The sequence below is a fragment of the Hyla sarda genome, chromosome 8 (assembly GCF_029499605.1).
Source record: "Hyla sarda isolate aHylSar1 chromosome 8, aHylSar1.hap1, whole genome shotgun sequence".
Lineage (NCBI taxonomy): Eukaryota > Metazoa > Chordata > Amphibia > Anura > Hylidae > Hyla > Hyla sarda.
In genome coordinates, this window is record NC_079196.1 from 172096685 (window position 1) to 172237319 (window position 140635).

The 140635-nt window shown below is 43.3% G+C and overlaps 4 protein-coding genes across 9 annotated transcripts; 1 reads left to right on the plus strand and 3 right to left on the minus strand.

Moving 5' to 3' along the window:
- Positions 1 to 7648: 7648 nt before the first annotated feature.
- MRPL28 (mitochondrial ribosomal protein L28) lies at positions 7649 to 23733 on the minus strand. Of its 2 annotated transcripts, none has more exons than XM_056533759.1 (6): positions 23617 to 23700; positions 17691 to 17989; positions 15422 to 15574; positions 9577 to 9711; positions 8968 to 9054; positions 7649 to 8651 (listed from the first exon to the last, which is right to left on the minus strand). In XM_056533759.1, the coding sequence occupies exons 2-6, from the start codon at positions 17976 to 17978 to the stop codon at positions 8553 to 8555; spliced, it is 762 nt and encodes a 253-aa protein (XP_056389734.1). In that variant the 5' UTR covers positions 17979 to 17989; positions 23617 to 23700; the 3' UTR covers positions 7649 to 8552. The 2 variants fall into 2 exon arrangements, with proteins under 2 accessions (XP_056389734.1, XP_056389733.1); XM_056533758.1 differs by having other exon boundaries at positions 7650 to 8651; positions 23621 to 23733.
- Positions 23734 to 29185: 5452 nt separating this feature from the next.
- On the minus strand, positions 29186 to 64243 carry FAM234A (family with sequence similarity 234 member A). Of its 2 annotated transcripts, none has more exons than XM_056536962.1 (12): positions 64128 to 64243; positions 55295 to 55587; positions 53290 to 53403; positions 51003 to 51194; positions 49820 to 49950; positions 43361 to 43493; positions 42959 to 43100; positions 40008 to 40148; positions 36079 to 36157; positions 34735 to 34887; positions 33814 to 33910; positions 29186 to 33315 (listed from the first exon to the last, which is right to left on the minus strand). In XM_056536962.1, exons 2-12 carry the CDS (start codon positions 55560 to 55562, stop codon positions 33110 to 33112), a joined length of 1656 nt encoding a protein of 551 aa, XP_056392937.1. In that variant the 5' UTR covers positions 55563 to 55587; positions 64128 to 64243; the 3' UTR covers positions 29186 to 33109. The 2 variants fall into 2 exon arrangements, with proteins under 2 accessions (XP_056392937.1, XP_056392938.1); XM_056536963.1 differs by having other exon boundaries at positions 55295 to 55582; positions 64128 to 64205.
- On the plus strand, positions 64216 to 95037 carry LUC7L (LUC7 like). 2 transcript variants are annotated; one of them, XM_056536964.1, is made up of 9 exons: positions 64216 to 64414; positions 69957 to 70051; positions 71492 to 71590; positions 74850 to 74960; positions 91022 to 91165; positions 91913 to 92089; positions 93320 to 93408; positions 93654 to 93838; positions 94267 to 95037. In XM_056536964.1, the coding sequence occupies exons 1-8, from the start codon at positions 64354 to 64356 to the stop codon at positions 93814 to 93816; spliced, it is 939 nt and encodes a 312-aa protein (XP_056392939.1). In that variant the 5' UTR covers positions 64216 to 64353; the 3' UTR covers positions 93817 to 93838; positions 94267 to 95037. The 2 variants fall into 2 exon arrangements, with proteins under 2 accessions (XP_056392939.1, XP_056392940.1); XM_056536965.1 differs by having other exon boundaries at positions 94571 to 95037.
- A 7395-nt stretch (positions 95038 to 102432) lies between these two features.
- On the minus strand, positions 102433 to 114396 carry LOC130284350 (hemoglobin subunit beta-2-like). Of its 3 annotated transcripts, none has more exons than XM_056534621.1 (5): positions 114161 to 114396; positions 113366 to 113533; positions 112906 to 113128; positions 110643 to 110852; positions 102433 to 102576 (listed from the first exon to the last, which is right to left on the minus strand). In XM_056534621.1, exons 2-4 carry the CDS (start codon positions 113455 to 113457, stop codon positions 110724 to 110726), a joined length of 444 nt encoding a protein of 147 aa, XP_056390596.1. In that variant the 5' UTR covers positions 113458 to 113533; positions 114161 to 114396; the 3' UTR covers positions 102433 to 102576; positions 110643 to 110723. The 3 variants fall into 3 exon arrangements, with proteins under 3 accessions (XP_056390596.1, XP_056390595.1, XP_056390597.1); XM_056534620.1 differs by having other exon boundaries at positions 113366 to 113621; XM_056534622.1 differs by lacking the exon at positions 113366 to 113533.
- Between the last annotated feature and the right edge of the window lie 26239 nt (positions 114397 to 140635).

Here is a 140635-nt window from a genome sequence, read left to right on the forward strand (position 1 = left end):
AACGTCTGGGGCTTGTCCTGGTCCGGTGGCTGGAGGTGGGCGGCGGCTGCATCCACTTGCGGCCGGGAAGCGGGTGGTGGCGCCGAGTGACTCCAGTGCTCTTGCTGTTAGTGAAGAGCCTCTCTCCTGGTCCCAAACGTCCTCTGCAGGCAGTGGGTGAACTCCTCCAGTGCCGGGCTCCTTCCTGTCTCGGGCCTCTTGGCCGGGGAGAGCCATAACAGGCCTTCGTGGGCATGGCTTCCCTCCTGGGTCTGGTTGCCGTGGAGACTCCCCCTGTGTGTGCGGCAGGCAGGCGCTGTGTGATCCTCTGCAGCTCCCTGATCCTTCTGGCTGGTGCCCTGAGGGGCCTGCGGGTGCCCCGAACATCTACATTTGGGCCTCTTGCTCTGCTGCCTGCTGTTGCTCCGGACTGCGAGTACACTGGTGGAGAATATATTGCCTTGCTGGGACTTGTGGTGTTGTGCAGGCTCTGTGGATCTCCCTGCTGTGCAGCTGTCCTCTCTGCTCCATAACTGGGTTGCTAGTGACTTTCTACCTGCTATTGCTGTGTCCCTGGCTGCTATGGGGGGCCCTAGAAGTCATAAGAAGAACAAGAAGTCAAAGTTACCTGTTGAGGCCTCTAGGCCGACCTCTGATGAGGATACCTCCTTTGATGATGGGTCCTCCTGCTCTGTTGGCCCTTCTCAGGGGAATCCTTGTGCTCAGACCCCGCTTGCTTCCAGAGTTTCGGAGCAGGAGGTGAAAGTGCTAAGCCGGTTCTCCAGGGACCCGGCCTGTACTGGGGGGGAAGCCTTGTGACCCGCGGTTGTCGACCCTTGAAGAGTCCACTACTCCTCAGTAGTAGCTGTCCCCTGTACGGCCTGTCTATGATGTGGCACTAATGGATGTGCGATTTAATGAACTTATGGCTGCCTTTACCTCCTGTCAATCTATTATGGTGACCAAAGTCGACGAACTGCGCCAAGAATTTGTTATCCTGCGCCATGAGACCCAGAAAATCCGAGAGCGCACTGAGGAGGTGGAGCGTTGGGTCTCTGCGGTGGAGGACACCCTGACTCCCTTGCCGGACTGTGTGGACTCTCTGCAGAGGCAGGTCATCGGGGTCCTGAATCGCATGGATGACATGGAGAACCGCCTGAGGCGCAATAACATCCGGCAGGTGGGCCTTCCTGAAAAGGTTGAAGGGACTGACCCTGTTTTATTCCTAGAAAAGGGGTTGAAGGAGATCCTCCCCCTGGACACCTTCTCTACATGTTTCTCGGTTGAGCGTGCTCATTGTGTTCCGCACGGCCTTCTCCTCCGCCTGGCGGCCCTCCTTGTCCCTTCCTTGCCAAGTTGTTGCAGCTCAGAGACAGGGATGCTATTCTTAGGGCTGTGCGTCTCAAGGGAGAGGTCCTCTGTGACGGCAGTAGAGTGTCCTTATATCCGGACTTTTCAGTAGAGCTTCGCAAGCAGCGGGTGCAGTTTAAGGAGGTTTGGGCGAAGCTACATGCCAAGGGATACCGCTACTCCATGTTGTACCCGGCCCGCTTGAGAGTTGTTGATGGAGCAACGGCCAAGTTCTTTACTTCCCCGACAGAAGCACTGCACTGGGTGGATGCGGCCCCTCCAGCACAGCCTCCGGATTGACTTTTCCTGATCACCCCTGCTGGAGACTGTTCCCCAGGCTTATCTTTAGTAAGGTGGTAGGGAGGTAGTCTCCTTTAGGGGCCCTTAGGTTCCTGTTCCCTTAGATACTGGCCATCTCTAGTTTATGGTGGGGTGGCACTGCAATGTCATGGACTGTCCTGCTCATCACTCCTTCAGCCATGTTCTTGGGTTTAGTTAGGGGAAGGGAGTTAGGTCACTAGGGACCCCATAGGTTCCAGCTCTCCCTGAGGTATCCATGGGTTATACTTACAATAGTAAATATGATGCAGAACTCCACACGTTGCAAAAAGGGTGGTTTTATTCCATCATGTGCATAGACAACGTTTCACCAGCCTCACGCTGGCTTTTTAAAAGCCAGCGTGAGGCTGGTGAAACGTTGTCTATGCACACGATGGAATAAAACCACCCTTTTTGCAACGTGTGGAGTGCTGCATCATATTTACTATTGTCTGGATTGAGGAACCGACGGACCCAGGTTCCAGCTATGCGGGCACCCCTTATTTCATTTCTCTTCTGGACATTGGTTGTGCCGTTTTTATTTGCATTGCATGGGTTATACTTAGCTACCGGCCTATTTACTGTGGGTGGGGTAGCGGGGGAGCTCTGTTAGAGTAGTCTTCCAGTTGCTTGGTGTTTAGCGGACGCTCCACTATAGTTGTAGTTTTGGGTATAGGTCTGCACTGTGTTAGTGGATAGTAGTTGCTATGTCCCATTTAGTGTTAAACAGGGAATCCATGGCATTGTTTTGTTTATGCGTTGTTGCATCTGTTTCTCTGTTATATGTTTGTGCCGTTTGTCTTTTTGTGGTATGTGTGTGGTGTGTGTGGTCCTGGTGCTCCGTCCTTCCTCCTCTTGGCCTTTCATTGCTTCCTACTGCTCCTATCTTTGATTGTTACTAGTGATGGATACCTTGAAAGTTATTAGCTGGAACGTCCGTGGCCTTAATTCCAAGTTCAAGAGGGCCTTATGCTTGGCCTTTGTGAAAAGACAGTCACCTCATATTATTTGCTTACAGGAGATTCACATCACTGGACAAAAGGTACTTGCTCTGAAGAGAGCATTGATAGCTCAGGGATATCATGCTTCCTATTCCAGTTATGCCAGGGGTGTTTCGGTCTTAGTTACTAAGTCCCTGCCATTGGTGGTTTCCCAGGTAGCCTGTGATCACTTTGGGAGGTTTGCCATTTTGCACTGTTCTCTGGGCTCTTTCTTGTTTGTCCTTGTCTCTGTCCCTCCTCCATTTCAGGTCTCTGCAGGGCTGCCATCAGAAATTTTGGGGCCCCTTACACAGCTCAAGGCCTGGGCCCCCACCCCCGTGGTCCGCCTGCTATCTTCCCCATTGTCTATGAAAAAAATATTTTAAAACACAGGACAAGAAAAATAAGAGCCTTTTAGTTTAAAGGATAACTCCGGGATGCAGTTCTATGGAAGAGCCAGAGATTGCAGAAAGCAGCGCTCTGGCTCTCCCATAGAGCTACATGGAGGGGGCGTGTCAGCCGGAACTTTGTGTGGTGGTCAAAAATGCTTGTTTCATGCAGAGAGCTGGGGCGCCACTTAGGATAGGGGATAAGTTGTTACATCCTGGAGTTATTCTTTAATAAGGAAGAAAGAAAGAATATCACCACCATACATATTACTATCATACTGTTACTGAACAAATCCTGTTTACTAAGACCAATATTACCAATAATATCAGTATACATGGAGGAATATTATCACCATACATTTTACCATCATACTGTTACTGAACAAATCCTGTTTACTGAGACCAATATTACCAATAATACCAGTATACATGGAGGAATATTATCACCATACATTTTACCATCATACTGTTACTGACCAAATCCTGTATACTGAGACGAAAATTACCAATAATACCAGTATACAAGTGAGAATAATACTGCCACACCATGACCACTACCATTGCCACCACATAGGTAATGCCCTCAGTATGTAGGTAGTAGGTTATGCCCCCAGTGGGTAGGTTGTAGGTCATGCCCCCAGGTAGGTTGTCAGTAATGACCCAAAAGGGTAGACAGTAGGTAATGCCCCATTAGGTAGTGCCCCAAGGTAGGTAGTGCTCCCAGGTAGGTAATGTGCCCAGTAGATAGTGCCCCCTCAGGTAGATAATGCTCTTAGTAGGAAGATCCCTCAATAGGTAGTGCCCTAGGTATGTAATGTCCCCAGTAGAAAGTGTCTCTAAGTAGATCATGCCTCCAGATAGATCAGTGTGGTGCCTCCAGCTGTTGCAAAACTAGAACTCCCAGCATGCCTGGACAGCCAAAGTCATGCTGGGAGTTGTAGTTTTACAACAGCTGGAGGCCCCTTGGTCGAGAAACACTGAGATATAACATATATATATAGAATGACATTAGATAGATAGATATAATAGATAGATAGGAGATAGATATAACATAGACAGACATTAGAGAGATAGATAGATAGATAGATATGAGATAGATAGATATAAGATGGATAGATATAAGATAGATATATAAATAGGAGATAGAGAGATAGATCAGTGTTTCTCAACCAGGGTGTCTCCAGCTGTTGCAAAATTACAGCTCCCAGCATGCCTGGATAGCCAAAGGCATGCTGGGTGTTGCAGTTTTGCAACAGCTGGGGGCACCCTGTTCAGGAAACATTGAGAAATCATCCACTGACCCCTAAAAAGCAATTTGTCCTCTTCCCTCTTTCCTCCAGAAAGTTACCTTATTGATGGGTGGCCTCAGCGCGGGCGGGTGTCAGAATCCTCAGTAGAGCAGGAAGCAAAGCATGGCCCTTCTCCAATAGGGCTGCCGCCTGCATGCAGAGGAGTGAGGGGAGGAGGAGCATCTCTCTGCTTTCCTCCCAGAGAGTCAGTGCGGCCCGGCCCCTGAACTGACATTAAAGGGCTGCAGGCTGAATATTTTAAAAGAAAATGGTGCTGCAGCAGCGGGCCCCCTCTCAGGCTAGAGGTCCCACCATCAGTCCAGCCCTTCTATGCTCCGTCCGCTGCAGGGGGGGGTACAGCAAGGGCCCGGGCCCCTTACTGGAGTACTGGCTGTACCCCCCCTGATGGCGGGTCTCTGTCCTGGAGTCCATTGCTAACAAATTCTTGTCTTTTCCCTCTGATCCTGTTATACTTGTAGGAGACTTCAATGTAGTTCCTGATCCTCAGCTCGATCGCACCACTGCTGCTGACCCTGGCTCCCTTCATTTTAATACCTGGCGCTCAGCGTTGGGCCTGACTGACCTTTGGAGATGGAAATATCCCACAGCATCTGCTTTTTCCTTCTACTCAGCTGCTCACAGATCCTTCTTTCATATAGATCGCGCACTGGCGTCTGAGGATCTCCTTCAAGCGGTAAGAGACGTTTCCTACAGCACTAGGGGGATCTCAGACCATTCTGCAATGGACAATAGGGGTCCTGTGGTCCCCCCCAAGAAATATTTTAATAGATTGTGTGGTGCTCTGGGATCCTTCTATTGGCAGGGAAAGTCTCCGAGACTCAGTTGGGCTCTCCTTCAGGCCCCAAAAAAGCACGGTGGTTTAGCTGCTCCCGATGTATAACTATTTTCTTGCCTCTCAGTTCTATGCAGCATGGTGGATTGACCTGGATTTGTCGAACTCGGCGACTACTTTGGCTGGAGCACTGATGGGTTCGTATGAAGCTCTCACTAACTCACTGTACAGGTATCATTCTTGTTCCTCTTATCCTCTCCCTCTGCAAACTATAGCTAAGGTGTGGTCCATGGTGCCGAGCAGGTTTCCGCAACCTCTAGTCTCTGCTAGGGCACCCTTGTGGGGGAATGTACATCTACCTCACCTACATGGGTTACAGAAGGCTGGTTTCTGGGGTTCTCATGGAGTTAAATTTGTGATTAATTTGTTCCGGGAGGATCAGGGTTTCCTATCCTTTGCGGAGATGAAGGACAGATATGATATTCCTGGCAGTGCCTTTTATAGGTACCTTCTGCTGCGGCATGTGGTTCAAGCGAAGTTTGGCTCCCTGACATTTACCCCTGTGTTTTCTGATGTAGAGATTCTCCTGAACACCACAGATCTCACTAAACCTCTCACCCAGTCCTATGCTCTCCTTCAGACGCTGGGGCCTAACAGGTTCTCGCAAGCCTATCATAAGTGCGTGGCTGATATTCCTGATTTGTCTGAGTGCCAGTGGAAGGCTCCTATTATTCTACGGTGGTTAGTAGTAGGGACATGTTCATTCAGTCAAGGTATGTTTTGAGTTCATTCAGTCAAGGTATGTCAACGAGGGTGTCCTCGTTGGATATATGTTTCCGCTGTTCTGCGGAGATAGGTACTTTTATGCATGCTGTATGGGATTGTCCTGTTATAGCTTTTTTTTTTGGAGCGAGGTGATGGGGTTTTTAGCGGATAATCTAGATTTCCCCTTCCTGCTTACACCAGTGGTGTGCTTGTTGGGAGTTCTCAATGAGGTGGTACCTGGGTCGCATAGACGTACAATGATCCGTTTCTTGCTATTCTGTGCCCGTAAGGTTGTTGTGATGACGTGGAAGGATTCGTCCCCTCCCCCTTTATCTCGCTGGCTGAATATGGTTAGTAAATATGTCCCATTGTACCAAGCTTTGTAAGAGTCGTAGGTGCCTGAAAAAATTTGATAAGGTGTGGCTTTTATTGGATGTGTCGGCTGACCTTCCATCCGGAACTACTCAGTAACTTTTTTAACTAAGGTATTGGCACTGCAGGGGGGGGGGGGGGGGGGGGGCTTGGGGGAGTTCGGAGTCACTGGGACATGTGGTAGTGTGAATGTTAACTTGTCTGTCGGTGTGGGGCTTCTCTGGACGCGCATGGGAAGGCTCTCTCACTATGTGTATGATTACCTTTAGTTGTCTTCTCCCCGTCATTATGATGGCGTTGCCTTGTGGCGCAACAGAAGCAATGGTTGGGTGCTACACGTTATTGTTTGGTTGTATATTTTTTGCACTAAAATTCAATAAATAAATACTTAACAAAACAAAAACAAAGGACAGCTGCCAAGAACTCTGTGAGTAGTAAGAGATAGGAGGGAAAAATTGATTTACCTTTCTGTCACCATTTGGACCCTCTGATGAAGACAGAGAGGATCAGAGTGCATGCAGCCCCTCTCTCTCCTTGCATAGCACTAACTAAGCTCCATCCCTATGTTCTGTCTTGGTCTCTTTGCTGCTATAGGCAAAATTCCCCTAGCAATAGCTCGAGGACAGCAGTTTGCATGGATGTGAGACAGCTATTGACTTTTAAAGGGTTATTCCAGGCAAAAACATTTTATCCCCTATCCAAAGGATAGGGGATAAGATGTCTGATTGTGGGTGGCCCGCTGCTGGGACCCCTCCGCAATCTCCCTGCAGCACCTGCATTCTATGCGGGAGCTGCGTCTCCAGTTTTGGAAACCTCCGGGGCCACCACGCCCCCTCCCATAGACATGAATGGAGGGGGCGTGGCGTGACGTCACGTCCCGGAAGTCTCCGAAACTGGAGATGCAGCTTCCGCGTAGAATATGGATGCTGCAGGGAGGTCGCGGGGGGTCCCAGCAGTGGGCCCCCAGCGATCAGACATCTTATCCCCTATCCTTTGGATAGTGGATAAAATGTTTTTGCCCGGAATACCCCTTTAAAGCTTTCTTTCTAGGGTGAGGAGTCATTTTTGGTAAATGAAGCGATTTCCAAATATTTTAGGAATCACCCAGACTAGAGGGAATATACATAGTGGGGGGATGCACAAAATCAGTATGTTACCTTTTCAATGTATTTCTTTATTATGGCTGGCATAATAAGGTGGACTCATAAATGAAGATTTATGGTTAATAAATATTGCTGCATGTTCACAGAAATAATTCAAAATCTTGTATAAATTAATCTATGCTGGAAAATACGAGTTCAACTTGTGAAAAGATATTTTATTTAATTTATTTAAATTAAACATATGTTAAAGGAAATCTGTCATCAGTATCACCTGCACTAACCCATCATACAGGCTTGTAGTGCAGGTGATACTGATCAAAATGATACAATGTCCTGAATGGTCCAGCCGTTGCGCAGTTATCGCTGTTTTTCTTTTTATGTAAATGAGGTCCCTCAGGCACGGGCGGAGCTAGGACCGGAGCTCTGGGCACCCCATGCCATGTTCTGCTGAGTCAGCGCTCCACTCGGCTCATCAATATGCATGGCCTCCCTCCCTGCTCTGGCGGCAGGTTTTCGCCACGGCACATGCACCACTCCCAGAGTACACCCAGAAGCGGTGTCAGTTTCAGCCTCATTAACCCTCATACTTCACTGCTGGCTGTGAGAATGAGGCTGGAACTGACGCTGCTTCCGGGTGTACTCTGGAAACGGCGCATCCGGAGCTACGGTCCTAGCTCCGCCCATGCCCCAAGGACCTCATTTACAAAAGAAAAACATATAAGGGCGCAACGGCTGGACCATTCAGGACATTGTAAGTATCATTTTGATCAGTATCGCCAGCACTACACGCCTGTGTTACAGGATATTGCGGGTGATAATGATGACAGATTTCCTTTAACAGAATGAGCAAATAATTCAACATGTAGAAAATGATAAAAAGGAAAAATGGCCTTAGGATTTATGGTATGTTGACTATATCAATGTTTACAACTGGGGTTGATTTAAAGTATTAGCCAATGAGAGTTTTTCGAGAACTACTAATGTAGAATGTTTGTAAGGTACAGCTTATAGTAAGGTCTGACACATCTCACGCACATGTAATGAAGAGGTTTATGAAAACTGTCAGGACTGGAGATATGCCCTAAGGTAGTGATCATGTGGGTAGAGATTATTTTGGACCTCTTGGCGAGTATTTCATCAGCTGCTTTTCAGTTTTAGCATAGGAAAGGCAACTTTTTGGCAAAGTTTGTGTTTCATGTCCCATAACTAGATTCTCAGGATTTGGATTGCACGGCTGCTGGATCTTCTAGTTTCTGAGCTGCTAGTTTCTGAACAAGCTCCTCTACAGCAATTTTAAACACAGGAGTGGGATCCTAAAGCACAGAAGAAATGGATGACAAGTTAATTTGATGATCTTGATTTAAATGAGAACATAGGAAAAATCTTTGTATGGATACCTATTAACAGCTATATAATTTATAATGCCTACCATTACATTATAGGCACGTTTGTACTGTATATTAATTGTATTCAGAACTTAAGGTTCTACAAATTATGAAATGGAAAGTATACCACAACAGTAATACACATTAGTGGTAAGTAGCGAAAGACGATGCACTTTGTTCAAACACTATATCCAAAAAATATAAAATATATATCACATAAATCCCAATTCCAGTAAATACGTACCTTCTTTTCTAAAAGTCTTTGTTTTTCTACAGCTTCTTCTAAGGTTAAACCAACCCATTCAGCCTCCTCCAATGGAATTTCATATTCCTGGGAAGGAAATAAATAGTTCAGACCTATCTCCTATCCACAGGATAAGTGACTAATTGCTGGGGGAAACCGGTGCTGGGACCCTGGATACTTATCCATCCTTGGCACACACTCTCTGGTGCCCACCTTCCCGGGCAAGCCCAAGTGCAGGCCCATTTAGCCAATCGCCGGCTTAGGTGAGACATCACTGCAGTTTTAGGCTCCATTGTATTTAACATGTACCATAGACTACAGAACTATGTAAATAGTGTACAATAAGGGAGATTTACAAGAGGTAAAGAAAAGTGGAGAAGTCTCCCAATGAAATCAGATTGTCTCTTACTTTTTTGGGCAGCAAAAAATTACAGCTGGAATATGTTTGTCACAGGCATATGCTACATTAGGACCTAAAGTGAAAGATTAGCTGTACTGATATAGCATTAGATGGAACTGCTCCAAAATCTGGTAAATGTAAAACCTTTGATGGCAGACACCAATGCCGTGTGTGATCAGTCTTATTGGTTCAACTAGTAGCATGCATACCTTGTATTTGTTGTAAATCTGTTCCCTCTTTATTGAGTCATCAGGGTGAAGACTTGGATCTTTTTTTGCGAGGCGCATCAGCATTGCCCTTTTTAATTCCATTCCCAGCTTTGAATGCAAATCCCTCTGTGGGGTCTAGAATACATAGACATGAACAGTGGTACAATAAGCATTGAAGAAAGCGTATACTTGTAGCCAATCATCTTAAAGTGTACCTGTCATCAACAAAAACTTTTTATATAATGTATATAATACCATTACCATATATATATATTTGTAATATACCGTATATACTCGAGTATAAGCCGACCCGAGTATAAGCCGAGACCCCTAATTTCAACCCAAAATCCCAGGAAAAGTTATTGACTCGAGTATAAGCCTAGGGTGGGAAATACCTCATCCCCCCGTCATCATCCAGACCCGTCATTAACATCCTCATCATCATCCCCTTGTCATCATCCCACACATCCCCCCTTCATCATCCCCTTGTCATCATCCCACACATCCCCCCTTCATCATCCCCTTATCATCCCGCACATCCCCCCTTCATCATCCCCTTATCATCCCACACATCCCCCCTTCATCATCCCCTTGTAATCATCCCCACCCCCCTTCATCATCCCCACACCCCCCCTTCATCATCCTCTTCTCATCATTCGCCCTCAGTGGTCTTCAACCTGCGGACCTCCAGAGGTTTCAAAACTACAACTCCCAGCAAGCCCGGGCAGCCATCGGCTGTCCGGGCTTGCTGGGAGTTGTAGTTTTGAAACCTCCGGAGGTCCGCAGGTTGAAGACCACTGCGGCCTTCAACATCATCCAGCCCCCTCTCACCCCCTTTAGTTCTGAGTACTCACCTCCGCTCGGCGCTGGTCCGGTCCTGCAGGGCTGTCCGGAGAGGAGGTGGTCCGGTGAGGAGGTGGTCCGGGCTGCTATCTTCACCGGGGGCGCCTCTTCTCCGCGCTTCCGGCCCGGAATAGATGCGTTGCCTTGACAATGACGCAAATGACGCACCTCTGCGTCGTTGTCACGGCAACGTGACTATTCTGAGGCCGGGCCCGAAGCGCTTAGAAGAGGCCTCCCCGGTGAAGATAGCAGCCCGGAACCACTATCCCACCGGACCACCTCCTCACCGGACAGTCCTGCAGGACCGGACCAGCGCCGAGCGGAGGTGAGTACTCAGAACTAAAGGGGGTGAGAGGGGGCTGGATGATGTTGAAGGCCGCAGTGGTCTTCAACCTGCGGACCTCTAGAGGTTTCAAAACTACAACTCCCAGCAAGCCCGGACAGCCGATGGCTGCCCGGGCTTGCTGGGAGTTGTAGTTTTGAAACCTCTGGAGGTCCGCAGGTTGAAGACCACTGCGGGTGGGGGAGTTCACTCGAGTATAAGCCGAGGGGGGTGTTTTCAGCACGAAAAATCGTGCTGAAAAACTCTGCTTATACTCGAGTATATACGGTACATAGGTAAAAAAATATGTATATTTTTGTCCCTGCAGCTATTGCCTGTGTGTCTCTATTAGGAGTCCAAATACAGGAAGTGAGGGTGGACAAGCAGGGCTCTGTGCACCGAGGGCAAGCAGGGCTCTGTGCACCGAGGGCAAGCAGGGCTCTGTGCACCGAGGGCAAGCAGGGCTCTGTGCACCGAGGGCAAGCAGGGCTCTGTGCACCGAGGGCAAGCAGGGCTCTGTGCACCGAGGGCAAGCAGGGCTCTGTGCACCGAGGACAAGCAGGGCTCTGTGCACCGAGGACAAGCAGGGTTCTGTGTAGTGAGGGCAAGCAGGGCTCTCTGCACTGAGGACAAGCAGGGTTCTGTGTAGTGAGGCTCTGTGACATGCTACGGGCTCACACATCAGGATGATTGACAAGCCAAGAGCCTGCACAGAGCCCTGCTTGTCCTGCCCTCACTTCCTGTATTTGGACTCCTCATAGAGACACACAGGCAATAGCTGCAGGGATAGAACTTTTTTTAGATACATTTTTTAACCAATGTATATTACAAATATACATATAATGGTATTATCTACATTATATAAAAAGTTTTTGTTGACAACAGGTACACTTTAAATGTTTCCAGGTTTAAGATCTGTTCATTTTATCATGCAGCAATTTGTCCATTAGGACACTGATAACATCCGCACAGATATGTGCAATACACTCAATGACAAAAATAATATAAACCCAAGGAGTTGTTGGAATTTAATGAAACTTCATATGTGATTACAATATTAGAGTGAAAAAAAAGGTTTATTGGGGAAAACTGTACAACTGAAAGGAGGTCCTGAAATCCTGCACACTTGTAGGTTGCTGAGGCTGGGCCCATAAATGTTCAACCAATGATAAATCTGGTGACCAGTCAGGCCAAGGAAGTGTTGCCGTCTGATAAAGACATTCCTGGGAAACCCTTTCTGTGTGTGAGCATTATCCTACTGAAAAAATCCCTGCATGAGCGGAAACACATGTGACCACAGAATGTCCTGTACATATGGCTGAGCTGTCATATCACTATTAGAGGTGACAGAATGTCATATGTGATGGCTTCCCAGGTCATCACACCAGCGGTGGGGGCAGTGTGTCACTCTATAGCAAAGGTAGAACTGAAGCTCTTACCATGAAGCCTCCATACCCTAACCTGACCAGAACCTGGATTTGTTGCTAAAGAAAATACGGATCCAGTGCAGGTTTCTAATTCACAAAACCATTGCAAACAAAGGCGGCAACAAATTGCCTTTAGCTATGGGCCTAGAAATGGTACCGGTCTGGATGGAGGACACGGGGACTGTCAGAGCTGCTCGTGGTTACTGGCAGATCTAATGATCATCTTTATTGGTGGGCTGATTGAAGCCTGTTTGCTGTCGGTGCTCTTACCTAACCACTGCTACCAACACCTCTTAACATCGCCTAGATGGTGGGCAATTCAGCAAAATGACCATTCTGCTTCTATCAGTCCAATGATGCGCACCATCTCAAATCGCATTCAACGATCTCTCACAAAGGGGTACACTAGCCAAAAGTAGCCTTCTTGTGGCCAGACCCAGTGTATAATCATTTACATATCTGTATAGGAAAATCAGCCATGAATATTGCTTGTAATTTATTAGAATAAAACATACAAAATGGATATACATACCAACAGGTAAAAGCCCTGAAGGAGATTTTTTTCATAAGGATTATTATTATGGCATATGGATGTAATAGAGTGGGGGCTCTCTGGAACCTAGTTTGTTTGAGTCAGCATAGTCAGCCATTCATTAGTATGCCCAGCATGTACGGACTGCTCCAATGTATGCATATGTATGATAACTTACTGCAGCTTCCTCTCTCCATTATACAAGACAAAGAAACTGCAAAGAGAACCCAGTCCTGGCCATATAGCTAATTACTAATAAATTATCATTTATAGCTTTCTATAAAGGAATAATTTCCAGCCAGTGGCTCACACTCTCAACATGCATCTAAAATCACAAGGAGATGCGGTGGACGGCCGCCCGTTCATGCAGCACCTGGTTATGTAAAGCTCTGCAGAGCGAGATGGCACTTTTTAATAGTGGGACCCATCTAGGCTTTTGAGGCCTGTCAATCCCTTCATCAGTGGTCTTGAACCTGCGGACCTCCAGATGTTGCAAAACTACAACTCCCAGCATGCCCGGACAGCCATCGGCTGTCCGGGCATGCTGGATGTTGTAGTTTTGAAACCTCTGGAGGTCCGCAGGTTGAAGACCACTGCGGCCTTCATCATCATCATCATCATCATCCAGCCCCCCCCCCCCCCTTTTGTTTTTTACTCCCCGCCACTCGGCGGGAAGTTAGGGTGAGCTGGTCCGGGCCATCTATGCTGCAGGGACTCTGTCTTGGTGGGGAGGATTAGTCGTTGCGGGCTGTCCATTTTCACCGGGGGGGGGGGGGGGGGATCTTCTCCGCGCTTCGGGCCCGGCCCCGAACTAGTGACGTTGCCTTCACGACGACGCACAGGGACGTTCATGCGCAACGTCCCTGTGCGTTGTCGTCAAGGCAACGTCGCAGCATAGATGGCCCAGACCAGCTCACCCTAACTTCCCGTCGAGGGGAGGGGAGTAGTACAAAACAAAAGGGGGGGGGGGGCTAGATGATGACGAAGGCCGCAGTGGTCTTCAACTTGCTGGGAGTAATGACGGGGCCTGGATGATTACATGGGGGGGGATGATGTATTTCCCAACCTAGGCTTATAGTTGAGTAAATAACTTTTCCTGGGTTTTTGGGGTCTCGGCTTATATTCGGGTTGGCTTATACTCGAGTATATACGGTATGTATAAATATATCTGCATATGTATAAAGAAGGCCTAAGACAGATGCATATGAAATGGGCTCTGGCCGTGCATATCTCTTGTAGACACACAAGATTTGCTAATGGGCAGATACAAAGCTGTTTTTAAAAATAAGGTTTTATTTACAGGTAAGAGTAAATGTTTTATGTTAGAACTGCATGTCAAGGGCTCTTCTCACACCATGTCAAGAGTGCCCATTATATACCCTAGCACATGTGCTAAATATATCCATAAACGACCCCCCATAAACCCCCTCCCCCCCCCCCCCAATACCGGACAAAAAGAGTGTAATTTTTTCCATTGTTCAGGTGTTTATGTGCAATTGCTGTATGGAATATTGTAAACTGCTTTTCCATTTGACACATAATGAGAGTTTACACATTACAGATGCCATTCAGAGGCACATGTCACAGAACTCCATTACAGGACACTGCAAGATACAGTGTAAAAAGAATCTAAGCCAAACAAACATAAAACAGATCTTCCCAGGGAAAATTTTGTACATTACTATATACAAATGAAATGTACAATGCATTCGGAAAAATCTTTTGACTATTTCACTTTTTTCCCTTTGTTATGTTACGGCTTTGTGCTAAAAATAAATGAATATGTTTATGTCAGGGCTCTGGCTCAACAACAACAACAACATAGAGCTGTCCCTACGCCAATCCTGTGTTGTCTTGGTTGTGTGCTCAGGTTCATTGTCTTGTTGGAAAGTCCCCCTTCAGTCCAGTCAGGTTTTCATTAACAATAACTATGTTATTTTAGCACAAGGCCGCAACATAACAAAATGTGAAAAAGTAAAAGGGTCTGAAGACTTTTTGAATGCTATATTATCTACATCATGTTTAAAGGGGTACTCCATCGCTTAGACATCTTATCCCCTATCCAAAGGATAGGGGATAAGATGCCTGATCGCGGGGGTCCCGCCGCTGGGGACCCCCGTGATCTTGCACGCAGCACCCCAGTTAAAATCAGTCCCCGGAGCATGTTCGCTCCGGGTCTGATTACCGGCAACCACGGGGCCGGCGGCATGTGACGTCACGCTCCACCCCTCAATGCAAGCCTATGGGAGGGGGCGTGACAGCTGGTCGCCGGTAATCAGACCCAGAGCGAACATGCTCCGGGGACTGATTTTAACTGGGGTGCTGCGTGCAAGACCACAGGGGTCCCCAGCGGCGGGACCCCTGCGATCAGGCATCTTATCCCCTATCCTTTGGATAGGGGATAAGATGTCTAAGCGCCGGAGTACCCCTTTAAAGGAAGAAGGGTTTAGAATTACTAGTTTACCAGTTCATCCCTCTTATATGCAGCAAAATCTGACAATGAACGAACAACTGATACACACTATCCAGTCGTGGGGCGCAATGCATGAAACAGCCTGCACTGTTATATTGTCTGTCAACCCCATCCAGCCGCCATAAACAGGCCAGGGTGGCCCCTGATCTGGGCAAAGGTGTGGGACCTACATCTATTAATTGGTTCACATATCCTGTGAATATGCAATAATGTCAAGAAGGGAATACCCCTTTAAGACCGTTGCTTACCTTTAGGATATAAAAATCGAAACCATATGCAGCATCGATAAGATCCAGAGTCCTCATTGTAACAGGTATAGGAAAGGTTTTATCCAGAATTTCACTGTACAGCTGCCGAGTGAACAGCTGAGGCCTCCAAAGTGCCTTTACTCTTGCAGAAAGCTATAAAATATGGTAAAAAATGGAGAAAAGGAAAAACATTAGAATTGTGTTACTCACTGTATATTTTATACTTTGTTGTGTCTTTCTGACTATCTCCTAAGGTTATTTAGCCTGTTTATAGGTTTGGTATCACTAGGACACCAGTCAGGCAAGAAGATGATCTTGCCAGAAAGTTAAACAGATTTGTAAATTATTTCTATTTTAAAATCTTAATCCTTCCAGTATCTATCAGCTTCTGTATGCTCCAGAGGAAGTTCTTTTCTTTTTGAATTTCATTTCTGTCTGACACCTCTGTCCATGTCAGGAACTGTCCAGAGCAGGAGAAAATCCCCATAGCAAACCTCTCCTGCTCTGGACAGTTCCTGTAATGTACAGAGGTGTCAGCAGAGAGCACTGTGGTCAGACAGAAAGGAAATTGAAAAAGAAAAGAACTTGCTGTGTATTATACAGCAGCTGATAAGTACTGGAAGGATTAAGATTTTTAAATAGAAGTAATTTACAAATCGGTTTAACTTTCCACCACCAATTTAATAAAAAAAAATTATGTTTTCCAGCAGAGAACCCCTTTAACCCCTTAAGGACGGACTGATTTTTTACCTCAATGACCAGGCTCTTTTTTTATTTTTTTTTTATTTGACATGTATCTCTTTATAAATGGTAATAACTTTAGAATGCTTTTTCTGAGCAGAGCAATTCTGAGATAGTTTTCTTTGTGACATATTGTACTTTATATAAGTGGTGCATTTTTGTTGACACATGCAGCATTTTTTGTGAAAAACTCCTAAATATTGTGAAAAACTGGTAAATTTCTTGCTTTTTTTTATAGTGTACACTGTGTGGTAAAAGTGATGTTATATTTATTCTGTGGGTCAGTACGATTATGGCGATACCCATTTTCTATAGCTTCCTATGTTCTTTTTTCTTTTCTGAGCAAAATTCTTTTTCTATCATTCATTTTCCAACAGCCGTAACTTTTTTATTTTTCGGCCGACACCATTGAGTAAGGGCTTATTTTTTGCGGTATGAGCTGTACTTTTTATTGGTATAATTTTTGTGCTACCTTTTGATTTTTTTTATTCGCCTATTTGAACCAAAATTGGCGAATTTTGCGTTTTTTTTTATGTTTTTTTTTTTTTTACGGCGTTCACCGTGCGGGATGATTTACAATATAGTTTTATAGTATACGTCATTACGCACGTGTCAGTATTATGTATATGATTTGTGTTTTTGATCTTTTTTGGTGATAATACAGGGCTTTTATTGGGAAAGGGGCGTTTTTTTTTTTTGTTTTTTTTTACACCAAACCTTTATTGAAGAACTTTTTATTTTATTTTTTACACATTATACTATGCTGCAATACATTTGTACTGCATCACAGTATGACCTGATGAGCTGCAGACCCTACAGCCTGTGCGATCCAGCCTCTGACTGGATCTCACAGGCTTCTGTAGCAGGCATACAGGAGGTAATGATCTGACCTCCTGCAGCCATAGCAACCAACGGTGACCCGCAATCATATCGCGGCGCCGCCGTTGGAGAACAGAGGGAGGGCATTCCCCCTGTCAACTCCATAGATGCCGTGATCAGGATTGATCACGGCATCTAGGGGGTTAATGCTGCCAGGACCGATGCGATTGCGGCTCCGAGAGCTGCGGCGGGACTCCGGCTGTGATTAACAGCCGGGTCACGTTGCAGATCTCCTGTGCTGCACGCGGCAGTGCAGGAGATCGCTATGATGTATGCATACGTCCAATTGCGCGAACGTGTCAGATGATTGGACGTATGCATACATCCTATAGCGGGAAGGGGTTAAAGGGGTACTCCAGGCCCTAATATTTCTTATCCCCTATAACATCACACCCCGCCCCCTCAATGCAAGTCTATGGGAGGGGGAGCATCAATTAAAAAGCCAGAAAAACTGTGTAATACTAGACTGCGACCACCCCAGTGGGATCTGCTCTTATTTAGCAGCTCTGGCCAAACAATGGGGGGTTACAGTTATGGAATGTGTTCACCTAGTAACAAGACAAGCATCTACATCTTCATTAGATGGAGGCAAAGAAACTATGAACTTCAGTAGACATCCTGGATAAAAATGTGTTATAAATGTCTATACCTTATCATTATTTGCATATCGATAGCCAGAAATCCAGCCTTCTCCACCCCAAAGTCCTTCATCAGCCTCAGGAGGAAAGTAGGGAAGCACTGGGACATCCTGAACACGTTCTCGCTGTCCTGTCTCTGGGTTTAGCTTGTACTTGTACCCATGTGGCTTCCAATGTACCGGGGTGGGTTTCTCTGTATCGTTCAGGGATTTCAAGTAGTGTGCGGGCAGGCGGGCATAGATACCTTCCTTCAGCTTCAGGGATTTCCAGATGGCAGGAGGGAACTTATGAAGAGGCATCACTGGTTACACTAAACACAGAAGAAAGTGGGGTACAATCATTAAGTGCTCACTGTGGAATCCAAGGAGCCTTAGGGTGTGTTCACACGGAGTAAATCAAGAGGAATTCACGCCGAAAATTTTACGGGCGGAAAAGATAATTTTATTTGCGCGCAAAATTTGCGCAGAATTGCGCGCGGAAATGGGGGAGAAAGAAGTGAAGGAATTTTTTTTACCATTGGCTTCTATTGATTTCTGCTAGCGGATTCCGCTTGAAGAATGAACATGTTCTTTCTTCAAGCGGAAAGGAATTCAGCATCGGAATTCCACTAGCAGAATTTCCGCAGTGTGAACAGGACAGTGGAAAAAACATTAAAGTCAACGGGAAGAGGAGATTTGAATTAATTTGGAACGGAGAATTCAACGGAGAACGCACCCTTATTGGGTTTAACTGGAAATACTACCGATCCATTGTGGTATTACATCTGATTCTGACTAATTAGGCTTCTTTCACACTGCCGTTGCACCCAGTCAAGAATGGCGTCAAACTCTCTCTTTTTTTCCCCCGAGTTTGACAGCAGTAATTTTGACAGGGCACAACGGGCAACAGTGGGTGCCGATGGACCCCATTATAGTCAATGGGGTCCGTTGGGTGCCGCTGTCTTTCAGCAGGAGTAAAAGTCGGTGCAAGCTGTATTTTTTTTCTCCTGCAATTTTCCCCGGCAGCCGTCACACTACTGTGTGATATCGGTAGTGTCAAAGGGGCCTTAGTGAGCACTCAAACTTCACATGGCACAGAAGTCTCCCCTACTTCTAAAGGAGAATAATTCTTGAATGCTACAAGCATTGCAGTAAGGCTGGGCGGTATACCGGTTCATACCGAATACTGAAATTTTTTCCTGCACGATATGAATTTTAACTCATACCGGTTTGGCCCCTCCCCCTCGGGAATGAATGAATCAACCCAGCGCTGCGCTGTCCCCACATCGGGGAACTAATCATATGTGACCCGCGAGCGCTGTTCTGCACCCCCCAATTAATTATTAGCCCAGCGCTGCACTGTCCCCATCGGGGTACTACTCACATATCACCCGCAAGCGCTGCCCTCCTCATCCTCCTGTTTGTTGCGGCTGCTGGAGCTGACACTCTATACCAGTGGTCTTCAACCTCCAGATGTTGCAAAACTATAACTCCCAGTATGCCCGGACAGCCGTTGCAGACAGTAATTTACAAATCTGTTTAACTTTCTGGCACCAGTTGATTTAAAAAAAAAAGTTTTTCACCGGAGTACCCTTTTAATGCCAACCAGTAGGTCAGACTACAGGTTTTAGCGACTACCTTATCATAAGAGAGTGACTGCATCAGCCCATTCCTTAAAGGGGAACTCCACTGGAAAACATTTTTTTTTAAATCAACTGATGTCAGCAAGTTAAACAGATTTGTAGATTACTTCTATTTAAAAATCTTAACCCTTGCAGTACTTATCAGCTGCTGTATGTTCCACAGGAAATTCTTTTCTTTTAGAATTTCCTTTCTGTCTGACCACAGTGCTCTCTGCTCACACCTGCTGAAAATAACTTCCTCTGCAGCATACAGCAGCTGATAAGTACTGGAAGGATTAAGATTTTTTAAATAGAAGTATTCAATACAATTATTCAATTAGTATAATTATTCAATAGAAGTAACTCCAGTGGAGTACCCCTTTAAATGTGTGGCACTGGACCCAAGCCATCAGACTAAGGGTATGTTCACATCAAAACCATTCTAGAAAATCCACCTTAAAATCAAAGTGGAATTTGTTGTGTGCTATTTGATGCTAATTTTGACTTTTGTAAACACTCCTTTTTGCAGTCACTGGGAGATGGTAACCATGTGTATTTCTTACTGTTAGGGTACATTCCTTAAGAATCAGTGTCGAATTAATCTTCCACGGAATTTGCCACACACATAAGTGCCAAAATACAAAAGTCCCACTTTGCACCGAACGGACTCAGAACGGGTCAGGCACCTCCAGATTCCAATGAATCCCATTGATTTGAATAAAGTCTGTCGGGGATCCAGTATTTTACAGGAGTTGAGCGGAGAAATGCACTATTCTTCTACACTCCTGTCCTTCTGATCTAGCTCCCTTTACCTGAGCAGTCCTAATGCAGCTTATAGCGATTGCACTGGCAGCAGTTTAAGGGGTCCTTACAAGATTATAACTGATCATATATCCACAAGATGGGTGATAGGTATCTGCTTGGTGGGGGTCTGACTCCAGCTTTCCACAGCAAAGGTCAATATGGGCCTCCTATTATGGCGTCTGATTTTGCCCCCAGGACAGAAAGGTCTGAGTTTTTTCTCCTTGCTTTCTATGACCCATATGCAGGGATGTGGGATTCCTATCGCCCAATGCCCAGGACATGCAGTTCCAGGCAGGTACGTTTTTCAGGCCCTTAGCCCTGAAAGGCCACGACACACACGGCGCTGCTCAGAGGGGTGTATGGAGAAGGCTCCTGACTCCTGCCCGCTCCATACTCTGCAGCCCCCGGCTGTTCTCAGCAGCCGGGAACCGCCGCTAATAGCCAGCATGCGGCGATCATCGCGGGCAGCTATTAACCCTTTAGATCGCCGCTGTCAAAGTTGACAACGGCGCCTAAAGTGACATGTGAATGCTTCCTGTGGGCAAGTAGGGTGGAATGCCCATCAGCAGCAAGATCGCGAGGGGGCCATCCACTATAGAGGCTTTGTCATCAATAGATCCTGGCTGGACTAGGTTCTATCAATAGATCACAGAGCACACAAATCAATAGAGTTCAATAGAACTCTATTGATCTGTATGAGGAATCTCATCATTCCTCCTAAAAGTCCCCTAAGGGACTAATAAAGTGTATAATTGTACAAACTATTAAAATATAACATTACGTAACCTGTACGGTAAATAACGTAAATGTAAAAAAAATGCCAAATCACAGAATTCCAATTTTTATAATATCCTAGAAAAAAAAAGTTAAGTGATTAAAGGGGTACTCCCGTGGAAAACTTTATTTATTTATTTATTTATTTTTTTAAATCAAATGGTGCCAGAAAGTCAAACAGATTTGTAAATCACTTCTTTTAAAAAATCTTAATCCTTCCAGTACTTTTTAGTGGCTGTATACTAAAGAGAAATCCAAAAAAGAAATGCACTTCCTCTGATGTCATGACCACAGTGCTCTCTGCTTACCTCTGCTGTCCATTTTAGGAACTGTCCAGAGGAGAATATGTTTGCTTTGGAGATTTTCCTCTGCTCTGGACAGTTCCTAAAATGGACAGCAGAGGTCAGCAGAGAGCACTGTGGTCATGACATCAGAGGAAATGCATTTCTTTTTTGGATTTCTCTTTAGTATACAGCCCCTAAAAAGTACTGGAAGGATTGGAAGGATTAAGATTTTTTTTAATAGAAGTGATTTACAAATCTGTTTAAGTTTCTGGCACCAGTTAATTTAAAAAAATAAATAAATAAATAAATAAAGTTTTCCACGGGAGTACCCCTTTAAAAAGTCAGGTCAATACCAAAATGGTACCAATACAAAAAACTGATTATGGTACAAAAAATTAGCCCTCATACAGCCTCGTATGCAAAAAATAAAAAATAAATAAAATAAACTACAGGGGTCAGAAAATTTGAAGAAGTTCTGAATTTTTTTTTTTAATTAGTAAAACATGACGAAAACTATAGAAATCTGGTATTGCTGTAATCAGGCCGGTCTAAAGTATCAAAATAACATGTTACCTCAACCACAAGGTAAATGGTGTAGAAACAAAACCCACCAAATTTGCTAAATTATCTTTTATCATTTCAATTTCCCTTCACCAATATTTTTTGTTTTTGTTTCGGAGCATTTGTTATGGAGAAATTAAAAGGTATCATTATAGTAAGTTAGGAAAAAAACAAGAGTGCAAAAGCGAAAATTGGCCCAGACAAGTGGATCGTCATGAGGGACAAGTAGATTTTGCTCCGTTTTATTCCCGTGGACAAGTCATTTTTTATTAAATTTCCACACCCCTGATATGTGACCACATGCTCCAATAATGTGTAGACAAAGCTGATAACCGGAAAGAAGAATTCTTACCATATTTTATTACTAATTGAAAAAGGAATGGGGGCCTGGGGGGGGGGCTTTGCTGGACCCCCTCTCCCAAAGGGCCCAACACCTGCTGCATGGTCTGCCACAGTTGACCTCAACCAATCATGAGAACTGAATGGGGGGTCTAGCGTGCACGCTGCTGCTCCATTCACTAGCTATGGGACTGCCAAAGAGCAGGTACAGTGCTCAGATCTCTTCAGTGAGACTAGGAACGCTAGACTGAACATGCAATACGGGATCACCCCTGTACTACTCCACACAACAGTATTTAGTTACCGAGGAACTCCAGCACATTACATCTTATCGCCTATCCACAAGGGGCTGAGGTGAATGGGGTCCGACCAATGGGCTCCTCACGATCTTCTGCCTGGTGCCCCGCGTCTGCTCAGTGCCGGATTACTGCACAAAGCAGCGGTCAACACACCCCCTCCATGTATCTCTATGGGAGATCCGGAGATACAGGAGCGCTGTATTTCCTACTCTCCCATAGCGGTACACGGAGGGGCTGTATGGGTGAGCCCACCACGATCAGACACTTATCCCCTATCCTGTGGATAGGGAATAAGATGTAATATACAGGAGTCTCCCTTTAAGGATTTCATTTCTTTACAATTAGACTGTATGGGTGACAGCGGGCATGGCCGTGCTGCGCCTAAAGGGGCACTCCAGTGGAAAACTTTATTCTACATCAACTGGTGCCAGAAAGTTAAACAGATTTGTAAATTACTTTTATTTAAAAAAAAAATCTTAATCCTTCCAGTACTTATCAGCTGCTATGATCCACAGGAAGTTCTTTTATTTTTGAATTTCTTTTTCTGTCTGAACACAGTGCTCTCTGCTGAAACCTCAGTCCATGTCAGGAACTGTCCAGAGGAGGAGAGGTTTGCTGTGGGGATTTGCTCCAGCTCTGGACAGTTCCTGACATGGACAGAGGTGGCAGCGGAAAGCACTGTGGTCAGACAGAAAAGAAATTCAAAAAACGAACTTCCTGTGGAGCAAATAGCAGCTGATAAGTACTGGAAGGATTAAGATTTCTTAATAGAAGTCATTTACAAATCTGTATAACTTTCTGGCACCAGTTGATTTAAAATAAACTGTTTTGCACTGTAGTTCCCCTTTGACGTGTATCTCAGGAGCTGATCATAGCGTATACTTTATATGGAGGCCATGAATGATGTGACCATGGTTCCTCCAGCCTCAGAAGCACTGTCACTAGTTCTGGATGAGGAGCTGCTGCCAATCACATAACATACAGATCAGTCATGGTAACACATGTCATATACTGGTTACCAGCTCCTAAGGCATTGTTTCCCAACCAGTTTACCACCGGCCGTTCCAAAACTACAACTCCCAGCATGCCCGGACAGCCGAAGGCTGTCCGGGCATGCTGGGAGTTGTAGTTTTGCAACGGCCGGAGGCACACTGGTTGGGAAACACTGTCCTAAGGGGGTAATGCGGCTTCACTAATATATACACACTGGACTACTGACAAATACCACAGACAGGGCAGCGGGAATATCGCGATATCTGCTCTTCGCAGCTCTCACCTACCTGTCTGTCGCTCTGTCAACGCCAGGACAAGGACATCCGGAAGTAACCACGCGGGTCACCCCAGCCGTCGCTAAGGTCGCAGAGTTATGACGAAAAGTGTTATTGAGATCACGTGGTTTACCACTATACTTGGACAACCAGCACCATCTCCTGGTCGAGATTGGTATTACAATCTACGGCGAGATAGATGGCGGAAGATGTTCCCAGCCTAGAGTATTTCTTCTCAGAAGGAAGAAATGCATCAGAGTGACATGTACTGGGAGGTGACTGGTCCATGCAGGAGCGCTATGCTAGTGTTTCTCAACCAGGGTGCTCAGACAGCCAAAGGCGGGCATCCTGGGAGTTGTAGTTTTGCAACAGCTGGAGGCACCCTGGTCGGGAAACACTGCTCTTTGGACTGGACACCTGCTATGTGCAAAATGCCAGGACAATGACAATACAAGTGATTTATGTGTCTCATGGCTCCCCAAAATATTTTGCATTGTATTGTCGTGATACATAGGACAGATTTTTTAGATAATTTTTTCCCCCCAGATTTCTTTAGGGTTAATAAGCCCTGGTCATATCTCACACTCCATCGAACCTGGGTCCACAGCAGGTTACGGCTCCACGTATTTACTAAAGGTTGGCATACCCTTCTACAGGGCTCAAGTGCAGGAACTCACGGGAACAGAGTTCCTGCACTTTTTCCACAGCAGGAATTAAGTTCCCATTAGGAGGAGTCCTGCAGAACCAGGGGGGGTACTCCGCCCCTAGACATCTTATCTCCTATCCAAAGCATATGGGATAAGATGTGTGATCGCGGGGGTCCTGCTGCTGCTGCCCCCCCCCCCCCCCCCCTCCCCTTTTAATATCCACAACACTTAGATTTCTCCATCTGGAAACCATTATGAGGGTTTATTTTTTGTTGGACCAACTGTACTTTGCAATGACATCCTTTATTTGTCAATAAAATATAATGCAAAACCCAATAAAAAAAAATGTAAATAAAAATAAAATGTCAAATCTATAATTTTTTCACTTTTCAACCCATGGAACTGTTTAGGGGCTAATGTTTTTACTCCATGATCTGTACCTTTTATCTGTACCATCTTGCTATTAATCAAACTCTTTGATTGCTTTTTACTGGGGTGTGAAGTGGAAAAAAAAACTCAATTGTAAAAATGTTTGTTTTTATTATGTTTATGTATTTGGGGGGGTAGGAAGGGGATGATTTTAACTCTTAGTATGGAAGGGGTTAATGTATATGTGGTAAACCTTTATTAGATTTTTTTTTTTTTTTTTTTGCCCTTTCTTAGTCCCCTTAGGGGACCTGTAGGAGGAATCTCTAAAGGAGTTCTGTAGTCAAACATAACTCATCCCCTATTCAAAGGATAGGGGAGTTATACACTGCTCAAAAAAATACTAAGATAACACCTCCTAGATCTGAATGAATGAACTAATAGTATGAAATCCTTTCTTCTTTACATAGTTGAATGTGCTGACAACAAAATCACACAAAAATGATCAATGGAAATCAAATTTATCAACCCATGGAGGTCTGGATATGGAGTCACACTCAAAATCAAAGTGGAAAACCACACTATAGGCTGATCCAACTTTATGTAATGTCCTTAAAACAAGTCACAATGAGGCTCAGTAGTGTGTGTGGCCTCCATGTGCCCGTATGACCTCCCTACAACGCATGGGCATGCTCCTGATGAGGTGGCGGATGGTCTCCTGAGTAGTGATGAGCGGCATAGGCCATATTCGAATTTGCGATATTTTGCGAATATATGGATGAATATTCGTCATATATTCTCGAAATATGCATATTAGTTTTTTTTTCGCATATGCGAAAATATATGCGCATATTCGCGAATATTTAGCCCTCCCTTCTTTAATGGTATAGGGATCTGTGACTGGTGCATTAACTGTGTGATTTTTTGCCTATTGAAACCAATAGGCCCATTGTGGGCTATGGAGATCTCACTGCATTTAAAATGTAAGCTAAGCAGGACTGTCTTGGCAGCACAGTGGATGGGAGACCACCATGGGTTCGAGTGTTACCTGTTGTGGTTAAGTTATGTTACTTTCCTGGAAAAGCAGCTGAGTTGCCCATAACAACCAATCAGATTGCAAAATGAAGGAAGTGATCTCATTGGTTACTATGGGCAACTCAGAAACTTTTCCTCTGGACAGGTTTTGATTAATCTCCCTCTATGGGGGAGATTCATCAAAACCAGTGTAGAGGAAGAGTTGTGCAGTTGCCCATAGCAACCAATCAGATTGCTTCCTTCATTTTTGAAAAGGCCTATGAAAAATGAAGGAAGCAATCTGGTTGCTATGGGTAACTCAGAAACTTTTCCAGGAAAAGTTTCTGAGTTGCCCATAGCATCCAATCAGATCGCTTCTTTCATTTTGCAGAGGTCTTGTGAAAAATGAAAGAAGCAATCTGATTGGTTGCTATGGGCAACTCAGCTGCTTTTCCAGGAAAGTAAAGTTAAAACATCACTGTAAAACTCTGTCCCACCCCAGGACTCAAACCCATGGTGGTCTCCCATCCACTGTGCTGCCAAGATGGCCCTGCTTAGCTTACTGTTTTACATGCCGTGAGATGCCCATAGACCACAATGGGCCTATTATTGGTTTCAATGGGCCTATTGGTTTCAATGGACAAAAAATCACAAAGTTAATGCACAAGTCACAGTTCCCTATACCATTAAATAAGGCAGGGCTAAATATTCGCGAATATGCGCATATAATTTTGCATATGCGCATACAATTTCGCAGATGCAAAAAAAATCTGAATATTTGTAATTACGAATATATAGTGCTATATTCGCGAATATGCGATATTCGCGATTAAAATTCGAATTGCGAATATTCGCGAGCCACACTACTCCTGAGGGATGTCCTCCCAGACCTGGACTAAAGCATCCGTCAACTCCTGGACAGTGTGTGGTACAACGTGGTGTTGGTGGATGGAGCGAGACATGATGTCCCAGATGTGCTCAATCGGATTCAGGTCTGGGGAACGGGCAGGCCAGTCCATAGCACCAATGCCTTCTTCTTCCAGGAACTGCTGACACACTCCAGCCACATGAGGTCTAGCATTGTCTTGCATTAGGAGGAACCCAGGGCCAACCGCACCAGCATATGGTCTCACAAGGGGTCTGAGGATCTCATCTCGGTACCTAATGGCAGTCAGGCTACCTCTGGCAAGCACATGGAGGAGTGTGTGCATCCAAAGAAATGCCACCCCACACCATTACTGACCCACCACCGAACAAGTCATGCTGAAAGATGTTGCAGGCAGTAGGACGTTCTCCATGGTGTCTCCAGACTCTGTCACGTCTGTCACATGTGCTCAGTGTGAACCTGCTTTCATCTGTGAAGAGCACAGGGCGCCAGTGGCGAATTTGCCAATCTTGGTGTTCTCTGTCAAATGCCAAACGTCCTGTACAGTCTGTAAGCACAACCCCCACCTGTGGATGTCGGGCCCTCATACCACCCTCATGGACTCTGTTTCTGACCGTTTGAGTGGACACATGCACATTTGTGGCCTGCTGGAGGTCATTTTTCAGGGCTCTGGCAGTGCTCCTTGCACAAAGGCGGAGGTATCTGAGGTGCATTTAGTAACATAGTAACATAGTTCATAAGGTTGAAAAAAGACCAGAGTCCAGCATGTTCAACCTATATCCCTAATGACTCCCTATGGCATCAGAATAAAACCCAAATATGGCATCAGAATAAAACCCAAATATGGCATCAGAATAAAACCCAAATATGGCATCAGAATAAAACCCAAATATGGCATCAGAATAAAACCCTGGATCAACGTTCTGTCCCTATAAATCTAGTATCCATAACCAGCGATGTTATTATTCTCCAAAAATGCATCCAGACCCCATTTGAACTCTTTTACAGAGTTCACCATGACCCCCTCCTCAGGCAGAGAGTTCCATAGTCTCACTGCTCTTACAGTAAAGAACCCCCGTCTGTGCTGGTGTAGAAAACGACTTTCCTCTAAATGTAGAGGATGCCCCCTTGTTATAGATACAGTCCTGGGTATAAATAGATCATGGGAGAGATCTCTGTACTGCCCCCTGATATATTTATACATAGTTATTAGGTCACCCCAAGCCTTCTTTTTTCTAAACGAAATAACCCTAATTCTGATAATCTTTCTGGGTACCGTAGTCCTCCCATTCCCCGTATTACTCTGGTTCCCCGTCTTTGAACCCTCTCCAGCTCCACTATATCTTTCTTGTACACTGGTTCCCAGTACTGTACACAATATTCCATGTGTGTTAAAGCCAAAAAAAAAAAAAAAAAAGTGGTGCTAAATTCCTATTGCCCCCAGTGTTTTCCCTCTGTTACATACTTGTTTAGCTCAAATCTGCCATCTGGCTTCTTCAAGATAAAAGGAAAAGAGAGTTGCAAAAGAGCTTTCTATAGAGTAATATAGCTTGGACTAGAAGTGTTTAAGAAAACCGGTGAAAGTCTCTTGAGGGAATCTGCTCACCTTCTTTCATTGTGTGATAGACACAACAACTTGTCATAGCCTTGAATATTGAGGACAGTGCTGCAACCTCCCTGGGGAGATTTGATCCCAATGTATGTACACTACTGAGATCTGTCTAGTGATCTTTTAGTGCCTAGGCCGGTAACCATGACAAGGGGACATCCTCTACATCACAGACAGAGATTCTTTACTGTAAGAGCAGTGAGACTATTGAACTCTATGCCATATGATGCTGTGATGTTTGACTCAATAAACAAGTTCAAGGGGGGCCTTGATGTATTTCTGGAAAAATATAATATTACAAGTTTTGGATACTAGATTTATGTGGATAGAACGTTAATCCAGGGATTTATTCTGATTGTCATATTGGAGTCTGGGAGAATTTTATTATCTTTTATAGGGCAATTGGTATTAACCTCATAATCCTCTGGATCAACACAGTAGGGTATTAAGGAAGTGTGAGATGTACTCAATCTGGTGTGGTGACCGAGAACTTCAGTCTGGGTATAATCTCCTGTATACCCTGATTAAGCAGAAAATTCGTAAAGATAAATGGGGGTGACTGGTTCTCAAGGTCTTGAGTGTGATGGAAATGTGTTATATGGTTTTGTCTGTGAATATGTAATGATGATAGTGGTGTTTATGAATAATTCAAGAGGGTGATGATGGGTGTTTGTATAAACTTGAGGGTATGTATATATATATAATGAAGGAGGGTGATAGGTGTTCCTGTATAAACTGGAGAATCTGTATATAATGATCGGTGTATATGGGAGAGAGGGAAAAGTATGGGGGAGAAAAGTATCTTGATGGGTGTTTGTGAATGATTGGAGAGGGGGATGGTAAGTGTTACTGTATAAATTGGAGAATGTGCATGTATATAATGAATATTTGTGATGATAGGTGTTTCTATATAAACTGCAGGATGTGTGTGTATATATTGATCGGTGTATATGGGAGAGAGAAGTATAGGGGAGAAGGAAATGATTTAAGGAGAAGGGGGATGATGAAAGAGAGATAGAGGATGGTGAAAATAAAAGAAAAGGCTCTTACTTGGATAGATAAAAGCGTAATTTATTTGTAATTTAATAATATAGAACACCACTATCATCATTACATATCCACAGACAAAACCATATAACACATTTCCATCACACTCAAGACCTTGAGAACCAGTCACCCCCATTTATCTTTACAGTAGGGTATTAGGTTGAACTTGGTAGACTCTTGTCTTTTTTTTCAACCTTATAAAACATGTAATTATGTATGTAAGTATCAGGATGTCCTGACTGAACAATGATGCAGGAAATGAGAATTAAAGACGAAAACCATCGCAATTCAGATGTACAATGGTGGTAGCATCACAGATTCTCATCTCATTTTGCTCAGAAAAGTCCTGTTTTGTTTCTTTACATCTCATCCCCTACATACTATGACTGCACGCTTACTGGTTATCCAGCTTTTAGCTCAGGGAATACTACAGTATATATCCGTACACACCAAAGCAAGCAAGGAAATAGTATAACCAATCATTTATTATACACAGCACACATACAGTGAAGTACATTACATTATTTCCATCATCAGAATTATCCCCAAGTAATCTTTCTCCTGCTCAAGCATGACCCGTACCCTACAAAAGAGAGTTACTAAAAAATGGAATCAGTGTGTAAACCTCAATATATAGTATTAAATCAAAGGCACATCAAGCATTGTAATCTATTTCTTTATAAATAATTATTTAGAGTTCATCCCAGACCACAGGTTTATAGATTTCAAGTAAAGTGCAGCAGCTTAAATGCTCCTTTTAATTAAATAAAATAGGTTCATTAACTTAAAGGGGTACTCTGCTGCTCAGCATTTGGAACAAACTGTTCCGAACGCTGGGAGCTCGTGACGTCATAGTCCCGCTCTCTCATGTCACACCCCACCCCCTCAATGCAAGTCTGCTGTCACGCCCCCTCCCATAGACTTGCATTGAGGGGGCGGGGAGTGATGTTATGAGGGGCGGAGTTATGACATCACGAGCTCCAGCGTTCAGAACAGTTTGTTCCAAATGCTGAGCAGCGGAGTATCCCTTTAAGGGAAGAATAAAAATCCTTAATATATATATATATATATCTATATATATACACACACACACATATATACTTCATTTTCTTAGGATATTAATATTACAAACACTGTTGTAAAATTTAATTTGATCTTTTTTTTGGGACAGATGTATCAGAATTCTGTAGTTTAATAAAACATAGAAATAAAAGGAAAGAAAAGAAGAAACCCATACCTGCCATACTACCCTCAAGCAGAGAACAAATAGATTTAAAGTGGTACTCCGGCCCTGAGACATCTTATCTCCTATCCAAAGGATAGGGGATAAGATGTCTCACCATGGGGGACCCCCGCTATCTTGTATTCGCCACCCACCTGTTTGAGCTGCACGCTATGGTGCCAGCTCGCAAACAGCCGGGTGGCGACCACAGGGCTGGAGTATTGTGACGTCACGACTCCGCCCCCGTGTGACGTCACCCCCCGCTATGCAAGTCTATGGGAGGGGGCGTGATGTCACGCCCCCTCCCATAAACTTGCATAGTGGGGGCGTAGTCATGTCGTCACAATACTCCAGCCCCGTGGTCGCCACCCGGCTGTTTGCGAGCTGGCACCGCGGCGTGCAGCTCAAACAGGTTGGTTGTCTTCTCACTGACTCCAGATATAACTTCCCTTACATGAAGCCAAGGAAATACAGATCCTCCAGTAATGCTGCCCTGTGAATGTCCTATTCATCTAGATCTTTAATATCTTGTTTTCTTTAACTGGTAATACATTTTGGGTTTTAATTCTATTGGGCTTTGTTCCCGCATAGTATTTTGGTAGTTTTTTGACCAGTAAAATATATGGCCATCTTAGAGTTAAAAAAAAACAGCCTTTTGTTAACTATGGAGTTTTATTAAACTTGTTTGTGCACCCATTCATTTTTACAGCTGTACAATCTGGTGTTAGACTTTTCTTGGAGCCATTTAAGGGGTACTTTTGGGAACTTAGCCTATCCCTTATGCACAGGATATGGGATAAATATCTCATTTCGAGGGGTCCGACTGTTGGGGCCCCCTGCAATCTCATGCATGGGGCTTGACTACTTACTCGTCCTTGGTGAACTTCGCCCCCCACCCTCGGAGACAGGCACAAGTGACAGCCCGCTAAGCCAATTACTGGCTGAGGTGAGACAACACTGTGGCTAGGGATTGTCTCAGCGGCCATCACTAGTGCTCGTCTTGGAAGGTGGAAACCAAGAGAATGCCGAGTACAGGTAAGTAGCCAGGAAATTGCAGAAGGTCCCAGGGGTCAGACCTCTGCAATCAGACACTTATCCTCTATCCTGTGGATAGGGAATACGTTCTGTTCCCTTGAGTAACCCTTTAATGGCACTAATGTATTTTGGTCCGTAAGCTCAAATTACAGCTCTAAAAAAAAAACTGTGTCTAAACATCATCTTACATGGCAAATCCAATGTATGTTTGTTTCTATAATGTGACTACACTACACGTACAAGACTACATACTAGCAAAAAAGTTATTCTGATGTGGCATAACCATAGGCCTCAATAGACCAGACCAAACATTGTCTACTTGTGACTATGTTTAATCTGCTTTACGCTAGCATACATTTTATTTGTTGGATAGACTTGCAGAGACTTCTACAATATTCTGTCCCACAGGCAAAAGATATATCAGCTGGAAGCAAACCAAAATATCAAAATCAAAAAAAGCCTGTCTATACCACACAATAGGATTGAAAACCTTTTTTAGTCACTTAAAGTTAATGTTCATGTTTAACACCATGGTGTTTATGGACCCAATATCCACAGTTAAAATATACTTTTTTGGCTGACAACAATTATGATTAGGATTAGCTTGCTGTATACTGTTTATACACTAAACTTAATAGAAATATTAATTATATAGTAAAAAGTAAGCTTCTAAACTCCCTGTAGTGGTGTCTGGAGGCAGCAAGAATGGTATGTCCTAACTCTAGGACTCTGTAAGGAACTCAGTGCTCTGGATCAGGAAAACGGAGCTCAAACCTCTATAATAGTTTATAAAGAAACTAGTTAGCAAAAAAACTTTAGACCCATTTAAATAAAAAATGGCTCTAATACTCTAACAGTAAATCAATAAGTCATTCTTTAGAAGGCCATCTTGTTTTCCCAGTTACAGATAGATGAATTCACCTGCATTTACCTTTAATATTAGTTGTTAACAAACCATATTTTTCTGTCCACCTTAAGATAATTTAATATATATATATATATATATATATATATATATATATATATATTAAATTAACAAGAAAATAAATAGTTTCATCCTGTTTATATTAATGTCATAAGCATTTCCCTTTCTTACGAATAGTTAACATTTATATTCAGATGTACAGTGCACATTTAGTCATCCCTAACATAGCTCATCCAGCTGTTAATAGGCTTAGTGCTGCATCGGTAGCTTGGTGCACCATCCATTTTAAGGTCCCTGTATCATTGCATACAACAAGAATGCTGTTACATATTTTGACTGACAGAGCCAACAATCAATAAGAGAATTATTAGTATGTGACTGAATCAGATTGTATCTACAGTAGATGTAGAGAGGGTTATGTAGAATTATGATCAGATGCAAGAACAACATGTTGTAGAAGTCGACATCTACACCAGGCAGACATTTTCAGATCTTCTCCTTAGTTTCTGGATGTAAATGCCAGCCGCATCAAAATCTTCAATGGAAATATGCATCTGTTTGCAGATCCAGGTCTGAATGGTGACACTAAAGGCTTAGTATCAGAAAATGATTCAACAGCACTTCTAAAAAGTTTCTTTTAGTATTGGACCTTTTTTGTTTGCACCTGATATTATGAAAGCATAGTTCTTAAGATGTGAGGACTGAAGTCATGCACAAACATTTTACGTTCACTACATTGGTTTCTTCATGTTAGTGACTGGTGTATCTCATTCTAAAAAACTCATCTCTTATCGCTTCAGTGTTGACCTCTTCTGTACCAAACCATATGACTTTTGCATTGCTGATGTCCTCCTTTAACTTCCGCTTAGAAACCATCAAAGTGCCAGGGTCCTCTGTTGTGTTGGGACCAGTTATCAAAACGTAACAAGCATGCCGGCTCCGCTCAAACAGGGCAGCTGAGAAACATATCAATAGGAAGAGGGTTAGGGCCAAAAAAATCATCACATGTTTTCAGCCTAGCCTCTGCATAACTGCTCTACATAGCTATGAGTTAGATCTGTGTTTCCCAACCAGAGTGTCTCTAGCTGTTGCAAAACTGCAACTCCCAGCATGCCTGGACAGCCAACAGGCTGTCTAGGCATGCTGGGATTTGTAGTTTTGCAAGATCATACTGCACAATGGTTGGGAAACACAGATCTAAGTCATAGCTATGTAGAGCAGTTATGCAGAGGCTAGGCTGAAAACATGTGATGTTGCAAAACTACAACTGCCAGCATGCTTAGACAACCAAAGGCAAAGGGGTCATATAAAGGGGAAAATAAGAGAGTCAAGAGGGCAAAGTTGCTTGATGCGAATCTTTAAGAAGACTAGTCAATTTATCATTAGCCATGATCCAGTTTAATTTGGATCTGGGAATAGTCCCTTTTTATCAATCATTTAGAACATGAACTTACCCCTAAACATGATAATATTTTCAGTATGGTTGTTCAGTTGCAGAAGGGCTTTCGGATGTGATGGGTGAAACATGAACAGGTTTTCTTCTAACTCTGTCTACAGAGGAAACACATAAGATTTTATTATATTTCCAGATAAGTACAAATTAAATTAACAACAACATAATAGGAAGTTTATTAATTTGCATTGTAGATAAAAAAAATTTAAAATCAAGCTAGTTAGTGAACTGAAAAATCTAAAGAGGCAAAAAGATAAAACTGAAATAGTATATAGATGCCAGACTTTACATTTAATGATTATTTAAACCATGTTAAAGGGGTTTTCTGGCCATAGACATCTTATTCCCTATCCAAAGTATAGGGAATAAGATGTCTGATTGCGGGGGGGGCCCCTATATACAGGAGCGGCGCCAGAAGACATCATTCCGGCTAGAGGAAGTGCGCACCGCCTCACGAAACAGCTTGTTCCGGGTCCCCGTCCTCCATCCCGCTCCCCCGCCTGTAACATCTTGCCTATGACCGGAAGAAAATAAAGTCCTGGATGGTGAGTGCGGCTCCTGTTTGTTCTTTGTTTTCGCATAGTGTGGCATCACGTCTCCAGTCCCGGAAACACAGAGGTTTCCGAGACTGGAGCAGCAGCCCCACATAGAATGCAGCCCCGCAAAGGATAGGAGATAAGATGTCTATGGCCGGAATACCACTTTAATCATACAAGCTTCAATTTACAGTCTTATTGCTGTATGTATATGAAGTACTGCATGGCTAAAATGAAAAATGCTAGAAATATGGTTTTATATATATGCCTAAAGCTTCATTACTCTCACTAACCTATTTCCAAGATTACCTGATGGCTATTCTAAGTTAATGAAAAGCAACTTTAAACTAGCTTTATCATATATAGGTGAATAGTCAGAGACTTACAATGTTGTTGGGCTCTGGAGAGTTCACTCCCCAGAACAGAAACGTTGAGCGATGGTCTCCTGTGTTCAGCACGGCAGGGTTTTGTCTGGCAATTCCCAAACTCAGGTCATACTCCCACTGCAAAGCCCCACTATTGCTGTCTACAATAATGACCTGAACACAAAGATTATTTGGAAAAAAGACAGAAAAAAAATAAAATATTACTGATACAATAATACAGTGGTTCAAAACTTAGTGTGGACCGGTCAGCAACTAAACAGGTAAAAAATATGTTCATGGCTACATACAGCTAGTCAGGTGGAATCCGGGCTTACCTTTTTTTTTTTTTTTTTCTTCATCTCTAAAGTCTTTTCTAGTGCTAAGATTTAAGCCTTTTTTGTTAATATAGTGGCAGTATGGCTTCTAGAGTGGCATAGATATGCCACTGAAAGGGAGAAAACAGGCTTTTCTCCTGTTAAGGTTGGGTCTAAAAGCCAAATACAGAAGCTGGATGTGGGAGTTTGGAATAGCAGCTACCACTTTAGCTACATTACACTTCTGCTAGGAGTTAGTAAAGCTTGTTAGAAGCTACCTAAGAGACCTCTGTGAAAAGAGGGCTTGGTCTCTCGCGGAAAGGCTCTCAGTATGACACACAGACTAGGCCAGGATATCGGGGGAAGAGGAAAATTCGGGATATGCAGTGCAATCCACCAGGCAGAAAGTGATATAGTTAATGATACCAATCTTTCATTATATTATCAAAGTCACAAAACATTTCAGGGCTTAGGTGCCCCTTCATCAGGTGAAATGGCGTATGAATGCTATTTCAAAGTGCCTAGGGTGCAGTTCCCAGCATGGCAAGAACCCAGGATCAGCTAGCCTAATCAAAACGGCAGAAAGGTGGTGACTAAGAGAAAATGGGCTGGCTAACCTTGGGTTCTTGCCATGCAGAGTAATTTCACTTGGGAACTTCAACCTCATTAACACATAACATTAACATAATAAAAAGACTTGGACCCTTCTGTTAAGCCCTTAAAGGGGTACTCTGCTGCTCAGCATTTGGAACTAACTGTTCCGAACGCTGGAGTCGGGAGCACGTAACGTCATAGCCCCGCCCCCTCATGACATCACGCCCCCCTCAATACAAGTCTATGGGAGGGGGCATGACAGCCGTCACAACCCCTCCCATAGACTTGCATTGAGGGGGCAGTGCGTGACATCATGATTGGGCAGGGCTATGACGTCACAGGCCCCACTGGACTGAAGATAAGTGTATTATACATACCTATACAGGGATATCCAGCAATATAGAGTAAAGGGAATAAATGCAGAAATGTTTGTATCTGTATAATAACTACAACAAACCTTCTTTCTGTTCATTCCAGTCTCTAGCTCCATCATTATAGACAAGACATCTCTTTTGAAAAATCCCAAAGCTGGTTTACTAGAAAAATAAAATACCAATTAGTAAATTTTTTTTTACTGTAGTACAAAGTAGTGTGTATGTTTTGTGTACATGGACATATATGCCATATTGGTCTAAAGTAGACATTGACTTTATTTGCTCTATTAAAATTGGCCTGTCAGGAGGAAAACAGAGATTTAAAAAAAAAAAAAAAAAAAACTATGGCTAGATAGGGCTAGTTAAGATTCTGTGCACACCTTTTTTATGCCCATAGTCCTCTCCATCAGCGAGATATAAGCCTTTTTGGTACCATGCAAATAAGGTTCAAGAGACTAGAAGGCTTCCCCAGCACAGGTAAGTCCAGCCCATTTCCTCTTGATCACTACCCACAGCCTGCTTGCATCCACCTACCTTGATAGACCGACAGCTCCTAGATAAAGAGGACTTTGGCTGGACTTACCTGGGCTCCTGTCATGGAACACCCCCTGGGCACTTAAGCCTCATTTTCATAACAAAAAGGGTTATATCTCGCCACTGAAGAAGGGGACTAGTGAAATAAAAAAAAGGTATCACTGGAATACCTTACCGAATGACTTGTCCTGTGTAACCATTAGCTTATTTACACCCATTTCCTGCTCAGAAAGATCAAGGTGAAACCAGCTCCACCACCTTTGCACCCAGACATGGGTGCATGGACCACACACCAGTTGTGTGCTCACAGGATAACAAGGGTAATATATAAAATGGATAGCGCAAAGAGCCTGATTATGCTATTATAAAGTGCTAGTGCTGACAAAGGTGCAGTGGGATGCAGCCAATAAATAATGAATCAAATACCACACTCTGGGGATAGGTGCATAATAAACAATCACAAAAAAGATTCAATATTGTGCCAAGTTATTAAATGAATAAAGAGACAAGTGATATACCGTATATACTCGAGTATAAGCCGAGTTTTTCAGCACGATTTTTCGTGCTGAAAACACCCCCCTCAGCTTATACTCGAGTGAACTCCCCCACCCGCAGTGGTCTTCAACCTGCGGACTTCCAGAGGTTTCAAAACTACATCTCCCAGCAAGCCCGGGCAGCCATCGGCTGTCCGGGCTTGCTGGGAGTTGTAGTTTTGAAACCTCCGGAGGTCCGCAGGTTGAAGACCACTGCGGCCTTCAACATCATCCAGCCCCCTCTCACCCCCTCTAGTTCTGAATACTCACCTCCGCTCGGCGCTGGTCCGGTCCTGCAGGACTGTCCGGAGAGGAGGTGGTCCGGTGGGATACTGGTTCCGGGCTGCTATCTTCACCGGGGAGGCCTCTTCTAAGCGCTTCGGGCCCGGCCTCAGAATAGTCACGTTGCCGTGACAACGACGCAGAGGTGCGTTCATTGCCAACGTAATTCTGCGTCATTGTCAAGGCAACGCCTCTATTCCGGGCCGGAAGCGCGGAGAAAAGGCGCCCCCGGTGAAGATAGCAGCCCGGACCACCTCCTCACCGGACAGCCCTGCAGCACCGGACCAGCGCCGAGCGGAGGTGAGTACTCAGAACTAAAGGGGGGTGAGAGGGGGCTGGATGATGTTGAAGGCCGCAGTGGTCTTCAACCTGCGGACCTCCGGAGGTTTCAAAACTACAACTCCCAGCAAGCCCGGATAGCCGATGGCTGCCCGGGCTTGCTGGGAGTTGTAGTTTTGAAACCTCTGGAGGTCCGCAGGTTGAAGACCACTGAGGGCGAATGATGAGAAGAGGATGATGAAAGAGGGGGGGTGTGGGGATGATGAAGGGGGGTGGGGATGATGAAGGGGGGATGTGTGGGATGATTACAAGGGGATGATGAAGGGGGGATGTGTGGGATGATAAGGGGATGATGAAGGGGGGATGTGCGGGATGATAAGGGGGGATGTGTGGGATGATGACAAGGGGATGATGAAGGGGGGATGTGTGGGATGATAAGGGGATGATGAAGGGGGGATGTGTGGGATGATAAGGGGATGATGAAGGGGGGATGTGTGGGATGATGACAAGGGGATGATGATGAGGATGTTAATGACGGGTCTGGATGATGACAGGGGGGGATGAGGTATTTCCCACCCTAGGCTTATACTCGAGTCAATAACTTTTCCTGGGATTTTGGGTTGAAATTAGGGGTCTCGGCTTATACTCGGGTCGGCTTATACTCGAGTATATACGGTATATAAACCATGCAAAAACCATGGAGAGACAAAAGTGACTTGTGCAGCTTGCAGCAATGAAAATAGTAATAAATAGCAGCAAAAGGTAAGATAAAGTGAAGGAAAACAGGCTCACGCAATGACCACAGGACTCCACACAGCCCCACACCACAACTCCGATGCGTTTCGCCTGGAGCGGCTTTGTCTAGGAGTGGAGGGGACTGGGATGACCGTGATATATATATACCGGACGTGTGCCAATAGGGGAACAGGAAACACACCTGGTCCCCCCTAAATAAAAGTTTAAATCCCCACCCCTTTTTTTCAAATAAAATAAAGTTATCTAAAATAAACATATTTGGTAACGTGGTGTGCATAAATGTCCGAACTACTAAAATATAATGTTAATGAAACCTCACGGTCAATGGCGTAAATGTAAAAAAAAAAATATATATATATATATATACCAATGGCCAGAATTGATGATTTGTGTATTTACACGTACAGTATTCTGTGCAGATTTGATGCGCAGGATTTCAAGCTTTGTTCAGTCATTCAGTTTACATTGAAATCAGCAGCAGAAAATCATGCGCATCAAATCTAGCAGAAAAAAAATGTGATCCAAAAAGTCCCATCAACATAAAAATGGTAATGATAAAAAATACAGATCACAGCGCAAAGAATTAGCCCCTATACAACAACATATATGGAAAAATAAGAAAGAAAGGGAACATTTTTATCATACAGATTTTTTTTTTAAGATATAAGGGGGAGATTTATCAGAATGTGCTGAGGAAATGTGGAGTAGTTGCCCATAGCAGCCAATCATATAGGTGTGTACCCCTATAGTGTGTCTTGGAGTCAATGTATTGTGAGTGGCAGCGCTGTGGCTCCAAGCCCGGCCTGTATTTTCTATAGCTACCCCGTATGTGTTCCGGTGTACATCAGTAACGAAAAAATTCTGATAATACAATTTTACAAAAACTATATTGAAAAAAAGTGGACGGGGCAATGAATTTTTGGTTTTCGACCAAGCACAGCCTAAATTTTCAGTTTCGGCCCAAAATTTCCTTTTTGGTGCATCCCTACTAAATATGTTAATTTACTTTTTTTTCTTTGTAAAATGAGGGAAAAGGGCTGTTGTTTAGGTTCTTAAGTGCCATGATCTCTATTGATCACAGCACCTAAGTGGTTAATGACAGACACTGGTGGGATTGCCGCTGCACAGCTGCTGATAGGAGCCATCACTCACAGTCTATGAAGGGAGCGTAGCTCCTGTGTTTGCTTCATAGACAGAATGCAGATGTAAATGTATGTCCTTGATGGTTAAGTGCCAGGGCACAAGGCAAAAGTACATTTGTCCATTGTCCTTCAGTTAAATAAGGAAGCAAAAAACAAACAAACACTGCATGCAGTATTTTTATTCCCGTTAAGATCCGGCAAAATGTCAGACACCAGCTGGAAATCCGACGGACCCCATTAAAGCCAACTGGGTCTCTCAGATCCATTGGGGTCTGTAATGTAACGGACTGTCCACCTCTGTTTATTTCTCCTGAATGAAATCTGCAATGGAGGAACCTGAATGGAGCCTCCAACGTAGATGTGAATCTAGGAATATGATTATTGTATTGCAATTATATATTGTGACAAAGTGTACAAATTCTGCAAATAAACTGAATAAAAAAAAATCCATACAAAAAGCATGATAAACATAAATAATGTTCTAACCTTAAAATGTTGGTCGTATTGACAGACCACAATGTTTGAAACTTTTGACCATCCAGCAGTTCTGAAACTTCAGATTTCACAACTAAGATATTGTTGTAGTATCTTCCAGGGACATTTAAGATGTAGAGAATATTACCAGAGCTAAAACAGGAACAGAAAAATAAAAACACGATTGAATAATAAACATGAGGAAAAACACCAAAAGCTATGTAGTCCTAAGACATGTCACATTTGGCATAATAGCAGCAGTACATGCCATCCATAACATCCCTTATTACACAAAGGCAATGTATCGTTCTGGTTTACATCTGGTTTGGAGCCACTATACTATAAAGCAATTGGGGAGGTGACAGGGATCAGGTTTAGATGGAGGGCTGTGTGATAAGTGCTGTTACGCAGTCCCATTGTAAGCGGCTGGGTAGTGGATCCACTGGCCTGTGTGGACAATGGCTGAACCGTACCAGCGAGCAGAGTCTAAGGTGCCGCTGGTTTTCACCAGAGCCTGCCCCAAAGCGGGATGGACTTGCTGCAGCAGGCGGCACCCAGGTCGCTACCCCTGGCATAATCCAACCACACAGGTTGCCCAGATGCAACTTGCCACAAATGGTAAGAAGTAGTCAGGACAAGCACAGGTCAGAAGGGCAGGTGGCAAAGGAGCAAGGTCAGGTCACAAGCACTAGGTCAGGAGGCAGGCGGCAAAGGAGCAAGGTCAGGTCACAAGCAGGAGGTCAGGAAAACAAAATAGGCAATCACAGTAGAAACACTTTCTCGTGGCACAAGGCACAAAGATCCGGCCCCATGATAGGGAGGTGTCGGACTTAAATAAGGTCCGCCATGTAGTAGACCAATTAAGGGCGCACTGGCCCTTTAAATCTAGAACCCCCTGCTAAGGAAAGGGGATGCGCGCACAGGCAGCGTGCAGACAGAGAGAGGCCGGGAGCACTGCGTAAGGAGATGCCCGGGACTCGTGTGCCAACGCGTCCCACACAGCGAGTCACGGGGCCACGCAAGCATAGGAAGGGGTGCTTTCACGGCCGGAGCGTTGCCCATAGCAACGCCAGGGACTCTCATGTGGGCACGTCCCGCACCGGCATCTATTGTATCCACATGCATAGAAGCACTTACCAGCAGGCTGCCATTGGAATACCAGTACAGTCAGATAAATACAGAGAATGTGACTTCCCACTGGAAAAGGAATCTTTCCGCTAACACACGAACGTTCTATACTGGAGCCTAGGTCTCCAAACTGAGGTCTCTCAGCATGTGGCAGTATGGCTATGTGACCACACTGTTTTTTGGGATTCAGTCTTAAATAAACCAGTTCATGTAACAGGAAATGTTTGCTATTTTATTCAAAAGGAAAAAACTAAAATATTGCCTTGACATAAGTATTCAGACCCTTTACTCAGTACCTAGCTGAAGTACCTGTGGTGGCAATTAGAGTCTCCAGTCCTCTCAGGTATGATGCCACAAGGATTACACAGCTGGATTTGGGGATTTTCTTAAATTTTTCTTTGCAGATCCTCTCCATGAGGTTAAATAGGGACCTTCAGTGGACAGCAATCTTTAGGTCTCTCAAGAGATGTTCGATTAGGTTCAAGTCAGGGCTCTGGCTGGGCCACACAGGAACATAGGCATGTCCCTAAGCCAATCCTGTGTTGTCTTGGCTGTGTGCTTAGGGTCACTGACTGGATGAAAGTGAACCTTCGGAACAGTCTGAGGTCCAGAGCACTCTGGATCAGTATTTCATTAAGAATATCTCTGTACTTTGCTCCATTCAGCTTTCCCTAAACTCTTACCAGTCTCCCTGTACCAGCTACTGAAAAAAACAGCCCCACAGCATGATGGAATTGGGCTGGTGATGAGCAGTGACTGGTTTCTTCTAGACATGAAGCTTAGTATGGAGGCCATAAAGCTAAAGCAGATCAGCAAAGTGCAGCACTCATGGTTGACCTTCTGGAGGTTTCTCCCATCTGCACACAGGATCTGTGAAGCTCAACCAGAGTGACTATTGGTTTCTTGGTCACCTCTCTTACCAAGGGCCTTTTCCCTCTCCCTGTGCATCCACAAAATTCTGTATTTAAATCTCTACAGGCAGTTCTTTCTCCCTCATGGCTTGGTTTTTGCTCTGATATAGATTGTCCGCTGTGAGACCTTATATAGACAGGGCTGCGTCATTCCAAATCCAGTCCAATCACCTGAATTGACCACAGGTGACTCCAGTCTAGATGTAGAAATATCTCAGAGGTGATTAGGAGAAATGGGAGGAGCCAGAGCTAAATTTCAAGTGTCATAGCAAAGGGTCTGAATACTTATGACCATGCAAATGCCATGTGAAGAATGATAGCACTTCAGATTGTAAACCAGGAGATGATCAGATTCATGGGGGAGAAGAACATCTACAGGGATGTCATTTACTTTACTTAAACACAGCACATCTGACCTCCTTTACGTATATGTGGTACACATCTGATTTTACCAATTGTGCATTGTGAAACAACCCCTTTAATAGTGCAGTATGAAATGTTAAGGCCCCCACAAAATGAAAGTATATTTTCAGAAAATTGATCTAACATACTAACTAGTTTACTACTTCAGACCATTAAAGGGGTTATCCAGGAATCGAAAAACAGAGATAATTTCTTTCAAAGAAAGGTTGGGTGTGGTTCTGTAGCGCAGTTCCATTGAAGTGAATGGAGTCGATTTGTAATACCACACCCAAAGTGGAGACAGACAGAGAGCAATCTTAGGCCTGTTGTTTGATTCCTGGATAACTCCTTTAACCCTAATAGGTCCATTGGGAGTATATCATAGTATATACGTTGGCAACCTTTTTGTGACAGGCTGCCTGGAGTACATGAAGAAAATATGATCAGAACAAAGCCTAATTTACAGTAAAACAGCAATATTAATGCTTTGTTACATTAAAAACTGTTTATAGCATATTCAACCTGGAAGAAGCCATTAGAGGAATAAACCCGGTAGAACTATTCATTTGTGCCTCCCAGTCAGAATCCTGTCCGGTGGGTTTTGCTTCAAGTCCTGCAGTGTGCGAACACAGTCCGCTGACAGAATATGCAGCAATGGAGCTACCTGTTGGAGGAAACTATATTGTGTTACATTAATATATATATATATATATATATATATATATATATGTACTGTATATACTTTCAGGAGATAAAAACAAACAAATAGTAGAACAATAGTATATTATAATAAGAATAGTACATTATACACTATAAAGGATGTTGATCAGATGAGATTTACAAGACTGTATATATATATATATATATATATATATATATATATAAAAAAAAAAGTATAATGATTACTTGGTATAGTAATTTCACCTTTGTAGAAGAGGACATAATATGCCTTAGACTTTGTCACATGTGTATAATAACCACTTGGTTGGTCAGTACTAATCGTCCACTTTTGTCCAATACGGTCACCATTTTTTCCTGAAAATACAGCACTTTGCAGCTAAAAAAATAAAACATAGAAGAATTAATATAGCCTCTACCCTACAAAAAAAAATAATAATAAAGGAAATCACAAACATGGTTCCGTTCAACTGAATGCTCTGGAAGAAGCAAACGGCGCGCTCCAGAGTACAAGGCATACCACCTTTATATCTATAGGTTTATTAAAAGTGTACTCTGGTGGAAAAAAATTTTTGAATCAACTGGTGCCAGAAATGTAAACAGATTTGTAAATTAAATACTAATACAAAGTAATCATCAAGAATTAATACCGTATTTTTCGCCCTATAGGATGCACCGGTGTATAAGACGCACCCAATTTATAGGTGCAAAATCTAAAAAAATAAAGATTTTGAACCCAATAGTGGTCTTCAACCTGCGGACCTCCAGATGTTGCAAAACTACAACTCCCAGCATGCCCGGACAGCCGTTGGCTGTCCGGGCATGCTGGGAGTTGTAGTTTTGCAACATCTGGAGGTCCGCAGATTGAAGACGACTGCATAGGAGGTAATACTCACGTGTCCCCGCCGCTCCGGACCAGTCACCGCTGCCCTGGATGTCTCTCCATCGCTGTCGCCGTGTCCCCGTCGCTCCGAAACGTCTCTGCTGCCGGCCGGGTATCCTTGCTGTCCGTTGCCGCCATCACGTCGTTACGCACACCGACGCACGTACGCGACGACGTGATGACGAAGAAGGAGAGCGCCGGCCATACAGGGGATCCCTGAACGGAGAAGACACCGAGGAGGCAGGTAAGGTCCCTCCCGGTGTCCTGTAAGCACTAACCCGGCTATTCAGTCGGGCTGTTCGGGACCGCCGCGTCGGTCCCGAACAGCCCGACTGAACAGCCGGGTTAGTGTCACTTTCCCTTCAGACGCGGCGGTCAGCTTTGATCGCCGCGTCTGAAGGGTTAATACAGGGCATCACCGCGATCGGTGATGTCCTGTATTAGTCGCGGGTCCCGGCCGTTGATGGCCGCAGGGACCGCCGCGATAGGGGTGTATTCGCCCTATAAGACGCACCGACTTTCCCCCCCCCCCCCCCCCCCCCAGTTTTGGGGAAGAAGAAGTGCGTCTTATACGGCGAAAAATACGGTAATCTTTTTGCACAAATAATGATACAAACACTGAAAACCCCATTTTCCCATAAAAACATATACACATAGGACAATGTTAAAACAATGGATGGGGGGAACATCCTGGCAAATATTGTATCACAATGATTGTGAAATACACACCCTCAAAAGGTATATTTGTAAAGCTGCATAAATATCTATAGAAGTTACTATTGGACTAAGCCCCCAGTAAACATGTAGATAAACACAATAGTATGTGTATCCAATGATACAGATAGTTATTCTACTATATGTGGAGAAAAAGATTTTTACAAAAAGAATTTGGCAACAATTTAATAAATATTTTTTGGCGAAACGCGTCGGAGTGTGAGGTGGGGGAACATCCTGGAGCATACCCTGTGCCCTCTTTCCTGCGGTATGGTTTACCGTCTATTGCTGCTGGCTATTATATCCTTGTAGATGCTGCTATACTCTATATTGCACTATACCCTATTTATATGCTGCATTGTTGGTAATATGGTCTCTTGGCTAGGACCTATACTTTGAGATGCTGCTATACTCTATATTGCACTATGCCCTATTTATATGCTGCATTGTTGGTAATATGGTCTCTTGGCTAGGACCTATACTTTGAGATGCTGCTATGCTCTATATTGCACTATACCCTATTTATATGCTGCATTGTTGGTAATATGGTCTCTTGGCTAGGACCTATACTTTGAGATGCTGCTATACTCTATATTGCACTATGCCCTATTTATATGCTGCATTGTTTGTAATATGGTCTCTTGGCTAGGACCTATACTTTGAGATGCTGCTATACTCTATCTTGCACTAGACCCTATACACATGCTGCTATATTTACCATAAATATTTATAATATTGTTGCCAAATTCTTTTTGTAAAAATTTTTTTCTCCACATATAGTAGTATAACTATCTGTATCATTGGATACACATACTATTGTGTTCATCTACATGTTTACTGGGGGCTTAGTGCAATAGTAACTTCTATAGATATTTATGCAGCTTTACAAATATACCTTTTGAGGGTGTGTATTTCACAATCATTGTGATACAATATTTGCCAGGATGTTCCCCCATCCATTGTTTTAACATTGTCCTATGTGTATATGTTTTTATGGGAAAATGGGGTTTTCAGTGTTTGTATCATTATTTGTGCAATAAAGATTATTAATTCTTGATGATTACTTTGTATTAGTATTTATTTGAGTATCAAGGGCAGATAGTTTTGTAGGTTTATATATTTGGTAGTATTCTGCCGTTTGCTATTTGGGGTCATTTCTATGTATCCCCATACATGCAGTGGTCCTATTTTGCAGGTTGTAGATTTGTAAATTACTTCTATTTAAAAATCTTAATCCTTCCAGTACTTATCAGCTACTGAATACTACAGAGGACGTTCTTTTCTTTTTGAATTTATTTTCTGTCTGACCACAGTGCTCTCTGCTGACACCTCTGTCCATGTCAGGAACTGTACAGAGCAGGAGAGTTTGCTATGGGGATTTGATCCTGCTCTATACAGTTGCTGACATGGACAGAGGTGTCAGCAGAGAGCACTGTGGGCAGACAGAAAAGAAATCCAAAAAGAAAAGAACTTCCTCTGTAGTATACAGCAGCTGATAAGTACAGGAAGGATTAAGATTTTTAAATAGAAGTAATTTACAAATATGTTTAACTTTCTGGCACCAGTTTATTCAAATATACATATACAGTGCTGTGGCTTGAAACAAGGAATAAAAAGAACTATTCAGCATCTAACACACATTTCTGCTGTACCCACTAGTAGCTATGATTCTGGACTTTGCATTTGGGGTAACATTTGAGTTTGACTATTAGACCACCATTAAGTGTTAAGGTGTTATACCATTGCATTTTGTGGTCTGGAAAGTGTACTGTAGGTTTCATATTTCCATTGCACTACTGAAAAAAATCAACCAGCTATTTGCAACAATGCCACCTTTTGGTTATATCTGTAGATATTACGATGTTAAAGGGGTATACCAGGCAAAAACTTTTTTTTATAAATCAACTGGATCCGGAAAGTTAAACAGATTTGTAATTTACTTCTATTAAAAAATCTTAATCCTTCCAATAGTTATTAGCTTCTGAAGTTGAGTTGCTGTTTCCTGTCTAACTGCTCTCTGATGACTGACGTCCTGGGAGCTGTCAAGCTTCTATGGGGATGTTCTCCCATCATGCAAGGGATATTCTCCCATCATGCACAGCTCCCGTGACGTGACATCATCATTGAGCAGTTAGACAGAAAACTTCAGAAGCTAATAACTATTGGAAGGATTAAGATTTTTTTATAGAAGTAATTTACAAATCTGTTTAACTTTCCGGAGCCAGTTGATATATATAAAAAAAAGTTTTTGCGTGGAATACCCCTTTAAGGACTCTAGTACCCTAGTAAAATTCATACTTATGATCCCAAGGCAGCAGTGTCCTTTACATACATATACGGCCATTTTTTACTTGTATTCTGAAGCATGTTGTGAAAAACACGTGTAATAAAAATCCTTTTCTTAATGGCAATGTGCACCGTAGTTCACACTGTAAACTGTATCATGCATTTTCTTTGAAATACACATGGATAAGTGACATGGCACTCATTTAAATGGATTTTGTGCGGAAAACATATCAGGTTAATTTGCACCCAAACAAACAAAACACAGGACAAAAGTAGTGAAATAACTAAAAACAATCAAATGGTATGCCTCAGATTTCTGTCCCTATTTTGTGGAGTTAATGTTCATGGCCTTTAAAAGTAGTTATCCCATTGCTAAATGTTCTGGAAAAAAGAAGAAGAAGAAGAAAAGAGGTGCGCTCCTAGTGGAATAGTGTGATTTCAGGGGTGCAGTGTGCCGTGTAATATGTCATATGCCATATCATATGGAGTTGTGCTGAGAGCACAACACCTTAGTAGACATGTAGACTCGCTCGGAGCTCATGGATCCTAAGGGGTGGCTGCCTCAGCGTCCTTGACCGTGACCTCCAGGTGACGGTGTGATAAGGATAAGAGCAAAAAGGATTAAAAAATGGACGTTCTGGATGGCACATTCCTCAATGACAAACTTGTCAAAGTTTGATAAAGAAAATGGCAATTTATTGGTTAAAAATGCAACTTCAGAAGTTTTGACCCTGGACCGGGTTCTTCGTCAGGCAGTAGGTGTTATATATATATATATATATATATATATATAAAAACGTGCCAACTTAAATGTACAGACATTCAAATGCTTCCGGGTCACACGTAAGACATAAATAAAACATAATTCACTATTGGTAAAAATAGCACAAAATAAGTTAAAACCATTATATATAGAAAGCTATATAAGATAAGTATAAGATAAGTCGACCTTTTTCGCAGCGCTGGAGATCCCTAGTAGGGAGCCTACTTTATTGTGCATAGTTGCACTATAGTTATCCTGAGTAGGTTCACTTCCATAGAGATCCGCATCTGTAGATCGATAGTTATCCATATTTTTTAGTGTTATTTATAGTGTTACAAACCCTTGTCGGGGAGCCACTAGTATTGCATAAAATCTCCCCGTGGTTTCTGGAGGGGAGTTCGCTCAGATGGAGATCGGTACCCGGGTTTGCATATTCCGAGGCGAGTTACCTATATGGAAGATCGGCATAAGATTGTTCATTGTATAACATATTGTTTTATCTTAAGAATGAAATTAATCTCCAGCTTTGTAGCGCTGGAGACCCTTATTTATGTAATACAGAGGCTTAGCGAAACCGTATTTATAGTGGACATGGTGTATCTATCTGTATGATACGAAGTGTCAATATTGACTGACATGTCTCCAGTTTGGATTAGTATGAACCTGAGGTGAGATAGCTACGGGGGAGATCAATATCAGCATAAAAAATGTTCTGATATCGACCCCTCACTGTAGAGAATTATGCCAGCTGCAGAAACAACATGCGCTTCTAAGTGGGCTCCATTATAGGGGTCTCCAGCGCTGCAAAATATTTGCAGTACACCTATAGGATAAATATGATTGTGAGAAATTATATACTCCGACATTGATCTCCCCCGTAGCTATCTCACCTCAGGTTCATACTAATCCAAACTGGAGACATGTCAGTCAATATTGACACTTCGTATCATACAGATAGATACACCGTGTCCACTATAAATACGGTTTCGCTAAGCCTCTGTATTACATAAATAAGGGTCTCCAGCGCTACAAAGCTGGAGATTAATTTCATTCTTAAGATAAAACAATATGTTATACAATGAACAATCTTATGCCGATCTTCCATATAGGTAACTCGCCTCGGAATATGCAAACCCGGGTACCGATCTCCATCTGAGCGAACTCCCCTCCAGAAACCACGGGGAGATTTTATGCAATACTAGTGGCTCCCCGACAAGGGTTTGTAACACTATAAATAACACTAAAAAATATGGATAACTATCGATCTACAGATGCGGATCTCTATGGAAGTGAACCTACTCAGGATAACTATAGTGCAACTATGCACAATAAAGTAGGCTCCCTACTAGGGATCTCCAGCGCTGCGAAAAAGGTCGACTTATCTTATACTTATCTTATATAGCTTTCTATATATAATGGTTTTAACTTATTTTGTGCTATTTTTACCAATAGTGAATTATGTTTTATTTATGTCCTACGTGTGACCCGGCAGCATTTGAATGTCTGTACATTTAAGTTGGCGTGTATTATAGATGTAACACCTACTGCCTGACTTCTGAAGTTGCATTTTTAACCAATAAATTGCCATTTTGTTTATCAAACTTTGGCAACTTTGTAAATGAGGATGGCGCCATCCAGAACGTTATCCTCTATCCCTGGATAGAGATAAGTAGCTTACCATTAGGGTCAACCACTGAGATACCCACCGATCATAGGAATCACAGGTCAAATGCCCCCCCGAGTACATTGAGCGGCAGCATAAATGCTGAACCACTGCTCTATTTACAATTTATGGGACTCCCTAACAGAGCCAATTTGTACTTGGCAATGTACAGAAGTCTCAAAGAATAAATGCAGTGGTGTTTGAGCATGTGCTCTGCTGCTGTGCTATTTATCCTATATCCTTAGCTTTTAATCTTGGGATAAACCCTTTAGGACTGGTGGTGAATGAGTATAATCAGAATATTTGATGAATATTACAACCCCTTTGCTTGTCTTACATCTATAGTACAACAATGCGTGATAACCCGTATACTATATCATATGTATTTATTCTTACCTCATTTTCTGCAAAAATAAAAACCATGAGATCTTCTATACCATCCCTATCCACATCTGGAATTTTCAGCACTGGTTTTATGACAGTGAACCCAGCCACAAATCCAGTTGGCTTTTCCCACAAAGCATGTCCTGCAACACAAGAGCTGGTGTGTGACAAGCAAGTTCCAGGATTTTACAGACAAAAAAAAAACATATACGGTATAACCAAAATACAGTACACATAATGGAGCACAGGATGTGCAGAAGTAGTACATGTTTGGCCTCTGAGCTCCTGTCACAGAGTATGTATGACCCAGTCTGCCTTGTTTATATAAAATATTAGTTGTAACTAACAATCCAACACAATAGAAGAGCAAAAACAGAACCTGGCACCGGTCCAATTTACACGTGGGGTATTACACCAGAGAGTCACTTGTCAGCTCAGGTGGTGCTGCACGCAGAGCACAAATTCAACGTTCATCAACAGACGTAAGAAGAACAGTACGGAGCACTCACCAGGTAAGCTTGATAGTAGGAAAAATTATTTCAGCATAATCCAAACAGGTTAAAAGTACTGATCAGCAAGATGTGGAGGCAGTGGCGTGCACCGGGCAGGCGACAGCGGCTGTTTCAGGCCAGTCAGTCTTTAAAGCATGTTTACCTGCGGACTGACATAAAAGATGGGCCTGATGATATGCCGCTATGCGTGAAAAGGCCACCGTCGTCTGCCTGGAGCACGCTACTGCCTCCACCTCTCACTGATCAGTACTTTTAACCTGTTTGGATTATGCTGAAATAACTTTTCCTACTATCAAGCTTACCTGGTGAGTGCTCCGTAGTGTTCTTCTTCTTACGTCTGTTGATGAACACTGAATTTGTGCTCTGCGTGCAGCACCACCCGAGCTGACAAATAACTCTCTGGTGTAATACCCCACTTGTCCTTGCATGGGACGTTCAGTAAATTGGACCGGTGCCAGGTTCTGTTTTTGCTCTTCTATTGTGTTGGATTGTTAGTTACAACTAATATTTTATATAAACAAGGCAGACAAGCTTAGCTGGTGAGTGCTCTGTACTGTTCTTTTACGTCTGTTAATAAACTAGGTGTAAATAACCTTGCTATTACTCTAATAAAATGCTAAGTAGATTTCCTTGGTAAAAATAATCAATTGTATACCTGAATACTTGTACATAATGACTCTTACCTGTTGTAGAGTCAATTGCCAATATAAATCCAGATTTCCTTATAACCAGGCAACCAACACTGTCTCCACCGCCAAGGTTATGGATACTGCACTCCACCAACTGCACATCATCATCTGAAACTGGTCTGACCCACAATGTGCTTCCATTTGTTCCAGACAAGGCAGATAAAAAGAAGCAAGGTGACTGAAAGCCTGCAAAGACGGAAAAGACCTTTTATATTGATACATCAGTCATCGGTTGCTGCTGATACCTGGCCCTCATTTTTCACACAGTGCCATTGAAGTAAGTGGAGAAAACAAAAGAAACTGTTAGCAGGGTCCGGTCACTCCTATGAAATCCCAGAGCATTTTTTTTTACACCATTTACTGTGCAGTAAAAGTTTTTATTATTGTACTTTCATTTTTCCCCCCTCGCCTTCTAATACCAAAACACTTTCAATTTTCCACCTACAAACGCATTTGAGGGCATGTTTTTTGTGCCATCAATTGTCATTTGTAATGGCATCACATAAAATGTGGTGGATTTGAGCTGAGGAAAACCAGACAGATCAGAGCATGTGTAAAAAAAGCAAAGTGTAGGGAAAGTGCAAAATGTAGGGAAACCTTAGTAAATACCGTGGAAAAAAAATTGTAGGGAATTAACACCCACAAAGAAACCTACACAACACTCTTAGTAAATAAAGGCCATTATCTTTATTCTGGATGTCCATATAATTACAATGATACCCAATTTATATAGGTTTTGCGTTGTTTACTACTTTTAAAATTTTTTACTTTTTGTACAATAATTAATATGCTTAAAATTGTTATCTTTTGACCTCTATAACTTTTCTATTTTTCTGTATACGGGCCTGTGTGAGGGCCCATTTTTTGCATCCTGATCTGTAGTTTTTTTGCACAATTTTTTGTTTTGATGGGACTTTTTAAGTCATTTTTTGTGATATTTAAAGTGACCAAAAATACCCAATTCTAGACTTTTTTTTTTTCTTTTTTACGTTTACGCCATTGACTGTGCACTTTAATTAACATTATATTTTAATAGTTTGGACATTTATGCACGTGGCAATACCACATATGTGTATGTTTGTTTGCATTTTATATGGAAAAGGGAGGTGATTCAAACTTTTGTTAGGGAAGGGGCTTATTCACATGTATTAACTTTTCACATTTTTTTCACTATTTTTTTTTTAGCCCCCATAGGGAACTATTACATGTAATCCTTTGATTGCAAACACTGAACAATGCTGTGCCATAGTACAGCATTGAGCAGTGTTATCAGCGCTCCATTAGTTAGAGACTGCCTGCACTGTTGGATTGTCGATCACACAGATGATAACCAGGTAAGAGATCTCTGTCTGTGCTCTCAGCTGAATGTAACTATTTTGTCGCAGTGGCCCCGATCAGTTTTCTGTGCTGACCAGCAACTATTTTTAGCACTTTTGGATGTTGCAATCAACTTTAATAGCGGCATCTAAAAGGGTTAATGCCGGTCATCGGCCTGATCAGCGATGTCCAACATTAGCCATGGGTCCTGTCTGCTCATGGCAACCAAGACCCACCGGGTATAAGGTCTGCTCAGCTTCTGAGCATGCTTCATAGACCAGGAACCTGCATCCTCTAGGGGTTATCTAAGAGACCAGAAGTACAATGATATAGTAGGTGAGTTCATACAAAAATCAGCGGCAGAGTGTGTACATATTCTGCTATGTATTTCACACAGTTCTAAGTGCTTCTTGATTGTGAAAGCTTGTAATGACAAACCTATTACAAAGATAAAGTCTGAAGCTGCATCTCATAGGAATACACTGATATAGAAGTTATATATTACTGGTCTATCACTTGCTGAACTAAAGCACTTGCAGTAATGAAACTCTACTTCATTTCTCTCTGCAAACCAAGAAGCATCATGGGAAATGTAGTTTGTATTAGAATACCATTACAGAGAATCAAGACGTGCGGCAGTCCCGATCAGCCCACTGGGCTAGCCGGTAAGGGAATTAACCGCTTTTAGATGTTGCAATCAACTTTGATTGTGCTGTCTAAAGGGTTAATGCCGGACATCAGCCCAATCGGCGGTGTCCAGCATTAGCTATGGGTCCGGGTTACTGATAGCAACTGGGACCCACTGGGTATGATGCGTCATACAGCGGGAGCCTGCAGTCAACGTACATATACGTCCATTTGCGGGAAGGGGTTAACGAGCTGCTTCCTCTTCTTCACATGCTTCACTACTGATCAGTAAAGCAGCAGCTTCTCTGTATAAGAGCATCAGATGTGGAAGAATTACCTTCATCCGCACAGGATACGTTTAACTGACTGGCACTGTCCGTTTTAAAAATGAAAAGAACATCTTGCACGTTGTCTTTGTTCACATCTTCTGTAGCCAGAAAAGGATAACCAACTGTTTCCCGAAGGAAAGGAAAGAAAGAAAGGTCTATTAGTACTACAACTGTAGTGCTTATATTAAAGAAAAATAACAACTAAAGGGGTTAAAGAACTGCATGTGACATAAATCCCAATTTCAAATGCACGGTTTTATATTATTACTTTTTATGTGTGTGTGTATACAATGATTCTAACTTTAGGGGATTTTTGTGGACAACCCACAACTTAAAGGGGTATTCCAGGCAAAAACTTTTTTATATATATATATATCAACTGGCTCCAGAAAGTTAAACAGATTTGTAAATCACTTCTATTAAAAAATCTTAATCCTTTCAGTACTTATGAGCTTCTGAAGTTAAAGGGGTATTCCAGGCCAAAACTTTTTTTTATATATCAACTGGCTCTGAAAAGTTAAACAGATTTGTAAATTACTTCTATTAAAAAAATCTTAATCCTTCCAATAGTTATTAGCTTCTGAAGTTGAGTTGTTGTTTTCTGTCTAATTGCTCTCCGATGACTCACGTCCCGGGAGCTGTGCAGTTCCTATGGGGATATTCTCCCATCATGCACAGCTCCCGGGACGTGACATCATCATTGAGCAGTTAGACAGAAAACTTCAGAAGCTAATAACTATTGGAAGGATTAAGATTTTTTAATAGAAGTAATTTACAAATCTGTTTAACTTTCCGGAGCCAGTTGATATATAAAAAAAGGTTTTGCCTGGAATACCCTTTTAAGGTTGTTCTTTTCTGTCTAAGTGCTCTCTGATGACACCTGTCTTGGGAAACGCCCAGTTTAGAAGCAAATCCCCATAGCAAACCTCTTCTAAACTGGGCGTTTCCTGAGACAACTGTCATCAGAGAGCACTTAGACAGAAAAGGACAACCTTATATTCAGAAGCTCATAATTACTGAAAGGATTAAGATTTTTTTAATATAAGTAATTTACAAATCTGTTTAACTTTCTGGAGCCAGTTGATATAAAAAGTTTTTGCCTGGAATACCCCTTTAAAGTACTTTTTCCAACAGGTTTAATGTGATTCTTAGGGAGTTAAAAGCGTTACTGTCATTTAAATACACTTTACAACAAAAAAGAAGTGTTCCTTTTGAAGTTGACAGCACACTGTCCTGAGGAAGAAGTTGTTTTGACTTTGAAATGCGTTTAATAGTGCTTAATAAACCTGTGTTTTTATTTCTCCACCATGAGCAGTGCCATGCAGTCCCTTAACTGTTATTGCTTACACCAGTGTCTCCCAACCAGGGTGCCTCCAGCTCTTGCAAAACTACAACTCCCAGCATGCCCGGACAGCCGAAGGCTGTCCGGGCATGCTGGGAGTTGTAGTTTTGCAACAGCTGGAGGCACCCTGGTTGGGAAACACTGGCTTACACAGCGGCCCCAGGTACCCAGCTGTGCAAGGCCCTGCAGTGTGTTCCCATTCCTCTGAATAAGGCAATGCTACAGTTTCTCTGCACAGCAGCACCTGGCAAGATTGTAACGCTAAATCAGCCTTTCAGCCCCTTCTTGCTAAGATTGGTGTGAGCCCAAAAAAGTGTAGACCCCCAATCATAAAGTGATGGCATCCCTTTATTTCCTAATAGATTGTAAGCTCTTCTTGTTTGAATTAATTAGTTGTTACTCTATAATGTCTTATTTCATCTGTACTGTCAAAAGCTAAAGCTATTGGCTTATATAAAGAATATCCTAGCGATATGCGATCACGTTGGGCTGGGAATACCCTCTTATAATATATGAAATGCTCAGCAGTGGGTTTAGTTGTTATTATTATGGTATAGATAACCACTGGCACATGGACATCTTGGCTGCATTAAAAAGAACAAATGCTGCTGTTAAAATTAGATTTACACAAAACACTATTGGATAATTGTATTTATATTGACAAAACTTACCAGAGTTGTTATACTGTAAGCTCCAGGTTCTCTGAGAGAAAGGTCTCACTGGGCAAGGAATTATAAACGAAAAAGCAAACACTGCTGCAAGGCAAAGAAACAACGCACCAAAAAATGCGGCAGTGCGAATCTTTGACAGACGTGAAAGTCTGTTCTGCTTTTTAATGCACACATCCTTTTCTCCACCCGTGTCATTATTGTTCTCCACTGCCTTTCCTTCACTATTTTTTAAAGGGTGGTCTTCTCCCTCCGTATCCTTGTCGTTCATGGTAGTGTCCCAGTTGTCTTCTGGACTGAGAAAGGAGATTGATTATTATAAAATCCTATACAATTTATGACATACAATTAGTATAAACACAACAATTAACACAACAATAGTATAAACACAACAATTAGTATAAACACAACAACTAACGTTTACAATACAGGGTTATTAAAAAAGGATGGCTCTTAAGAAGTACCGTATTTTTCGCCGTATAAGACGCACTTTTTCATCCCCAAAACTGGGGGGGGGGGGGGGGAGGGGGGAAGTTGGTGCGTCTTATATGGCAAATACACATTAAAACCTGTCCCATCACGGCGGTCCCTGTGGCCATCAACGGCCAGGACCCGCGGCTAATACAGGACATCACGGATCGAGGTGATGCCCTGTATTAACTCTTCAGACGCGGCGATCAAAGCTGACTGCCGCGTCTGAAGTGAAGGTGACACTAACCGGCTGCTCAGTCAGGCTGTTCGGGACCGCCGGGGTGAAATCGCGGCGTCCCGAACAGCTTACAGGACACCGGGAAGGACCTTACCTGCCTCCTCGGTGTCTGCTCTGTGCCGGGATCCCCTGCATGGCCGACGCTCTCCTTCGTCGTCACCACGTCGTTGCGCACGCTGTCCTGTCATCCGATAGGTGCGGTGAGCGTAGCGATGTGATGGTGGCGACGGAGAGCGAGGATACCCGGCAGCAGAGACTTTCCGGAGCAACGGGGACACCCCGGGGACGCGGCGACAGCGATGCAGGGCGACATCCAGGGCAGCGGTGATGGGTCCGGAGCGGCGGGGACACGTGAGTATTACCTCCTATATCAGTGGTCTTCAACCTGCGGACCTCCAGATGTTGCAAAGTTACAACTCCCGGCATACCCGGACAGCTAACGGCTGTCCGAACTTGCTGGGAGTTGTAGTTTTGCAACATCTGGAGGTCCGCAGGTTGAAGGTTCAGAATCTTTTTTTCCTAGATTTTTACCCTTTAAAATTGGGTGCGTCTTATATGCCGGAGCGTCTTATATGGTGATAAATACGGTAATCAGATCCCATTTGGGATAGTTTAGATAGTCTTGATGACTTGTTAGGAAAATCAGGTTAAAAGAATGAGTAACAAAGAACTAGATTGGAAGGAGTGAATGAGTCGATGTGTGAATGTATCGTTCCTTTTTTTCCCCCCTTTTTTTCTTTGGATCTCTCCTTTTTGTTTTGTTTTTGTGTCTATGTGTAGATAGCTGTTCTTCACATATTTGTTTGCTTTGTCTATACATGTTATGTTTATGAAAAACAATAAAAAAAATAAAAAAGGATGGTGCAAAATGATAGCCTCAGTATTCATAGCTGAGAAAACATAACAAAAATGTATTAACATGAAAAGACACAATGGGGGAGATTTATCAAAACCTGTGCAGAGGCAAAGTTGCACAGTTGCCCATAGCAACCTTCTCTGAAAAAATGAGAGAAGGAATCTGATTGGCAACTAGGCGACTTTGCCGCTCCACAGATTTTGATAAATCTCCCCCAATATCTGTCTGACTTATCTAAACACAACAAGTGTGACAAAGCAGATGTGACAAAGTGGTAGTTCAGAGTACATCACCTTCACGAGATGAAACCAGACAAAAATTACAATTTAGGGCTAAAAAACATGTGTCCTCCTCACTGATGAAGGGTGCGCATGCGCCTGAAACGCGTCTGATTTGCTTGGGTTGTTGTACCGGTTTTACTCGTGCCTTGAATAAAGTTGGATTTATTTACTTCACTGGATCATCTCTTCTTTCTTTCAAGTCCTTATCAAGTACACGAGGGACTCACTCAAAGTAAACATGTTCTGTGCAATACAGTCCCATCCTTTTTTCCGAGGATATTGATACTGTCTCTGACCACTCCTACCTGGACATGTTAAAGGAATGGCTTATGCCACAGATAGACTAGATTTGGAAGATCCCCACTATTAAGTAGAAGACCACAGTAGGTAGGCAATGCCCCTATTAGGTAGAAGCCCCCAGTAGTTAGGTAGGGAATCCCCTAATTAAGAAGTAGCGCCCAGGAGGTAGGGACCCCTGCCCTTTTAGGTGGAAGCCTCCAAAATATAGTCATGTAGGGAATCCCCCTATTAGGTTAAAGCCCCCAAAAGATATGTAGATTGGGATACCCCCCCTATTAGGTAGAAGCCCCAAGAAGATAAGTAGGTAAGGGATCCCCCCTCTGTTACCTAGAAAGCCCCAAGTAGGAAGGTAGGGAAACCCCCCAATTAGGTAGAAGCCCCCAGAAAATAGGCAAGTAGGGAATATCCCTATAAAGGTTGAAGCCCCCAGTAGGTAGGTAGTCAAGAGATCCTCCTATTAGGCAGATGCCCCCATTAAGAAGTTTTCCCCAATCAGTCCTCCAGTGGTGCAGGAACTACCTTGAGATGAAATGATCTCCTCATGGATAATGCACCTGCCCTGCACCACTCCAGATAATGGAGCAAATGATAAAAAGACCTCAGCACAGGAATGGAGAGGAGTTAAGGCTGCATTCACACTACGTTTGCTGCCTAGGGCTGCTGGGAAATTTCAAAACCGGGAGCTCCCCTATCCCAGCCGGACGTGCACAGCTTCTCATTCACTTTAATGAGCCGGCCAGAGTCAGATAGTGACTCCAGTCGGCTCATTTTTGCCCCGTATCCGGTATTGTGACCAGACTTAAAACCGTGGTATACTACGGTTTTAGGTCCGGTCACAAAAACGGATACGAGGCAAAAATTAGCGGACCAGAGTCACTATCTGACTCTGGCCGGCTCATTAAAGTGAATGGAGTTCGGTGCCGGTCCAATTGGAATATGGGTGCTCCCAGTTTTGCAGCCATAGGCAGCAAATGTAATGTGAATGTAGCCTTGGAAGGATCTTTTTGGTCTGCGTGTGTCTGGGACGTTTGCACAAGTACAAGTACTAGGGATCGACCGATATCGTTTTTTAGGGCTGATACCGATAATCGGTGCAGGTTAGGGCCGATAGCCGATAACTTATACCGATATTCCGGTATAAGTTATCGGCTATTTATCCCCCCCGCGACACCGCTGCAGATCATTGATTTAACGCGGGCGCTTTAAATCAATGCACTGCAGTGGCTTTTGCGGTGCCATAGGCCGCCGCCGCCGCCACCACCCGCTTCTCTCCCCCTGCCTGTCAGGGTGGTCCGGGCCATCCATCCTTCCTGTAGTGTCCGGCGGCATTCCGGGTGGAGGGTGAACCGGTCCGGGCTGTCCTTCTTCTCCGGGGGTCATCTTCTCCACTCCGGGCAGGCTCCGGCCTAGTACGCTGCATAGACGCCGCTGCGCAGTGACGCCCGTGCGCAGCAACGCACCTGACGTCACTGCGTAGCGGCGTTTATGCAGCGTACTAGGCCGGAGCCTGCCTGGAGTGGAGAAGATGACCGCCGGAGAAGAAGGACAGCCCGGACCGTTGCACCCTCCACCCGGAATGCCCCCGGACACTACAGGAAGGATGGATGGCCCGGACCACCCCCATTACGGGTAAGTTTAATTTTTTTTTATTGACTCGGACACTACAGGAAGGATGGATGGCCCGGACCACCCCCGTTACGGGTAAGTTTAGTGTATGGGCAAAAATCCATACCAGTCGCGGTGCGGTGGGGGCGGCGCGGGGGGCGGGGCATTATCGGCTTATCGGCAAGGTAATTGCCGATACCGATAATGCCCAAAATCGTGATTATCGGCTGATAATATCGGCCATATCGATAATCGGTCGATCCCTAACAAGTACTCAAGTAAATGTCCAGTATAGGCCCCGATACCGATGCCAGTATCGGGACATCCCAAGGCGAAACAGAATTTTACTTAGGTGTTGTTGGGTGAGTATCTTATTACTTGGAACCCTGGTGGTGTGTGTCTTATTACTTGGTCTTCCTGTTGGTGTGTATCTTATTACTCTAGTCCTACTGGTGTTGTGGGGTATCTTATTACTCTAGTCCTACTGGTGGTGTGGAGTGTGCATCTTATTACTCCAGTCCTCCAAGTGGTGTGGGGTGTGCATTTTATTACCTCTATCCTTCTGTTCTGGTGGTGTGGGGTCCAATGCTATTTAAAGGGTAAATGCATCAAAACCTTGTGTGATGTATATTTTACTGCAGTCCTGAGACCTTTAGCTGTAACTGATCACTATGGAGGAATTTATGAAAGTAAAGGATGGTGTTGTTTGTGTCTAGTAATCCTTTTGTAAACATTAAGATCCATATGCCTCTGGCAGTACCCCCGACTAACTGTACTTATGGTTGTTTTGTATCTACATGTGGTATTGTGTGCATACCTAAGGATCTTTTTACAATTCCCCGTTACAATGGGATCTGGTGTATATCCTAGTTAGCATCTAATGCAGGCAGATAGGGAAAATCTTGGCTTCTCTGAGACAGCGCTCACTATCCTACCTGAGGTGGAACTCACCATAGTGTCTGAGGCAGCATTCACATAGTACCTGAGGTAGTGCTCACATTGTATCTGGGGCGGTGCTCACCATGGTACCTGTGGCAAAGGCTCACCATAGTGGAGTGTTTCCCAACTAGGGTGCCTCCAGCTGTTGCAAAACTTCAACTCCCAGCATGCCGGTAGAGCCTTTGACATCAGGGCATCCTGGGAGTTTTAGTTTTGCAACAGCTGGAGGCACCCTGGTTGGAAAACACTGCCACAGTACCTAGGACATTTAGGTTCTGGAGCTCTTTTAAGGGCATCAAGACAGCCTAAGCATAGCGCATGGACTCTAATGGTCTACTAAGGGCAGAATTATTATTATTTATTTATTTATTTATTTTTACCTCTTATTGACCATTGTTGGGGAGATTTATCAAAACCTGTGTAGAGAAAAGTTGACCAATTGCCCATAGCAATCAATTACATTGCTTCCTAACTCTTAAAAAAAAAAGCCTCTGAAAAATAAAGGAAGCAATTTGATTGGTTACCTAATTGGATGGGACTGATAAATCTCCCCATGTCTCTGTATCATTTAGGTATTAATGCCTGGTCGAGTGTCCTGCATATTTGTTTAGTTTTTTTTAGCTTGTTCTAGGATCATCCTGGTGTAACATCTGTATGTTATGGATATAAAAGTAAGCACAGTTCTAACATGAATTGCCATAATTAAGGGATTGAATTAAGCCTGAAACGCGTCGGCGTGGTTGTTTTTACGTCTGGATTGCCCTTGTTTTAATCGACTACATTAACCCCTTAAGGACTCAGCCCATTTTGGCCTTAAGGACTCAGACAATTAAATTTTTACGTTTTCATTTTTTCCTCCTCGCCTTCTAAAAATCATAACTCTTTTATATTTTCATCCACAGACTAGTATGAGGGCTTGTTTTTTGCGCGACCAGTTGTCCTTTGTAATGACATCACTCATTATATCATAAAATGTATGGCGCAACCAAAAAACACTATTTTCGTGGGGAAATTAAAACGAAAAACGCAATTTTGCTAATTTTGGAAGGTTTCGTTTTCACGCCGTACAATTTATGGTAAAAATGACGTGTGTTCTTTATTCTGAGGGTCAATACGATTAAAATGATACCCATTATTATATACTTTTATATTATTGTTGCGCTTAAAAAAAAATCACAAACTTTTTAACCAAATTAGTACGTTTATAATCCCTTTATTTTGATGACCTATAACTTTTATTTTTCCGTATAAGCGGCGGTATGGGGGCTCATTTTTTGCGCCATGATCTGTACTTTTTTTTGATACCACATTTGCATATAAAAAACTTTTAATACATTTTTTATAATTTTTTTTTAATAAAATGTATTAAAAAAGTAGGAATTTGGGACTTTTTTTTATTTTTATTCGTTCACGCCGTTAACCGTACGGGATCATTAACATTTTATTTTAATAGTTCGGAACTTTACGCACGCGGCGATACCAAATATGTCTATAAAAAATGTTTTTTACGCTTTTTGGGGGTAAAATAGGAAAAAACGGACGTTTTACTTTTTTATTGGGGGAGGGGATTTTTCACTTTTTTTTTACTTTTACATTTTTTTTTACACTTGAATAGTCCCCATAGGGGACTATTCATAGCAATACCATGATTGCTAATACTGATCTGTTCTATGTATAGGACATAGAACAGATCAGTATTATCGGTCATCTCCTGCTCTGGTCTGCTCGATCACAGACCAGAGCAGGAGATGCCGGGAGCCACACGGAGGAAGGAGAGGAGACCTCCGTGCGGCGTTATGAATGATCGGATCCTCGCAGCAGCGCTGCGGGCGATCCGATCGTTCATTTAAATCGCGAACTGCCGCAGATGCCGGGATCTGTATTGATCCCGGCACCTGAGGGGTTAATGGCGGACGCCCGCGAGATCGCGGGCGTCGGCCATTGCCGGCGGGTCCCTGGCTGCGATCAGCAGCCGGGATCAGCCGCGCATGACACGGGCATCGCTCCGATGCCCGCGGTTATGCTTAGGACGTAAATGTACGTCCTGGTGCGTTAAGTACCACCGCACCAGGACGTACATTTACGTCCTGCGTCCTTAAGGGGTTAAAGCTTGAATTTTAACAGTCACTTTTGCTGAGAAGCTGGATCCACCATTGCTTGATATCTAATCTACACGGACAGGCGGCCTGCTTCCTCCGAACTCCAGCGCTTCAGAATTTGTGCTATCCTTTCAATTTTTGTCTATATGGTGATTGAGCTGAGTTGCAATACCATTCTTTTTGTTTCTATTATACATTATAGCACACTAGCTGAATACCCGGCGTTACCCGGTTTTTCCTTCCTAATCCTTGTTGTGGAGGAAAATCAACAGAGGAAGCTTTTGACTTCATATTCTGTCCTCATATATTGTTGTCATATCCCAACCCCATATCCCGAGCACCTATCTCGACCTCCCATCCCGTCCTCATATCCAGACCCATAATATGTGTACCAGGTATTGAAATATCTCCAGCCGTACAGAAGTTATGTGAGAACATACATTTCCCATTGATTTGCATGGGACTTTAAACGAAAACCCCGAACCTCACAAATGGGGGTAGTTCAGGGTTAAATTAACTATCCTATATTTTAAGTGGACATATAAGTAACATGTGATCAAGTGTTATCGAAATATCTCCAGCCGTTTGGAAGTTATGCAGTAACATAAATTTCCCATTGACTTGTATGGAACTTTAAACATATACCCCGCCCCTGGCAAATTGGGGTGAGTAAGGGTTAAATTACCTATCCTATGTTTGTTGTTGACATATAAGTAACGTGTGTGCCAAGTTTCATGTTAATATCTTTAGCTGTTTGGACGTGATGCTGAAACATACACACATATATACACACATACATATATACATATATACATACACCCACACACACATTACATTGGCCCTAATTTATTATCGCCTCTGTTTTGTCGGGTTATGCGCCAGATTTGCGTATTGTGCCAGAAAATCTGTCTGTGCCATTGAAAAAAAACTCAACTAACTCTCCACTTTGCTACGAAAACCCGAAAAAGGAACCAGGAAAGGGGCGTGGTCACCGAAAAGGGGCGTGTTCACGACATTTTCCCAAAAATCCAACATATTTACTAAGGTTTCCACATAAAATGTGATGGATTTGAGATGAGGAAAACCAGACAGATCAGAGCAAGTGTAAAAAAAGCAAAGTGTAGGGAAAGTGGAAAATGTAGGGAAACCTTAGTAAATACCGTGGAAAATAAATTGTAGGGAATTAAACCCCACAAAGAAACCTACACAACACTCTTAGTAAATAACGGACAATGGCCCTCATTTACTAAGAAAATCGGGTTGTAAGTCTATGTTGCTTTCTTACCCGACTGCTTTTTTCCCCTGGTATTTATTATTATGTCGCATCCTGTTTGTCGCACGTGGGTTTTGTTGGTTTCGGTTTCCAACTCCTCTGAGCTGTCGGGAAAAAATCCACAACAATTCAACAAATTCGGGTTGGAAACCTTTATAAATACGTGGGAAAGCTCAGAAATGTCGGGTAACGCCCCTTTTTCGGGTTTGGGAGAATCCACATCAGGTCCGTCGGGAAAAAATGTTGCATCGTGTCGCAGACTGGCGCACGATGTCTGCGACATGGCGCAGACAAAGACGCGACAAAAAAATAACGACAAAACAAGTCAGGTTTACAACAGTAAATGAGGGCCAATGAGTTTTATTTATATATATATATATATATATATATATATATATATATATGCAGCACTCTCATATTTGCCCAGCCTCAGTCGGGGGAACCAATTCACCAGGACACTTCCTGCCTCAGGGTCTCTCCGGTTGAGACCACACACTACATCACTTCCAGACATGTTATTACAAACAAACACACACACTCACACTCACTCACTCACTCACACACTCACACACTCACACACTCGTAGAACTACAACTCCCATCAGGCCCAGACAGCTACGAGTATCGTGGGCGTGACTTAATAAACTCTTGGTTGGAAGATGAACTACATTCCCCAGCATGCAAAAGACTCTTGGTGTTCCCTGGCATAACATTACAGCGCCCCCTATCTCCAGCTGTGTCGGCTGTACAGTCCCCCCATTATTCCTCTACTCACCCTTCACTATTCGCCTTCACGTACGCAGAGAAGGAGAGGCGGAACTAAAGTTTAGCGTCTCCTTTCCTGCACGGACCCAGAAGGGGATGGGACCGGTACTTCCGGGGTTTCCGTCTTCCCACAATCCTCCGCTGAGGGTCGCCTGACTGGGCTGTGGGAGCATAGTCGTCAGCCGGAGGAGAGAGAGCAGTGTGTCCGGGCAGGCGGAGGCCGCTCAGCAGCAACAATGTCGGCTCAGGCGCAGATGAGAGCCCTGCTGGACCAGCTGATGGGCACGGCGAGGGATGGTGAGTGGGAGGCCCGGCCGGCCGGAGGCTCCGCCAAGGGGGTGATGGGAGTAGTTGTCCTGAGGCATGCACGTAGCACCGGGGCCCGCTAATACTACTCATAGCACAAGCGGAGGGATTGTGCCGTATACATTGCGCTCCTACACCGTACGGCGCCATCTGGCGGCTACTGCTTTACTACACGTGGACCTGAGACGCTTCCAGCTGCTCTATTGTCAGCAAACACCACACTGATGTAGCAGAGCTGAGTTTATCATTGGAAAGTTACATTCACATGTACAGGATCTGCTGCAGATATCACATTTTACCAATCAGGGTGCTTCCAGCTGTTGCAAAACTACAACTCCCAGCATGCCCGGACAGCCGAAGGCTGTCCGGGCATGCTGGGAGTTGTAGTTTTGCAACAGCTGGAGGTACCCCGGTGTAACTAAATGATTGAACACAGCTTCAAATCTGCAGCTGATCCTCTGTGTAAATAGTGCCCTAAAGGTTTTCTCCACTTGTGTTGTTGAGTCCATCATTGCACGTTCTGAAATGTATTAAAGGAGTAGTCCAGTGGTGAAAAACCTCCTATCCTAAGGATAGGGGATAAGTTTCAGATCGCGGAGGGTATGACCGCTGGGCCCCCCCCCCGCGATCTCCTGTATGGGGCCCCGAAAGCCCGGGAAGGGGGCGTGTTGACCACCGCACGAAACGGTGGCGGACACGCCCCCTTAGATACAACTCTATGGCAGAGCCGGGGCGCTGCCTTCGACAATCTCCGGCTCTGCCATAGAGATGTATTGAGCCGCCGCATCGTTCGGTGGTCGACACCATCTATCTAGTCGGAGAGCCTGGCCCCCGTACAGAGAGATCGCAGGGGACCCCAGAGGTCGGACCCCCCGCGATCTGAAACGAATACCCTATCCTTAGGATAGGGGATAAGTTTTTCACCACTGGACTACCCCTTTAATTAGTGATGAGCGGCATTGCCCATATTCGAATTTGCGATATTTCGCGAATATTCGTCCTATATTAGCTAATTTCGCGTTTTCATTATATTCGGGTGTGTGAATATTCACGTATTCGAGGAAGAAAACAGTGAGGGGGGGGGGGGGGCAACTTTACTATTGGTTGCTAGGGATGTTGTTGATAACCTCTGTATTTACATCATTCTAATTGGCCCACAAGAGAAAAGGAATATGCAAATATGTCGGGAAAAAAACGAATATTCGCAATTTTGAATATATAGGGCTATATTCGCAAATATGCGATATTCGCAATTAAAATTCGAATTGCGAATATTCGTGAGCAACACTACCTTCAAAGGGGTAGTCCGGTGGTGAAAAACGTATCCCCTATCCTAAGGATAGGGGATAAGTTTGAGATCGCGGGGGTCCGACCGCTGGGGCCCCCTTGCGATCTCTCTGTACGGGGGCCAGGCTCTCCGGCCAGATAGCGGCGGCCGACACGCCCCCTCAATACATCTCTATGGCAGAGCCGGAGATTGCCGAAGGCAGCGCTTCGGCTCTGCCATAGACTTGTATTGAGGGGGCGTGTCGCCCGCCGCTTCGTGCAGAGGTCGACACGCCCCCTTCCCGCGGGCTGTCGGGGCTCCGTACAGGAGATCGCAGGGGGCCCCAGCGGTTGGACCCCCCGCGATCTCAAACTTATCCCTTATCCTTAGGATAGGGGATAAGTTGTTCACCACTGGGTCACCACTGGACTACTCCTTTAATATGTTGTGGTCTCGTGGTGTCTGTCCAGTTGTGTCCACAGAGGTCGGGCTTGGATGTACTAGGCCTCCAAGAGGTTACATGCCATAACTTATGTGACTGAAGATTCCATTGCCGTACACTTAGGCTGACTGTGCATGCATCACACTCTCCAGCTGGCAGCAGTGTTTCACGTCACATGTATGCTGCAGCTTTTATGCAGTGTTTAGTTATCCTAGGAGCTACACTAATGTAAATAAATACATGAACACTGCATAAAATCCGCACAGTATACGCTGTGTGTGAGCATCCTTTAAGATTTTGTTCCTTTTTACTGTTACACTTAGGGATGGCCCAATATCATTTTTTTTTTTATAATTAAAAACAGATTACAAGTAACTATACTTTTTTTTTTTTTTTTTCAAGTATTCCCTAATATCAATTACCAATACTTATTTTTTAGGTCATGTGACCGCAGAGGGGGCTCTAGACTTTGTAAAGCCAAAGGCAAACATGAGGCTCTCACTGACACTTCTACTTAAAGGGGAACTCTGGTACATAAGCACTCTCCCCCCTACCCACAGGATAGGGGATAGGTGTCTGATCGTGGAGGGTCCGACCATTCGTGTATCTTTGGCTCTCCCATGGAAGGGGCTTTTCGGCCACCACTTCGTGCCGTGGTCAACAGTAATCCCAACCTACCGGGGGCTTCTACCTAATAGGGAGGATTTCCTACTGGGGGCTTCTACCTAATAGGTTAGGGGGGGTCCTTAACTAACTCCTGGATAAAGCCAAGCATGGTGAAACATTGTTGTAGGATTGGTGTGGTACATATAATTTTATATAAAGCATACGGTCCATATATATTCTAAGCAGGTGTCTCGCTCCATTACTAATTTTCTCTGTTCTTATGTCAAACTTGTATCTTAATAAAGATTGATACGTTTTTTGCATAAATACTTTGTTTCTGGGGGTTCTTCTCCTACCTCCTGGAAGCTTCTACCTAATAGGTGGGATTCTCTACCCAACTAAGTACCGGGGACAATTACCTAATAGGGAGGATTCCCTACTGGGTGCTACTAACTAAAAGGGGGGGGGGGGATTCTCTTCCTAACTACTGGGGGGCATATCTTAAAGGGGAACTCGGGTACATAAGTATTTATCCCCTGATCACAGGATAGGGGATAAATGTCTGATCGCGGAGGGTTTGACCAGTGATGTATCTCCTGCTCTCCCATGGAGATACATGGAGGGGCGTTTTGACAACAACTTTGTGCCGTGGTCAACAGTAAGAGAGGTTGCTCTGTGCGTACGGAGAGTCAGGCGATTGCGGGAGGTCCCCACGGTCAAACCCTCCGCGATCAGACATTCATCCCCTATCCTGTGACTAGGGAATAAGTACTTATGTACCTGAGTTCCCCTTTAAGATATGCCCCCCAGTAGTTAGGAAGAGAATCCCCCTTTTAGTTAGAAGCCCCCAGTAGGGAATCCTCCCTATTAGGTAATTGTCCCGGTAGTTAGTTGGGTAGAGAATCCCACCTATTAGGTAGAAGCTTCCAGGGGACGGAAAATAACCCCCAGAAACAAAGTATTTATGCAAAAACTTATCAATCTTTATTAAGATTTTGAATTAAGAACAGAGAAAATTAAAAATGGAGTGAGACACCGGCTTAGAATATATATGGACCATATGCTTTATATAAAAATAATATATGTATACCAATAAATATCTACTGAAAGACAACAAAGCTTATTTGCCACAGAGGTAAAAAGCACAATTAACTTGGGGTATATCACCTAACTAGTGACTGTGGTGTAATAGATACTTGCAAAGTACATAAGTAAACAGAGTGTATGCAAAGAAAGCATTAACCAGGAAAATGCTGTAACAGTTGCTGGGACGGAAACTGCCAGTGCAAAAACTACTCACAGGTACATACAGTCGGCACCACTACTCACTCCAGTACCGCACCAATCCTCCGTCAACGTTTCACCATGATTGGCTTTATCCAGGAGTTAGGTAAGGACCCCCCCTACCATATTAGGTAGAAGCCTCTGGTAGGTAGTTAAAGGGTTACTCCGCTCCCCAGCGTCTGCAAAATTCCACCTCACACCAGAACATTGAGTTCCTGGGTGCTGTGTGCGGGCTCCCGTGTTCAGGCCCGTCACCTCGTGATGTCACGGCCTGCCCCATCAATGAAAGTCTATGGGAAGGGGGCGCGACGGCCATCACGCCCCGTCCCATACACTTTCATTGAGGGGGCAGGCCGTGACATCACATAACAGGGCGTGACGTAACGAGGGAGCGGGCGTGAACACGGAAGCCCGCACACAGCACCCAGGAACTCAATGTTCCGGATGCTGGGGAGCAGAGTAACCCTTTAATCCTCCCTCCTTCTTATTAAGTGGTGCTGCAATTAAAAACTTTGATCAAGAGAACAAACCAAAAGAGTAAGGCCCCATTCACACTTTAGAAATTCTGCCCAGATTCTGCTCGCAGCAGGTTCCCATCTCATGGGGAGTTCTACTCTATTCACTTGTTGAAAATTCTGCAACAGAACTTCCGACAAGGAATTGGATTTCAGCAGAGGATTAAATATGTTCAGTCTAATACCAGAAGTCCTACCTGTCAATGGAGCGATTGCCACAGACATAAGCACCAAATACGCATCATTTCTGCTCCATGCCGGAAGTTCGCAGATCCACTGGGGAAATTTAGCAAGGCAATTTCTCCCTGAATTTCGGTAGTGTGAAAACACCCTTAGTCTGCGGCAGAAGATTTCCAGGTGTCCACTTAACATTAGGGCTGCACTATTTGGAGTATAATATCATATTGTGATTATGGATAGAGATGAGCAAACTTACAGTAAATTCGATTCGTCAGGAACTTCTCGGCTCGGCAGTTGATGACTTTTCCTGTATAAATTAGTTCAGCTTTCCGGTGCTCTGGTGGGCTGGAAAAGGTGGATACAGTCCTAGGAAAGAGTCTCCTAGGACTGTATCCACCTTTTCCAGCCCACGGGAGCACCTGAAAGCTGAACTAATTTATGCAGGAAAAGTCATCAACTGCCGAGCCGAGAAGTTCGTGACGAATCAAATTTACTGTAAGTTCGCTCATCTCTAATTATGGAGATAAATATTGTGGTTGTGATTTAAAGGGGTACTTTGTTGCTCAGCATTTGGAACAAACTGTTCCGAACGCTGGAGTCGGTGTCGGGAACTTGTGACGTCATAGCCCCGCCCCCTCATGATGTCACGCTCCACCCCCTAAATGCAAGTCTATGGGAGGGGGCACGACGGCTTTCATCATGTCATGAGGGGGCGGGGCTATGATGTCACGAGCTCCCGGCTCCAGCGTTCGGAACAGTTTGTTCCAAACGCTGAGCATAGGGGTACCCCTTTTAATAAATGGTGAAATCACCCCCTATTTCGTGTCCCATTTTCCCTATTAATTCCTTTACTTGCATGAACATCATAATTGTTTCTCCCATTTCAGCATGTACTGTGTATTTGATTATTTTAGTAACACTTTTCTTATTGCGTTTTTATCGTACATTTCAAGTATTATGATGTGTTACTGGAACAATGTCATATAACTTATATAAAAATGAATACGTTTAAAATGACTTATCAGAATTAGTGCATCAATTCTTTGGAATAATTGCCAATTGCAGCAAAATAGGTTGTTGCTTTCTTTATCCTAAGGTCCTCTAAGACATTACAGAGCAATCCGGTTGGTTGCATCAGGCAACTCATTTACTTTTCTCTTTGGACTGGTTTTGTCATCCCCCTTTCCCCTCAAAAGGAGCAAAACAAAGCTGAAAACTCTGCTTACATTTGTCCTACAGGTGATGAGAATCGGCAGCGAGTAAAGTTTATCGATGATCGTGTCTGCAAAAGTCATCTCCTGGACTGCTGTCCTCATGATATTCTTGCGGGAACGGTGAGATTCTTTTGCTTTCCTGTTTGATTCAATGTCATCATCTGTATTCTACAGACTTAATGGGTCGTCTTGTGATTACATTGGCGCTGTAATGCAACAAACTTTTGCATAGATGAATAGTGAACATATGAAACTTTGAAATATGTCTTACTGGACAAGAACGCTCTTTTCTCCTGTTATCAAACTGTTTTGTCCTGTCTGTAGGGCTGGGCGGTATACCGGTTCATACCGAATACCGAAATTTTTGTGCTGCACGATATGCATTTTAACCCATACCGCAATACCGGCTTGGTCGCTCCCCCTCGGGAATGAATGAATGAATTATCAGCCCAGCGCTGCGCTGTCCCCACATCTGGGAACTAATCCTATGTGACCTGCGAGCGCTGTCTCCATCAGGGTACTACTCACATGTCACCCACATGCGCTGCCCTCCTCGTCCTGTTTGTTGTGGCCGCCGGTGCTGACACTATACCAGTGGTCTCCAACCTGCGGACCTCCAGATGTTGCAAAACTACAACTCCCAGCATGCCCGGACAGCCGTTGGCTGTCCGGGCATGCTGGGAGTTGTAGTTTTGCAACATCTGGAGGTCAGCAGGTTGAAGACCACTGCTCTAAACTGCGGTATCCCTAAGCCCGGGCTGCAAAAAATAAACAAAATAAACTTTAACTCGCCTCCTGTTGGCCCGGTATCGGCCTCACTTGTTTTCTGGGGACGGGAACATCGGAGAGCTGTCAGCCTATCACCGGCCGCAGCGATGTTCCGCCTCGGCCGGTGATAGGCTGAGCCCACTGTCATGTAAGAAGCCGGCTTCTTACATGATGGTGGGCTCAGCCTATCACCGGCCAAGGCGGAACATCGCTGCAGCCGGTGATAGGCTGACAGCTCTCCGACGTTCCCGTCCCCGACGTAGGTGCGTTTGGTTTGTTTACCTTCTGCAGCCTGGGCATAGCGATACCACACAGTATAGAGTGCCAGCGCCGGCGGCCGCCACAAACAGGACGAGGAGGGCAGCGCATGCGGGGGATGTGAGTATTTACCCCGATGGGGATGTGGGCTGATGATTAATATGGGGGGGGGCTAGGAAATAACATTATATACCGTGGAACCGCCAAAAGTAAAAAAAATGCCGTGATACACAAATTTAGTCATACTGCCCAGCCCTACCTGTCTGCTCAGTTTGTCCAGCAGCTCACTCAGGGATCAAATTATAAACAACATAAGTCTATACAGAAGGAGATGGGAGGGAGAGTGCTGGGGAACACAAGCTGCAGAGAGAGACAGTAAAGAAAACGGAGTAGGGGATACATGTTCCTACATTGGACTACCCCTTTGAGTATAATGCCTGAGAAATTGTGTGGTGTTTTGTTTGATCGGTTTCATGTCACACACCCGGGGCCTGGACACTGTTGACCATTGTTTTCTCTCTCTCTCTTCACCAGAGGATGGATTTGGGTGAGTGCACCAAGATTCATGACTTGGCACTGAGGGCTGATTATGAAATTGCAAGTAAAGAAAAAGATCTGTTCTTTGAGCTTGATGTAAGTTGTTTTTGTTTCTTTCTATGTGTTGTACTGAACTGTGTGGATGCCTGTAAAATCACTGATATAAGGAAGTGACTAAATGCCTGTCTTGCTGTTGATTTCATTTTCACGTAAGTTCCTGTGGGGAGGGGGAGGGGGGCAGAGGGAGGTTCCAAGGGGTTGGACTCTGGAGGGTTTTGTACCATAATTGCATCAATTTATTGTTCAGCTGTGTTCTGGTGAATATTATGGCTTTTTTTTTTTTTTTTTTTTATTCTTCTTTGGTATCAGTTATGTTTCCATCCCAAAATATTTCTCAAATATGGCCGTAGTTCAGGACACTAAATTCTCTTGTGGGAAACAGGCCTGTTAGGAGACATTCAGACTACTTACATTATTACTGTGAGTGCCTATTCATCTACTTATAAATTATTATTCGATCCATTTTATTTTACGTGTGATGGAGGGATCTACCCATTAAGAAGTAGAGGACAGATTTATTATTTTAAGGATGTTAATTATTCATATTCCAGTAAATACCTGTACATAAATACAGGGTTTACTTTAAAGGGGTACTCCGGCGCTTAGACATCTTATCCCCAATCCAAAGGATAAGATGCCTGATCGCGGGGTCCCGCCGCTGGCGACCCCCGTGAACTTACACGCAGCACCCCAGTTAAAATCAGTCCCCGGAGCGTGTTCGCTGATTGCCTGCGACCACAGGGCCGGCAGTGTGTGATGTCACGCCTCCGCCCCCGTGTGGCGTCACGCGCCGCCCCTCAATGCAAGCCCATAGGCTTGCATTGAGGGGTGGAGCGTGACGTCACACGGGGGCGGAGGTAATCGGACCCGGAGCGAACATGCTCTGGTAATCGGACCCGGAGCGAACATGCTCTGGTAATCGGACCCGGAGCGAACATGCTCTGGTAATCGGACCCGGAGCGAACATGCTCTGGTAATCGGACCCGGAGCGAACATGCTCCGGGGACTGATTTTAACTGGGGTGCTGCGTGCGAGATCACGGGGGTCCCCAGCGGCGGGACACCGCGATCAGGCATCTTATCCTTTGGATAGGGGATCAGATGTCTAAGTGCCGGAGTACCCCTTTAAAGGTGAATTTTCCAAGAACAACGTGTTGCGGGGAGGCCCAAAGGATATGTACACTCATAACAGGTTTTTCGACATTTTTGCAACCCTTCCATATGTCAGATTGGTCTCCAGTCACAGATCTTTCTACCACATAGCTTGAGCATACCCTTACCTTGCAGGGGACAACATGACACACTGCAGAGAATTAGTGTGAAAAAGAGAATGTATTTGGTGGGTTTTTTTCTCCCCTGTTTTTGATTGTTAAAGTATCCTGAAATCTTGCAGTTTTCACACTGGCTACTAGGCCTTATAATAAGTTGTCTTCCTGTTGTGCAGAGAACACCTCTCAGCAGGCATCTTATGATCACAGGCAGAATTAGGGGGGGGGGGGGCTCACCGGAGACAACACTGCTGCACTGAAAGTCATCCAGGTTCTGTGGGATTTTACCACAAAGAAATTCACCTGTGTTGAGAATTTTTAAGCTGCTCAACAAAATGTCCCACCATGGATTTTAGAATAATTGCTTTTTATTTATCTAGTTAGCATTCCTTTTATTTTTGCATCAAATTTACTCCAGAATCCACATGGCTTGGTAAAAAAAAAATAATAATGCGTCCGCAAAATAGGTCCACATTTTTTTAACATTAAAGGGGTACTCCGGCACTAAACATCTTATCCCCTATCCTTTTGATAGGGGATAAGATGTTGAGCACCTGACTACCCCTTTAATGTGCTCTAAGAGAAAGTAGTTGGCTGCACAATGTAAAAAATGCGGACATAATTTTTCAGTTGTTTTTACAAATGAAATGCGCCCAAAAAAACTGTGTGAACATAGCCTAAGACTATGTTTAATAGTATTTTTACCAGTAATTATAGCCAAAACCAGGAGTGGGTCCAAAATCAGCAAAAGGTAAAAATGTTTCCATTATAGTTTTTCTTTGTTTGTTCCACTGCTGGCTCTGTCTACAAATGCTAACCAAAATACTCTGTTTAAAAAAAAAAAAAAAATTAAATTGGTCAAGGCACCAGCAGGGGGGTTAACAGCAGCTCAGCCACCAGGGGGGGGGGGTGTTAACAGCAGCTCAGCCAAGATGGCTGCCCCCATAATCAGGGCAGGGAACAAAAAAAAATTGTAATCACAAGTTAGATGTTATCCAGAAATTGATAAACAGATAATTTCTTTCAAAGACCACTCCCTGTCTGTCTCCAGGTTGGGTGTGGTTCTGCAGCTCAGTTCCATTGAAATTAATGGAGCCAAGTTGTAATACCACACCCAATCTGGAGACGGACAGGGAGTGGTTTTTAAAATAAATTATCTGTGCCTTTCGATTCCTGGATAACCCCTTTACATGTTAATTGGTAAAACTATAAGTATAACATCCCCTTTTATTACATCAAAACAATTAACAGAAGTGATGAGAAGGCATCAGTCCAGAAAGATCAACATGTAAATGTTCCCATTAAAAGCAGTACTAGGTACTGTACAGAAAACAACAATTTTTGGCCTTTTTGTTTTAAAGCAGAGAGTCACAAATAAGTTAGTGTGTAATGCTGCTTTTTATAACCACAGCAAATCTAAATTACCCAAATGTTAGTATTTATTATTGTGTTTTAGTTTTTTAGACCTAGACTTAGCTGTATTGGTCTTTTTATTCCTGTTTTAGGATTTTTAGGCAGGTTCTTTTTCCAGTTGTACCATGTGTTCCTGTTTTAAAAAAAATAAATGTAAGAATCATGTTATTGTTATAACTCCCTTTTTGTATTATTTTGTACAGTGCTGCAGAAGATGTTATCTGAGCCGTGTGCAGTGTATCCAGCAGCAGGCTGGTTAAGTGTATTTGTTGGGGAATGATAATGTTTTGGGGCTTAGATAACAGGAAGAAAGACTAAATAGTATGCTGTATACCTGTTACTGTAAAAGCAGATATTCTACCATTCTTTGTCCTAAGTTCTAGTTATTTTCACTTTTCCATTTTTTTGATTGCATGGAGATTATGTATTAATTGATAGTTCTCCTCTAAGCCCACCAAGTAGAATACATTTATAAAGCTTATAGTGGATGAATACAGGATCTCATTTATATCAAGTATTTAATGGGAGGTCACAGTTTTCTTGTCTGTCTTTAGATCACATATTATTCATATATATTTATATATCAACTTATTGGAGTACAATTTAATATTTTAGGCTATGGATCATTTGGAGACCTTCATTGCAGAGTGTGATAGAAGAACTGAACTTGCAAAGAAACGACTTGCTGAAACTCAGGAGGAAATTAGCGCAGAAGTTGCTGTAAAGGTATTCCATCTTACTTTTTAGGAGTTAACAGGTCTTCTGGGTCTTCCTTGGGTTCCGGCCATCAATATTAGATTGGTGAGAAGGGGTCTGCCTTCCATCCCCCTAGCCAGTCAGCTCATTGAAGGGGCCACGGTGCTCTTTCAACTGCTGTAGACTTTTCATTACCAGACGCAGCACTGAACATCCTGTAGCGACTGTTCTGAGTGGGCGTGAGCTTGGGTAAGCTGCAGTACTAGGCACAGCCATTAAGAAACACAGCACTGTGCCTGGTAAGCAATGAAGGGCCCTTTTAATCGCCTGATCAGAGGGGAAACCTACTATTCTGATATTAAAGGCCAACCCTAGGGCTAGCCATACACAAAGGACTTTGACTGGCCACAACATGCAAATTAAAGTCCTACGTGATCATTTATAGAAACAGTTGTTCCAAAAACATGACAGACTACAGTGAGCTTGGTGGCCAATGCCAAATGCTGATTCTTAGCATCTTCTGTGCAGTAACTAGTGTATTTATAGTGCTTCTCTCATCAGACTTTTCTGCCCTATAAAAGAGCAGCGTAGTTTGGGTAAAGGTCCACTGTCCTAATGGCTGCAATGACTCAAAAATATGTTACCCTGTTAGGCTGATGGGAATGATCTGAGAATACACTGTAGACACAGTCTTTGTTGTTCAGTGTGCTCATGAGGGGGGCGCTTCTTCAGCTTGCTTCACATTGTTTGAAGGGCTACTGTGAATGCATTGTCTGCTCCGTTAATAGGAGAATGGACCTTCTTCATATTCTGTTGCTCTTACACAGGGAATCAGAGTCTGATGACAGATCTGCTGTACAACAATTGTTTAAAGGGGATCTCCACTGCCCTGTCTTCTGGAGCTCCGCTCGCAGCGTCCAGAAGTTTATTACTCCGGATGTTGTGTGTGGGCTTCCGTGTTCAAGGCCGCCCCCTCGTGATGTTACGCCCGCCCCCTCAACGAAAGTCTATGGGAAGGGGGCGTGACAGCTGTCACCCCCCCTTCCCATAGACTTTCATAGAGGGGGGCGTGACATCACGAGGGGGCGGGCGTGACTTCACAGGGGGCGGCCTTGAACACAGAAGCCCGCACACAGCGTCCGGAGTAATAAACTTCCTGACGCTGCGAGCGGAGCTCCTGAAGACAGGGCAGTGGAGAACACCACTTTTAAATATTATTTGGTTAAGTGTTGAAAGTGTTTTGACACAAAGACAAGAGAAGTTTTGACTAGGGGTTAGAGTGGTTAGACCCCCTGTCCCAGTCAGTTGTTGGAAAGAGTCGGGAGAAGTGCTTGGCTGAGCTCATATCCCCAGCTCCTGCGCTCCCCATCTCATTGCAGGAGGCAGACACTATAGACTTACTGTAGAATTTGACTCCTGCAGCAAGTCGAGGAAATAAACGGTCTGCTCACTTCTATGGGGTTGACCTGGCGACTGTTGTGGGTTTAAACATCCAGACCCTGACTGGTCAAAGCTTGTGAAATGTCGGAAAAAAAAAAAATGTTTTATATGTGGCAGGCACACTCTACATGAATAAATTACTACTGAATCATTTCCTTCATATATGTACATCAGTCTACGTTTAGTGTACGTCTAGAACATGCTGTCTTAAGATTGGACTGCATTTTCAGCATGAGGTTCCCTTTAACCCCTTAAGGACGCAGGACGTAAATGTACGTCCTGGTGAGATGGTACTTAACGCACCAGGACGTACATTTACGTCCTAAGCATAACCGCGGGCATCGGAGCGATGCCCGTGTCATGCGCGGCTGATCCCGGCTGCTGATCGCAGCCAGGGACCCGCCGGCAATGGCCGACGCCCGCGATCTCGCGGGGGGCGTCCGCCATTAACCCCTCAGGTGCCGGGATCAATACAGATCCCGGCATCTGCGGCAGTTCGCGATTAAAATGAACGATCGGATCGCCCGCAGCGCTGCTGCGGGGATCCGATCATTCATAACGCCGCACGGAGGTCCCCTCTCCTTCCTCCGTGCGGCTCCCGGCGTCTCCTGCTCTGGTCTGTGATCGAGCAGACCAGAGCAGGAGATCACAGAAAACACTGATCTGTTCTATGTCCTATACATAGAACAGATCAGTATTAGCAATCATGGTATTGCTATGAATAGTCCCCTATGGGGACTATTCAAGTGTAAAAAAAAATGTAAAAAAATGTCAAAGTAAAAGTAAAAAAAAAGTGAAAAATCCCCTCCCCCAATAAAAAAGTAAAACGTCCGTTTTTTCCTATTTTACCCCCAAAAAGCGTAAAAAACATTTTTTATAGACATATTTGGTATCGCCGCGTGCGTAAATGTCCGAACTATTAAAATAAAATGTTAAGGATCCCGTACGGTGAACGGCGTGAACGAAAAAAAAATTTAAAAGTCCAAAATTCCTACTTTTTTAATACATTTTATTAAAAAAAAAACATTATAAAAAATGTATTAAAAGTTTTTTATATGCAAATGTGGTATCAAAAAAAAGTACAGATCATGGCGCAAAAAATGAGCCCCCATACCGCCGCTTATACGGAAAAATAAAAAAGTTATAGGTCATCAAAATAAAGGGATTATAAACGTACTAATTTGGTTAAAAAGTTTGTGATTTTTTTTAAGCGCAACAATAATATAAAAGTATATAATAATGGGTATCATTTTAATCGTATTGACCCTCAGAATAAAGAACACACGTCATTTTTACCAGAAATTGTACGGCGTGAAAACAAAACCTTCCAAAATTAGCAAAATTGCGTTTTTCGTTTTAATTTCTCCACAAAAATAGTGTTTTTTGGTTGCGCCATACATTTTATGATATAATGAGTGATGTCATTACAAAGGACAACTGGTCGCGCAAAAAACAAGCCCTCATACTAGTCTGTGGATGAAAATATAAAAGAGTTATGATTTTTAGAAGGCGAGGAGGAAAAAATGAAAACTTAAAAATTAAATTGTCTGAGTCCTTAAGGCCAAAATGGGCTGAGTCCTTAAGGGGTTAAAACTTACAATTGCATTTGTCAATCTGAACCCCAGTGACAACCTTATTTTTTGTCTGTTCTTCCTGGCACAGACATTCATCGTACTACTTATTGTTATGTTAACTGACAGAATCATAGCTGCTATGTAGGACAGAAAAGCTTGAGTTGATTTATGGAATACAATTTCCTTGTGCTCCATATACATCTAAATGGTTAAAACTGATGACAGCCCATACTTTGTTCCCTGATATATAATATATGAAGACCCTGGCTACCCAGAAACCTGTTTTTGATGGTTTTCCTCTGATAGTGAAATGTTAAAACCTTAGTTTATTTAAATATCCCAGGGGTGTGAAAATCCTATTGCCTGATGCCCGGGATATGTATTTCGGTGTGCCGGGCAGGTACATTTTTCACTTTTTCGGGCAAGCAGGGCCAAACCTCTAATTTTAAGACGATGGTGGAGTGTATGGAGCGGGCTTCTGACTCGTTCCAACTCCATGCCCGGCAGCCCTCAGCTGATTGCTGTAGTTGGGTGCTGCTGCTAATAGCCAGCATGCGTCGATTGCCGCTGTCAGCTTTGACAGCAGTGATCTAAAGACATCTTATAACCATACCTGGTGGTCTAGTGGGGTGGATCGTGCAATCGCTGTTGGGGTGATCCCCTGTGGAGGTAGCCGGAGGACTTACCTCATATCCCATTGCCGCCGTGGATCTGCATTTAATTGAGCTTGCCTGGAGTAGGCTCAACCAAATTAGCAAAGATAAGGCTGGGTCCACACTACGTTTTGTCCCATACGGGAGCGCATACGGCAGGAGGGAGCTAAAAGCTCGCGCTCCCGTATGTCACCGTATGCGCTCCCGTATGTCATTCATTTCAATGAGCCGACCGGAGTGAAACGTTCGGTCCGGTCGGCTCATTTTTGCGCCGTATGCGCTTTTACAACCGGACCTAAAACCGTGGTCAACTCCGCATACGGAGTTCTATATAACTTCATTGATCTTTATAAGGAATCTAATGATTCCTTCTTAACGCCTTAAGAACAAAGCCAATTTTGACAAAGCCAAAGGGTCAGGCCAATTTTCGTTTTTGCACTTTAGTTTTTTCCTCCTCCCTTTCTAAAAATCATAACGCTTTCAATTTTTTTTCCCCTACAGACCCACATAAGGGCTTGTTTTTTGCACCATCAATTGAACTTTGTAATGACATCAATCATTTACTTACAAAATCTACCACAAAACCCAAAAAAATTTGTGGGGTGAAACATAAAAAGAAAACGCTATTTTGTAACTTTTGGGGGCTTCCGTTTCTACACAGTGCAGTTTTCAGTAAAAACACCTTATCTTTATTCTGCAGGTCCATACGGTTACAGGATACCCAATTTATTTAGGATTTATTTTTTTCTACTTTTTTACTACTTTTTTTCTACTTTTTTTTCTAACTACATGCACCAAAATTAGTATGTTTAAATTGTCATCTTTTGACCCCCTATGACTTTTTCATTTTTCCGTATTAGGGGCTATGTAAGGGGGCTAATTTTTTGCACCGTGGTCTGTATTTATCGGTACCATTTTTGTTTTGATGGGACTTTTTGATTTGCTTTTTATAAAAAAAATTTTTATGGTATATGAAATGACCAAAAATGCACAGTTTTGTACTTGGTATTTTTTTTATGTGTACACCATTGTGTGGTTTAGCTAACCTTATATTTAGAGATGAGCGATCTTACAGTAAATTCGATTCGTCACGAACTTCTCGGCTTGGCAGTTGATGACTTTTCCTGCATAAATTAGTTCAGCTTTCAGGTGCTCCGGTGGACTGGAAAAGGTGGATACAGTCCTAGGAATGTATCCACCTTTTCCAGCCCACCGGAGTACCTGAAGGCTGAACTAATTCACGCAGGATAAGTCATCAACTGTCGAGCCAAGAAGTTTGTGACTAATCGAATTTACTGTAAGTTCGCTCATCTCTACTTATATTTTAACAGTTAGGACATTTACAAACCTTGAATAGGGAAGGGGTTAATTCTCTTTTTATTCAAATTAATTTATTTTCCTCCCATAGGGGATTGCATATACTGATCAATGTTATGCCATAGCATAGCTTAGATCATTGTTATCGGCACACTGCTGCTGTAGCCTGCATAGCAGGCTAGGAGCAGCAGAAGATCAATCGGACAGTGAGGAGGCAGGTAAGGGCCGTCCACTCAGCTGATAGGGACATCCGATGCGACATCGCGGGTCCCAATCAGATACACTGAGCTACCGGCACCATTAACCCCGCATTTTAGACAACGCAATCAACTTTGATTGCAGCATCTAAAGGGTTGACGCCAAGCATCAGCCCGATTTGGTGTTGCCCGGCATTAGCAGTGGGTCTTGGCTGCCTGTAGCAACCGGGACCCACTGGTTAAAAAGAAGTTTCTAATAAAAGTAAAAAAAAACATACATTAAGCCCTTCTTTATTAAAAGTTCACAACACCCCCTTATCATTTTTCATATAAAACATGTAAAAATGATAAAAATAAACTTATTTGGTATTAGCGCGTGCGTAATTGTCTAAACTATTAACCCCTTAACGCAAACCGACAGGTATACCCATCGGCTGCTGAAGTGCGTTCGTGCAGAGCGACTGATACACCCATCGTTCACATAATTGCAGCTGCTGCTGCATCCCGGGGGCTGAACTTTTCACCTCCGGTTGTCTCCGGCAGGTGAGAAGTTCGGCTTAACCCCTTCGCGCAGAACGCCCCATTTATACGGCGGATAACGCGATACCTTCTCGCATTCTGCCGTATAAAGGCGGCGTTCATTAAGTGCGTGCTCCCGCGGCGCTGATCGGGTTATTTAGCTTAAGTCCCGGGGTGTCCGGCGGGAGACCACTCCCGTCCGACACCTCGGGATCCCATTTGATTAACCCGATCAGCGATGGGGTGTGCAGGGGCGGCGGGTGGTGTGTGGCGGGTGTGCGGTGATCCGGAGGTCCGGCAGCGGCGATGGAGGGTGCGTGGCGATGGCGGGGTTAAGTGCACCGATAGTCAGGGGGAGAGAAAGGGCAGCGGCGGCCTCTCTCCCCCTGCCTTTCCTGGGGGTGTATCGGGGTATACACATGCGCACACACACACGCACCCTCATTTTACCAAGGATATTTGGGTAAAAAACTTTTTTTTTATCCAAATATCCTTGGTAAAATGAGGGTGCGTGTTATAGGCCGGTGCGTGGTATACCCCGATAAATATGGTACATTTGGGGCCTAAATTGATTTGCACAGGGGTGGTTGATTTTACAGCGGTTCTGACATAAACGCAAGAAATAAATACCCACATGTGACCCCATTTTGGAAACTACACCACTCATGTAACGTAACAAGGGGTATAGTGAGCCATAACACCCCACAGGTGTTTGACAAATTTTCGTTAAAGTTGGATGGGAAAATGAAGAAGAAAAGAAATGTTTTTCACTAAAAGGCTGGTGTTACCCTAAAATTTTCATTTTCACAAAGAAAATAGGAAAAAAGCCCTCCCAAAATTTGTAAACCCATTTCTTCTGAGTAAGAACATACCCCATATGTGGATGTAAGGTGCTCTGCGGTTGAACTACAATGCTCAGAACAGAAGGAGCGCCATTGGGCCTTTGGAGATAAATTTTGTCTGGAATTGAAGGCCACGTGTGTTTACAAAGCCCCCATAGTGCCAGAACAATGGACCCCCCTACATGTGACCCCATTTTGGAAACTACACCCCTCATGTAATGTAATAAGGGGTACAGTGAGCATTTACACCCCCACAGGTGTCTGATAGATTTTTGGAACAGTGGTCTGTGAAAATGAGAATTTTATTTTTCATTTGCACAGCCCACTGTTCCAAGGATCTGTCAAACGCCAGTGGGGTGTAAATACTCACTGCAACCCTTATTAAATTCTGTGGAGATGTAGTTTCCAAAATGGGGGTCACATGTTGGGGGGGTCCACTGTTCTGACACCACCCCCACCCCCCCCCCCCCCCCCCCGCTTTTTATATATATTTTTCTATTTTACCTACCTCGCCCTCCTTCATCACTCCCTCCCCCTGCTTTTTATATATATTTTACTTTCCCTAGCTCCCCCCCTGCTTTTTATATATATTTTATTTTCCCTAGCCCCCCCCCCCTGCTTTTTATATTTTTTATTTTTATTTACCTTACCTTCCCCCTACCTCATCACTCCTCCCTGCTTTTTATATATTTTTTTATTTTTATCTTCTCTACCTCCCTCATCACACTCCCCCTGCTTTTTATATTTTTTATTTTCCCTACCTCCCCCCTCCCTCATCATTTCCCCTGCCCCCTGATTTTTATATATTTTTTACTTTCCTTACTTGACTGCGCTTCGGCAGGCCAGGTCAGACGGCGGGTCTCGCGATTCGATTGCTTTTGCGATATATCGTGCAGCCCTAATATTTATAATAACTAACATAATAAGTGTAAAAAAAATAATAAAATAGTATTTATGTATAAAAAGTATATAAAAGTACCGATAGAGAAATATCTGGGCCAGTGAAATGGTTATAGGCAACATTCAATCATTTCATAGAGGCCTGAGGGGACCAGGGTTTGTAACTTATATATCCAATAGTTTTCTCTCTTCCGGAGGATATTAAACTTGTGTGGATTGTCTTTGGATATACTTTCTATAGGGGTAATGGAGATGTCATTGAAGTTTTGGTTGTGGTGTTGGGTTATGTGCCTGGAGACGCTATGCAGGAGAAAACCATTGGTGGCATTATTTCTGTGTTTCATGATTCTTTCCCGTAGGCACTTAATGGTTCTCCCCACATATGTACACCACATTATCATTCAAGAAGGTAAATAACGTATTGGGAGGAACAGTTTAATAGTGTTTTGATGGGAAATGTTTCTCCCATGGTTCTGGATGCCTAAAAATACAAAGCAGAGGCGCTCCCTGTGGAGGATCACACGTGCTGATGCCGGACAGGGACGGGGATACAGGTGTTCTCTTACCCGCTCCGGTTGTGTACTGACATACACAACAATGGTTAGCACATGTAAAGAAGAAGGTTTATCAATCCGGCTGCAGCTTTCCCATGAGAACTTGTGTAATCCAGTGAACTTCGTAAATAACAGGGAATTCTTAGGCGCTGACCGGAACAAAGAGGCTTCAGGTAGGTAGATTCAGATAAAAAAAAAAGCTTTAATCAGCCAAGATGCAACACGTTTCACTGCGCAAGCGCAGCTTCAATGCCTGAGGAAGCTGTGCTTGTGCAGTGAAACGCGTTGCATCCTGGCTGAATAAAGCTTTTTTTTATCTGAATCTACCTACCTGAAGCCTCTTTGTTCTGGTCAGCGCCTAAGAATTCCCTGTTGTTTATAGTTCACTGGATTACACATGGTTCTGGATGAGAATGTTCTACCCCGGTGTTTAAAATTGGCACAACATTTGCAGCGAACATGCCCACATCTATAAGAACCAGTGGTCGAGAGAAAACTCATGGGTTGCGGAGTGTTTTGCCTCTCTTGTATGTGACACCCGTTTTTCTGGGGAAATGTCTCGTAAAAAGGGGGCGTTCTTCAGGATCGGCCAGTGTTTATGCAAGACCTCTTTAATAAGTTTGTGTTCCCTGGTAAAGGTCATAATGAAGTTAATGGACTAATCTTTCTCATTATTCATGGTTTCTTGCACCTTAGTCAGACTTTCACGTTGTGATAAGTTACTCGCCCTATTGAAGGAAGAATCCACAATGGTCTTAGGATATTTTTTCGCCCTAAACCTTCTTTTTAAAATGTCACTTTGCTCTTTGAAATCACTAGTATTGGAACAATTACGCCTAATACGTTTAAATTGTCCATAGGGGACATTTATGAGCCATTTCTTATAATGTGAGCTGGTAAAATAATGGTAGTTGTGGTCGGATTCTTATATGTACCGTAAGTAGGGTACCACTTGCATGAATAATTAGGCCTAGAGAAGGGGGATACCCTGAGAGTGACTGTAGAAAAAAAAAGGGGAAGGGAGGGTGGGGACATCTTGCATGCTGGCGACAGCACCTTTTGTGGATCAGGTGGGTATATAAAGACCAGACTCCTCCCACAAATTAGGTTAACTGTTTCAGCTAACCTCCACTTGTGGTCGGATTCTTATATGTACCGTAAGTAGGGTACCACTTGCATGAATAATTAGGCCTGGGGTGTGCCTGGGTGGCCGTGAAGGGTATCCTAGAGAAGGGGGCAAAAATAACTGTTAGGTAATACATGAATTAATGGTTAAGCATAACCTACATCATATGAACCCAAGATAACAGACAAAATACTCCAGCTAACAGCCGGAGGGTGGAACGTGTCAATGGATCAGAGCGATAACAGTGCCCTTAACTTACTTAACATCTAAGTGATAACTGACAAAGAGAAGCCCCTACCCAGAAGCTGGCGCAGCTGTTATGGAGCCGTAGCCAAGATAAATTTCTAGATATGCCGCTTGGCACTACTAGACCCATAGCACCTACCAGGATGGTACTACCAGGGTGCGCATGGATAGAGGTAACCCAAGTGTCAAATATAGAAAGTGTTGAAGTGCTAGATAGACAGAAGGTACAATGAGTCGGTTAGAAAAGTGGCCAAAACACAAACGTCAGTAGGTATTTAGATAGGTAGTGCCAGAAGAGGAAGATTTGAAAAGTGCTACACATATAAGTAATCCTATTGAACCATGCCATACATAAAGTGACAACAACAGACCCGCATAGAAAAAACATAAAAGTATATAACATACTTAACCTGAGGTTTCGTGTACCAGTAAGGTAGTCTCCACATACTTGCAGGTGTAAAGAAGATTATTACTGCTACGCCCCGAGGCTTATTGCAAAAGAAAATATACATGACCAGCAGGTTACAAAGACTGATAAGGGCAAATTTCCCAACAGGTACACAAGACATGAACAAGCTTAACCGACACCAAAGAACTTAACACTTAAGACGTGTACAACTAAGACCACAATCAGACACATAGTAACAAACATAAGAGCAAGATAGAGATGGCAACAACATGAGGCTCGTGGACTGAAACTGCCTCAGACAGAATCGTATGAAACGCAGAAACGGAAACATGAGGCTTGTGGACTGACAGTGCAATCTGCCTCGGACAAAATCGCATGGAACATAGAAACGGAAACAACATGAAGCTCGTTGATTGTCAAGCAATCTGCCTCTAACAGGGGCGTAAGTAATGTACAAAAACAAATGACAAGAGGCTCGTGGATTGATGATACAATCTGCCCCAAACAAGAACGTTTGTAATGTACAAAGGAATGACAACAATACAAAGGCTTGAGGATCGTCGGGCAGTCTCTCTCTCCCAGGGACATGTGACGTACGAAAGGCATGCAAAGAGACAGCTTAACACTTACCTGGAATGGCAAGGTCGAACTGACTAACAAGGCGTATGTAATGACCAAAAAGGAAACTATAAAGATGAAGCTTTACGGATTGACGACAGCAATCAGCCTCCAACCACACCGAATGCATAGCGCTAAGCGGTAAAACAACCTAGAGTACATAACGTAAGCTGAAACAAAAGAGCTGAAACAGAATGGGACAACAAACTATGAAACTTACACTGTAAGGAACTGTATGCGTATTAATTACCCTGTAGGGAACCATATGTATATGACACTGTAGGGAACATGGTATATCACTTGGAGTAACATAAGCACTGCATAACATAAGCTATCTGCCTCTAACAGGGCATATGTAACGTACAAAACATAAGACGACAAGAGGCTCGTGGATTGATGATACAATCTGCCCCCAATGAGAACATTTCTAATGTACAAAGGAATGACAACAATATGAGGCTCGAGAATTGTCGGGCAGCCTCTCTCTCACGGGAGCGTGTGACGTACGAAAGGCATGTAAAGTGACAACTTAAAGCTTACCTGGAATGGCGAGGTCAAACTGGCTGGAACAAGGTGTATGTAATGACCAAATAGGAAACTATAAAGATGACTCTTTACGGATTCACAACAGCATTTAGCCTCCAACCACATCGAACACATAGCACTAAGACTTAAAGCAACCTAGTGTACATAAAGTAAGATGAAACAAAAGAGCTGAAACAGAAGGGGACAATAAACTAGCAGATGTACACTGTAAGGAACTGTATGCGTATTACCCTGTAGGGAACCATATATATGTACCACTATAGGGAGCCGTTAACGTTGACGCCTGGTATATCCCTTGAAGTAACGCTAGCACCGTATAACATGAGCTATCTGCCTCTAACGGGCGTGTGTAACATACGGACAAAGGACAACAAGAGGCTCGTGGATTGACGATACAATCTGCCCCAAATGAGAACATTTATAATATACAAAGGAATGACAACGATATGAGGCTTCTCTCTCACGGGAGCGTGTGACGTACAAAAGGCATGTAAAGTGACGACTTAAAGCTTACCTGGAACAGTGAGGTCAACCTGGCTGTAACAAGGCGTGTATAATGACCAGAAACTAAACTATAAAGATGAGGCTTTACGGATTGACTATAGCAATCAGCCTTCAACCACACTGAACGTATGGCGCTAAGAGGTAAAACAACCAAGCGTATATAACGTGACAGCTGAAACAAAAGAATGGGAGAATAACTATGAAACGTATACTGTAAGGAACTGTATGCGTATTACCCTGTATGGGAAATGTATGCATGTCACACTGAAGGTAACCGTATGTATGTGACACTGAAGGTAACCGTATGTATGTGACACTGAAGAGAACCGTTAACGTTGAAGCATGGTATATCACTTGGAGTAATGTAAGCACCGTAAAACATCTCCGAAAACAACAAAGCCCTGTATATAAGCTTACAGTAGTGTAAACCCTGAACAACATTAATGTTCAGCAGAACAGCTAAATTAACCACTAATACACAGTATATATAAGCCACAGTAAAACGCAATTACCAGCAATAGAACATAGGCCCATATGTCAGCTAAAATAATGTAAAATGCCCAGTATATCTGCTACAGTAACATAAGCCCCAAGTAACATTAATGTACTGTATATCAGTTAATTAACACTAACGCATAGCATATAGACACTTGTTATGTAATGCAAATTATCAGCTATGGTAACATAAGCACCGTATGACCACAATAGAGACATTAATGTACCACATGACAGCTATGGAAACGTAACACAGCATCGGCTATATTAAGACAAAGCCCAGTAAATCAACCATACCAAACGAGCACAGTACATACGCTATGGTATCAACGTCTGGTACTGCAAACCAATATAACGTGAAGCATGGTATCCGCTCAGGTAACACATGCCACCGGAACTATTGTAGAATAAATGTCACAGTCATGTATGTACAATGTGACAGCTCCAGAAAGGTATACATAATTTTATGCGTAATGTGCCTGTTATAGGAATATTTGCGTAGTGTGAACGTTATTGGGTAGAAGGAATCATGTTCAATGAGAAACATAAGAGTAGCATGACAGCGCTGAACATGAAAAACGTAACCTCAAGCCATGAAACCAATACTGTAAGAAACATATTCAGGTCACATTGAAGGAAGATGTAGATGTTACACCGCTAGGGAAATATAAGCACGTACACCGAGTAGGAACCTGAGTAATACACTGTTGAATGCAGGCATGGTATACTGTGTGGGATATCAGCAAGGAACACTATGTGGAAGGTAGGCGTGGTACACTGTGTGGGAACGTATGGCAGTACGCGGTTTTGCTTGTTACCTGCTGTTGCAACAGAGTGGAAGTGCAATCATGGTGGTGTTATCTTGTGTGAACCGTATGCGTGATAAATGCAGGAAAACATGGCGTGTATGGTAACGAAACACAGAACGTAAGGAAAGTGTGGAGAACCATGTGGTAATGTCAGCAAGGACATCCTATCACACCTGACCTCCCACATGAGTAAATGTAAAAGCAATGCCATGATAACAGCCTAACATACTACACCTGAGAACCATGAGAGTAATGCTGTGACAGCTTGAAAAACCTGACCTGCATACATTAATGAAAGCCTAACGTGACATAACTAAAAACCAAGACAAATGTGACAATAAAGCTATGAAACATCCGCTGACGTAGCAGGTGGGCGCACAGTATATTCTATGGTGACATAACCCATACATGACTACATGTGTGTAATTATAAACTATAGAAGTTATAAGAATGGTAACATAAAACAGTATAATAGAGACATATGATGTATCTACGATAAGTGACATAACCACGGTGACATATAACAGTATACTGATGGCAACTTACATGGTATATACTAAGGGATGTATACGTGGTGTACATGTAACTGACAAACACAGTAAATAAATGCACTGGTGATGTATAACAGTACAATGTATAATGACAATTTATACATGGCCTATAATCGATGACATGTCTGAGATAGAGATTGGTCGTGGGCTGCAGCATAAAAGAGCGTACAGATGGGGCGACGCAGCAGGAGAGACTCCAGCGAGGGGACAGAATGGAGAGCGGTTGTGAGCATGAAACTGGTTTACACCAGGTCACATATGAAGGAAAAATAATCTCGTAAATGTAAGAACAGTCAAAACAACACCAAAATATGGAGGCCCCCCAACACCTGGAGATTCAGCAGCCTGTACTGCTCTGTCAGCCCAAACACATCCTCCTGCTGCAGTCAATTATTTGTATAAGCCACAGCTGTGATCTCCTATGAGTGATCTTTGCAGACTAAGAGACTGAGGCAGGAAAGAGTTAACCTCAAGCTGAAATATGCAAAATACCTCACGGCCAGCAGGCCAGGGCTGGAGCCTGCACAGCTACATGTGCTTACTGCATGTTTACTGCATTTTGTAGGAGCGAGATGTAGCTACTTCACAGCCTGCAGCGTGATAGGTACCTTAACACATTACCGCATTCCTTGCATCATAGTTAGGCTAGCAAACAGTGCCTCTCTGCGACATATGCAATCAAACCTCCCGCCAAAACCACAGCATCCGGTGCAAAGACATCTTGCATGCTGGCGACAGCACCTGTGTGGATCAGGTGGGTATATAAAGACCAGACTCCTCCCACAAATTAGGTTAACTGTTTCAGCTAACCTCTACTTATACTGTCTACTTTAAAAAAAGAAAAGGCTTTGGTGTTAAGGGATCCCAGGCCATTGTGGTAAACAACAACATCTAAAAATTCAGCATTGTCATAAAAATCACTGTGCGTAAAATGAAGCCCCCAGGTATTATCGTTAAGAGGATAAAAACTCCAAGTAAAACTGTGGATCCATTCCAGATAAAAAAATATATCCTCAATAAAACACTTAAAGGGGTACTCCGGTGAAAACCTTTTTTTCTTTTAAATCAACTGGTGGCAGAAAGTTAAACATATTTGTAAATTACTTCTATAAAAAAATCTTAATCCTTCCAGTACTTATTAGCTGCTGAATGCTACAGAGGAAATTCCTTTCTTTTTGGAACACTGATGACATCACGAGCACAGTGCTCTCTGCTGACATCTCTGTCCATTTTAGCAACCATGCATAGCAGATGTATGCTAAGGGCAGCATGGTGGCTCAGTGGTTAGCATTGCTGCCTTGCAGTGCTGGGGACTTGAGTTCAAATCCCACTAAGGACAACAATAAATAAAGCGTTATTATTATAATAACATCAGCAGAGAGAACTGTGGTCGTGATGTCATCAGAGAGCATTCCAAAAAGAAAAGAATTTCCTCTGTAGTATTCAGCAGCTAATAAGTACTGGAAGGATTAAGATTTTTTTAATAGAAGTAATTTACAAATATGTTTAACTTTCTGCCACCAGTTGATTTAAAAGAAAAAAGGTTTTCACCAGAGTACCCCTTTAATTTATTTCAACATTGTGTATATTTTATGTGAATAGATGAAGGTTTCCTCGAACAGGCCCACAAATAAATTAGCAAAGCTGGGTGCCACTCTCGACCCCATTGCGGTGCCTGAATGCTGTGCATAAATACGTTTTTGAAACTCAAATTAATTGTGTGTTAAAATGAAGCGGAGACCTTTTTAAGGATAAAATCACGTTGGGCCTGGGGGAGATCGGGGTCACCACTGAGAAAGTGGGCCACCGCGTAAATCCCCAGATTATGGTCGATAACAATGTAGTGGGAGATAATATCCATGGTGACTAGTATGTATTCCTTCTTCCATTCTACTTCTAGAATGGAAGAGATAAAGTCGGTGGTATCCTTGAGGTAGGATGTCAGACTAAATATGTATTTATGCAACAGTAGATCTAAGTAATGCGATAAATCGGAGGATACAGAACCAACACTGGATACTATGGGTCGACCTGGTGGATTTTCAGTGTTTTTGTGTACCTTCGGTAAATAATAAAAAATGGGCATGGCAGGTTCATGACTGAAGGTAGTCTTTTTCAGATTTATTTAAAATTCCTGTTTGAAAACCTTCATTGACCAAGTTTTTCAGTTCATCAGTGTATGTTGGGACTGAGGGACGTACTTTATAAAATGTGGGGTCATTGAGTAGTCTGTTAGCTTCCTTTAATGTAGTCTTCTGTGGTTAAAATAACTACCCCTCCCCCTTTGTCTGCTGGTCCTCTAGGTCTTGGGAGTGATTTCCTCTAGGTATTGGGAAACCATACTTAAAAAGGTGTCCAGATAGCTGCCTCTTGATTGGAGGGGATAAAAACTTGACTTTAGTTTGGTTAGAGTTTGGTGTGTACTGGAGTTGGTTTTGTGGAGGTACTAACGGTAGTTTGACTCGGCTCAACCTTGGGTTCCCCTTTTTATATTAAAAAAACTTTTGATAGTGAGTTTTCTTGCAAAATTATTAAGATCAATGAAGAGGTTGAAGCTGTTTGACCTACCAGTGGGACAAAATGATAAGCCTCTTTTGAGGATATTTATTCTCAATGTCATCGAGAACATATGAGGATAAGTCAAGTACCGAGGCACGAGGATATACCCATACGCCCTCCTTCCCCAATAGGTTAAGGTCTCTGACATTGAAAGTATTTACTGGGCTTCAGAATTAATGTAGGTAACTGTCTCATAAATTCATTGGGTTAACCTTTTTATATAATTTTTAAGGCAGAAAAAGTTCATGAGTTGAATGAAGAAATTGGAAAACTGTTGGCAAAAGCTGAACAACTAGGCGCAGAAGGGAATGTTGAGGAATCACAGAGAATTCTAATGGAGATGGAGAGAGTAAAGGCCCGGAAACGAGAGGCTGAGGTGGGTATTTTATTACATCTTTTCATTTATGCATATAATATGATGATCTGTGCTTGTTGCCTTTCTATTGTACACTATTTTAAATAACCCATTCTCATCTGCATCGATCAATTGCAGTTCTTACAGCGTCCAGTCATCTCTGCTTTTTTCTGCTTCCGATGATGTGCTGACCCTGAAGGAACTACCCTTTCAGGCGCCCCCCCCCCATTAGTATGGAATGTCACTTGTAGTTGTTTTATTTATTTATATATATATTTTTTTTTTATTGGGTTTAAAAAAGAAAAACACAAAACCTTATAGATCAGAGTACATTCAATGTAGAACAATCTAGTGGTGCCCATGCAGATAATGGTTGTACAAAGTTTTCCTTGAAACCCACAAAACAAGGACCATGGTAATTTTTTAAATCTAATTTATAAGGCATATGGAAGTCATGGGGGTGCCACTGTTAAGGTTTTCAAGGGCTCCCATTTCCAGCAGTTAGTATAATGTGTGGACTCCATCTCTCTCTCTCATCAGCCGATTGTTGAGGCTTTCAGTAGCTACAATTGTTGATCGTGATAACAATGTCCTGAACTACCATTTTAATAAAGACAAGAAGTAGGGTTAGAAGATACAATTCAGTCTTTTTCTGAGTGACCCTTTTCAATCCATGGGCTGTGCTGTTCTCTCATATATAATTTTGTAATAAAAATAAAATGTATTCTAGTTCATGATGATTCTAATATGATCTATTATTCCTATAAGGATGAATACCGGAATTCAATGCCTGCATCCAGCTTTCAGCAGCAGAAACTGCGGGTTTGTGAAGTGTGCTCTGCATACCTTGGATTACATGACAATGATCGGCGGCTTGCAGATCATTTTGGGGGAAAGTTGCATCTAGGCTTTATTCTCATCCGAGAGAAACTTGAGCAAATGAGAGTAAGTATTATGTGAGCTCAGATCAGTCTTTACCTCCATAGCATTTGGTAACTTGATAAGTCAAATACGTCTATTGTATTATCTAGTGGTATGTATGAAATGTGGTGTGTGTGAACGGTATGTAGCCCCATAGCTTGGTTTTACATTGATTGAAATATGTGGCTCATAACCTCAACAACATGGATATTCTGTGCTTATTTTACTAAAATAGTAAGGTAATGAATAAATGCTGGTATATGTAACCATAAAAGCTGTAGAATATAGCCTGTTGTGTGGCACATTACAACGTATTTAATAGAGTATGCCCTGACTTTAAGTTTTGATTTGATAATTTAAGGGGAGGCATTGCCATTATCACTATTTATGACATATTAACGGTCAGAATCAATAAAATGGACCCTTTTTAACTTAATGAATCTGAAATATGGCAGTGTCGTTGGTCCCTGGATCATTGCCAGTCCCAGAGGTTGCACCCCACTTATTTGACATACCCAGTTTAAAGAGTACCTATCATGAACTCATCTGTCCCTAATCTCCCCCCCCCCCCCCCCCAATATCTTCCCTGACTCTTCCTGACTCTAATCCTACTTTTTATTTTTTGTAAAACACCTTTTCCTACCTTCATAAATTCCCTGTTAGTTACTCAGTTTTGCTGCCTCTGTGTGAGAGGAAGGGGGGAGTGGCCCAGCAGGCATGATGTCAGCTGAAGCCTGGCTGGGCTTACTTCCGCCTTCTTCTGCAGGCACTGTAATCAGGTAATGGGTGGGGAGGAAATATCACTGCCCATACAACCCCCTTGTCTGCCCAGGTAACCCCAGCCTCACCCTCTGCTGTGGACTGGCCTACCTGTCTTAAGCGCTGCGGCGTGGTTGTTGTTATAACTGGCAGGCACAGCAGCCGTCCTGCCTGCCGTCGGTGCACAGTGCTGCTCCCGCCTGTCTGTCTGACAGGCGGGGAGCATCGCGGTGCTTTTCTGTGTCCCGGCTGCACTGAGAGTTTGGACTCATTCTGCCAGGCCAGCATGAGTCCGAAATCAATGAGCCGGGGAGACATGTAGGGAGACCCCAAGTGGTCAGTTTTTAAAAGTAAAAAAAATATATAAATATACATTTTTGTTAATCACATGGTATTAGAAAGTTGTTTCTAATACATTGATTAACAAAATCTAAAAAGTTTTTTGGATGATAGGTAATCTTTAACTTAATTTCTTGTGTTTTCCATCCAATTTAGAAAACAGTTGCAACCAAGCAGGAAAAACGGAATCAGGATCGCTTGCGGAGAAGAGAAGAAAGAGACCGTGAAGAGAGAGGAGGAAAGCGGTAGGTGTCAGTTTTCAAATAAAATCTACCGTATATACTCGAGTATAGGCCGAGTTTTTCAGCACGATTTTTCGTTTCGTGCCGAGTTTTTCAGCACGATTCAGCACGATATTTTATTGCTATAACTAAAGGCTGCACAAAACTGTTTTGAGACAGGCTGGAAGTGTGCATATAAAGTGTACTGTTATAAGGTATTGAAGAGTTTCTTCCTCTGGCTTCTCTGAAATGTTGTATTTTCATTGCAGTTCCCGGTCCAAAGAGAAGAAGAGACGAAGATCGCGATCATCTTCTCGTGATAAACGAAGATCAAGGTCAAGGGACCGACACAGGCATCATCGTAGTCGCTCAGGAAGTCGTAACAAAAGTCACCATGGCAGTTCACGTGATAGGGAACGTTCAAGAAAGTAACTACTATAAGCAGCTAAAATAGGTATTGCCACTTCAAACTTATTTGGCCTCATGTGCATCACAATGATATGAATAATGAGCAGTTCTGTGTAGTATGGTGCTACCACTGTTGTGTGGAGGGCCGCATACCCCCAAACTACAGTATTTGTATAATCTGTCCATGTACTGCTTTAAAGAAATCCATAAAAACTGGCTTTGTCTATACTCCATATCGGTAAACTACAGCACCATCAGTGTGGAAACTGCCTGAAATGACTTTCTATCCCCTTTCTGTTTTTCATATAGCATCAATATGGAATTAATACAGAATAAATATGGTGCCACACTGACCTAGAAAAGTTTGTACTGAATGCCATCTAGTACCAATCACTGTGCATTAAGACATGTGATAGTTACTGCTCTCTGTTTTGCATTGTAAATTGAACTACAAATTACTTTTTTGTGTTTTAGATCTGCTGGAATTACACAACTACAGTGTCTCAGTCATGAAGTCTGATATTGCATATGGGGAACTTGCAGTACTTCAAATAACATTCTTTGTGTTGTATTTTTAAGTAATCGAGTAATGTTCTATAAATCATAATAAAGCTTTTTTTCTTACTGAAAACTCATATTTGATAAACTTATTTTTTTTCCAAGATAGCAATGTTACTCCTTAATTCTGCTTGCCCTCAGTCTTGAAAATAGTTGAAGTATGATTAAAATATTTGTTTAGTGTACAGAGTTTGGTCATCGTGGTTGTGTTTTATTTTAGGAGACGTAGATGGGAGTATGAGATACCAAAAAAACTGCTATATGAAGATAAACCTAATACCTTGCAACATCCAAGTTTTATTTGATCAACAATTCATCTTCATCAAAACGTTGTACGTATACTAGACGTAAAACCAGGTTATTGTTAGTTTAATCCAATAGAGAGTTCAAGAAGACTTAGATTTGGCTTTAAAAAAAACAATAAAACTCTTTCCACTTGATGTTGGTGTTACAGCACTACTTTGCAGTTATTAGATTGGATTTAAGAAGAGGTGTATAGAATGTGTTGCATCTTTTTACTCACTTTCTGTTTACACTTTTCCAGTAGTAATGAGCAAATAGATTGTGTTAGCTGAAGCTACATAATATGGATCAAAACTGTTTGTATATTCTGTGGTTAAAGCTATGTAGACTCAACTGTTGGCTTGGAAAATAAAAAAAAGAAAAATGCTTTTTATTCAATACCAATCTTTTGAGTGCCATCCTTATTTAGACATACTGTATTTACATGCTCAGGAGAAGTAAATGTAGACACTCTTGAAGACCATTAATCAGTATTCTGTTACATTTCCTCATAATCACTAAACAGCACGATTTTTTAGGACCTCCATAAATGCCCTCCTAAAAGGTAGATAATAGACCCACAAAGACAGCCACTCTCCAATCTGCTGATCTTAAAGAGGTTGTTCAGGCATCCTATATATTTGTGGTACAAAAAAGAAAAAAAGCCATTTTGTAACTTTTGGGGGCTTCCGTTTCGGTAAAAATGACACCTTATCTTTATTCTGTAGGTCCATACGGTTAAAATGCTACCCTACTTATTTATATAGGTGTAATTTTGTCTTCTGGAAAAAATCATAACTACATGCCCGAAAATAATATCATTTTTTTAATTTAAATTTTTTTTTACGCATACAGGGATGTTTGAGGGCTGAAGTTTTTATCGGTACCATTTTTGTTTTGATCACTCTTTATTAAAAAATTTTGATATAAAAAGTGACCCAAAATATGCTATTTTGGACTTTGGAATTTTTTTGCGCGTACGCCTTTGGCTGTGCAGCTTAATTAACTATATATTTTTTATAAATCGGACATTTACGCATGCGGTGATACCACATATTAATAACATAGTTTTATTTTTTTTTAAATGGGACAAGGGGGGTGATTCACACTTTTATTAGGGAAGGTTTTTTTTTTTTTTTGCAATGTTATAGTCCACATAGGGGACTATAACATGCATCAATGGCGGTGATGCCCGGTATTAACCCTTTAGATGAGATGATCAAAGTTGATCGCAGCTTCAAAAGTAAAAAAAACAAACATCCCCAGCAGCTCAGTCGGGCTGATCAGGACCACCGCAGTGAAACCGTGGTGTCCCGATCAGCTGTAAGGATACGAGGAGGGTCCCTATTGCTTCCTCGTTGTCCGATCGCTAATCCACTGCTCCATGCCGGAGACCTAGGCAGGAGCATTGGAGCGCTGATAACATCGATCAATGCACAGCCACAGCATAGCATTGATCAATGTTATCAGCGCTCCAATGCTCCTGCCTAGGTCTCAGGCATGGAGCAGTGGATTGGCGATCGGACAACGAGGAAGCAAGTAGTATGGACCCTCCTCTTGTCCTAACAGCTGATCGGGAAACCACGGTTTCACTGCGGTGGTCCTGATCAGCCAGACTGAGCTGCCGGGGATGTTTTTTTTTCTTTTGACGCTGCGATCAACTTTGATCATCTCATCTAAAGGGTTAATACCGGGCATCACCGTGATTGGTGATGTCCGATATTAGCCACGGTTCCCAGCTATCAGTAGCCACCAGGATCAACCCGATATGACGCGGGGTCACTGCGTGACCCTGCATTATATCGCGGGCGCAGAGCGTACAGGTACACCCCTCGTCCTAAAGAGGGGTACTCCGGTGGCCAATGTGTTTTTTCAGTTTCTACTTACCCTTGCAGGTGAGTTTTCTTCTTATCTCTGGTCTCGGGCTTGCTCTTTGTTTGTCTTTCTTTTCCTTTCTTTGCACAAGTGAGTCCATGTAGTGTAGCATCTATTTCCGTTTTGCCTTTGTTTTAGAAACTACAGCTCCCAGCATGCCTTGTAGCTTGTCTCCTTTTTCAGTGCCTTGCCCAACTTGTTTTGCGTTGCCGCCCAGTCCTGCTTTTTTTCTTCTTCTTCCCTTTAGCACTCCCTTTCCCCACCCTGCTCATTAGTATACTTTTGCCTCTTTTTTATTTTTTTTCTATCTGGTCTGGATGTGTGCTTATCATTGTCAGCCCAATCATCTGGGTCCGTGATACGTGACCAGCATGTTGGCCAGTCAACGTCTGTTGCCATGCTTGGCTGTGACCTATCAGATTTGTCCTTGCCGTCTCTGTGTTTACACAAGATGAGCCAGCCCTGCGCACGCAGCTCAGTGTACTGAATACCCTGTATCAGCGCTGCGGCTGACATGTAACCCCTTCCCCGCCATGGGAATCGTGCGCCCATGGGGCGGAATCAGCTATCATGATTCCCACCGCGGGGGAATTAGTAATATGTCAGCCGCAGCGCTATCATGATTCGCCCGTGGGCGTATTGTCAGCTTCTCACCCCGCAGTCCCCACATCAGGGAATGAATTGTTAGCCGTAGCGTGCTGTCCCCACATCGGGGAACTAATCATGTGACCCACGGGCGCTGCTCTGCTTCTCTCCTCCCCCCAAAAGTGATGTCCCCATCGGGGAAAGGGTTAACTGTGAGCCTCAGGGCTGCACGTTCTCCCCACGTTGGGGAATCAATGATTTGTGAGGCGCAGGGCTTCTGGTCCCCGGAGAACAGAAGCTGTCACCTCCCCTTGCAAGCGCTGAAAGCCAGTGTGAGCCGCGGGCGGTGCAGACCAGAAAGCCAGTGTGAGCCGTGGGTGCTGCAGAGCAGAAGCTCTGCAGCGCCCGCAGCTCCCTGGCTTTCAACGCTTGCAGCGGGGACATCGCTTTTGGGAGGGGGGGGGGGGGAGAAGCAGAGCAGCGCTGCAGCTGACATGTTACTAATTCCACCACCATGGAGACAGTGTGCCCACGGGGGTAAATCATGATAGCCGATTCCCCGAAACGCGCGTTCCCCATGGCGGGGAAAGGGTTACATGTCAGCCGCAGCACAGGGTACTGGGTATTCAGTACACTGAGAGCCACTGGCGCTGGGCTGGCTGACAGCAGGAGGAGACATCCATCCTACCGCTGTCATCTTGTACTGTGCGAAAAAGGAAGGGAGAGAACGGAACTCCCAACCAATAACGGAACAATAATTCAATGAATATTCATTATGGGGGGGGGGGGGGTATAAAATGGGAAAAACCATATCGGGAGGGAAAAAAAACAGCAACGCCTGCAGCACTGATGTCTTGTCCACAACAGTGAACAAACATGGCCGCGAGTGTGGACGACAGTCAAAAGCAACCAGAAAAACTACTGAACGTCCGTCACAGGAAAGATGTCAGTAAAAAACAGACATGCTGTGGACAGATGTATAACATGTGAACTACAAAAGTGCTAAACTCGCTACAAACACGCTAGATAACCCTAAAACTGTGGTACCGGAGTACCCCTTTAAGAGTATACATATATATATATATTCCTCTTATATATGCCCAGGGAGTGGTAATTTTTAAACTAATTGCACACTTGCCTTCCTTGCTTGCCCGCTGCAGCCGGTATTGCGCAGCTCCAGGTGCTGCTGTGTGACACATCCAGGTTCAGAAACATCACAGGCCTACTTAGCCAATCAATCTGATTGGCTGAGACAGAACAGTGCTAATTGGCTGACCGAACCTATGCCATCACATCACCGAAGTGCCGCACAGCAGGTACCCGTAGATCTGTCACACTCACAGCAGCACGTGAGCAAGGAAGACAAGTGTGTTTTTTTTTTTATTTATTTATTTATATCCCCCTCCACGTGTATATATGTGTGTATATATATATATATATATATATATATATATATATATATATATATATATACACACACATACACGTGTGTGTGTGTTTGCGCGCATTATGGCCGGCATTTATCATTGTAGGTGTAAGTGAAGCATTTTTCTACACCTTTTTGGTGTTCTGGTAATGTGTAGGAGCACCACATTTATTAAATGGTCACAGAGCATTTGATACATTTTGTGCAGGTCACATCTTCTGAAATGTCTCTCCACATACACCAAAAAGCTAAGCTAAGTCTGGGCTGGTGTAGTTTTAGAGACTTTTTCAGTGGCTTTGCGCCTTTTCACAAAAAGGCGCCATTCATAAAACCCGTCCATATCATGTGTATTACCAAAATCTGTGGATTGCAACTCAAAATCAGCAGAAATGTGTAAACTAAAAGGCGCAGATAAACCCTGCTTGCGCCTTTTTTGCACCTTTTGTAGACACAAAAAACAGTCTAAAGACAATGATAAATGTCAGCCTATGTCTGGACTTTTTTCACATTTAATGTAACCTGTAACATGAACAATTCAATTGAATAAACTAAAATCGTTGAGGGGGCTGGAGAAAAAACACACAGTATAACCTGGATGCAGAAGTGTGAATAACCTCTTATAAATGGGGATGTGATGGTGTTCAGAATTAAAGGACAACTGTAGTGGTAACGTTTTACATATGCCCAGGCCTCAAAAATAAAATAAACTCATACATACCTTCCTACAAGCCCCCGTTGGTCCGGCACAGGCCTCACGGTCCCGCAGTGCTGACGTAATTTCACTTCCTGGGGACGGGGACGCCGCAGAGCCGTCGGCGTATCACCGGCCGCAGCGATGTCCCGCCTCGGCTGGTGATAGGCTGAGCCGACTGTCATGTAAGAAGCCGGCTAGAGCTCCTTACATGACAGTCGACTCAGCCTATCACCAGCCGGGGCAGGACATCGCTGCGGCCGGTGATATGCCGACGGCTCTGCGGTGTCCCCGTCCCCAGGAAGGGGAATGACGTCAGCACTGCCGGACCGTGAGGCCTGTGTCAGACCAACGGGGGCTCGTAGGAAGGTATGTATGAGTTTATTTTTGCGGTCCGGGCACGGGCATATGTAAAACTGTACCACTACAGTTGTCCTTTAAGTACATTTAAACTCATGTTAAATAGAAATGATTACACACACACCTGCCATCGTTTAAAGTAGCTCTCAAAGGAGTTATACAGTGTAAAAAAACCTGAGGTACAGATCCCCCAGAGATACAGCATTCGTGTATCTCCAGCTCTCACCATATAGACCATCGCAATCTGACATTTATCACCTATTCTGCGGATAGGGGATACGTTTTTTGTTTTTATTTTTATTTTTTTCTTGTTTTCTTTAAGAAACTTTAATAATCACGAGTAAAGTTCATCTGTTCCAGTGGGATTTTCCTGACATTATGGTCCGATTAAACCAAGGTTGAAATTTTTGTACATCATTCCAAAAGGTATGTTTGGGTTAAAAACAACATTGCTCATCACCCAAAGTGAAGCATGGTGGTGGCATCATGCTCTGGAGCTGTTATCTTCAGCTGGAACCAGGGCCTTAGTCAGGGTGAGGGTGTGTTCACACTACAGAATCTCCGCTCGCTGAATTCCGGGAGCGGAGATTCTGTCTGGCGGCCGCTGCCGAAATTGCTTCGGCGTTAAGGCCGCACGGCACTGAGCGTCTCATTGACTGCTATGCAGCGCTCGCGGAATCCGCGCAAAGAATGAACATGTTCTTTCTTTGCGCAGAACAATTTCAGCGGCGGAAATTCCGCAGTGTGAACAGGTCTAGCGGAGACCCATTGACACTAATGTTAAGTACACACTGCGGAGTTCCGCTCGTGATATTCTGTAGTGTGAACACACCCTGAAGGGAACTATGAAGAGTTCCAAATACCAGGCATTTTGCACACAAAACCTTCAGGTGTCTGTTGAAAGCTGAAAGGGAAAGTCACCTTTCAACCAAATATTGCCACTTCACGATGTGCCATGCTGATAGACTCCTACCCAAAAAGACTGATTTCTGTAATAAAAGATTTCAGTTTGTTTTGCAATTCACCCTATAGGTCACATTAAAGGTGGAAAAAAATTCTCACATGAGTTATTTTTGTCTCATTTCACATCACAAGAATATGGCATTCTGAAAGTGTGTGTAGACTTAAAATTCACTGTGTGTGTATATGTATAAATGTACTCACTGGCCACTTCATTAGGTACAGTTTTTCGATTCACATTGCAACCACTCTGCATTTAGGCATGCAGAATTGGTCAAGACAACTTGCTTAGGTCCATCCCAAGCATCAGAATGGGGTTGAAAGGAGATTAAAGTGTCTTTAAACATGGCATGGTTGTTGGTGCCAGACAAGCTGGTCTCAGTATTTCTGAAACTGCTGATCAACTGGGATTTTTAGAGAATTGTCTGAAAATTAGAAAATATCCAGTTAGTAGTTGTGAATGTCTTGTTGATGTCAGAAAAAAAGGAAAGAGTGATGACAGAAATGCAGCAGTAACCCAAATAACCACTTGTTATAAATAAGGTATGTAGAATACCATCTCTGAACGCACAACACGTTGAACCTTATAGCAGATGGGTTACAGCAGCAGCAAAAGACCACACCAGGTGTCATTCCTATCAGCTAAGAACAGAAAACTGAGGCAACTATTCCCACAAGCTCACTAAAATTGTACAATGAAATACTGGATCCATCCTGCCTTGCTGTGTTGGAATAATGACTTGGGGGACATTTTCTTGGCACACTTTGGGCCCCTTATTACCAACTGATCATGGTTTAAATGTGACAGCCAACCAGAAGTATTGTTACTGACCATGGCCATCCCTTCATGACCAGTGTACACATCTTTTGATGGCTACTTCTAGCAGGATAATGCACGATGTCACAAAGCTCACATTATCTCAACCTGGTTTCTTGAACATGACAAAATACGTTCACTGTACTCCAATGGCCTCCACAGTCACCAGATTTCAATCCAATAAAGCACATTTGGGATATAATGGAAGAGGAAATTTGTATCATGAATGTGCAGCCGACAAATCTGAAGCAACTGTGTCCTGCCATCGTGTTCACATGGAACTAAATGTTTCCATCACCTTTAAGAAAGTATGCCATGAAGACAAAAGGGGGGTCCAACTCGGTACTAGCAAGGTGTAGTGATGAAGTGGCCAGTGTGTTTATATGCATGATGCCTATTTAACCAGTTTAAATGGGGCAAAAATTGCCCAGACTTCTAACAAGATTTGGGACCTGCTAGGGGGCTCCATGCAGTTACTCAGACTTCTCTAAAACTTATTGAATATTTAGCGTTGGAACATTTGCACCATGATTTTACTCCTGGCAAAAATAATGGAATCCCCACATGTAGAGGATATTTATCCAGATAATTTTTACATCCTATCAAATACACAAATCGCAGATATAGTACCCAAAGGGAACCCCACGATTCCGCCAAGGAACTAGCCATCTGGTACATGGATTTAAACCGCTTTGTTAGTACCGACCCCATTTCAGTTTTTTCCACTCTGTACTCATGACAGAGATTTGGGTCTCATCCGCCTTAAAGACCCTAAGGCCATTGACGGCGGGATCAGAAGGCTCCCCCTGATATACATGCTTGTCCCCCTACCTGAGGGATCTAAGCATCTTTTGAATTTTTTCTGGTGGAAAAAACAAAGAAGTGAGTTCTTCATCATCAGAGGAAGAAGAGACGAGAGACCACAGCAGGTCTGTCGGTGGGAGCTAAAACTTCCATAGGAGTTTGAGGCCTCGCAGGTGAAACATTTCTGGGTGATCTCTCAGCAATTAGATCCTTGACCTCCTTGATGGAACCATTGACGTATGCTCTTTCCCAAGAAAAACATTTAATGCATGGAAGGTTTTCCAGGAGGATTCACCCTGGGACGGAATCTCTCACACCTAGAGAACTGGCAGTTGTCTTCTAGGGGGGCGCTGCACTCGAAACATGCCAGGTGTTTTCTCTTGGCAGTAGATTTTCTGGCATCAGAATTCCACAGTGAAGACATCACTAGGGAATAAAAAATAAATATAAGTATTCCAGTACAAAAATCCTCCAACTAGCAGAACCCTAGAAAGAAAAAAAGTGGTGCAGGAAAGAACAAAAAGAAACAGCTCAATCCAGAAGGAAAAAACATGGAAACTATGTTAAAGGGGTACTCTGGTGAAAAACTTTTTTCTTTTAAATCAACTGGTGGCAGAAAGTTAAACATATTTGTAAATTACTTCTATTAAAAAATCTTAATCCTTCCTGTACTTATTAGCTGCTGAATACTACAGAGGAAATTCTTTTCTTTTTGGAATGCTCTCTGATGACATCACGAGCACAGTTCTCTCTGCTGACGTTATTATAATAATAATAACGCTTTATTTAGTGGGGTTTGAACCCAAGTCCCCAGCACTGCAAGGCAGCAGTGCTAACCACTGAGCCACCATGCTGCACGTAGCATACATCTGCTATGCATCTGCTATGCATGGTTGCTAAAATGGACAGAGATGTCAGCAGAGAGCACTGTGCTCGTGATGTCATCAGTGTTCCAAAAAGAAAGGAATTTCCTCTGTAGCATTCAGCAGCTAATAAGTACTGGAAGGATTATGATTTTTTAATAGAAGTAATTTACAAATATGTTAAACTTTCTGCCACCAGTTGATTTAAAAGACAAAAGGTTTTCACCGGAGTACCTTTTTAAGACTCTGATCAAAAATCTGAGGACTCTTAGAGCTAGCTTGTCAGCATGTGCTCACAGAGGACGCACTGACCGACTGGAGCTGTTTATATATATATAAGGAGAAAAGCTCCGCCCCTGGGTGGTACAGGGAAAAAACTGAAATAAATGGACAAAACTCCATAAACATAGACCAAACTAAAGCCCCACCAAGGAGGGAAATAGAATAAAAAACGAAACTAAAAGCGGAGAATGAAGGAGAAACTACGATCCCCGCCGGAAGTGACATCACTGGTGTCTGACGTCACTTCCTGTAACATAGCATCGCCCACTGGAACAGAGACCAAAGAGCTGCCATCCCAAACACCAGGACGCAAAGGAGGCTACGAAAAAAAACTGAGTAATACCCACAGGATAAAAAAAGATTCACAAGGAATATGAACGGAGCTTCTCCAATAACGGGAAAGATCACTGCCAGTCCCACTCTCCAGGAGGACAGAAAAAACAGTGGCCTGGGAGTGATCTTCCCCGTTATCTGGGGGGGTTTCATTAGTTTAGTGTTTAATTACTTTTGGGCTCATTAAAATTCTGCTGGTCCTACCAGTCCACAAGGGGGTAGTTAACCCCATCTGTGTGCTGGTAGGACATTAGGGAATGCCTCTTTTGATACTTCTCATGCCTTAATCGCAGCTGCCTGGCACTGGTTGCTAAAGTTTACTGTCCACCAATACCCCCTAATCCCTTTCAGTGAAAGTTTTTCCCAGTGCTATTTTTTTTAGTACATCATAATCTTGTTTCCTATCACTTAGCCTGTTATGTACACATTTACACATATCCTCAGCATTTTTATTTTCTGTACCTGCAGGGATGTCCCGAAACTGATGTTGGTATCGGGATCGATACAGGTCATTTGCACGAGTACTTGTACTCGTGCAAATGTCCCCAATACCTAATCCGATACCTCCTGGCGGGACCCCGATACCTGCTGCTGGTAGGCCTGCTGCACTCTCCATGGGGATTAAAAAGTGGCCAGTTCAAATGGCCACCCACTCTAATCCGCTCGCTAGCTGTGACTGCCTGTCACCCAGGTTTCACAGTCTTTTGACATATAGTCTCTTCTGGAGACTAGAAAAGTTGGGTGACAGGCAGTACACAGTACTTTTCCGGCTTTAAAAGAGGTATTACCATGTCAGCATATTATCCCCTATTCATAGAATAGGAGGTAACATGCTGATCGGTGAGGGTCTGACCGCTGGGATCCTCATCGAGACACAATAAAGGACACAGCGCTGCGCAAGCGCAGCCTTCACGAGCAGTGCTCCATTTATTCTCTTTGGTGCCACTGAAAGTTTTTGAGTTCAGAGATCAGAATCATTTGGCTGATCCATAAATGGAACGGTGCCTGCGCAGCGCTGTGTGTCCTTAATTCAGGGGAGAATTATATCCCCGGTTTCTGCCTCGGCTGGGGTCCCACTGATCAGCATGTTATCCCCTTCCTATAGATTGGCAGAGAAATCTCCCTGTCCCACGCCCACATACTAAAATAACACCTGTCACCCAGCTTTCCAAGTCCCCTGTATAGACTATATGGCAGGAGACTGGAAAAGCTGGGCAGTACACAGTTCACTGTGGGGAGTAAAAAAGTTTAAATTAAAAAAAATGTTTTGTTTTGAAAGATTTTAGTAAATTTTTTAAGCCCTTTCCCTAATAAAAACTGAAAACACCTTCTTTAAAATAAAAAAAAATAAAATAAAAAACACATCACATGTCTATTCTTTCTGCTGGTGCAAAAACAGTCAGAAACATCTGTCGTGGAAATTCTGCCGTGTGAAAAGTGCAGCAAAATCTATTGAAATAACTGATTTCATCTGGTCGGTCCTTGTGGCCATCAACGGCTGGGACCCACGGCTAATACATCACTGATGGCGGTATTAACCCTTCAGATTTGGCGATCAAAGTTGATTGCCGCATCTGAAGTGATAGTCAAACCTTCCCGGCAGCTCAGTCAGGCTGTTCGGGACCACTGCGATCAGCTGTGCGGACATGAGGAGGGTCCCTACCTGCCTCCTCGCTGTCCAATCATCGAATGACTGCTCCGTGCCGTGCCGAGATCCAGGCAGGAGCAGTCGAGCGGCGATAACACCAATCAATTCTATGCATAGCCGTGATCAGTGTAGGAAATCAGTGTATGCAATGTTAGAGTCCCCTATGGGACTATAAAGTGTTAATAAATGTGATTTAACCCCTTCCCTAATAAGTCTGAATCACCCCCCTTTTCCCATATAAAAAAAACAAACGATGTAAATAAATATAAACATATGTGGTATCGCCGCATGCGTAAAGGTCCGAACTATAAAAATATATAATTAATTAAACTGCACGGTCAATGGCGTACACGTAAAATAATTCAAAATTCCAAAATAGCGCATTTATACCATCTACAAAATGAATAAAAAGCAATAAAAACTTCAGATCACGGCGCAAAAAATTAGCCCTCATACATCCCCATATGCAGAAAAATATAAAAAGTTATAGGGGTCAGAAGAGGACATTTTTAAACGTATTAATTTTCCTGCATGAAGTTAAAATCAAGACAAAATCAAACCTATATAAGTAGGGTATCATTTTAATTATATGGACCTACAGAATAAAGAGAAGGTGTAATGTTTACCGAAAAATGCACTTCGCAGAAACGATAGCCCCCAAAATTTACAATTTTTTTTTTCAAGTTAGTGGCACAATGATTTTTTTTGGGGGGGGGGTTTTACCGTAGATTTTTGGGTAAAATGACTGATGTCATTACAAAATAGAATTTGCGGTGCAGAAAATAAGCCATCAAATGGATTTTTGGGTGAAAAATTGAAAGGGTTATGATTTTTAAAAGGTAAGAAAAAGAAAAAACTGAAATGCAAAAACTGAAAAACTCTGAGTCCTTAAAGGGGTACTCCGGTGCTTAGATGCCTGATCGCGGGAGTCCCGCCGCTGGGGACCCCCGTGATCTTGCACGCGGCACCCCGTTTATAATCAGTCTCCGGAGTTGTCACACCCCCTCCCATACGCCGTCGGCCTTGTGGTCGCCGGTAATCAGACCCAGAGCGAACACGCTCCGGGGACTGATTATAAACAGGGTGCCGCGTGCAAGATCATGGGGGTCCCCATCGGCGGATAGGGGATAAGATGTCTAAGCACCGGAGTACCCATTTAAGAGGTTAAGCCACACCCTCTTTCATGCAAAACCATTCCCACATTTTGCTAAGCTCAGGCTCTTGGGCAGAGTGCAAAGCTCATTGTGTCTGATTTTATTTCAAAACAGATTTTTTTTTTTTTTTTTTTTATCACTGAATTTAATAGTAAAATATGTGTCAATTCATGTACTGTATATCCCGGCGTATAAGACGACTTTTTAACCCCGAATTTTCTTCTGAAAAGTCAGGGGTCGTCTTATACGCCGGGTATTGAGGTCCGGCATAGGAATACTTATGATTATCTGCCCAGGCCGGCTCCTGTGTGCGGCTGCAGGCGGGGGCCAGCTAGAGCAAGTAAAAATGAATACTGTATACTAAAAACCAGGGTGCCTCCAGCTGTTGTGAAACTACAACTCCCAGCACAGCAAAGGCTGTCCGGGCATGCTGGGAGTTGTAGTTTTACAACAGCTGGAGGCCCCCTGGTTTTTAGTATACAGTATTCGTTTTTATCTGCTCTGGCCGGCCCCCGCCTGCAGCCACACACGGGAGCCGGCACGGGCAGATAATCATAGGTATTCCTATGCCGCACATCCCTGTGTCCCGAAAAATCTTTTCGGGACATAAGGATGTCCGCCGGTCACTTACCATTCCCCGGCGGCGCATGTCCTCCTGCGATCCTTCTTCGGTCCTCCGTCTCTATGGTTGTACGCACGGGACGTCAGTGACGTCCCGTGCCTACAACCATAGAGGCAGAGGAGCGCAGGACCAGGAGGACCGCAGGAGGACGCGCGCCGACCGGGGCCTGGTGAGTGACCGGCCGTGCTATCTTAAGTGATCCGGTCACCGCTCCCCGGTCCCGGCACCTACTGCTATGGTCCATAGCACCGACTATTGTGGGGGAACTGCCTACTATTGTGGGGGAAATGCTGACCTAATGTGGGGGAATTGCCTACTATTGTTGGGGAACTGCTACTAATGTGGGGGAGCTGCCTACTAATGTGGGGTAACTGCTGACCTAATGTGGGGTAACTCCCGACCTATTGTGGGGGAGCTGCCTACTATTGTGGGGGAACTGCCGACCTAATGTGGGGGAACTGCCGACCTAATGTGGGGGAACTGCCGACCTAATGTGGGGGGAGCTGGCAATCTAATGTAGGGGAACTGGCAACCTAATGTGGGGGAACTGGCAACCTAATGTGGGGGAACTGGCAACTTAATGTGGGGGGAGCTATACTGCCTACCTAATGTGGGGGAACATGATGCCTACCAAATGTGGGGGGAACTACAATGTACCGTACATCGCGGTATGGCGAGTATATCCCAAACTCTATATTTTAACTGTAAAAGTTGGGGGTTGTCTTATACGCCATATCGTCTTATACGGTACACCTTTATTACAGATGTAAAATTAAAAGGGTTGTTCCTTGGACATCTGTAATTTTTTTATTGTCCCCAGCATGCCTAAACAAATAATAACACTTTAACCCCTTAACGACAATTGATGTAAATGTACGTCATGATGACGTTATACTTAACACACTATGACGTACATTTACGCGCCGCCGTGACTGCGAGCACCGGAAGGTGACGCGGCAGGTCCCGGCAGCTATCAACAGCCATGGACCCGCCGGTAATGGCGGACATCCGCGATCGCGCGGATGTCCGCCATTAACCCCTCAGATGCCATGATCAATACAGATCACGGCATCTGGATTATTGGATCGCCTGCAGCTCTGCCTCGGCGATCCGATCATCCAGCAGGGCAGCCGGAGGTCCCCACACCTGGCTCCGGCCGTCTCCCGGGGTCTTCTGCTCTGGTCTGAGATCGAGCAGACCAGAGCAGAAGATCACCGATAATACTGATCAATGCTATGTCCTATACATAGCACTGAACAGTATTAGCAATCAAACGATTGCTATAGATAGTCCCCTATGTGGACTATTAAAGTGTAAAAATGAAAGTTAAAAAATTTGAAAAATCCCCTCCCCCAGTAAAAATGTAAAATGTCCTTTTTTCCCATTTTAAAAAATTATAAAAAAAATGAATAAAAGTTTTATAACCACAAATGTGGTATCAATAAAAAGTACAGATCATGGAGCAAAAAATGAGCCCCCATACCGCCGCTTATACGGAAAAATGAAAAAGTTATAGGTCGTCAAAATAGAAGGTTTTTAAACATACTAATTTGGTTAAAAAGTTTGCGATTTTTTTTAAGCGCAACAATAATAGAAAAGTATATAATCATGGATATCATTTTCATATTATTGACCCACAGAATAAAGAACACGTCATTTTTACCGTAAATTGTACGGCGTGAAAACGAAACCTTCCAAAATTTTCAAAATTGCAGTTTTCTTTTTAATTTCCCCACACAAATAGTATTTTTTTGGTTGCGCCATACATTTTATGGTAAAATTAGTGATTTAATTATGCAGAACAACTGGTCACACAAAAAACAAGCCCTCATACTAGTCTGTGGATGAAAATATAAAAGAGTTACGATTTTTAGAAGACGAGGAGGAAAAAACGAAAATGCAAAAATAAAATTGGCCTCGTCCTTATAGGGGTACTCCGGCACTAAGACATCATATCCCCTATCCAAAGGAGCATGGTGACATCATGGCTCCTCCCCTGTGTGACGTTACACTCCGCCCCCTCAATGCAAGCCTATGGAGGGGGTGTGACAGCTGCAGGTTTTGAGCCAAAGCCAAAAGTGTATTCAAAAGGAATGTGAAATATAAAAGACGTACTTATACTTCTCCTTGATCCATTTCTGACTTTGGCTCAAAAACTGGGGTGGCAGTTTTCCAAAAAACAGGCCAGAAAAAGCCTGTGTGGAAACCTAGCCTTACTCACCTTTCTTTGCTCCTTCTTAACTCTTTTATCAGGACGCCCCATCTCCAGCCAGTCTCCACTGACTGCTTTACCAGTGCCAGCTAGAGCTGTAGATGTGGCATTCAAGTGATTCTCCACCAATCACTGGTCGCAGTACTGTCTTGACCAGTGAGTGGCACTGTCAGTTACCCGTTACAATCTGCAGCTTGGGGGGGAAACCAAAACACCAGTCATGGACAGGGCGTCCCGATGACAGAGCTACGAGAGAGAAGAGCTTTCTTGGGCCATTTACATTGTAAATAAATGATTGGATTGTATATTGCATAATAATAATAATAAGAAAAAAGAAAAAAAAATGCAAAAAGAGGCTTAAACTAATATTCCAACTGCCAAAAAACAAATGTCATTTTGCCTGAAAAAAAAAACAGTTTTTTGAGGCTCAGAATGAGTGTCAACATACTGTGTGCACATAGCCTAACACAACCACAACAGTCTCTGGCAGTCCATTGAATTTTGAGCTACCTGGTGTGACAGCATTTCCTAGGAAAAAGTATTTTTGTGATGTTTTTACCTACATATTTTGCTGACCAGATGTTAACTAAATGAAAACAAGGGAATATAAAATGCACACACTGCTTTTTCCTGTGGCATTGTTGCTAATTATGTGATTCAGAGAGAAATCATTGAATTATTATCTGTGAATTACATATGCTACAGAACAAATGCATCAAAAACACTTTAAAAGAAATGCATGGAGAACTTTGTGTCACTGTCGCTTAGAAAAACTGTCTGTGTCTCAGGGACATGTCAAAAATTGTGATTGGCTGGGATCTCAGTGCTAGACCCCCATTGATTAGGAGAATAAAAAGGACAAGTGCGCGGCATTGCTGCCATGCCGATCGTAGTGATCTTTGTCTCACTGCTTCACTGCTCCATTATAAGTCTATGCAGCAGTGAGACAAAGATCACTAACAGTTAAGGAGTGAGCAGCAATGCCACGCACTTGTCCTATTCATTCTCCTAATCAGTGTGGGGAGGGGGGGGGGGGCTCATAGTATAATACACAGCAATGAGACCCCAGGCAATCAAAACTTTTGACACGTCCCTGTGACTTGTCAAAAGTTTTTGTAAGTTAAAGTGACACATACACACCATAAAAAAATTACATTTTATACACATTATTACATTGTCTACACTGTCTGTGTTTGCAGTATGCAGGCTTTGTATATATATTTGTGTGTGTATGTATATATATATATATATATATATATACATATATATGTATATATATTTATTTACTGTATATTACAAACATAAACCTTTTATACAGTGTATTTTTATGATGTCTATCTATCCTATCTTCATATATTAACCACATAGCACAACCCACCCTAAATTAAGCAGCTGTTAAATTTGTACAATTAGTGCTTTATTGGTAGATACTTGTCAAGATGTTTAATATATTGTACATTTAAAAGTATTCATGGCTCAGAGCAGCCACAAGAACATTATTGAATTTCTCCCAGGCAGCCTGGACTTGAGGGGTGAAGGCAGATCCGAGCTTGCGAGCCAAAACGATGACCAGAACGGAAGCCAGACGCTGTAAATATATAATAAGACATTGCAATACATTTTTCTAACATTGTGCTATCAGTACACCCAAGATAACGTACAAATCATTATTGCTATAAAGTATCATGAAAATCACTCGGCCTCAGGTCACAGTTAAACCCGAAAAATCACATAAAATGTATTCTCTGCAGCAATAAAAAAATAAAACCACCAATAAAAATAATACCATGTGCTGTCTTCAATGTATTATGATTTTATTTTTATTCTAGAAAATCCACCTAAACATTTCCTTTTAAATATCTGTTTTTGAGAAACAAACAACCAGCTTTCCTGAAATTCTGAACTGCAGATCCCTTAAATGGGCACTGTCAGATACAAAAACTTTTGATATGTTGTAAAGCATGTATAACCAATAGGTTTTGCAATTGCTTTCATTACAAAATTTTCAGTATTTCATACTGAAAAAAAAACAGTCAAACAACTGCTCCCCCTGCCTGCTTGGACACATACTAGTCCTGCTGTGTCCATGCGTCATGGACCCACTTCCTTGATTGACAGCTGTGAGTGCAGGGCTCACAGCTGGAGGAAAAATCCTTCCACTGTCAGCTTGTGTCCCGCTACTGTCAGTGAGGACAAGCTGGGAGTTGTAGTTTTTCTAATGCTAGGGGAGATGTGAGCAGACAGCATACTGAGGGAGGGGGCGGAGACCTGCACAGTGAGGCCACGCCCCCTCCCTTTGAGAGGAATTCAGACTAGTGAGCTAAATTAATAGTGTAATAAAAAAATAAATAAAGGTGCTAGACACATAAAAAAGAGATGTACATGGTCAGAATTAGGTACTGAATGATATATTTAAAAAAAAAATTTTTGTTGGATCTGACGGGTACGCTTTAAGTGATAAAATGTTTGACCACATAACTAGGCATACATTGACACTCTTTTGACAGCCATTGTGGGATCATCTTTTTGCATTAGTAAGGCTAGGTTTCCACACAGGTTTTCTCTGGAGTTTTTTGAAAAGCTGTCACTGCAGTTTTTAAGCCAAAGCCAGAAGTCTATTCAAACGAAATGGGAAATATAAAGGGAGGACCTATACTTCTCCTTCCTGTTGGGTCCACTTCTGACTTTGGCTTAAAAACTGCAATGTCCTTTTCCAAATAATGCCAGAGACAAACCTGCTTGAAAACCTAGCCTAATGGATGTCACTCGGCTTTCCCAAAAGTTTCAATAGGTTGCCCCATAAGATATAACAAAAACAGCCAACAATGGTATTAAATATAAAAAGGAGTAATACTGACCTACCAATCCCTTGGTGCACCTAAGCTTAGGCTAGTTCACAACTGATTGAAAGGCTTCATTTGGGGCCCTTGTTGCAGATTTCTTTCAAGACCAGTAAACGGAGCCAGAAGGTCCACTGCACAACCCAATAGACTTCAAGAGGATCTGTCAGGTTTCTATCTGGTGTTCATTATTTTAATGAATTATAAGCGGACAAAACATTCTGCATGCAGCATTTTTTTCTTGTTATTTAAAAAGAATCTTTGATTAAATTGAGCCTTTAATTCATTTGTGAACCCATCCTAAGCATAGACACAAAAGGGGATTGGTAGGTCAGTATTACTCCTTTTGTTATTTTATACCATTGTCAGTTGTTTGTAAAAAATTTCATGGGGCAACCTAGCCTTGCCTTGTCCCCCATCAGTCTGTTTACAAGGCTTCAACAATTATGTGAAGTGTTGACTAGTGACTTTTGTAGGGGTGAATTGTCGACACGAGAAAGGTCACCAGTGCAACCAGTGATTGGCTGCAATAGTCAAATACATAAGCAGAGTCTGTCAGGGGACCAGGAAAGCGTTGGCCTGGCATTGTTAAAGCCCTGGTTAGGCTAGCAACACATTATACCATTGTCAGCTGTTATTTATTTATTTCTGTCATTATAATTTTTTTAAGCAATTAATTTTAATATTTTATTTCGTTTCTTTGTATTTGTTTTTTTTTTTAAGCTATGGGTAGTTTTAGTATTCCATATTAAATTGTATAAATAGTTAGTATGCACAACCAATAGCATAAATGAATCATACCTTGAAGTTCTCGGGGTCCACATGGAGTTCCGTGGCATGGGACTTGCTGAGGGCAGCAAGGTAATGTTTCACATCATCCAAGTGTTGGACAGAACCGCCAACAGCGGAGAGCACCTTCTTGCCATGAGCTTGGACCTTGGCATTGCCAGAGATGGCGGTCACATTGGAAAGGTTTCCAAAGGAGCTGAAGTATCTCTGGGTCCAGGGGAAGACGACCAGCAGCCTAGTCAAGTATCAGGAAAGAAATTATAAAAAATTTTTTGTAGCTCTATAGATCAATAAAGCGCAACTTTATCAATTGTTTAGTAAAACAAATTTTTTTTATATGTGCAACTATGTTTGTGGACAAAATATTATATAAATATTAGTTTTGTAAGCGAACCTTAACATTTTGGGCTGTATATAACTGGCATAATTTTCTATTGTAACGGTATAAGATGACCTGTTGTGCCATGCTTACCTAGCCAGGGTTTCAGCACCATCGGCCTCAACGTTGACCTTTGCCCAGGAAGAGGTGATGATGGCCTTCTCTTCGGCTGTCCAGTGAACCATGTTGGCGGTGAATGTAAGTAGCTGCTAAGGCTTCTGAGCGAGAAGTAAGAAGCTTCTGCCTTTTAGTGATTCTTGCCTTGATTTATAAGGAATTGTGCAGAGTCACACCTAGTCTCCATTTTGCTGTGTCATATTTCTTCTCCACCCTGCTTAGCCCCGTGTATCTGGTGATAATAAACTATTCTTTTTTGGGATTTTTTTTATACAGTACATTTCTGAATTCCACTATATACAATGCAAAACATTTCTGCACAAGTTTTAGAATTTATTTAACTGTGTAGTTTTATTTCTATTACGGTTTGATTCTTAATAATCTGAGACATAGATATGAATTGCTACCAAACTTTAGATATTTGGTGACTTCCTAAAAATCCCTATTAATCACTTGTTTATGCTGATGGGAGGCCTTAGTATCTCAATTTCATAACAATGGAATATTAATTCATTAAAAAATTTCCTTTGTTATAACAATTTGTTGTAATGTTGTAGTGTGATATTGCAATATATCTGTTTGCTTATATGATATTTTATTTCCTTATAAAAGGGTAGACAATAGCAGAGATATATTAATTCCAGCTACAAAAAAAAATGGTCTATGCCTCAGTGCAGTGTGTGGACGAATAATGAGAACAAAAAAGGAGAGGACGGCGCCTCGTATAATTCCGTTTGCTAAATGTCCCGAACGCCCAGAAATAATGCTCACCTTAGGTGACACTTGGTTTCGTGCATTTAACCCCTAAGTGGCGGGGTGGTTGGAGAAGTCCTCGGCTGCAGCCTGCAGGGATAACTGGACTCTTTGCGGGAGCCGGTGAAGGTCCAGACGACGGTAGGAAGAAAAAATGTCACCACATGTTTCATCATGTATGAATAAAATACATGTTTCACCACATATCCGAGTCCGATCTTCTTGTTATCCACCTGCGCAGCGCCATCGCAGCAATTTTTTCTTCCTGCCGTCGTCAGTGCAGTGTGTGACTGAATCAAGAGGACACCCATCACAGTTCATTATCCCAAATAACATAGTGTCAGAAATAGTGCTGCTGGGGTTTCATAAATATGCTATTTAGCCAACATGCACATTTTTTAAGTAATCATAAAACAAGCAAACTGGTAAGATTGGTAAATATGCCACAATATGTTGTCCTTAAACTACTGTGGAACTGCAAGTCCCAGCACAAGAATGCACAAAATCTAGATAACTGTATAACACCAATATCCTAGCAGTTATATGATTTAAATAAAGATCCTATATAGTATACCTAGCTTTGTGATGAAGAAAATATTTTTTAAAGGGATACTCCAGTGAAGTGACCTTATCAGACACTTATCCACAGGATAGTGAATAAGTGTTTGAACAGGAGATTGCAGAACCCCTGCAATCTCCTGTACAAGGTCCCGGCTACTTACCTGTCCTCAGCCCGCTCCAGCCCCCACCTTCCTGGACGAGAGCAAGTGATGGCCTACTCAGCCAATCAGCGGTTGAGATGGGGGATTTTTGCGGCCAGTGATTGGCTGAGTGGGCCGTCACTTGCCCCTGTCCAAAAAGGGGGAGACCAGAGCGGGGCAAGAGCAGGTGAGTAACCTGGTCCCCGCACAGGAGATCACAGGCAGTCACAGCGGTTGGACTCCCCGTCATCAGACACTTATCTTCTATCCTATGGATAGGAGAATACTTACTCAGGTTTCTCTATAGAAGTACACAAAAGCATGTTAGAGATTGTTCACATCATGATGTCACAATATGTTTGGGGTATACATTGCCATTCTGTCAAAACAGAAGGCCCACATGTGGGATACCTCAAGTCTTCTCACGTGTATATGTTGGAGAGTTGGTAGGCTCCCCACACACTTAACATGAAATATCGGGTTCAGCTGACATTCATCTCATGTGGATGGCAGCTTTAGACTGGAGGTTAAAGGGAACCTGCAATCAGATTTTACCATATATAATGAGTGGCAATGTGTTATATATGATAAAATCTTCCTCACCATCCCAGGGAGAAATTCCTACTCACAGATATGGTGATGATATATAGTTTAAAAGTGTCCACGCCAACCCTGTAAGTAGCCCCTGGGCGGGGCGCTATGTTCACCTAGTCCCGTCTGCCTCAGCTGTAATCACGACCCCTCAGCGTGATTGACAGCTCTCGTCACTGCTTTGCCCCTTTAGCAAATGGAGCAGAGCAATGACGTGGGCAGTGCCCGGGCTGTCAATCACGCTGAGGGGGCGTGACAACAGCCGGAGAAGTCAAGACTAGGTAAGTATAGCTTCTCAGCAGAGCACCATCTGGCATATTGGATAGTGGCACCTGTATCTAGCTGTAACATTGTGCTTTTCTGAGATGGTGTGCTTTTCTGGCAGCTGTGCCAGACGTTCTTTCTTGCCACATTGGTAGTCATACATTTTACAGAATACCAAAGCTCTGCTACTGTCTGTAAAGTCTGCAAAGCTCTGCTGCTGTGTTCTTTGACATGGGTATTGGCTTCTCTTATCTGTAGCTATGCGCTACTTGTAATCTTTAACAGCTGTAATTCTTTAACAGAGATATCCTTTCCATGTTAGAGTAGGGTTGTCCCTGTCAGATGCCTACGTGCAAAATGTGTAAGTGGCCTGGTATCATTTCAGCAACTTGCAGGATTATCTGTACATATCACTGTGAGACATGTTAATTCTAGTACAAGATAAATACAGATAAGTTGTGTCTGGTAATCAAACTATTTTCATTGGATGATTTAAACCACGTATTGTTTCTTTTAGTACTGGAACGTTTTTTAACCTAATTCCTTTTTCTTTTTAAAAACACACACAAAAGTGGACATCATGGGGAAGGGCTTTTGCCTTGAAAGATCTGTCACAAGTGTTAGAAAAACATAGTGTAGAGAAGAGCCTAAGATTCAGAATGATAAACTTTATTAAAAAATAATTTCACAAATGAGAAATTAAAATTTTTCAGGCATTTCATTTGTCATGTGCTGTCAACAGGTAGACGGTGGTGCCCTGGATGGGTGCCTATTTTGCCTGCCCCTTTTCATGGCCCTGGCACTGCATGTAAGAGCATCCTATGTGGATGCAGGAGGTCAATGCCATATTCAGCTGCTAATATTTATTTTTCTAGGTAATAAAGTAAGATAGGTACCCACAATTTCTCAACATATTGTTGTATTTATTGTAGCTGTAAGACATGTGCCATTAGGCTCCACGTTTTCTTTTTTCATGATACATTTTATGGTTATATTTCAAACAGAAACATAAATTCCATATATACATTGAGATACATTATGTACAGAAAATGTTGCAGTGCTCATTTATAGGAAGGGTAAATGATTAAAGGGAAACTGACAGACGATTCACCCGCATTAAACCCAATAAACAGGGTTATAGTGCAGGTAAACCAGGTTACAATGAGGTATTACTCCGGAGATACCCATTGTATTAGCCGGCTTTACTAATCTGGGAATGCTTTGTGCAATGGAGACGCGACCTGACATACCCAGCATTCCTGCCTCCATCATCTCTGAACAGATATGTCATGAATATTCGTGGGACCAATGTGAGAAGGAGGTGGGTGGGCATATTGTTGCAGAGGGCATGAAGGCAAGAATGTTGGGTAAGCCAGGTCCCGCTTCCATTGCGCAAAGCCTGCCATTCCCAGATTAGCAATGCCGGATAATACAACGGGTATCTCCGGAGTGATACCGCATTGTAATTTGGTTTGCCTGCACTATAACCCCGTGTATTGAGTTTAGTGTGGGTGAACTCGCTGTCAGTTTCCCTTTAACATTTCTTGATGCGATGCAGGATTTGGTGTCTTCTGAACATCTTTCTCATACATTAGGCATAGAATGTGTTAATATTATCTGAAGGCTTTCTTTAAAGCTGAGGTTTGAAGGCTAGGCTTATAATACTCAGGGAAGGATGTCAGAGGGATGGATTTATATTGTACTGTCCCATAAAAACTAACCTGTATAGAATGGATATTTAGGCTCTCAAAACTCAAATTACAGTATACCCAATACCAAGTCATTGTAAACCCAGACTTAAATAAGAGAACTAGAGAGAACTAGATTATGATGTTATGTTACATAGAAAAAGCTGGAAAAAAAAGTTAAGGCTTTAGTAATTTGTTATACATGTCAGATATTTTTTAATCCATTTTGACAGCTAAGATTGTATAATCATCACATGGACGTATAAACTTATGCATCGGTATCCATATTGTAGATTGATATGGTTATCCTTCTAGTGCTCAATAGACATGATTTGCCTATACAGTGTTTCAGCATTATTCATTGTAGTAAACGTCAAAGAATATTAAGGCTTGCCTAGTCAGCTTTTCTGGAAAACTGAGATAACAATTGTGTATGCCGTGGGCATGGTATCATGGGAGGTCCGGGAAAGAATCATTCATGCTTTTGTAGTTGAAATGTTACAATTAGAGATAATAGTGGCTGCTTTGTAAAATGCTGTACTGTTTGCAAGAATGGGGATCAGCAGGCAATTTTCTTGACATGGCCAGTGTGCAATGATAAGATTCTACTTTGTGGAACTTGCACAATTATGGTTTAACTCTATGTTTTTTCAGTAGAAAAGTGACTCCTACCTTAATAACCATCTATAAATAGGGTGAGAGGCCCCTTAAATGTAATAAACCATTTCATTATGTAACAGCAATATCATGTAGTAAAGAAGCTACTGGAGAATGTAGCATAATGTACAATCTGTATGTAGGATATACTGGCGCTAGCTTATTGTGCACCCTAACAGAAGTGGAAAACCCCTATTATGGTGTATGCTGCTATTGGACTAGTGGTTCCTCTATATACCACTCAACACAAAAATGACTAGGATCAGAGAAGGAGTCCCTTGTGAGTCACTGGATGTAACTATGCTTCTGGGGACAGGTTATTCATGTTCTTCTTGCTATGAAATGTTGTTTCAGACACTGCTGTCTACTTCAAAATCTTAGGCCATGAAACCACATACTGTTATGCATTTGACTGTCAAAACAGAATAAAAAGAAAGCAATAAACAATTTCAGTAGGTGTCCTAAAGGGGTTTAACCCCTTAGGGACTCAGCCCAATTTCACCTTAAAGGGGTATTCCGCCCCTAGACATCTTATCCCCTATCCAAAGGATAGGGGATAAGATGTCAGATCGCCGCGGTCCCGCTGCTGGGCGGGACCGTAATGATGGGAGGTACAGGGGCCGGAGCATCGTTACGTCACAGCTCCGCCCCTCGTGATGTCATGGCCCGCCCCTTTCAATACAAGTCTATGGGAGGGGGCGTGGCAGTCGTCACGCCCCCTCCCATAGACTTGCATTAAGGGTACGGGCCGTGATGTCATGAGGGGCGGCGCCATGACGTCACGCTGCTCCGTCCCCCGTATCGCCCGCCATTACGCACAGAGCAAACTCGCGGTGCTGCAGCGGGGATCCCGGGGGTCCCCAGCAGCGGGACTGCGGCGATCTGACATCTTATCCCCTATGCTTTGGATAGGGGATAAGATGTCTAGGGGCGGAACACCCCTTTAAGGGCTCAGCCCTTTTTGGCAATTATGACCACTGTCACTTTAAGCATTAATAACTCTGGGATGCTTTTACTTTTCACTCTGATTCCAAGATTGTTTTTTCGTGACATATTCTACTTTATGTTAGTGGTAAATTTTCAGCAATACTTGCATAATTTCTTGGTGAAAAATTCAAAAATTTGATGAAAATTTTGCTTTTTTTTTTACTTTGAAACTCTCAGCTTATGAGGAAAATGGACATCCCAAATAAATTATATATTGATTCACATATGTTGTGGTTCGTGGCTTGGGGTCGTATTGAATTTGGCTCAGCCGCTTTTACAACTAGCTAAATATCTGCAGACCATGTATCTGAGACACAAAATGGCTGAGACACAAAATGGCGGCCACTGTGCGGTCATGTGAATACAATATATTCACAGACCAGGTGCATAGACACTTAGCTGAGCAGTACTACCGGAGACCAAATGCATTCATAAACTCCCCACAGACCAACCTATTTTAGAAATTTTGGAAGAGTTATATCCTAATATCCAATGCACAAATTAACACTACACATCTAAATACTGGCAGAAATAAAGATGTTTAATACACAATTGAAAACTAAACACACTCTAACTAAGAGAGAGAGAAGAGAAAAGATAGCTAGAAACTTAAATCTGCAGTGTAAGCAAACACATATACAACAATTATAGTAGAAACACTATATGTTGGCTATTTGGGTAGATTTTCCTTAAAAGATACATATATATATATATCACACAAAGAATATAATACTGAAATACTTAGCTTCGGGGAACCTTTTACAGCAAGTATGATGAACAACTGCCAGGCATGGGGCAAGGCTGCAGTCCTTTTCAGCCCCGGAAGAGAGAAAAGCGAGCTTGGCCCCTTTCAATGGTCTTTTATTATGTTTTCTCCTCCCCTTAGCCCACCCACAGATGGTCTTTGTCTAATGTTACAAAAGCCCACCTATTGGACCCTTTGAACATGACTAGGAGACCCCAGGTAAGAGACTCCATCTTTCCTTTGTTTAAACCCATGTGGCTTCCTGGTCTAGGATCACAAATATAGCAAATAAAATGTATGACATTTTCATGTGTATAACAACATATACAATATGTCTACTATTGTTGGCATCATAAAGTTGACATGTTTTTACTTTACGGCTGATCGTCGCCTGCTGCTGGTAAGGGAACTCCGCCGCTGCTGAAAGGACAGTTCCCCCTCTCTGCCCGGACTGCCGTGGGTGGGCAGAGTGGGGGAACCAAACTTTAACCCCTCCGCCCCTGATCTGCTATTGATCGGTCAGGTCACCGGAGACCCATATGACCCAGAATCGCCGCAGATTGCGGGTCTGAATTGAATCAGGACCCTCCCAGGTGTTGGCATGGGATGACTGCTGAATGATTACAGCAGGCATCCCAGTCCGGTACCCACTCGGCAAGCGCCGGGGACCGGAATTACCATGGGCGTACAGGTACGCCCTGGGTCCTTAAAGGGATACTCCGGTGTAAAACTTTTTTCTTTAAACGAGCTGGTGCCAGAAAGTTAAACAGATTTGTAAATTAATTCTATTAAAAAATCTTTATCCTTCCAGTGCTTATTAGCAGCTGTATGCTACAGAGGAAATTCTTTGCTTTTTGAATTTCTTTTTTTCTTGTCCCCAGTGCCCTCTGTCAGTGTCAGGAACTGTTCAGAGTTGCATAGGTTTGCTATCAGGATTTTCTCCTATTCTGGATAGTTCCTGATACGGGCATTAGGTGTCAGCAGAGAGCACTGTGGACAAGACAAAAAAGAAATTCAAAATGAAAAAAATTTCCTCTGTAGCATACAGTTTCCTCTGTAGCATACACTAATAAGTAGATTTATTAATAGAAGTAATCTCCAAATCTGTTTCACCTTCTGGCACCAGTTGATATAAAAAAAAAATTTTTTCCACCAGAGTACCCCTTTAACTCCTTAAGGACGTAGGGCGTACCTGTACGCACTACACCCGGTCCAGGTGCTGTTAACCCTTCAGACGCGGCGATCAAAGTTGACCGCCGCGTCTGAAAACGAAAGTAAACGCTTCCCTCCCGGCAGCTCAGTCGGGCTGATCGGGACATCACGATAAAATCGCGATGTTCCGATCAGCTGGGATGCAGGCGGAGGTCTCCTTACCTGACTCCGCGGCGTCCGATCGTCGATTGATTGCTCCAAGCCTGAGCTACAGGCTTGAGCAATCAAGCCCCTATCTGACTAATCCGTGCATAGCTATGGCTTTGCAGGGATCAGCATAGGAGATCAGTGTGTGCAGTGTTATAGGTCCCTATGGGAGCTATAGCACTGCAAAAAAAAAAAAAGTTAACAAAGGCCATTTAACCCCCTCCCTAATAAAAGTTTGAATCACCCCCCTTTTCCCATAAAAAAAAAAAAAAAACGGTGTAAATAAAAATAAACATATGTGGTATCGCCGCGTGCGAAAATGTCCGAACTATAAAAATATGTCGTTAATTAAATCACACGGTCAATGGCGTGCGCACAAAAAATTCCAAAGTAGTGTATTTTTGGCCACTTTTTATATAATGAAAAAAGGAATAAAAAGCGATAAAAAAAGTCCGATCAATACAAAAATGGTACCGATAACAACAGAATACGGTGCAAAAAATGAGCCCTCATAAAAAAGGTTAGAAGATGAGAATTTTTAACATATACATTTTCCTGCATGTAGTTATGATTTTTTCCAGAAGTACGACAAAATCAAACCTATATAAGTAGGGTATCATTTTAACCATATGGACCTACAGAATAAAGATAAGGTGTTATTTTTACCGAAAAATGCACTGCGTATAAATGGAAGCCCCCAAAATTTACAAAATTACATTTTTTCTTCAATTTTGTCACACAATGAATTTTTTTTACGTTTTGCCTTGGATTTTTGGGTAAAATGACTAATGTCACTGCAAAGTAGAATTGGTGGCGCAAAAAATAAGCCATCATATGGAATTTTATGTGCAAAATTGAAAGCGTTATGATTTTTAGAAGGTGATGAGGAAAAAATGAAAATGCAAAAACGGAAAAACCCTGCGTCCTTAAGGGGTTAAGGATCGGGGATGTTGGGCGTACCTGTACGCCCTGCATCCCCAAGAAGTTTATAGAACTATGAACAAGTATATGCAAAGACAAAAAGAAGCAGAGAGGGGAAGGTGCTGCCTTGTGCCGTTACCAAGGGTGAGAAGGTTAAATCAGGGTTGCCGATTACACACGTACCTTGTGATGTTGGGCTCAGAGCTCAACATCTATAGTAGCATAGAACATGCAGTGTGGGGCTGCCTCCGGACCTGGGTACACCTGTGAAGGGCGGCTGAAGGATGCTTGAGGCTCCGCTGGCGGTTGCCAAACGGGGAAGAAAAATCCAGGTGATTTTCGGGGGCACACACCACAATTTCAAAGAACTGAGGATGCCGTGGATTCAATTATAATTCTTTTATTCACATAGACAACGCGTTTCAAGAGTGGTCCGCTCTCTTTTTCAAGTCCTTTACAGAAATGACATACAATTGATGCTTTATACATAAAAAGTTTTTTTTTTAAACTGGAGTTTTGCAGGATGGGTGACGTAACGCACTTAGAGCATCACATCCTGTTCACACAGGTAAGTGTATGAAGTTAAAAGGCTTCTATTGTTTAGATTTTATTTATTTTATATTAAAATTGGTATAAGTTCCAGGAGACTAATTTTCAAAGAAGTTCCTGTGGTGCTACTGAAATCATGTTTGGCGTTGAGAGTTACCAGAGGGTCTGGAGTTCAAAACTCCTGGTGGGGGGAGTTGAGAAGCTTTTGTTTTTTATTTATTTTGAAGAAACACAGATATAAATATAAATTCTCTGTGGTGCTGTTGGTAAGCAAATGTTTTTTGATGTTGAGAGTGGTCAGAGGGTCTTGAGTTCAAGACCCCTGATGGCAAGTACCAATTAAAATTATTTTTATTTTGTAATTTTGGACATTTATGAGGACCCTCAATATAAAGCTGAAAAACAGTGCTGGCTTTAAAGGGATTGGTAAAAATAATAATAATAATAATAATAATTAATAAAAGCCTACAGTTCTTATAGACATTTTGTTAGGGGTCTTATTATCTTTGGATCTTATTGATTTTAAAATTAAAAATTATTGGAATAAATGAATTAAAAGGCCGCTAGATGGCAGCACAGGATAGAATCTGAAAAAAACGACTTTATTGGAAAGTGAAAGGGACAAGAAGGTGTCACTGGGTAGTCCTATTGTCATATGACCTCAGTGGCTTTCGTTAAGGCCTCTCGGTTGTAGTATGCGTAATTTGTAAATCCAGTACATTTCTTTATTGTTGAGAGTTTGAATTCTGTTTGATACATCTTCCAAAATATGCTTATTTGGGCATATTCGGATTGGACGAGGCACTTGCGGGTGTTCCGACTGACAATGTCTGGATAAGCTGTGTAATTGGTACCCTTCCCGGATATTGGTCCTGTGTTGGTTGAGTCTCACATATTGCTTTTTGCATACATATTCAATTAGGTAGATGATGAACTTGGAATGGCATGTCATGCAGGATTTTATTGGGCACATTTCCTCAGTTTGGTAACTTGTGAACTCAGTTCTGTTGCTCATAATGCATGAACAACATAGGCACCGTATGCTAGGGACGTTAGGGACCCACTCTAAATAGGTGGCCTTGACGTGGCAAGTGGGCTTTGTACTTTTTGATCAAAACGTATATACTAACAACCTGTTCGTTTTTGAAATTATGCTGAGAAGCAATTAGATCATTATACAAGATTGTAGATGTGCGACCATGTCTGTTTCTACTACCTGAATTAACATAGGCACCGTATTTTACAACATTTGTACACTCCTTTTGGCAGGGTTTGATGGTGGTCTCTACTTTCCATTTTGTTCTTGTTTATGTGTCTCCGCAGTTGGCTAGGGGCTAGGATGTTCTTTAGGGTGGGTGCTCACCTAAAGATTAGGCCTGGGTTATCTTTTAGACCTGGTCCTAATATAGGGTCCTCTCTTAGAACATGCTAGTGTTTCTTCAAGATCCTCTTCAGTTCAGCATGCGCCGTTTTGTAGGTGGTGATGAATTTGGGAGTGTTATTCTGTTCTTCAGGATAATTGATTTGAGGCAGAGGGAAGACAATCATTTTGAGTTAAAATCTAGGTTTTGTTAAAAGCATAATTTAAAAGAGATTTGGGATATCTTTTTTTGTAAACTTTTGCTTGTTTGAGATGAATGTCATCGCGGGTGCAGTTCTTTCTTACCCGTTTGTATTGTGCAAATGGCACATTTGTCCACCATTTTTTAAAGTGTCCACTATGGAAGGCCAATTAACTATTAGAGTCCACACTTTTAAAATAAGTAGATGTGATGATCTCCTCCGCTTGGTGTGTGATCTCGAAATCTAGAAACTCTATCTTATCTGTGCCCCAATTGGCGGTAAGGATTAGGCCCCAGTCGTTTTGGTTTATATTACGGACAAACTTTTATTATTAATATTATTATTATTATTTTTACCAATCCCTTGGAGCCTGCACTTTTTTGCACCTTTATCTTTTGGGTCCTCATAAATGTCCAAAATTACAAAGCATAAATAATTTTTATTGGTACTTGCCATCAGGGGTCTTGAACTCAAGACCCTCTGATCACACTCATCATCAAAAAGCATTTTCTTAGGCTCCTTTCACACTATGAACATTCATCCGTTATTAAACATCCGTTTTCTGTGTAAAAATGGATGTATAATAATGGATGAAATAATGGGTGCTCACAGCTGAATAAATATTCATACTCCTGTATGGCCGTTTTAACACCTACAGACTCCCACAGCCGGGACTACTACTACTCCCATCATGGAACAGACTTCTATCCATGATGGGAGTAGTAGTTCCCCGGCTGCGGGAGTCTGCAGGTGGCTGAGGAGGCTACATTAATGTTTGTACTACAACCCCCATCATGGAACAGATGGGGGTTGTAGTACAGGGGCTGAGGGATTGATCATACCGGGTCTCACTTCTGAGACCCGATTCAATAAGAAGTTATTAAACAGGGGAGCAGGCAGCATGCCTCCCCTGCGATGTACGATGTATTTACTGTACTTTCATTTTTTCATTCCCCACCGGGAGCCCTGAATGGCTGGTACTGAGCCATTCAGGGCTCCCGGCGGGGTTTTCAAATAGAAGTGCTGCGGTGGGGAAAGATATATACAATTTCTGGGGGGGGGGGGGGTATATATCTGGTCCCCACAGCGCTTCTATATATCTTGCCCCCGCAGCGCATTTATATATGTTCCCCCCACAGCGCATTTATATATGTTTTCCCTGCAGCGCATATATATATATATATATATATATATATTGTCCCCCGCAGGGCATTTATATAGTCCCCCCCCCCCGCAGCACATATATATATATGTTCCCCCCGCAGTGCTATCATAAGCCCCCAGCAGCGCTATGAATGAAAAGTATTCTACAACAGCGCATCTTGCTGGGGCGATGCGCTGCTGAAAGAATACTTGTCATTTATAGCTCTGCAGCGGCATCTGTATAGAGATGCGATGCAGGGGCCAGACATATATCCATATGTCTGGCCCCCACAGCGCTTCTATAATCAAATGCCTAGGCAGCGCTACTGTGCCTGATGCGCTGCTGTAGAATATTTTTCATTCATAGCGCTGCCAAAGCATTTGATTATAGAATCGCTGTGGGGGCCAGACATATGGATATATGTCTGACCCCTGCAGCCCATCTATATACAGATGCCGCTGCAGCGCTATGAATGACAAGTATTCTTTCAGCAGCGCATCGCCCCAGCCAGATGCGCTGCTGTAGAATACTTTTCATTCATAGCGCTGCCGGGGGCTTATGATAGCGATACGAAGGGGAACATATATATGCGCTGCGGTGGTAACATATATAATTGCGCTGCGGAGGGGAACATATATAAAGGCGCTGCGGGGGCAAGATATATAGAAGCGCTGTGGGGGCCAGATATATACCCCCACCAGCGATTCTATATATCTTTCCCCACCGCAGCACTTCTATTTGAAAACCCCACCGGGAGCCCTGAATGGCTTCTCAGTATCGGCCATTCAGGGCTCCCGGTGGGGAATTTAAAAATGAAAGTACAGTAAATACAACGTACATCGCAGGGGAGTGCAGCATGCCGCCTGCTCCCCTGTTTAATAACTTCTAATTGAATCGGGTGTCAGAAGTGAGACCCGGTGCAATCAATCCCTCAGCCCCTGTACTACAACCCCCATCATGGAGGTTGTAGTACAAACCCTAATGTAGCCTCCCCAACCACTGGCAGACACCTGCAGCCGGGGAATTACTACTCCTATCATGGAAACAAGTCTGTTCCATGATGGGAGTAGTAGTAGTCCCTCAGCACTGTAGGAGTCTGCTGATGTTACCTCTTCTGATCATGCTCAGAAGTAATAATGGATATTATAAACCGGGTGCAAACGGATGACATAATGGTTCATCCGTTTACCATAGACTTCAATGTTAAAAATAACAGACGTTAATTTACCCGTTTCTTGTGACGGAAGAAAAATTAGTGCATGTGCTGTTTTTTCTTCCGACACAATGAACTTCTGTTATTCATGAAGGGCCATAACGGGTCATAACGGATAATCAAAAAATCCCATAGACTTGAATTGCATTTTGTAACGGACGTTTAACATCCGTTTTTAAAGCTTTTCTAACAGAGGTTTATAATGGATCTTTTAATGGATGAATTTTATAGTGTGAAAGCAGCATTACCAACAGCACCACAGAGCTTTCTTGAAAAATTGGTCCTTTGGAACTTATATTTATATCTATGTTTCTTCAAAAGAAACAAAAAATTTAAAACAAAAGCTTCTCAAGTTTTGAACTCAAGACCCTCTGGTAACTCTCAACTCCAAAAGGGATCAGTAGCACCACAGGAACTTCTTTGAACGTTAGCTTCCTGAAAATAATTCCTGGAAAATAAATTAACTTAATTTATAAAGTTTAATGCACCTTATGCCTTATGGAAAAGTTTTTTTTAATGCTATAACAATTGCGAATTGCCTTTTTAACTGTATTTTCCAATTGATGTCATTTTATACACACCTATACTATGCTCTGATTGGCTACATACACTTACCTGTGTGAACAGGATGTGATGCTCTAAGTGCGTTACGTCACCCATCCTGCAAAACTCCTGTTTTTTTTTAAACTTTTCATGTATAAAGCATCAATTGTATGTAATTTCTGTAAAGGACTTGAAAAAGAGAGCGGACCGCTCTCGAAACGCATTCTTTATATGACTAAAAGAATTATAATTGAATCCACGGCATCCTCGGTTCTCTGAAATTGTGGTGTGCGCCCCCGAAAAATAACCTAGATTTTTCTTCCCTGTTCGGCAACTGCCAGCAGAACCTCAAATAGAATTATGAAAACATAGTTGTTTTCTTAAAAAAACAGTGCCACAGCTGTTCGTATATATCATTGTTTCCCAACCAGGGTGCCTCCAGGTGTTGCAAAACTACAACTCCAGAATGGCTGGACTGCCAAAGGCTGCCAAAGGCTGTCCAGGCATGCTGGGAATTGTAGTTTTGCAACATCTGGAGGCACACTGGTTGGGAAACACTGGTATATATGATATTACAACTTGGCTGCAATGGAACTGAGCTGCAATACCACACACAACAGGACAAGATTGGCGCTGTTTCTGAAAGAAAGCAGCTATGATTATCTAATCCTGGACAATCCTTTTAAAATGTACCTGTCTTCAATAAAAAGTTTATATATAATGTAGATAATACCATTATATGTATATTTGTAATATACATTGGTTAAAAAATTTGCATATTGTTGTCTCTGAAGCTATTGCCTGTGTGTCTCTGTGAGGAGACCAATACAGGAAGTGGGGGTGGACAAGCAGGGCTCTGTATACTGAGGACAAGCAGGGCTCTGTACACTGAGGACATGCAGCGCTCTGTACACTGAGGACAAGCAGGGCTCTGTACACTGAGGACAAGCAGGGCTCTGTGCACTGAGGACAAGCAGGTGTCTATGCACTGAGGACAAGCAGGGCTCTGTACACTGAGGACAAGCTGGGCTCTGTGCATTGAGGTCAAGCAGGGCTCTGTGCACTGAGGACAAGCAGGGCTCTGTACACCGAGGACAAGCAGGGCTCTGTACACCGAGGACAAGCAGGGCTCTGTACGCTGAGAACAAGCAGGGCTCTGTGCACTGAGGGCAAGCAGGGCTCTGTGCACTGAGGGCAAGCTGGGCTCTGTACACTGAGGACAACCAGGGCTCTGTGCACTGAGGACAACCAGGGCTCTGTGCACTGAGGACAAGCAGGGCTCTTTGCACTGAGGACAAGCAGGGCTCTGTACACTGAGGACATGCAGGGCTCTGTACACTGAGGACAAGCAGGGCTCTGTACACTGAGGACAACCAGGGCTCTGTGCACTGAGGACAACCAGGGCTCTGTGCACTGAGGACAAGCAGGGCTCTTTGCACTGAGGACAAGCAGGGCTCTGTACACTGAGGACAAGCAGGGCTCTGTACACTGAGGACAACCAGGGCTCTGTACACTGAGGACAAGAAGGGCTCTGTGCACTAATGACAAGCTGGGCTCTTTGCACTGAGGACAAGCAGGGCTCTGTACACTGAGGACAAGCAGGGCTCTGTACACCGAGGACAAGCAGGGCTCTGTACACTGAGGACAAGCAGGCCTCTGTGCACTGAGGTCAAGCAGGGCTCTGTGCACTGAGGACAAGCAGGGCTCTGTACACCGAGGACAAACAGGGCTCTGTACACCGAGGACAAGCAGGGCTCTGTACACTGAGGACAAGCAGGGCTCTGTACACTGAGGACAAGCAGGGCTCTGTACACTGAGGACAAGCAGGGCTCTGTACACTGAGGCCAAGCAGGGCTCTGTACACCGAGGGCAAGCTGGGCTCTGTACACTGAGGACAAGCAGAGCTCTGTGCAGTGAGGCTCTGTAACATGCTCCCGGCTAACACAGCAGGATGATTGACAAGCCAGGAGCCTGCACAGACTCCTGCTTGTCCTGCCCTCTCTTCCTGTATTTGGACTCACAGGCAATAGCTGCAGGGACAGCCTTTTTTCAGCCCCAAAAATTGGTCTGAATAAGATTTTCTAAATATGGGTCAAAAATTGCAAAATACAGGCTTAACGACCATGGCCATTTTGATAGGTTTAAAATTAGCCTAAAAAAGCAGTGTTATCATAGCTATAGAGGCTGCAGAATTGCTTCCTAGATGATGAGAAATGGCTGCCATCAACAGCCAAGACTCACCACTAATGCCAATGGTGATTTCACCAACTCCCGGCAACCCTTTAGATCCCATCATGATAATCCAACATGCAATTGGTAGACTTAATGCAAATTACATTTTTAATAGAAGAGTAGTCAAGTTCAGAAAGTTTCTGTACCGGCATCCCTGGGCTGCCAGCATATACAGTGGGGATCAAAAGTTTGGGCACCCCTGGGAAAAATTTGTATTAATGTGCATAAAGAAGCCAAGAAAAGATGGAAAAATCTCCAAAAGGCATCAAATTACAGATTAGACATTCTTATAATATGTCAACAAAAGTTAGATTTTATTTCCATCATTTACACTTTCAAAATAACAGAAAAAAAATGGTATCTGCAAAAGTTTGGACACCCTGCAAAGTTAATATCTTGTACTGCCCTCTTTGGCAAGTATCACAGCTTGTGAAGCTTTTTGTAGCCAGCCAAGAGTCTTTCAATTCTTGTTTGAGGTATCTTTGCCCATTCTTCCTTACAAAAGTCTTCCAGTTCTTTGAGATTTCTGGTCTGTCTGTCACGCACTGCTCTTTTAAGGTCTATCCATAGATTTTCAATGATGTTGAGGTCAGGAGATTGTGAATGCCATGGCAAAACCTTCAGTTTTCTCTTGATGTAATCCCCCGTGGATTTCGAGGTGAGTTTAGGATCATTATCCATTTGTAGAAGCCATCCTCTCTTTAACTTCAGCTTTTTCACAGATGGCATCAAGGTAACATCCAAAAATTGCTGAAATTTTATTGAATCAATTTTTCCTTCTACTCGTGAGAGGTTCCCTGTGCCACTGGCTGCAATACAGCACCAAAGCATGATTGATCCAGCCCCATGCTTAACAGTTGGACAGAGGTTCTTTTCATTAAATTCTGTTCCTCTTCTTCTCCAAACGTACCTTTGCTCATTCCGGCCAAAAAGTTCAATTTTAAAGGAGTACTCTGGTGCAGACTACTCCTGCTTCGTCTTGCCCGTGCTGCAAAAAAATGAAAATAAACCATCACTCACCTTCCTGGGATCCCGTGGAGCGCCACTACAGCTGATCGGTCCTCTGGTCCATCCTCTTCATACTTCCGTGTGAACAAAGCGTCACATGGCGCTCAGCCTATCACCGGCCACCGCGATGTTCTGCCTTGGCCCATAATAGGCTGAGTGCCATGTGACGCTTCGTTCACACGGAAGTATGAAAAGGATGGACCGGAGGACCGATCAGCTGTAGTGGTGCTCCGCTGGAACCCAGGGGTAATAGGAGAAGTTTTACAAGGGGTAATAGGAGAAATGCTCCCCAAAATTTGTAACCCAATTTCTGCTGAGTATGGATATACCCCATGTGTGGACGTCATGTGCTCTGCTGGCGCACTACAATGCTCAGAAGCGAAGGAGTCACATTTGACTTTTGGAAAGCAAATTTTGCTGAAATTATTTTTGGAGGGCTTGTCACATTTAGGAAGCCCCTATGGTGCCAGAACAGCAAAAAACAAAAACAAATGGCATACTATTTTGTAAACTACACCCCTTGAGGAACGTAACAAGGGGTACAGTGAGCCTTAACACTCCACAGGTGTTTGACGACTTTTTGCTTAAATCAGATGTGTAGATGAATTCTTTTTTTTCCACTAAAACGCAGTTTTCCCCCCAAATTTTACATTTTTACAAGGGGTAATAGGAGAAAATGCCCCCCAAAATTTGTAACCCCATCTTTTCTGAGTATGAAAATACACCATGTGTGGATATCTAGTGCTCTGCTGGCGCACTACAATGCTCAGAAGAGAAGGAGTCACATTTGGCTTTTGGAAAGCAAATTTAGCTGAAATGGTTTTTGGGGGGCATGTCTCATTTAGGAATCCCTTATGGTGCCAGAACAGCAAAAAAAAAAAAAAAAAAAAAAAAAACACATGGCATACTATTTTGGAAACTACACCCCTCAAGGAACGCAACAAGGTGTACAGTGAGCCTTAACACCCCACAGGTGTTTGACGACTTTTCGTTAAAGTCGGATGTGTAGATGGACTTTTTTTTCCCACTAAAATGCAGTTTTTTCCCCAAATTTTACATTTTTACAAGGGGTAATAGGAGAAAATGATTCCCAAAATTTGTAACCCCATCTCTTCTGAGTATGGAAATACTCCATGTGTGGATGTAAAGTGCTCTGCAGAAGAACTACAATGCTCAGAAGAGAAGGAGCACCATTGAGCTTTTGAATAGAGAATTTGTTTGAAATAGAAGTCGGGGGCCATGTGCGTTTACAAAGCCAGACATTTGACCCCATTTTGGAAACTGCACTCCTCACAGAATGTAATAAGGGGTGCAGTGAGTATTTACACCCCACTGGCATTTGATAGATCTTTGGAACAGTGGGCTGTGCAAATGAAAAATTAAATTTTTCATTTTCATGGACCACTGTTCCAAAAATCTGTCAGATACCTCATTGTACCCCTTATTATGTTCCGTGAGGGGTGTGGTTTCCAAAATGGGGTCACGTGTGTGTGTGTGTGTGTGGGGGGGGGGGGTCCATTGTTCAGGCACCATGGGGGCTTTGTAAACACACGTGACCTTCAATTCCGGACAAATTTTCTCTCCAAAAGCCCAATGTCGCTCCTTCTCTTCTGAGCATTGTAGTTCGCCCGCAGAGCACTTTACATCCACATATGGGGTATGTTCTTACTCAGAAGAAATGGGGTTACAAATTTTGGGGGACTTTTTTCCCTATTTTCCCTTATATTTAGGGTAACACCAGCATTTTAGTGAAAATTTATTTATTTTTTATTTTCCCATCCAACTTTAACAAAAATTGTCAAACACCTGTGGGGTGTTAAGGCTCACTATACCCCTTGTTACATTCCGTGAGGGGTGTAGTTTCCAAAATGGGGTCACATGTGGGTATTTATTTGTTTGCGTGCAAATCACTAATTTAGGCCTCAAATTTACATAGTGCGCTCTCACTTCTGAGCCATGCTGTACGCCAGCAGAGCATTTTACGCCCACTTATGGTGTATTTTTGCACTCAAAAGTAAATGCATTACAAATTTTGTGGGGTCTTTTTTTCCTTTAACCTCTTGTGAAAATGTAAAGTATGGGGCAACACCAGCATGTTAGTGTAAATGTTTTTTTTAATTTTTTTTACAATAACATGTAATAACAAGTGTAGACCCCAACATTACCTTTTCATAAGGGGTAAAAGCAGAAAAAGACCCCCAAAATTTGTTAGGCAATTTCTCCAGAGTACGGAAATACTCCATATGTGGCTCTAAACTGTTGCCTTGAAATACAACAGGGCTCCGAAGTGAGGGAGCGCCATTGAGGCCTACATTAGGGATTTGCATGGGGACGGAGTCGGATGCAAGAATTACACTTGCCTCCAATACCAAAAATTCCCTACGGCAGTGTTTCCCAAACAGGATGACTCCAGCTGTTGCAAAACTCCCAGCCTGCCAGGACAGTTAATGGCTGTCCGGCAATACTGGGAGTTGTTGTTTTGCAACAGCTGGAAGCTCTGTTTTGGAAACAGTGCCGTACCAAACGTTTTTCATTTTTATTGGGGGGAGGTGGGGGGGTTTGGGTGTAACTGTGTAGGGGTTTATGTATATGTAGTGTTTTGCTTTTTATTTTGTGTTGGTGTAGTGATTTTAGGGTACATTCACACAGGTGGGTTTACAGCAAGTTTTCTGCTTGGAGTTCGAGCGGCAGTGGAAAATTTGCTGCATCTCAAACTTGCAGCAAGAAACTCACTGTAAACCCACCTGTGTGAATGTACCCTGTACATTCACATGGGGGGGGGGGGGGGGGGGGGGATGCAAACCTCCAGCTCTTGCAAAACTACAACTCCCAGCATGCCCTTTGGCTGTCGTGCATGCTGGGGGTTGTAGTTATGCAACAGCTGGGGCACACTGGTTGCAAAACACAGAGTTTGTTACTCAACTCAGTGTTTCGCAACCAGTGTGCCTCCATCTGTGGCAAAACTACAACTCTCAGCATGTACGGTCCATCAGTGCACGCTGGGAGTTGTAGTCTGCAACAGCTGGAGGGAAACTGGTTGCGAAACACTGATTTTGGTAAACAAACTCATTATTTTGCAACCAGTGTGCCTTCAGCTGTTGCAAAAAGCTACAACTCTCAGCATGCAGTGACAGCCGAAGGCCATGCTGGGACTTGAAGTTATACAACAGCCAGAGGCATACTACTAAAACTCCCAGCATGCCCTTTGGTTACCCGTGCATGCTGGGGGTTGTAGTTATGCCACAACTGGATGCACACTGGTTTGTTACTTAACTCAGTGTTTTGCAACCAGTGTGCCTCCAGCTGTTGCAAAACTACAACTCCCAGCATGTACAGTCTATCAGTGCATGCTGGGAGTTGTAGTTTGCAACAGCTGGAGGCATGCTGGTTGTGAAACACTGGGAGTTGTTGTTTTGCAACAGCTGGAAGCTCTGTTTTGGAAACAGTGCCGTACCAAACGTTTTTCATTTTTATTGGGGGGAGGTGGGGGGGTTTGGGTGTAACTGTGTAGGGGTTTATGTATATGTAGTGTTTTGCTTTTTATTTTGTGTTGGTGTAGTGATTTTAGGGTACATTCACACAGGTGGGTTTACAGCAAGTTTTCTGCTTGGAGTTCGAGCGGCAGTGGAAAATTTGCTGCATCTCAAACTTGCAGCAAGAAACTCACTGTAAACCCACCTGTGTGAATGTACCCTGTACATTCACATGGGGGGGGGGGGGGGGATGCAAACCTCCAGCTCTTGCAAAACTACAACTCCCAGCATGCCCTTTGGCTGTCGTGCATGCTGGGGGTTGTAGTTATGCAACAGCTGGGGCACACTGGTTGCAAAACACAGAGTTTGTTACTCAACTCAGTGTTTCGCAACCAGTGTGCCTCCATCTGTGGCAAAACTACAACTCTCAGCATGTACGGTCCATCAGTGCACGCTGGGAGTTGTAGTCTGCAACAGCTGGAGGGAAACTGGTTGCGAAACACTGATTTTGGTAAACAAACTCATTATTTTGCAACCAGTGTGCCTTCAGCTGTTGCAAAAAGCTACAACTCTCAGCATGCAGTGACAGCCGAAGGCCATGCTGGGACTTGAAGTTATACAACAGCCAGAGGCATACTACTAAAACTCCCAGCATGCCCTTTGGTTACCCGTGCATGCTGGGGGTTGTAGTTATGCCACAACTGGATGCACACTGGTTTGTTACTTAACTCAGTGTTTTGCAACCAGTGTGCCTCCAGCTGTTGCAAAACTACAACTCCCAGCATGTACAGTCTATCAGTGCATGCTGGGAGTTGTAGTTTGCAACAGCTGGAGGCATGCTGGTTGTGAAACACTGGTTGCAAAACACTGAATTTGTTATCTAACTCAGTGTTTCACAACCAGTATGCCTCCAGCTGTTGCAAACTACAACTCCCAGCATGCACAGATAGACTGTACATGCTGGGAATTGTAGTTTTGCAACAGCTGGAGGCACACTGGTTGCTAAATGAAGATTCGCCTGCCGTTGCCACCGCCGCCTCCGCTGCTGGGGCCCCGATGCCAGGGATCGGGGGCTCCAGCCTCAGGTAAGGGCTCCCGGGACCCGCTCTCACCCTCCGGAACAGGGGCGGAGCGGGTGCCGTTAGGGACACCCCCACAGCAGGCGTCCTGATGATCTCGGACGGCACCTATCATCCTTTTTTCCGGGTCACCGGGACCCGATCGACCCAGAATTGCCGCAAACCGCTGATCTGAATTGATCGGCGATTTGCGGCGATCGCCGACATGGGGGTGTGGGGGGGGGGGGGGGACTTGGTCTCAGGGCCCCCCCAGCCATTTTTTACTGGATGCCTGAGCGGCGGGGACAAGAAATGCTCAGGGCATACAGGTACGCCCTGAGTTTTTAAGGATGCGGGGTGGATGCATATGCCCTTTGTCCCCAAGAGGTTAAGTGGTTAAATCACATGTATTAACTTTTTTTTTGTCCTTTTTTTTTTTTTTTATAAACAATTACAGCCCCCAAAGGGGACTATAACATGTAACCTTCTTATTGCAGACACTGATCAATGTTATGCCATAGCATTGCATTGATCAGTGTTATTGGCGCTTTGCTGCTACAGCCTGGATCTTAGGCATGGAGCAATAGATCGCCGATCGGATGCTGAGGAGGAAGGTAGGGACTCTCCTCGCGTCCTTTAAGCTGATCGGGACACCGCGGTTTTACCGCGGTGATCCCGATCAACCCGACTGAGCTGCCAGAAAACATTTTCTTTCATTTTAGACGCAGCAATCAACATAGATCGCCGCATCTAAGGGGTTAATACTGGACATCACCGCGATTGGTTGATAGCCGCCGGGACCGACCAACTATGACGCGAGGTCAGCTCGTTTAATAGGTTAAATAGGCAGCAGTACCCCAACCCCAAGGGACACAGCAGTACCGACAGTCACAACATCCCACTGCCAGCCCACCAAGCCCCCCCCCCCCTCCATTCCCACCACAAGCCCGTCAATGGCTTCTCACCCTGTCAAACTTTTTACAGAGTGGCACATTTAACTGTAGATGCCTTGTAAGAGGCATTTGCAGTTAAATGCGGGACATGTGGGGGCCGTTTCGGAGCGGTGGGACATCACTCCAAAAGCGGGAATGTCCCACCGGATCCGGGACAGTTAAGAGGTATGAGTATGCAATATTTGTCTTTGGGCTAGATAAATACTTAAATATGTCATTTAAACAGGGCCGGCCTAAGACATTGTGCTGCCTGGTTTCAGGAATGGAATCCTGTCCCCTGAAGAGCAGCGGCACTGATCATAACGATATGACATCAAGGGAATACCCTTGTACTGCCTGTGGGGGTCCACAGTACTCTGCTTGGCCCATTTACTGTGCAGTGCGAGAACTATGAGAACACCCCTGGGGTGCAGCCATAACACGGAGGCGATACTAGAGATAAAATCCCCTTCTCTAGATCACACTTTGCACAGTAAAAGCTGCCACATAGCTGAAATTAATGTTAGCAGCCATATAGCAGCGAAATATCACTGTATTGCATAGGCGTGCGCACGGGGTGTGCTGGGTGTGCACAGGCACACCCTAATAACCGCGGCCGCGGGCCGCTGCTGCAGGACTTTTTTTTTTCTCAATCCTTTTTTTATTTTATTTTTTCAAATCCACATCAAATGCATCCCTATAAACACCAGCAAACATACACACAAGTGGGAGGTCTAGTCAGGGCTGGTGCATGGATTTTTGACACTCTAGGCAAAACCTAATTTTGACAACCCTTTGGCTCCGCCCATTGAACCCCTTGGCAAATATAAGATATGGGGTAGAATTAGTCCCGTAAGCCTCATGGTAAATTCTAGACTTGCCCTCCTCCCTACAATTATAACTATACTGCACCTAATGTGGGGGAACTATATTGCACCTAATGTGGGGGAACTGTACTGCACCTAATGTGGGGAACTATATTGCACCTAATGTGGGGGAACTGTACTGCACCTAATGTGGGGGAACTGTACTACTAACCTAATGTGGGGGAACTACACTGCCAACCTAATGTGGGGGAACTATACTGCCAACCTAATGTGGGGGAACTGTACTACTAACCTAATGTGGGGGAACTATACTGCCAACCTAATGTGGGGGAACTATACTGCTAACCTAATGTGGGGGAACTGTACTGCACCTAATGTGGGGGAACTATATTGCACCTAATGTGGGGGAACTGTACTGCACCTAATGTGGGGGAACTGTACTGCACCTAATGTGGGGGAACTGTACTGCACCTAATGTGGAGGAACTGTACTACTAACCTAATGTGGGAGAACTACACTGCACCTAATGTGGAGGAACTGTACTACTAACCTAATGTGGGGGAACTATACTGCCAACCTAATGTGGGGGAACTATACTGCCAACCTAATGTGGGGGAACTGTACTACTAACCTAATGTGGGGTAACTATACTGCACCTAATGTGGGGGAACTATACTGCCAACCTAATATGGGGGAACTATACTGCCAACCTAATGTGGGGGAACTGTACTGCACCTAATGTGGAGGAACTGTACTACTAACCTAATGTGTGGGAACTATACTGCCAACCTAATGTGGGGGAACTATGCTGCCAACCTAATGTGGGGGAACTGTACTACTAACCTAATGTGGGAGAACTATACTGCACCTAATGTGTGGGAACTATACTGTCAACCTAATGTGGGGGAAATATATTTCCATCCTAATGTGGGAGATTTATACTGCCAACCTAATGTGGGGGAACTATGCTGCCAACCTAATGTGGGGGAACTATACAAAAATATAACATTGTACTATTCTGATCCCTATAGCACTTTTATTTTTCTGTATATGGGGATGTATGAGGGTCATTTTTAGCGCTGTGATTTGTAGTTTTTATCGGTACCATTTTTTTTGGCTTTTTAGATATTTTTTATGGTATTTGAAGTGACCAAAAATGTGCTAATCTGATTAGTGCACTATTACGACTTTTGGGACCCCACTTCTGATTTTGGCCATGGCCATGCTAAGCCTAAAACTGGCCCTGGATCCAATCCTCCTACACTATGCAAGCAGGAGTGTGTGTGTATATATGTATAAATATATATATATATATATATATATATATATATATATATATATATATATATATATACATAAACACACACACATGCATGCGCGGAGTGAGTTTGTGATTTAGGGTGCAATAGGCTGCGCACGCCTATGCTGTATTGTGTAGCACAGTTATCCTCAAACTGGGGCTCTGCAGCTGTTGCAAAACTTCAACTTCCATCATGCTGTTTTTTTTTTGTGTATCATATATATAACTGGCCACTAAACTTCTATCTCATCTGCCCAAAGGCCCCCTCCCCTTATTAAGTGCTACACACTCTGTTCCTTGATATAACAGTGTTACACACTCTGCCCCTTGATATAACAGTGTTACACACTCTGCCCCTTGATATAACAGTGTTACACACTCTGCCCCTTGATATAACAGTGTTACACACTCTGCCCTTTGATATAACAGTGTTACACACTCTGCCCCTTGATATAACAGTGTAACACACTCTTCCCCTTGATATAACAGTGTTACACACTCTGCCCCTTCATATAACAGTGTTACATACTCTGCCCCTTGATATAACAGTGTGACACACACTGCCCCTTGATATAACAGTGTTACACACTCTGCCCCTTCATATAACAGTGTTACACACTCTGCCCCTTGATATAACAGTGTTACACACTCTGCCCCTTGATATAACAGTGTTACACACTCTGCCCCTTGATATAACAGTGTTACACACCCTGCCCCTTGATATAACAGTGTGACACACTCTGCCCCTTGATATAACAGTGTTACACACTCTGCCCCTTGATATAACAGTGTGACACACCCTGCCCCTTGATATAACAGTGTGACACACCCTGCCCCTTGATATAACAGTGTTACACACTCTGTCCCTTGATATAACAGTGTTACACACTCTGCCCCTTGATATAACAGTGTTACACACTCTGCCCCTTGATATAACAGTGTGACACACTCTGCCCCTTGATATAACAGTGTGACACACGCTGCCCCTTGATATAACAGTGTTACACAATCTGCCCCTTGATATAACAGTGTTACACACTCTGCCCCTTCAAATAACAGTGTTACACACTCTGCCCCTTGATATAACAGTGTGACACACACTGCCCCTTGATATAACAGTGTTACATACTCTGCCCCTTCATATAACAGTGTTACACAATCTGCCCCTTGATATAACAGTGTTACACACTCTGCCCCTTCAAATAACAGTGTTACACACTCTGCCCCTTGATATAACAGTGTGACACACACTGCCCCTTGATATAACAGTGTTACATACTCTGCCCCTTCATATAACAGTGTTAAACACTCTGCCCCTTCATATAACAGTGTTACACACTCTGCCCCTTGATATAACAGTGTTACACACTACCCCTTGATATAACAGTGTGACACACACTGCCCCTTGATATAACAGTGTGACACACCCTGCCCCTTCATATAACAGTGTTACACACTCTGCCCCTTGATATAACAGTTTTACACACTCTGCCCCTTGATATAACAGTGTGACACACACTGCCCCTTGATATAACAGTGTTACACACTCTGCCCCTTGATATAACAGTGTGACACACCCTGCCCCTTGATATAACAGTGTGACACACTCTGCCCCTTCATATAACAGTGTTACACACTCTGCCCCTTCATATAACAGTGTTACACACTCTGCCCCTTGATATAACAGTGTTACACACTTTGCCCCTTGATATAACAGTGTTACACACTCTGCCCCTTGATATAACAGTGTGACACACTCTGCACCTTCATATAACAGTGTGACACACTCTGCCCCTTCATATAACAGTGTGACACATTCTGCCCCTTCATATAACACTCTACCCCTTCAGGTCCGTCGCTACAGTACAGGCAAACCAAGCAATTGCTTGGGGCCACGAGCTCGCCCGGGGCCCCGAGCAGAGCCGGTGCTTGTCCTACTGGGCCGTCCTCCTGACCCTATCACGGTTCAGTAGCTCGCCCTGTCGGCCGGCCGTGACAGCAGTGTGAGAGCCTGGAGTGGGACGAGAGGAAGAGACTAAAGCCCCTCCTGTCCTGTAGCATGGTGGAGCGGGAGCTGTCAGCTGTCCCGCTCCACCATTCTCTCACCTTTCTCACACACTGCTCCGTTCACGCAGTATGAGCTGCGGGGACGCCATCCACGGCACGCCGGCGCAATGACGCCACACCATCGCGCCGGCGCCCAGAGATTACATCCCCGCGGCTCACACTGCAAGAAAGGAACAGCGTGTGAGAAAGGTGAGAGCTGCTCGGGCACTATGGTACAGGGGATTATATGAGAGGGGCACAGGACATGGGGCATTATATGTGGGGTGCACAGGACAGGGGGTATTATATATGAGGGGCACATGACAGAGGGGCATTATATGTCAGGAGCACACGACAGGGCCCCCCTGTCATTTGCCCATATAATGCCCCCCTGACATGTGCCCCTAATGCCCCCCTGTCATGTGCCCCTCACATATAATGCCCCCCTGACATGTGCCCCTCACTTATAATAACCCCTGTCCTGTGCCCCTCACATACAATGCCCCATGTCCTGGGCCCCTCACGTATAATGCCCCCTGAGGGGGCAGGACAGGGGGCATTATATGTGAGGGGAACATGACGGAGGCATTATATGTGAGGGGCAGAGGACATAGGGCATTATATGTGGGGGCACAGGGCAGAGGGTATTATATATGAGAGGCACAGCACAGAGGGGGCATGATATGTGAGGG

Excerpts from the sequence above, each read along its gene's own strand:
- MRPL28 (XM_056533759.1), bottom strand. The coding sequence starts at position 17,978 with ATGCCTCTTCATAAGTTCCCTCCTGCCATCTGGAAATCCCTGAAGCTG. Across the intron at positions 15,575-17,690 it reads GATATGCAAATAATGATAAG|CTTTCTGCAAGAGTAAAGGC; the intron begins GTATAGACATTT and ends CATATTTTATAG. Across the intron at positions 9,055-9,576 it reads AGATTTACAACAAATACAAG|GAATATGAAATTCCATTGGA; the intron begins GTATGCATGCTA and ends TTTCCTTCCCAG.
- FAM234A (XM_056536962.1), bottom strand. The coding sequence starts at position 55,562 with ATGAACGACAAGGATACGGAGGGAGAAGACCACCCTTTAAAAAATAGT. Across the intron at positions 36,158-40,007 it reads AATACGACCAACATTTTAAG|TAAACCAGCTTTGGGATTTT; the intron begins GTTAGAACATTA and ends TTATTTTTCTAG. Across the intron at positions 34,888-36,078 it reads CTGGAATGAACAGAAAGAAG|GTCATTATTGTAGACAGCAA; the intron begins GTTTGTTGTAGT and ends CTTTGTGTTCAG.
- LUC7L (XM_056536964.1), top strand. The coding sequence starts at position 64,354 with ATGTCGGCTCAGGCGCAGATGAGAGCCCTGCTGGACCAGCTGATGGGC. Across the intron at positions 74,961-91,021 it reads GCGCAGAAGTTGCTGTAAAG|GCAGAAAAAGTTCATGAGTT; the intron begins GTATTCCATCTT and ends ATAATTTTTAAG. Across the intron at positions 91,166-91,912 it reads CCCGGAAACGAGAGGCTGAG|GATGAATACCGGAATTCAAT; the intron begins GTGGGTATTTTA and ends TATTCCTATAAG.
- LOC130284350 (XM_056534621.1), bottom strand. The coding sequence starts at position 113,457 with ATGGTTCACTGGACAGCCGAAGAGAAGGCCATCATCACCTCTTCCTGG. Across the intron at positions 113,129-113,365 it reads GGTGCTGAAACCCTGGCTAG|GCTGCTGGTCGTCTTCCCCT; the intron begins GTAAGCATGGCA and ends ATACTTGACTAG. Across the intron at positions 110,853-112,905 it reads TGGACCCCGAGAACTTCAAG|CGTCTGGCTTCCGTTCTGGT; the intron begins GTATGATTCATT and ends ATATATTTACAG.